Source organism: Anoplopoma fimbria, chromosome 8, assembly GCF_027596085.1.
Source record: "Anoplopoma fimbria isolate UVic2021 breed Golden Eagle Sablefish chromosome 8, Afim_UVic_2022, whole genome shotgun sequence".
Classification (NCBI taxonomy): domain Eukaryota; kingdom Metazoa; phylum Chordata; class Actinopteri; order Perciformes; family Anoplopomatidae; genus Anoplopoma; species Anoplopoma fimbria.
Window position 1 is genome coordinate 20,846,875 of NC_072456.1, and position 121,742 is coordinate 20,968,616.

At 40.4% G+C, this 121,742-nt stretch overlaps 10 protein-coding genes across 18 annotated transcripts in view; 4 read left to right on the forward strand and 6 right to left on the reverse strand.

Annotated features, from left to right (window-relative positions):
* Nucleotides 1-3,776, reverse strand: part of trabd2b (TraB domain containing 2B) — a 63,300-nt gene extending 59,524 nt beyond the window's left edge. Inside the window, exons 1-2 of one of the 2 annotated variants that reach the window (XM_054603241.1) lie at nt 3,428-3,776; nt 5-574 (exon numbers count right to left, since the gene is read on the reverse strand). In XM_054603241.1, coding sequence (XP_054459216.1) covers nt 5-574; nt 3,428-3,541 — 684 coding nt within the window. In that variant the 5' untranslated portion in view covers nt 3,542-3,776. Of the gene's footprint in view, nt 1-4; nt 575-2,345; nt 2,421-3,427 lie in introns of those variants that run through there. The other variant, XM_054603242.1, reaches the window with a different exon arrangement.
* Nucleotides 3,777-20,397: 16,621 nt separating this feature from the next.
* On the reverse strand, nt 20,398-28,049 carry lpxn (leupaxin). The gene is made up of 9 exons (XM_054603003.1): nt 27,948-28,049; nt 26,893-26,978; nt 26,685-26,770; nt 26,100-26,196; nt 25,532-25,792; nt 25,162-25,335; nt 24,629-24,710; nt 24,361-24,509; nt 20,398-22,013 (listed from the first exon to the last, which is right to left on the reverse strand). Exons 1-9 carry the CDS (start codon nt 27,958-27,960, stop codon nt 21,747-21,749), a joined length of 1,215 nt encoding a protein of 404 aa, XP_054458978.1. The 5' UTR covers nt 27,961-28,049; the 3' UTR covers nt 20,398-21,746.
* Nucleotides 28,050-29,338: 1,289 nt separating this feature from the next.
* On the forward strand, nt 29,339-37,217 carry scyl3 (SCY1-like, kinase-like 3). Its single transcript, XM_054602680.1, has 14 exons — nt 29,339-29,646; nt 30,262-30,440; nt 31,362-31,547; nt 32,121-32,234; nt 32,351-32,407; nt 32,496-32,598; nt 32,730-32,841; nt 32,932-33,009; nt 33,269-33,408; nt 33,575-33,765; nt 34,003-34,174; nt 34,672-34,842; nt 34,934-35,730; nt 36,381-37,217. The coding sequence occupies exons 2-14, from the start codon at nt 30,276-30,278 to the stop codon at nt 36,441-36,443; spliced, it is 2,349 nt and encodes a 782-aa protein (XP_054458655.1). The 5' UTR covers nt 29,339-29,646; nt 30,262-30,275; the 3' UTR covers nt 36,444-37,217.
* Nucleotides 37,218-37,307: 90 nt separating this feature from the next.
* On the reverse strand, nt 37,308-49,514 carry firrm (fignl1 interacting regulator of recombination and mitosis). Its single transcript, XM_054602679.1, has 25 exons — nt 49,325-49,514; nt 49,046-49,149; nt 48,613-48,652; nt 48,411-48,499; nt 48,064-48,168; nt 47,756-47,896; nt 46,812-46,974; nt 46,612-46,696; nt 46,363-46,501; nt 45,503-45,592; nt 45,300-45,364; nt 45,054-45,202; nt 44,752-44,881; nt 43,936-44,122; nt 42,812-42,897; nt 42,523-42,574; nt 41,928-42,017; nt 41,037-41,222; nt 40,265-40,384; nt 40,079-40,174; nt 39,778-39,891; nt 39,583-39,687; nt 39,420-39,500; nt 39,193-39,339; nt 37,308-37,570 (listed from the first exon to the last, which is right to left on the reverse strand). Exons 2-25 carry the CDS (start codon nt 49,139-49,141, stop codon nt 37,361-37,363), a joined length of 2,766 nt encoding a protein of 921 aa, XP_054458654.1. The 5' UTR covers nt 49,142-49,149; nt 49,325-49,514; the 3' UTR covers nt 37,308-37,360.
* A 3,890-nt stretch (nt 49,515-53,404) lies between these two features.
* On the reverse strand, nt 53,405-54,510 carry si:dkey-51e6.1 (uncharacterized protein LOC558617 homolog). The gene is made up of 3 exons (XM_054603131.1): nt 54,293-54,510; nt 53,835-53,959; nt 53,405-53,716 (listed from the first exon to the last, which is right to left on the reverse strand). Exons 1-3 carry the CDS (start codon nt 54,486-54,488, stop codon nt 53,624-53,626), a joined length of 414 nt encoding a protein of 137 aa, XP_054459106.1. The 5' UTR covers nt 54,489-54,510; the 3' UTR covers nt 53,405-53,623.
* A 2,139-nt stretch (nt 54,511-56,649) lies between these two features.
* Nucleotides 56,650-61,700, forward strand: sele (selectin E). Its single transcript, XM_054602614.1, has 15 exons — nt 56,650-56,730; nt 56,858-56,930; nt 57,050-57,454; nt 57,625-57,729; nt 57,829-58,020; nt 58,183-58,374; nt 58,536-58,724; nt 58,827-59,012; nt 59,280-59,471; nt 59,633-59,821; nt 59,924-60,109; nt 60,236-60,442; nt 60,588-60,770; nt 60,883-61,012; nt 61,119-61,700. The coding sequence occupies exons 1-15, from the start codon at nt 56,728-56,730 to the stop codon at nt 61,177-61,179; spliced, it is 2,493 nt and encodes an 830-aa protein (XP_054458589.1). The 5' UTR covers nt 56,650-56,727; the 3' UTR covers nt 61,180-61,700.
* A 1,469-nt stretch (nt 61,701-63,169) lies between these two features.
* LOC129095081 (E-selectin-like) lies at nt 63,170-66,899 on the forward strand. Its single transcript, XM_054603451.1, has 8 exons — nt 63,170-63,246; nt 63,325-63,384; nt 63,479-63,871; nt 63,957-64,061; nt 65,977-66,156; nt 66,259-66,348; nt 66,443-66,464; nt 66,660-66,899. The coding sequence occupies exons 2-8, from the start codon at nt 63,357-63,359 to the stop codon at nt 66,703-66,705; spliced, it is 864 nt and encodes a 287-aa protein (XP_054459426.1). The 5' UTR covers nt 63,170-63,246; nt 63,325-63,356; the 3' UTR covers nt 66,706-66,899.
* Nucleotides 66,900-67,158: 259 nt separating this feature from the next.
* On the forward strand, nt 67,159-73,771 carry selp (selectin P). Of its 5 annotated transcripts, XM_054602481.1 has the most exons (17): nt 67,163-67,271; nt 67,354-67,432; nt 67,534-67,920; nt 68,020-68,127; nt 68,567-68,752; nt 68,842-69,033; nt 69,723-69,908; nt 70,011-70,196; nt 70,311-70,493; nt 70,582-70,767; nt 70,897-71,082; nt 71,296-71,481; nt 71,611-71,796; nt 72,178-72,366; nt 72,468-72,653; nt 73,244-73,360; nt 73,471-73,771. In XM_054602481.1, the coding sequence occupies exons 1-17, from the start codon at nt 67,269-67,271 to the stop codon at nt 73,539-73,541; spliced, it is 2,817 nt and encodes a 938-aa protein (XP_054458456.1). In that variant the 5' UTR covers nt 67,163-67,268; the 3' UTR covers nt 73,542-73,771. The 5 variants fall into 5 exon arrangements, with proteins under 5 accessions (XP_054458459.1, XP_054458460.1, XP_054458458.1 ...); XM_054602483.1 differs by lacking the exon at nt 70,897-71,082 and having other exon boundaries at nt 67,161-67,271; nt 73,471-73,762; XM_054602482.1 differs by lacking the exon at nt 71,611-71,796 and having other exon boundaries at nt 67,162-67,271; nt 73,471-73,762.
* A 2,286-nt stretch (nt 73,772-76,057) lies between these two features.
* Nucleotides 76,058-88,935, reverse strand: lmx1a (LIM homeobox transcription factor 1, alpha). The gene is made up of 10 exons (XM_054603006.1): nt 88,920-88,935; nt 87,349-87,435; nt 87,186-87,215; nt 86,604-86,784; nt 80,262-80,482; nt 79,304-79,485; nt 78,468-78,545; nt 77,901-77,988; nt 77,379-77,561; nt 76,058-76,200 (listed from the first exon to the last, which is right to left on the reverse strand). Exons 1-10 carry the CDS (start codon nt 88,933-88,935, stop codon nt 76,058-76,060), a joined length of 1,209 nt encoding a protein of 402 aa, XP_054458981.1.
* A 657-nt stretch (nt 88,936-89,592) lies between these two features.
* Nucleotides 89,593-117,105, reverse strand: rxrgb (retinoid X receptor, gamma b). Of its 4 annotated transcripts, none has more exons than XM_054602355.1 (10): nt 116,977-117,105; nt 98,782-99,011; nt 95,428-95,572; nt 94,588-94,767; nt 93,675-93,835; nt 92,832-92,961; nt 92,124-92,256; nt 91,404-91,495; nt 90,994-91,099; nt 89,593-90,127 (listed from the first exon to the last, which is right to left on the reverse strand). In XM_054602355.1, the coding sequence occupies exons 1-10, from the start codon at nt 117,005-117,007 to the stop codon at nt 89,980-89,982; spliced, it is 1,356 nt and encodes a 451-aa protein (XP_054458330.1). In that variant the 5' UTR covers nt 117,008-117,105; the 3' UTR covers nt 89,593-89,979. The 4 variants fall into 4 exon arrangements, with proteins under 4 accessions (XP_054458330.1, XP_054458327.1, XP_054458329.1 ...); XM_054602352.1 differs by having other exon boundaries at nt 93,648-93,835; XM_054602354.1 differs by having other exon boundaries at nt 94,576-94,767.
* Nucleotides 117,106-121,742: the final 4,637 nt, after the last annotated feature.

Consider the following 121,742-nt stretch of genomic DNA (forward strand, 5'->3'; position numbering starts at 1 on the left):
TTACCTGAGAGAAGTTGAGCCCGTTGAGGGGGTGACACTGCTCCTCCACCCGCTCCACGGCCCCCGTCACCTTTCCAATCCTCTCAGCCTCTTGAGCCAAGAACAGATCCAGCACCGGCGTCCCCCTGGACCGAACGTCCCACTCCGTCAACGAGTTCACCATCAGCATCACCCACACTGGCCTTTTCCTCTCCCAGTTCCCCGCGATGGCGTTGAACAGGTAGTCGGCATACAGGCCGCGGCCGCGCTGGTCGGCGGTCATCCAATAAGGCATCATGTGTTTGACGTAGTCCAGGTGGCGTTTGAGGCGGCGGTACAAGTCCCGAGGTAGCAGCGTCTGCAGGTTCTCGCCGTGCGGCAGCAGCTGGCAGTTTGTCAGCTTGGAGATGGTCAGAGGGTCGGTCAGGTCCAGCTCAAAGAACACGTTGCGACTGTTGAGGAAAGCCTGCTTGGACCTGTCCGGGATGAAGTCCCAGACTCGTGTGTAGGGCACGTGGATGGTACCGAATAAGTAGGAAGGTGGGTGAGGCGGCGCACGGTTTACTCTCCACAAGAAAGAGTTCATGTCACTTTGCTGTGGAGAAGGCAGAGGAAGCAGGGTAGGAAGGAAGGAAAAAATTAAACGAGGGAAATGATTTCGAAAAAATACCCAGATCCATAATTTTAGAGAAATTCAACTAAAGCTGACACGTTTTATCTCCGTTGTGGTTTACTGGCTCATAGGCTCGGGTCAACAAGTTAAAGATTTGAATACGATTTTTAGATGACGGCAGCCAGGGGAGGTATGAAGTCTACTCAGGTCATGCTGCGCTGTGGTGCAGGCAGGGGGTTTATAGAGGGGCCTTCTGGGCTGTAAACAGACCCCCGTGTATTGTTGAGATGCATACCTCGGTTGCCAAAGCCTCTTTTCGTGGGTTGGGAAATATACTGCACTGAAGCTCATAAAAGCCAAAAGCTGAAAGAAACCTGCTCTCCGCTGACCCCACTGTGATACTTTTGTTTGTGAAATGATTTTTTACACCAGGCATGGAGATCTGGTGCTGTACGGCACAGTTTTACATTACAGGAAGTGTTTGTCTGGTGCAATTATCTTTAAGCAGAACAATGTCACAATGGAAATGAAATAATCACAGCCATTCTGAATGAGCATGAGGGCCGCATTGCATTTAAAATATGTTTCTTGTTAAGTGCTCTGCAAATGTGCTTTGCATGTGTTATGACTTTGATGTTGGCATTATTGAAATATGAAAAAAAAAATTAACTTCTATAAACAATATCAAACTTCTGGCTTCTGAGACACAGTGTAATCAGGCATTTGAGGGATGAAACCCATTACTGTTAAATAAAGTTATTCTTAGCAAATGTTTACTTCTCAAATTTAATCAAGATTTCCTTCAAAATGGGTTGACATTCTGCTGCACGCTGCCAACGTTTTCTTTGTCAAAGACAACGTTTCAAAAAGCTGCCAAAAAGCCAGTGGAGTCATCATGTGGGATGTTCTGCTATCTCTATAATTAACTACAATCAACGTATAGTCATTTCTGGCGCAACCTATCTCTCTATAAAACAAATCGAAAGTGCTATATTTCATTTCAGAGCTGCGTTTATTCTTTGCACATACACTAAAATGTTTAAACATGTTTCTAACTTCATTTCCACATTGGCAGGGAGCAGACTGACGGGAAAGCTCTGGATGGCAGGAGATGCATTCTCATTTGCTATTTCTGAGACACGGAAACATAAAGAGCAGAGTTTTTTTTTTTTTTTTTGTGTGTGCATGTGCAGCATTTTGTCATCCGTTAACAGGCCTATCCCCTATAAATGAAGACTTCTCGACATGGAAAGTGTGGTCGTGTCCTGAGGAGAAGCGAGATCCCCACTCTGCTGGAGCTGCGTGGACTTTTCTTGGAGAGCCCTGACGCGCAGGGTTCCTTTTTTTTTTTTTTTTTTTATGGGGGTAATTACTCCTAACAGAAAACAGAGACCACTGCACTGACGCATTACAAATCACATGAAGCTGAAAGAGCACGAAGTATACAGTGATCTCTGACAACAGATCCATTATAAGAGGATATAATGCACAAAACAACGGCCTGCGATCTTGAAAAGAGTGTCACATTTAAAATCGTGCCTGTTGCTGAGGTCATTTTTTTTTTTTTTTTTTTTTTTTTTAACCCAAGAGGGCAAACGTGTTGGATGTGATGTCTGCAGTTATGATTTGCATTCACGGTGGGAGGCAGACAGACAGACGCATTGACTGAGCTGGAGGACCGCACCGCACCGCACCGCACCGCACCGCACCGCTCCCTCACGGTGAGGAGTTCAAGCCGCATCCATAATCTTACCAATATGCGCCGATAAGTGTTTTAATAAGGCCTCACGCCTGTAAGGTCGGTGAAACTTTTTCCCCTAAAATGAAGTCGAGTCAGCCGTGGGTGTTCCCCTCTCGCGTGTGTCACATAAACAGCCATAAAGTTGGCGAGCTTTAACAATCTCTCTCGGCAACTGCTTTCAATTCTGAGGCCCGCGACTCTTCTTGGAAATGATTTTGTGAGTCAGTTCTGAAATACCTGAACTTCTTTACATGTCTGAAGACAAGGCAGTGTTTGATCACTGCACTTAATATAAATATGTGAACAGAAAATCCCTTACTTTTATTATTATTGTTGTTATTATTATTATTATTATTATTATTATTTATTATTATTATTATTATTATAGGCTATACGTTATATACAACCATTTTCAATTAATCATGCAATTAAAGTAATAATTTAATCCACAGCTTATAATAAAAGCTATATTAAAAATGTGTAAACGGTCATAACCCTTTATGCCTCATTGAAGAGCACATTCATGCTCACTGAGTACTACTTAAGTAGTCTTATTATATGAATCATTCATGTCATATACATTGAATGTGTTGTATCTAAGAACTGTTATGCTGCTCATTCTGTACACATGACATCTATTGCATTCTGTCCATCCTGGGAGAAGGATCCCTCCTCTGTCGTTCTCCCATAGGTTTCTTCTTTTTTCTCCCTGTTAAAGGAGTTTTTTTTAGGGGAGTTTTTCCTGTGAATGTGAGGGTTATGGGACAGAGGATGTCCCATGTGTACAGACTGTAAAAGCCCTCTGAGGCACATTTGTAATTTGTGATTCTGGGCTATACAAAATAAACTGAATTGAATTGAATTGAACTGATACGAGGTGTGATTGTGCCATCCTGTCGTAAAGTTTCCCTTAAAAAATAAACACATGTTGAAATAACATTTCAACAAGTCTCTCCAAATGCAACTTTTCAAGAAAAACAAAACTTTAGGATGTCGACAAAAACTAGTGTGACTACTTTTAACGTTCTGGATAACAGAGAGAGGTAGAATGATCAAATCAAATGATAAAGTCCATCAAAAAAAACAAAACTCACCGACGTGGGAGCGTCGCACTGCCTCGGTCTGTCCGCTCTGTGTGCACCCCAGGGTGCCACAGCCTGCAGCAGGGCGCTCAGGAAGAACCAGCTGAATCCCGGCGGACTGACCATCGCGTCGCGGTGACAGGACACTTCTGACCAGGCAGCTCTCAGATGTCTCCTGTATACGTCTTCTTCTCACTGCCGTTTTCCCCGTCTCCTCTGAGATAATACTAATAATAATAATAATAATAATTAAAAAAAAACGTTACCGGTGGCCTCTCGGCTCACATGTGCCGCGCCGCTGGAGGATCATTCCCGACGCTGTCCGCGGCTGAGTTTAGTTTGTTCCTTTCTGAAACTTTCTCTGACTCCACTTTTTTTTTTTCTATTTTTTTTTTTTTTAAAAACTCGCTGCAGAGTTGGAGCAGGAGCTGCTGAAAACTCTTTGGAGAGTTTCCGCAGTGCGCTCCGCAAGTTAGGAGCGTCTTGACTGGAAGAGAGGGAGGTGGGACGACTGGAGTACCCCCTACCCCACCCCAATACCCCACAACACACACACACACACACACACACACACACACACACACACACACACACACACACACACACACACACACACACACACACACTCCCTGCTTCTTTTAAGAGGAGGGAGTGCAGGTTCAGGGATGACAGGTTTGCGTGTTTAAAACCCCGCAAGACAGACCTGGAAAAGTGTGCAGAGTGGCGGATGAATGTTCCTATAACGTCCTGCAGTGTGAGTTTGGACATTGCTTCGTTCAGCTTGGTCGTTTTTCTTGTCTTGTGGTGTCACAATAGTATTTTATAAAGAATGTCTCTATTACACAATAGGGAGTTTTTATGATTGGTTAGTATTTTTATTTCTCTCAGTTTCAATTAAACTAATTAATTCATTTGTTACTGAACTTGCTTTTTATAGTCAACTGCAGAGTTTCCTGTGTTGTTATTTGTTAAACTCTTGCAGCTTTAAGATGCTTAAAAACAAAACAAAAAAACATTCTCCAGGGTTTTCAGCCTCATCTCATGTGAAGATGAATTGCATTTCTGTAGCTTTTTGAATAAAACTCACTAATAATGCAGAGCCAGGAGTTCAGGTGGCATACACGGAGCTGTCAGCCCACAGTTTTGTTGTATTTGCTTTTCAACAGAGTCATTCCAAAGATGTAAATAAGCAATATTTCATGTGCTTCCTCTCCAGGAGGATTACATTTATCTCCGTCCTTCTCTGTTTGACAACCCTGCAGCTAGACATCTGTACGAGGGTCTCACTGCAGCAGAAAAGAAACGGGACCTCGCATTCGTGATTAATGGTCACAAATAAACAGGTCTTAGTAAAGACAACTGTGAGAAGTGTTTTATTTATTTTCAGTACAGCGCTCTTTTTTTTGTCATGATGTGGAGCGGGCGGATTTGAAATAAACGTTTGCATTGAGAGAAAGCCCCCCCCCCATCCACCCTTTCACCCCCCTCTGTGCAGGCCGCGATGTCAACGCTCCACTACTCTGACCTCAGTTATTGTCCAAGTGGCAGACAGTGTGACAGAGTCAAGTAGTGGGAAATTTATCATGGAGACCCCTCAAACAAGTGGCACCGGGGCCCCTCCCTGCAGGGCCGACGGCAGACAGACCTCGGACAAGCAGCTCTTTGTCCTCGGCCGTGTTCTCCACTCCTCTTCTCACCACTCGGCGCTCACTTCTGTTACTGGGCGGCTTTGTTAGCGGCCGACCGTCCCTGTACGCTCATTGTATTTTCTGTTCAGATGAGGCGCATTGGGCGTTCCTGCTAAGTGTCTTTGATCAGCTTGTCTTTTAACACAGTTTCACGTTGTAAAACTGTGACACTTCTGCCCTTTGACCCCTTGACTTCTTTTATGGGGCGCCATTCATCAAGCTCTGCGAATCCGAAAGGCTGAAGAGTCAATATTTCTTTGTTTTACACATCTGCACAATGGGCTACTTGAATGCAGCCTCAGATGTTTTTTAGATACATGAAAGTAGCATATAACAGGAATAACACAAAGCAAACATGTTGATCCAATCAAATCTTTTTATCCCCCGCTCCTTTGTTTCTTCTCTTTGCTGAGACAGGTGTGGGATTTCAGTTAGCGGTTTCATCTGCTCTAATATGGCCACCTGTGGACTCCAGGTACTTGCTTTAACCACACCTTGCAGTGGGCTTCTCTTTGAAGGAGCTTTTCCACATTCTTGGCCGGTTAGAAGAGGGCTTATGAGCGGCTGGCTGCAGGAGATTCCTGGACGGGGGCCAGCGCTTACAGCATAGCGCACATATAGCCGGGGACGAAAGAAGACTTTAAAGTTAATGTTCTGTTAGCGGACCGCAGAAACGCACATCTGGGGAGGCGTTACAGAGAGAAGTTGAGAGAATGAGAGCCCATTCCTATCAAAAGGTATTTTCACAAATGTTAAAGTATACCTGCAACTGAACCCTGCCGATACTTAAGCTTTCCAACACTTGACTTTGTGTATATTTTCCTGAGTGTGTCCATTATATACAGATTGTACACCAGATGGGAGGCACGGAGCAGGAAAAGAGAGAGTGAAGAGACCTCGTTAATGTTTGTGGCCCTGCAGCACTAAGGATCCTGTGTCTACTTGTCCTTGTGGCTCCGCGGCTGCCTGTCTGTCTGATGTTGTGCAGAAGTCCTGCCACAAAACCCCAACATTAACTCTCCTGCCTCAGCATCATTACTCGTCTATTGCTATGTAATGATAGAGGTGCTACTTCTATTACCACCACTGCTACTACACCACATGAAAAAGGGAATGTGAAACGACTACAGAGATAGCGGTATCTGAGGCTGGAAACGTGTTCTAACTGTTTGTTTATCATGTGCACAGGGACCCCTAGTGGTGTGAGGAAGGATTAACATCATGCACAGTGTGGACAAAGGTAAGGACACAAGAGAGATGGTTAACCTGAGGGCAGAGAGATAGCGCTTCAAAGGAAATGTGGGTTTGATGGATATGAAGGAGTGGCTCATAGCTTAAGGCAGCCATACCTCAAAGACCAACTGTCCAAACTGAACGCTCTCCGTCTCCGTCTCTACTCTCAGATGAACTACAGACACACACACACACGCACACGCCCTCACTATCTCCACCCGTCTCTTGCTCTGGGTCCAATATCCTCTGTCCCGCTTTGAAGATGACTAGGAATAATATTGACTGAGTCTCTGGTGAAATGTTATTGTGGTTTCCCTTTTCCAGACATCCCGGGGAAAACGGGCGGGGTAGGAGGTAGTGGAGAGGGAGAAGGGTAATGTTAGGGGTTGGAATATGTCAAATAATGTCAACATGAGTCTGTTTAAGCCCAATCACATGAGACAGGTAGAGATAAGTTGGAGTAGGCTAAATCGGCCATGGTCTGAATCTCCTCAGCGATGATTGCTTTGTGTCTGAGGCTTTGAGTGTTTGTAGAAGAAGCACACACTGATTTAGAAAGTATTTAGTGGCAACAGGTCTGCATTAAGTTGTTTTCTCCACTTTCTCTGCACTGACGTCCCCTGTGGCAAGTCAACACATGCAGTTGATGGCTATCTGTCTATCTTCATCATCCAGAATGAGCAAAAGCAGGAAGGGGAAAGATGAGAGGAGGAGATAAAGTGACAGAGGTCACGGTCAGGCCTGTTTTTCTGGAAGCAATGTGTCCAGTGTTTCTTTTTCTGTCATTATTATGGGGTGATGTAAGGAAAGTGGAACATGAATCAGAGTTACACTGGTTATTACTCATAGTGAGTGATGAAAGTAGTTCAGTTTAGATCAGAGGCTGTTTTGAATACAGGGGTGACTTTATCATTTTAGTTTGAAATGGCGACAGGAACAATGAGCCAGTGAGCACAACTTCATCTAGCAGCAGCAAGAGTTTCATTTACAACATGTCAAACAACAGCAGGTCTTGTTGTTGAACCACTTTCCTTTTGTTTAGTATATCCCCATCAGCTCCTTACTGTTGACTGCATGCATGACATAACAGATATAGTGATGATCATGAAGTGTATGGGACTGCCGTATTGAATGTCAAACCAGTGTTTCTCAAAGTGTCAAAATGTAATTTCTAGATTTATTTGACAATTCAGCAGTGTTCCTACAAGTGGAAGAAAACAGATTAGATGTGTTGCAGAGCTGTAGATACACAGACAGATGACAAATTAAAGCAATTCAACATTTTGAGAAACACGCTTATTCACTTTCCGGCAGAGAGTTAGATCAGAGGATAACACTCTTATGTTTGTCTTACAGCTACAGCCGGCAGCTGGTTAGCTTAGCTTAGCACAAAGACTGGAAAGCTAGTCTGGCTCTTTGTTACATTTCTGTGTTTGTGCAGATTGAACAAACAACATGTTAGTAAGCTTTAGAGGTATCCAGAAAAAAAAACCCGTTTCCAGTCTTTGTGCTTAGCTAAGCTAACTGGATGTTAACTGTGGCTTAGTATTTAATGAACATGAGAGGGGAACCTATCCTTTAATATGTCAGCCACCTGTAGATGAATTTTCATTTAAAGAGAGAAAAGTCCTGCCTTGTTCGTCACAAACTTACACTACAGGTATTGTTTGTCCTGAGATGTTAGCCAAACATACACTTTCAATCATAGCATTCGCTTGCTTTCTCTTTTTGCACAAATACACACATTCCTACTGACTCTCCTCACAGAGAGCCATATCTTATCTTTATTTTCTAGAGCTTATAATGCTCTCACATCAAAGGCTTGGCTTGCAAAGTCACCCCATGATGCACTGTGTTCTCTCCCACTGATCATTAGCATTGTGAGTAACTGTATTATCCATATCGGGAACCCCCTGCTATCTTCTCTCTCATTCTGCCCCATTTAGCCCTGAGAGCCAAAGCAGGGGAGGCGGAGGAGTGAAAAGACCCCTCCTGCTCTTAAGCAGATCTACCTTCTGGCTACTCGAATGGTGAAAGAATAAGATATGGAGATATAATGATGTTTCCCCTCTTGTCATTTCAACAGCCATTGGGATGCTGCTGCAAATCTCTGCACTGGACAATAGATGTATTCATATCATAATATTATGGAAATACGGTATATATATAGCTATTATTGGTCCGTATAATACTTTTGGTGTTCATTGTCAATGTCGTGTTTGTGGTTTATATAAGCAGGCGGTCAACAGAGGCTGCCAGTGCCGAATAAGGCCCTTGGCCGTGATGGGGAACACATTATAAACAGCATGTGTTATGATACCATTTAAATCAAAGCCTCTGGTCGGCACTGATGTGCAGAAAACCACACATGAACTCCATCCTGAAGGATCAGATGAGCTCTTCCTTAAGTCGAGAAGAATCTGGATTTGGACTTGACCTTCTTTTGAAGACGGTCATTTTGCTCTAATGAGGTTCTTTGAAGATTATCTCATTGCCCAAAGAGCTTTTATGCTGCATGTATAGTAAATTCATGGCATCAAAGCTTGTCCCGGTATCAAGATATATCATGCTTAAAGATCAACAGAGATTTAGCCACCGTCTGCCCACATTGTTTTCATACACGGTGCTCTTCCTTGCTTTTGAAATTCGAGTTAACAGGGCTGACTAGAGAAATTAAAGCCTGGCTCTGCGTCTGCTCAGAGAGTTCAGTTTGGTGGCGGTGAAACTCGAACTGTGTTTTTCCTCCATTTATCCAGGGTTTATTTGGTGTATGTCTTAGCACATATCTGTCTGTGGTGGTATTGTACACTGTGGCCTCTGTTGGATGTAATTGTGTTTGAGGGGGAAGTCTTAGTCACAGGCTGTGTTGAGCTTTGTTTACCCACATCTGTGAAGCCAGGTGTCCAAAATACCACAATGTGTATGCAGCAGAAAAACGGCCACTGTGTCATGATTTAAAAACAGCTTTTTAAAAGCAACATGTGGCTTAAATATGTGTCTTGAAGTATAAAAACTCTTCAAATGTCTGACCTGCATGTGGGCATATTTTGAGTCAATGTGGTCTCCTGTGTTAAAACTCTCAGAAGTATTGGCACACAAGGACACACATCTTGACACAGCTGCCCTGTGAAAAGGAACCTGATGACGCCTTCACAAGCTCTTCGATCTCTGTGATTAATATTCTGGACTCCAGCGGTGAGGTCAGAGCTAGTGTAAGGCCGTGGGAGAGAGGCCTGAATAATGTAAAAGCGCCCTTTTTTTCCCCCACTATGCTATAAAGTTGTTTTGGTAACACAATATGTCATTTCATGCTTCCTCTCCATCATCTGCTCTTTTCTGAGTCTCTTTTTCTGTCTTTTTTCCCCCCACATCTCTTCTGCTTTTTAAGCTCTGTTTATTTTCAACATCAGCACGCGGGTCTGTAACATTTGGCTGGTCCGCTTTGTCAAAACGCGAAGACTTAAGTTCATGTGTCAGCGCGGATATACAGCCTTCTGAATATGAGACTGTGAAGAGAGGAAAGAGAGATAGAGAGTAGGGAGAAGAGGGAAATTACAAGAGTAGAATCAGAAAAGGGGAGAAAGGTGGTGACGGAAAGCAATTCATGTGAAGAGATGCAGGGATGTCAGAGAGGGAGATGATTAGGTCTGATTGATGACTCTATATTGATACAACGCAGACATAATATAGGTGCCTTAAAGGGAATATTTCAAGTGTCTAAAATTAATGGTTTGTAGAAAGAGGAGGCGGTGGGAGCTTTTCAAGATCTGTCTCCATAAAAACAACCTGGCTGTGGAGTCGGATAAAACACACACACACACATAGGCAGAGACGCACACACACACACACACACACACACACACACACACACACACACACACACACACACACACACACACACACACACACACACACACACACACACACACAAACGTACACACACTCCAGACTTCTTTCTGCTCTCTGGGCATCGTTCCTACAGCTACTCTTCACTCACACATAGAGCTGTTCTGGTGCTTGACAGGGAGCAGAGGAGCTGTCAACAGGCCTGGAGCCTGTCAAGAAGCAGGCTGCGCTACCACGCTACACACACACACACACACACACACACACACACACACACACTGATATAAACACAGATCCATACATGCACACACAGTCAAAACATGTCAAACAGCATGGCTTCCATGACAAAATCCACACATGCGTAGCAGGTCAAACGACACAGTTTAAACAGCACAGTTTGTACTACTGAGCTGACTGAGCTGTACACACACACACACACACACAAAAGAAGAGAAAGACATCAAACAGCATGACCCTTATGATTGAATACACAAACGTACACGCATAGACAAATACACAAACAGTCTGCCCTCGAGAGGTAATTTTCTGCTGCTTCAGCCGATCCGGAACATGTGCCAGGGTTTATACTGTAATCGACTGTTAGAGACAGAGAAAGGAAAATAACTTTTCATCTCTTTCATTTCTAGATTTATTTACGGTCTTGCCCGAGCTCTGTTAGGGCTGCCAAAGGACATGTGTGTTGCATTGCCATGTGTGTGTGCAGTACGATGATCATATCATTACCCACTTACTATGACTCGCCTCGGTATTAACTTCTTCACTGCATCATTAAACATAGTCTTAGATTGGATCCCAAAATATAATCATTTTATAGAGTCAATAATTTCCCCAGTCATTTTTTTTAGCCAACCAAGCTTAGAGTACGGCTCAGTTCCTTGTGGCTCAAGTGCAGCCCATCAATAACATCACGATGACAGCCTCCAGTCTCCACCTGGCCTCATAGAAGATGAATTACAGCCTGAATCTGACTGAGCTCTGATGCTCAGCTCCCAGTGGAGGGCATACTGGGAGCCTTATGCCCCACCAGGCAGGCCAGCAATACAGTAGGATGCATATACAAACGGTATCTGTAGACATATATATAGTATATATAATGTAACCTGGAAGCTTTTATATATACGCTTTTGTATATAAAGTACCTTAACATATATGATATAACAGTGATGGTCTGGGGCTGTTTGAGGAGCAAATAAAAAGGCCTGCATGCTATGTGGTACCAGCACGTCGTTAAGGTACTGCATCGCATCTTCCAATTGTAAGGCCAACCTAGAGGAAACTTCATCACATTTTGTCTACTGGAAGGACACCTTAGAATGCACTTTATCATGTTTCCTCCATTCGATGTCACCCTAGAGGGCACTTCATCATATGTTCTCTATTGGAAGGTCTGCCCAGAGGTAATTTTGTCATCCCCTCCCCTAAAGGGCACCCTAGAGGTCACTTTGAATCTAGTTTTATCTAACATATGGGGCATCCAAGATGGCACTTTTGCAGTGTTTTATTATTTAATTTTTTTTCAAACATGGAGGCAAACCACAAATGAGTAAAAGCTGGTTAAATATAGTTACTGTATTTTCCACAAGACTAAACATTTTGCAAGCTATTCTGTACCTAGCCATAATGCTTCTTTGAGCATGCTAAAATGCTCACAATGACAAACAAGGAGGCCTAGTCTGTTTCACGATCTTAGTTTAGACTATAAACATGCCAACATTTACTAATTAGTGCAAAACACAAAGTACAGCTGATTGAATGTTGTTATTTTGCCAATTGGTCAATAATGGCTTATTAAAATTCCGTAATGATGGTGGTGCTGTAAGAAAAATTAAGAGATTCCTATTTCTACCTCTCTACTTTTATTTCTCTTGCAAAACATGATGACGATATTTTTTCAGAACCATTTGTGATAACAAAGTAGTGAAAACAGAGAAGTACAGCCTGTTAAACTTCTGCTCTCTTGCTGTGTTCTAAACTTTACCTGCTGACAAACACCAGTCACACAGCACAGACATATGACCCTGCTGACCATTCTGGCTATACAGAGGCCTGATAAGAACAGCCTAGCCTGACTGCAGAGGGTTAAATCATACATTACACTCCGGGGAGTTCAGAACTCTGCAGGCCGACTCAGTCAGACAGTCGGTTGATTTATGAGCCGGAGCTGAGCCTAGCGAAGTCTACCGGGTCGAAGCACGGCACCATGATTGAAAGTCACATCCAAGCCAATGTGCTGGCCACTCACTCACCACACGGCACATGCCCAGAGATAACTGTGTGCTGTTTTGATATGGTAGGGTCTCGAAGGAAGCTGACAGAGTAGCATTTAAAAAGTAATATGAGCACACGGGATACAGAGTGTAGTGTTTGGTGGCGTTACATTTTTGTCCCTCATTAGTTTCTCTTTCCCTCTCTTCACCCTATCTGCTGCCATTATATCTTTGCCCTCCCCTCACACCACACACTATCATTATCTTGCATTCATGATTCATGCTAGATATACTAAATATATTTTCATTTCATACTTTTTCTACAACCATTCAAAATGAGATGATAGCAGCAATGGCAAACTGTCGGTTTGTCTGTCAGTACAGACGGAATTTCTCAAAAACTACAGGATGGATTGCCATGACTGTTTGTACAGACATTCAAAGTCAACACCAGAGGATGAGACTCTTTGACTTTTAATTTATTTTATTTTTATGTATTGGATAGGCACTCATTATGCCTATGTGGGCAAGCAAGCACATTTTAGAAGATGAAAACTTGCATGGCATGTCGTTAACCACATGGTAGGCAGAATAAGGAGATAAAAATAGAAGGGTGATTATGGCTTCAGAAAACTGCTCACACTACAAACAGATATCCGAAACTAAATATTTTACAACACCGCAGTGACCAAAATCAGCCTCCTATTGTGCATCTGGTGGTGAGAGACTCATGACTGTGTTGAACAGATATTCTATCTTCAGTCAAATCACACTGACCATTTGGTGACAATATTGTTTGATTCAGTTCCAAAGCTTTGTCTTATTTTTCTTATTTATTGCTGAAAATAAACCTATATTTGAACTGGAAAAAAGAAGACTGTTCGTGGAGTGAAAGATATTCTAAGTTTATACAGTTGACACAGGGAAAATGAATTTAAATTAATGATAAGTAGGTCACTCATAATAAAACATTTTATAATCACTATCATTAATCATTCCACAATCCCAAATTTAATTCATTTGACATTTGCTTTATTATTTTGTTCTCAGTTTGGTCATAAAAATACTAATGGTGTAACTTCTGACAACCAGATGGCTCTCTATAATTGTAATGCTTTTACTACTGCCAACTCTTCTGCCCAGTTTTCTCACAGAAACTATTTCTTCCTTCTGTATTTCATACTGTTGCCACCACTTCTCCTGCTCTCACTGATCGTTCAGTCGAATGTGCAGAACATCTTTACTTTTGTCTCCGGCCGTGCTTTTCACATCCTCTATGTGTTGCAACATCAAACGGTACACATAAAAGCCTCACCGCGGCGCTGGAAAGAGTCTCGCTCTTGAAATGTGTTTCTCATTTCATGCTATTATCATATCACTGGACATGTCCGCATGCAACTTTTGTTTGGAGGTCTGTGGATTCAGAGAGTAAATGAGCCACAGAGTCAGTAATCTGAGCTCTAATCCCGCCGTAAATCCTGAAGGAGACTCAGCTGTTTAGTGGAAACATTTCCGAAATCAGACATCATTCGGGGAAGGAAAGTGAAGAAGATGTTGATTAAAATGACTGAATAATCCCAGAGTTCCTGTTTGTCTTGGCTGTGTTAGTTGCTATGTGACAATGGTGTGTGTTAGAGGGAGAGGAGGAGAGAGAGAGAGAGAGATGTAGAGATAGATGGAGAGAGAGAGTTTCTGGTGTGAGGGGGGAAGAACATTGGTGTAAAAAAAAAAAGTCACAAGCTTTCTGTCTCTGATAACATTAGTATTGGTTTGTGAAACACATTCAAGGTATTGAAGAGGGAAAAACTGAAATATAGTTGATTAAATAAATAAAATACAACATAATGTTTGCTACAATATGTGTGTGAACTATTTTATACTTTTTTTTATTAGAACAGTTGATAAGGATGACCAAAACCATAAAAGCACATATTTTGATTTCCACCAAAAATAAAGTTTTTGCTAATAGTAAATAGAAAATTGCATTTATATATAAAGAATGATGTTATTTTGCTGATAATTACATGTCATTGAAACTATACAGGAAAAAAAAGAAAAGGTTTGTGAGTAAATCGTATCATTGCTTTTGTTTAAGATTAACAAAAATGGATATACAGATATTGGGGGCAGCTCTAATTTGTTTCAAATAATATATCCTCCTTTTAAGTAATGTCACTAGACTAAAGGACACAAAAGCAATTCAGTCATGTTTGGATCTAATGATATTGATTCAGTCCACTGGCAGTTAAGCACTTTCTAAAAAAGTGAGATTTTTAAATTTCACATTTTAAGAACTTTTTCTGATTGCAGTATATCCTCAGAGAGAACTTTCTGCAAAATACTTTGCTGCCTCTACAGATGAATGGAACAGGAATGACTGAAGTTGCGAGATAATAAAAAGATGAAGAAGTCATCTTTATGATGAAAGCAATGCAGTGGTTTTGAATTACAGCTCACTAAATCATTTTTATGCAAAGAAGTAACTCCAGCTCCATCATCACATAGCTGTAGATGAGCCCTGGGCTCAGACAAGGGCTTATGATTGCATCTTAATGGGTTTAGTGGGAACAGAGTGTCACAGAAAGTACTGGGGAATTAATGATCAGAGAAATGTCTCCTTGGACTCGAAAGTTTGGAGCTAGCTGCCAATGTATCCTTCATCGCTGAAAACCTGAATCCTCTCAGTCCAATTTGAATGGATGTTCTGTCAAACACGACAGCGTTGAGGTGCATGAAAGTGGAGACCTGCTAATGAATTAATTATAGACCCCCTTATGTGTGTGTATGTTACTGTTTGTGGGTGTGTGTTTGCATAGCAGGCCTGTTGGAGGTTTGACTAAATAGCCCGGCCTTGAGGGCTCCCCCTGCAGCGCCTTTGATTTATCCACCAGCCCGTCCTGATCTGCTCCTCGCAGGGCTTCCAAGCCCTCAACAAACCTCCACAAGTTTGTTTAAACCCAGGAGGCCATTGAGCTCTCAGGCAACAGGGCCATAATGCGGTTAACCATTACCCTTTAAAACAAATCTTATAATGATCCATGCTGTGGCTTCTACAGAGGCGGTGGATTTGAATAAGAGCCATGTTCCCAATTGGCCCAGTCTTAGACTCATTCTGACCCCTGGTCCAAGCCTCAGTCTTGCCACCTAGGCTGAGCCAAGAGCTGCTGCCGTACAAACAATGCAGAACAGCAACTGAGATCCAAGTCTGACTCTGAGCAACCCCCACCCCTGTGTTGAATTCCCATCCATAACCCCTGAAGAAAGCCTGATCTGAACTTCAGCTGTTCCAAACCCATTACAAGAAGGGTTTAGTTTTCTCAAAGAGCTCCATCGATCGCAAGAATACTTCCCCCCGAACATATCACGGACTGCACCTCTCTGGCAGACTGTACCCACACATGGAGACAATGAAGCAGCATAATGAAACCATCTATCTTCTTGACACTAAAGGTTAGCATACAGAAGGAGCTTACTGTCTTATAAATCTCTCTCATAACCCCGGCCAGTGTGTTCTGCGCCGTTATTTGGATCCAGATAAAAATGCACCATGCTCTCTTCCTCTCTTTTTTTCCGGGTTGAGCGTGGAGGTCCAGCTGAGAGACTTGGCAGGAGATGCAAAGGAGATGAGACAAAGCCGTGCAGCAGAGGAATAGGAGATAAAGAGTTTTTGAAGTTGTCTTGAGAACCTCCCATAGCGTCCCCCCCCTCGGGAGCCGTCTCCATTTAACCCATAAAAGCGGAGACCTCAAGTTCACTTGGTTAAGGATCAGCAAGCACACAGAGAAGGCAGTGATGCTCGCACAGATATGCTTTGTGTCAACCAAACCAAAAAAGACCATCGTTTTCTTGGCTTTGCATGTGTGTGTGTGTGTGTGTGTGTGTGTGTGTGTGTGTGTGTGTGTGTGTGTGTGTGTGTGTGTGTGTGTGTGTGTGTGTGTGTCTGAGAGAGAAAGAGAGAGAGAGACGGAAAGAGAGACATAGATTTAACTCATAAATAACATTTATATGTTTATGTGTGTGCATTTGTTTTGCATCTGTGTGCGTGATGCTAAACCCTCAGCATGCATATGTTTGAGTTGATTTGTGTGCATGTGGTACATACGTACACGTGCACACATATGGTTGTACAAGAGGGTAAGCTGAAGCTATTTGTGTTAAGTTGTGTTTGTGTTTGTGCATGTCTGCTCTTGCGATTGTGTTGACTGAACCCAAGAGTGCATGAATAGAAAATCCACAAATAGTAGTTACGAGTTTGTTGGGTTTGTGTTTGTTGTGTGTGTGTGTGTGTGTGTGTGTGTGTGTGTGTGTGTGTGTGTGTGTGTGTGTGTGTGTGTGTGTGTGTGTGTGTGTGTGTGTGTGTGTGTGTGTGTGTGTGTGTGTGTATTCATATGCATACTGCTGTGTTTGAGATAGCAGGGAGCACTCTGTGTTGGGCCAAGGACAACAAGAAGTTCCTTTTGGACAGAGGAGCTAGTCATGAATCAGGTGTGATATACCTGCAACCGGCATCAGCAGAGCGCCAAAACAAACACACCCAAAAGTGGAGCTTTCTCTACTTCTCTCTGTGTGGAAGTAATTACCGAGGTGTTGAAGTTGTCACTTTTCCTTTGCTGTTAAAAACACATTCATTTGAACTCTCACACAGACACACTCTATTTCACGGCCCTCTTAACAGCCTCTGTAGGCTTACCAGCTCACCTTTGTGGAGCACTGACATTTGCATGTGCTTGTTTGGCCAATAACGATGGACATGCCAACTCTTTCCAGTTCAGACGGCTTAAGATCTTTGCATAAGGTTTTAATCTTCTGGCCTGATCGAGTCGCAGTAACCTTCTGGTCTCGCTTCTGCCAGCTGACTGCTGTTCAGCCTCGTGAACAGAGGTTATGAAATAAGTGGCTAAAACATGCAGCAAACAAATAAAAATGTAGCATGTTTAACATATTTTCCAGTCTACATTGGAGCACTAACAGCTGTTAAATGGATAAACAACATTGATCTGACTGAGTTTTTTAAGATGTGCACTATCCTCAAAGAATCACATCACAAACAAAGATGAATACCGTAAATAACAGGTGCTAATGCTGGGTTCATGTGATATTGTTTATACTTCTATTTTGAGCAACTGATTTCGAAAAAATGCCTACGTCAGACTTGGAGATATCAAATACTGACAGCAAAAGTATTTCCCTCTTGGGGAAAAAACTAGAAAAGTCTCAAAGCCATCATTGCTGGCAGTATCTTGTGATGTGACTACAAGGTGACTACAAGGCTGGTAGCGCAGGTAACCGTCTTGGGAAAGTGCATGAACACTCCTTTTTCCTTTTTTGTTGACAATGCATGAATGACGCCATCTTTGTTTGGGTCAAGACACGTTGATGCATCTTGTGATTTGGATTACGAAACACTCAATCCTTGTGCACTTAGGGAATATTTTGGAATTTGCAGCAAATAGCAGTATTTGGGGGCATCTCAATAAAAATATCTTGATATTATAAGAGCACAAAGTAAAAGCATTTTTTAAGTACATTTGTTTTTGTTTTTTAAAATATCACAAATTCACTCATTGCATTAAATATTGTTGTTCCAAATCAGATGTCATTCTTTTCCCTTAAGAAACACTGTGTACTGTGTACATTTCAGAGTAATATATCTGTATTTAGTTATATTCCTTATAGTTGCAGTGACCTGTTTAGTTCGTGGGTACATACATGGACATGCCCAGTATTGACTAACAGTAATCTGATCCATCCATGTTTTACTGCGCCTACTGGAGCTGTGATTTCACGTCGAGACTGATTTGCAACTGGAGTTGTCTCCAGCTGGTGTTTCCATAGATGTGTATCTAAAACCAAATGTACTGTTTAATGATTGAGTCTGTACCTTAGACCTGTGTGACAGTTATGGGGTTCAAAGCTGATGTGAACTGCTGGGTTTACAGGGTAGGGCAGCGCCAGCCGGGCGTGACCCACGATGGAGCTGAATGGGTCCGGACAGGCAGCTCCTCCGTCCCCAGCAGGGGTGGCCGAGGGGACACAGACCTTTTACAGGACGGGAGGTAAGTGTTGGGTTTCAGTGTCACGCAGGGGTAACTGTTGCAACTACACTCTTCAACCCTGCCCTCCTCACCCTGCCTTCCTCATCGCCAGTATCCATTATGTCCCAGTATGTGCCTCTCTCCCTTTCCCTCCCCCATTGAGCTGTAGCTGCCATCTCATGGCCCAGTGCGCTCCCAGCCCGTTCGTACTCTGTTTCACTGCTGTAAATGTCACCTGAGTTACACTCGCTCTTGCTTTCCACAGACGGCCCTTTTATTCGCCACCCTTTTAAAAAAGACCCCCACTCACATTTCATGTTTTCTCATTTTTACTACATGCCAGAGAAACCTTTTTCCTCTCTGCTCACCCAGCCATACAATAACATTCATATTTTTTCTGTGAATGCCAGAACTCCTTTCCCCGCATCATATTTTTGTTTTCTACATTTTCTACTCCAGACTTTGCAAAGCTTTGGTGTTGACTGAATTTAAGTAAATACACTTGACAGCTAGGGCGAGTGTTCACATCTGCGTCTGAGGTTGTCGGCTAATCTAAATTTAAGCTAACCGCTAGTTTACAGCTTTTCTATGTCGGAAAGGGAGCTTTAAACATGTCTTGCCAGTTATAAGGCAGTGTTAGCAAGCTCACAAATAATAGCATGCAATTGTGACAGTGAATGGTGCAGTAAGAAAAAAATGTAATTGTAGGATGAACATAATCACCCTTCAAGTCATGTAACAATGGGAAATTTAACAAATGCATCACATGCCAAGGTCTCAGATCAGATCCAATGTTCTACATATGGTTCATGCTGGAAAAAATGAACCTCCTCTTGTATTTTTTTTACACAAAATGCAAGTTTCTCAGGCGTGTTAAAACATATTAAACTTTTCACATTACAGTATGTCTTTGGGTTCAGTAGGAATCTGGGAACAAGACTGTTAGATCATTAAACACTTACAATCTTGGATTTTGACTCAACATGATACTTCTTCCATGATGCAAGGTCCGTACTCTGTAGGGGCCACGAGAGGCCGGGTTTGACAGTGATGACAGCATGATTAATGCCCGCCTCCGTTCCCACTCGCACACTAGCGTCACACTGCGAGTCAAAGTGTCTTGAAGAAAAGCTGAAGAAAACTGCCCACAGGGCTGACAGAATGTAGCCAGTGTTCATCTGCGGATAAGACACTGTTTGATAAGCTACAGTTTGACATTAGCAAGAAGTCTGAACTCAGTATTCTACAGATGTATGCCTATCTTATTATTTAAAAGGTTAGTTCTGTGACATTCAATGCTTTACAAAACCTCTTTTACTAATAAAGTGATTTAATTTATTCTTCTAATTTTCCCGTTTTTCTCTCAATCTGCTTCATTAATTTTTACTTAGAAGACCAGTGTGGAGGATTTTGTGGCATCTACTGATGAGATTGCATCTAAATGAACACCCCTCCATTACATATGCCTACATATGTCATGTTTGGGGCGACTGTTTGGTTTGTCCATTTTGGGCTTCTGTAGAAACATGGCGGCCGGCTCAGTGAAGAGGACCTGCTCTGTATAAAGAGATAACCGGCTCATTATATCCTCATGAAAACTATTCTTATTTTCAAGTGATTATACACTATAGAAAATATAATGATTGACATTACATTACATTTCTTCCTGAAACTGTTCTTTTAACCGGAAATGAACTTCCATGGCATCCACCATAGTAAATCAACTGACAATTGTCGCATTGTCCTTGATGGTTTGTTCAAGGTCATGCAGATGTAAGATGTTTGAAAGCTGGCTGCAGAAAAAACAACATGAGAAAAAAGGGAGCATGTACATCATAAAGAGATTAAAGGGAAAATATTATGAAAAGTCACTGAAACAGTGCTTGTCCACATACATTTGGGTATTGGGAGTCCCTAACGCCCACAAATTGTGAAATAAGAACTGCCTTGATCAGGAAACATTTTATTTAACAAGCCATTCAGATTTGTCTCCCCTGTCTATACCACATGCAGGCTCATTAGGATTTGAACATTAAAGCATTTAAACATGTTCTAGAAAAAAAGTCTGAAGCTTAAGATCAGCATAATATGTTCATTTTATTGTTATTTGTTTTCATAAACCTCTGCTCCAGTTAAGTATTTACTACAGTTGATGGCAAAATCATTTTCTCCTCCTGAAATAGGACAGATGACTCAAAATCAAGACCTTATTGTAATAAGTGCATTTGTAAATAATTGTTTGTATTAATGAAAACATTAATTTTTTTATGATGCGTTCTGCAGTACTGACAACAAATTCTCACATTTAAATACATTAAACATTTTGCACTTCATTCTAACTGGGCTGCAAATTTATCAACATATCATCAAAACCATTAGTTATCAGTGGGAGTGAACAAATAAAATGTCAGGAAACAAAAGAAAATTGGGCCCAGACTTGCAAAGTGCATCACAAAAAAGAATTGACTCTAAAGCACTTTGTGGCTGATTCATCCCCCAACAGTGAAGGTGATGTAAAAGAGATGCAGTGATGTGAAGGAGGTCCCATCACCACCTTCATTAATCTTCTATAGGCGTCTACAAAGGAGCCTGTGTGGAGAATGAAGAGGTTGTTTGAATCCAGCGCATGCCAGGGGCCAAATGGTAAGTCAGAGTAAGAGGAAACTGAGGTTGGCATGCCGATTTCATGCCAGTCACTGCCAATACAAGCTATCAGGACACATAGACAAGCCCCACTGACGAGCTGCTCCATACTGCCAGAGAGTATCTCCAGACTGCCAAGTCTTGACTGAGGATAGTTTAATGGAGACCATGGATTAAAACTGCACCTCTGTGTTTTTCTTTTTCTCCATTTATGAATTTTATGTGATCATGATGTATGAGATCCTATATAATTTAGTGCAAGTGTCAGCAACACACCTATTAGAACCATCCAAAGATCACATATGTGAAATGTTCCTTCAATGTTATTATCATGGGGAATAGGTATTTTCCATTTGTTTTAAACACGTCGTTATATTGTGAGCATTTTCTCCTTGATTATTTTTCAAAATCTATTAACAATTAATGTCACATTTCATGTTGCACACTTTCGTTTGTAATTCATGAAAATGTCAGGTATCTTGATGAAAAAAAGGAAACTTATATTGTGCATCTGTACTAATGAAAATGAACTCCTGTAATGTAATAATAGTATAGTTGCCTCATTTAATGTATCATTCCTACTATAGGGAAATTATAATCTCATTGATGACTTTAATTGGTTTCTGTTGCGTTATTTGTACATTACGTACTGCATGTCTCACACAAAGAGTTTGTCATAGCAAGCCGAGCAGTATGCCTTCCCTTTCTGCTCCTTGAAGATGCCTTGGCTGAGCTGCCGCAGACAGAAGGCGCACACAAAGTGCTCCGGGTGAAACTTGCGATCCAGAGCAGAGATGCAGCGGCCTGTGATTGGCTCACTGCAGCTGCCACACAGAGTGCCCTGCCGGGAGTGGAAGTCCTGCGAGCAGAGCGGTCGACCATCCAGCTCCATGAAACAGCCGTCATTGAAGGGCTTCAGGCAGTCCTGGGTAAAAGAACAGAAGAGAAATATGGGTAAAGTGCTTTAACAGGACCATGATTGATCCCCATGTATACTAATATAACTGCTAATCCTTATCCAAAGCATACCACAGCTTTAGTACTAAGTTAGATTATTACAATATGGAAATTCAGATGCAAGCAGGACCAGTTTCTAAAACCTGAACCCTTCATGGTGTGTTCAAGGACATGCTGTTATTAGATATTTGAAAGTAAGCCCTCTTGCTGCTAATTCAAACATACAAGATGTGCAAAAATGTAATCCTGATGAGAGTTTTACAGCTTTTTGCATTCAGTAGCTGGCGTCTGATGCCAGTTTTATTGGTTGACTAATAGGGGAAACTTTGAATGCACTTTCATAGTAGTTAGACCCCTGTACACAATTGTATTACCATGCAATTATAAGGTCACTTTATAATTTCTGTAATTTGATTGTTTGTTTAAACAAATGAAAAACAAAGGCTACCTGGAAGGTATTCATAACCCTGTATGCTTTGCTAAATCGTCAGCTGTTATTTAAAGTGGGGCTGTAGCTACATAATCTGCAAAATCATTGACATGGACCTTTAATATGTTGTGAAGAGAAAGCTAAAACAGTGTTACAACTATTATCTGTCAACAATCTATTAACAAGACTAATAGTGGCATGCTATCAGCTCTGTGAGGGTGTATTAGAGATTAAAAGGTCCCATATTGTAGAATGTGAGATTGAGCTATGATGCAGATCTAGGTGCTGTATAAATACTATAAAAGTATCCCGGCGCTCAATCCACGAAGAAATGCACACGGTCACTGCTAGAGGTGCTGCTAAACTGTGTGCAGCTGATACACCGGAGTGAGTCACCTGCTGCAGTGACCTGAAGAAGACAACTGCACAGATGTGGAAGACCGGAAATCAGAACAAAGGCAAACGTTGATGTTTAATGTTAACCATGGTCACTATGTTGGTTTAGCTTGTCATAAGCACGTAGCACTTAGCACTCTCAGTACATCTGAGGTTGATGGGAATGTCATGAGTTTGTAATGCTGGAGCTTTGCCTGTCACATTGCTAAAAACTGTCGGTTTATCGCCTCTCTGTCAACCATTACAATCCTGGAATGTTCTACTTGTCCGGTTTTATGCCACTTACAACATAAACTAAATGAGTCTGTACCGGAGGGACGCTGTGTATGGTTTCTCTTGGCGGGCATTTCACTCGTCATAGCTGTAAAAGCACAGGTGTGACTCTTAACATTAGCATTGGCTGTGTTTTATTTATATGAGCCAGTAAGCCATTACAGTGCGCCAGCATGCACAACTCCGGGACCCTGACACAGAAACACCTGAATGGAACAATCCAATAATGACTCTAGTAACACCTGTTTTTAACAAGTCACAATGTCCACTGTGAGAGAGGTTAGTGTTGGATACAACTGTTTCTTACAAGTTTTTTTACGCAGCTAAAATTACAGATATGTTTGATGATTTTAGAACATTTCACGCTTAGTGGTTGTAGGTTTCGTAGTAACGTTTCATGGTTGGAAAATCTCTCTACTGTTGTAAAGACCAGGCTGCAGCACAGAGTAGTCAGAGTGGCCAGAAAGATCAAAGGTGCAACATTTTATAAACTGCCTCATTTATTTTCAGCGGGAGGTTGATTAAAAAGGCTGGGCTACTTTTTTGAGTGTCCACTTCATCCTCTTAATGGAGTGATTGACCTCCTGACCTCTGGAGTTATATGAAGGTCATAAAGAGCCAGGTAAAATCCTGAACTTGGTGATAATAAGTGCTTAAACAATGTTTAGGTTCTGTAAAACTGCAGTAATGATCGGGTTAGGTGGTCATAGTTGGACGTATTCCATGTTTTATGTGATGTTGTTAATCTGAATTGTATTTATGTTATTTTGAATGGTAGGTTTTTAGAGCACTGTATTTTATGTGTAACATATTCAGGTTTATGCTCAGTCAAGAAAGAATGGTTTTCTTTAGGGGCCATAAAGTATGATAAGTTGCTACCTCATGTCAGCATCTCTACTGAGAGCCTTTTATGTCTAACAATTGCTCATAACCGAGCAAAGCAGAAGGAAAGCTGCACACTGAACCGTTTTTGTCCAGATGCGGCATACAGAAGTAAGGTTCGAAGAGAATGTAAAAGATACACACACCGAGGAATACGGTCTCCTTGATTTATTTGCATCATTTCAACCGCAGCGTATTCATCAAGCATAAGGTTTCCATCAGCCTTGCGGTCAAAATGTTGCAAATAAAGCAAATGTGTGGGTATCTTTCTCATTTATTCCCAAGCTTGTGTGCGAGCCAGAGCCACGTGTGTGGTCTGAGGTAAGAGGCTCACCGCGCAGACGAAGCACTCTGGATGCCAGGTGCCGTTGGCTGCAGTCAGGTAGTTCTCCCTCACTGACACCCCACAGCCCGAGCACTTGGGCGCAAAGAGGTTGTAGAAGTCCTTGCAACAGTAGGGCTTCCCATCCTTTTCTAGGAAACCTGTTAAATGCATAAAACACAGAAGATTCATTCTGATGGTTAACACATTTGATTATTTCCCAACTCTTTGCTGTAGTTGTGGTTTCCGGTGAAGATAAATTAATGCACAATCTGCTTACCATCGGGTCCAAACAGGCCTCCACAGTGTGTACAGAAGAAGTGCTCAGGGTGCCAGGTCTGGTCCAGAGCTGTCAGGATGTTCTGGTAAACAAGCCAGACATAAGAACATCACATCATGCATTTACTTCCTCTAAGGATTATGATACAAGTTGGCAAATGTTCATATGTTCAGATGTGAGGAAGCACAAACATGTGGATTTAAAAACCACATTAAGGAAATCATTGCAGAAGTTGCTGATTCATGACTTTGGTCTGCAGCATAAGCCCAGTCTGCAGAATCCCAATATGGTTTTGTGTTTTATGTATTAAAATGACATGTTGGATATGTCTAGAAAAATGAACTACAAGCCACTGTATGTCATCATCCAATCTTCAAAAGATTATTGTTTAACAAATGAATGTTATATACGACAGAACAAATTAGAATCAGGAACAAAAGGGAGGTGTGGCATTTCAGCATATGATAGAGATGATCTATATTTGCATCGTCAACAAACAGTAAACCAAAAAATAAGAGTTTTAGGTTCCTCACCTGCACAATGGGCCCCTTGCAGTAGGCACAACGAGGAGAGAAGAGCTGATGGTAGTCTTTGTCACAGTACGGCTGTCCCTCTCTCTCAAAGAAGCCTGTGGTGCTCAGCTCCACCTTACACGCCACACACACAAAGTGCTCAGGGTGCCACACTGCACCCAGCGCCGTGATCATCTACAGAAGAGGAGAGGTGGTGCAAGGAGAACAAGAGAGTTTTTTTTATATCTGATTCAACTTGTATCAATTTCCACAACTTTTTTTGTCCTGTGTGTTCACATGTATAAGGCTGAATTTGAATCATGCAGATATCTGAATCTACGATACATAGATTTCAATGCTTGCCCATTTGTTTATGTGGCTTTTTTCCCACCTTTCCCACGATGCATTTGTTGCAAGAAGCACAATGGCCCTTGGCTGTGGTTCGTACGCCAATCTTCTCCAAATCAGAGCTCAGCCCTCCCAGCAGCTCATCTATTGTATCAGTTTTCTTGCTCTTGGTCGAGGCGCTTGCGTCTGAAGCTGTTGTGCTGCTTCTGCTGCTCTCCTTGTTCTCTTGTTGTCCACCTTCTGTTTTCCTTTTCACAGACTGTTTTTGTATAAGAGGTGGTGGGGTTGTTGAAGACACTGGGTCCTGATGAATCAAATACACAGAGATATATGTTGTTTGTGGCTATACATGTTATTAATGTTTCTTTTAAAAGTCTGTGCACATCAATGCTCCTTTCTTGAAATTCTACTTGAGGCCGTGCAGTGTTTGAATTAGAACAATGCTGCCCTCTGTTGTCAAACCTGGTTAATTTCACTCATGTTTGGAAAGTCTCTTCACTGCACATCCACCATTGGAATAACTGGAACTATTCTGTAAATTATTCTATAACGGACCAAAATATATACATTTTAATCATTTTGAGACGTGCACTTGCAGACTCTTTACTCACCCCTTGTCCCAGACCCAGCATATCCTGCAAGATAGCGTCCAGCTCCTGAGTGGGAGAGTCAGGAGTCAGGGAAGCTGCCACAGGAGCCGGCAGATCACTAGAACCCAGAGAGGGGCAAATTAGAAACCATAATATCTCAATTTAACCTGCAAGAATACTAACTAACCGATGAATACTGTACAAATTCCTATTAAGGGAAAACTGTGTCTCTGAACATAATCTGAGGATGATATATGACAATAATGTAATGTGGAGTAATGAACTAGGAAACAAATCTAGACAGAAGCCATACATAGATAGGCATGGGGGCATACTTATGGTGTCTTTATATATTATATATAATATTTCTGGAATGAGATTTGTCAAAAATTCTGGTAATAAACATTTCTAATGTTGAAATAAAGTTTAAAGTAGTAAGTTACTAAATCAGTAAGATCATTGTCTATATAAGGATGCTTTAAATGTGGAAGACTTATAATTATAACAAGTATAATAAGTGCAATTCATTTCAAGCAATCTCCTGTTTCCTATATTCACAGTTTACACAATGATAATGTTAATCAGAGCAACCTTCTTGTGCTTCACCTGTAAACATTGAAGCTGACTGGGACATTTCCCTTTTGGTAAATCCACCGAAAACTGCACCTGGCACCTGTGGACAAGATTACAAACTATCTTAGAGAGTAGAGTTGGTTGAGAATAAATTTCAATTTGACTACAACAGAAAAAGGAGATAATGGAGATAGTTGTAGTACAAAGTGAGTTTTTATATTTTTCATGGCTTTGTCTTCACCTCTTTACTGGCTGAGTCATTGCTGGTGTTTTCTTTGACACTTTCTGAACTCGCTGAATTCAGGGCCAACTCCTCCAACAGCAAATCTGCGGCAGGAAACAGGCCATGAATCTTCTAACCACACACATAAACAGAAATACATATGCAAGCATGCAGTTTTAACACAACACATTGATTGTGCTCTTTGGATGAGCACTGTTAAAACAGAGGATGTTTTAAGTTTGTTCAGGGTGAAATATTTCCAGTGAAGGGAGATGGAGTGCACCTCGATGTACAGATAAAGGTAGATTTGTTTGAGGTTGCCTCATGCATGTCAGCTTCCTCAGGAAGTGAAGCTGTGGCAAGTTGCAGAAGTGAAACTTGTAATAATGTTGCAAGATCTGTGAAAAAGTCAACTCTCCTTCATACATTGTTAACCCACACATCTAAGGAAATTAGGAGAACTTTGTGTGAATAAAATCTTTCTGGGGAAATAGATAACACGGCTATTTAAAAGCTATTAAAAATAATGAATGTTTTAGCATTATTGTTTTTGACATTTTATCTTCACATTTCAGAAAAATTTGAACATCCTCTAATTTATTTTCATAACACAGTGAGTAAATCAATTTGTTGTATTTTTATTCTAAGATATAAGTTGTATGTTTTGATGATCAGCGAAGTCCCATCTTATCTTTTTAAACTTTATTTCACCATGATACTATTTTAGAGAGAGTCCTGACTAAAAGGCAGAATAGTTTACAAACAGCATATAGCATGATTTAAATTACAGGACAAAACCAAGACACAGTAACAAAACAGTATGAAAAGAGATTATTTAAATTATTACAGGCTGAACTGCATTTAAAAGTAAAGCGTACTTGTGGCCTTGGTTTGGGTAACAGAATACATGCTGTAAAGCACGGTCATCTTTTTCTACAATCATTTCTTTTCACTCAACAATCAACATAAAACACCTTGCACTGAATATTTAAAAATTACAAAAGTAATTTCCTATCTAACAACCTGTCCACTGATTGATTTGAGGACAATCAGCAGCATAAAACACGTCTTACCGAGCTCGTCCATGTTGTCTCCTGCTTCCACCACTTGAGAGTGTGGTTTTTCTTTTTTGATGATGGTTAGTTACTAACCAGCTCAAATTCTCATCTGATCGAAATCATCACTTCCTCTGACAAAGGTTTGTTTTCGTTTGTTACTGAAGCAAAACCTTTCTATAGTTAGTATGTGATGTTGCTGTTTCCTTGTTAAGAGGAAACCAAGAGCAATTTCTTAAACTGAAATTACAGCTGACTTTTCTGTTGTGAAATGTGTTTAAGTCTGATTCAAACACATTATTAACTAGTTGTGCTTTTATGCATATAATATGTATATTTATGCATATGACAGGATGTTAATAAAACCACAGAATTGGAAACATGATCTCCACTTCAGTTTTTAAATGGAAATGTTTTTATTTGTATATTTTAATTAAATTAAAAATTAAAAATGCAAAAAAACAAAGAAATGCATTGAAAAACACAATGAAGTGGAAACGAACACAATTTAAGCAGGATATAAATAAAATAAAAAATAGACTAAAAGTAGACAAGAAATACAATTTCAGAGCTCACTGTCTTTTCACCACTGTTTACACACCACTGATTATCAGTTTATCAGTAATTAAGAATATCATTTTAACCTCATCAATACACACATAGAGCACAAGTAAAACATAATGTAGCAATGCAATGAGATCTAACATTTCCTGGTAGCTTTAACTGTACAATATGATGACAGTTATTCAATTATATGATCTTAAGTATGGTGATAACATTTAACAGTAACACAATCCTATTAACATAAAGCAGACAAACCCCATGAGAGAAATGGTGTTGACTTTATTTATTTTATAAAGCTAGAAAAAATCAGGACAATGCTTCAAATCCTGTCCCTTCATATTTAATGTTGCACTAGTGTTCACTATCTTGGGCTGGGATGATATTCTTAGCAACACTGCAGCCAGCAGAATAACACAGCAGGAGTTCACGACCCTGTGGTAAAATGGTCACTTGTAGCTGGTTTTGCTTTTATTTCAGGGTCCTTAAATAGCTTTCTAACTTGGTCGAACTGGGGACACCAACAAAGACATATTTTAGACCACAGATTGTAATCTACCAAAATCAAAGGGCATAATTTAAGATTCTGACAGTTGCCACTTTAATTTCATTCAAAGTCACCTGTCTGCGCAGAAACTTGCGTTTTCTCGCACCACTTTGGTTGCAACCATTATATCTTGGAGCAGGGGTGTCGATGTTATGTATGATTAAAAAACTTAAAATTAATATGTTATTGTTAAATATAACGTCTCAGTGATATGAATCTATTGTGTAATGAAAGTAATTTTCCAAAAACATAAGCAAATAAACCTCGGTGATTCATTTGTAACATGTCTAACCCGACCCTGTCCCCTGCTCGGTGGTTCCGTCTTCTACCGGAAGAGTCGGTGTTTACTGGGCAGCTTTCGCTCCACGTTAGCATCGTTGATTCGCCAAGAAGTTAATAGGAATATATCCGACGCCGTTTTTAAACTAGCAATTGAGTCATATTGGGGGAAAAAAACAAAAAAACAGGATTAGCCACGCCGCGTTTAGCATGTTTATTTGAAGGCGGGATGAGCTACTGACACGCAAAGCAATGACGAGCTGGCTAACGTAGCTAACAACACAGCGTTAGTTCAAACCCAGCAGCGGTGCGTCCACGACAGGGAGACAGGTAACGATGAACACGGTGTCCTCATGCATGCTTAACTAGTGACATGTCATTGACTCATATCACGTTTGCCTTACGTGTGTGTGTGTGGGTGTGTGTGTGTGTGTGTGTGTGTGTGTGTGTGTGTGTGTGTGTGTGTGTGTGTGTGTGTGTGTGTGTGGTGTGTGTGTGTGTGTGTGTGTGTGTGGTAAATGTGTGTGTGTGTGTGTGTGTGTGTGTGTGTGTGTGTGTGTGTGTGTGTGTGTGTGTGTGTGTGTGTGTGTGTGTGTGTGTGTGTGGTAAATGTGTGTTGTGTGTGTGTGTGTGTGTGTGTGTGTGTGTGTGTGGTAAATGTGTGTTATGTGTGTGTGTGTGTGTGTGTGTGGTAAATGTGTGTTATGTATGTGTGTGTGTGTGTGTGTGTGTGTGTTGTGTGGTAAATGTGTTATGTGTGTGTGTGTGTGTGTGTGTGTGTGTGTGTGTGTGGTAAATGTGTGTGTGTGTGTGTGTGTGTATGTGTGTGTGTGTGTGTGTGTGTGTGTGTGTGTGTGTGGTGTGTGTGTGTGTGTGTGTGTGTGTGTGTGTGTGTGTGTGTCTCTCTCTCTCTCCCTCCCTCTCCCTTCCTCCCTCCCTCCCCAGGGATAAGCTCGGCCATGGGTGCGGAGAGCAGCGCGGTGCGCAGCTTCACCCTGGAGGAGCCGCTCCTCACCCTGCCCTCCGGACTCACCATGTACTCGGCGATGCTCCAGGGCGGTAAGCCTGCTTCGGTGTTTGTCCACAAGCGGGGCAATGAGGACAAAGTCAACAAAGCTGCTAAGGTAGTCACCACTGAAGCGGCATCTTGACACTCACTGGCCGTGGCTGCATAACAGTTGTAACGTTAGTAGTAATAGTAACGTCATCTTGTTGTTTAGGGGTTTGCATATGTAACTAAGTGATGTATTTCTCAGAGGTTAATGTTGGATAATTGGGCTGCAGCATAATCTGTGCAGTCATTCTGCTCGCCCATGAGACCTACCATCAAATTCACCATCATCACATTACATTACAGTCATTTAGCAGATGCTTTTATCCAATAAGTGTATTCAACATAGGTATTCAAGAGAACTACTAGTCTCCAGAAGTCATAAGTGCATCTCCTTTCTTAAAAAAAGCATCTAAGAGCATAAACCAGAGCAAAAGTACAGTACAGTGCAGAAACAAACTAATACGAATACAATAAGTGCTAAGCGGAAGGCTCAGGGTAGTGCTTCTTCATTACATTACAGTCATTTAGCAGACGCTTTTATCCAAAGCGACTTACAATCGGTAGCTCAAAGCTTATATTACATATCATTACATATCATTCACCCATTCACACACTGATGACAGGCTACCATGCAAGGTGCCACCATCAGACTCTAACTAACATTCATACAACATCCAGTCCACACCGATGGCAAAGCCTTCGGGAGCAACTTGGGGTTAAGTGTCTTGCCGAAGCCGGGTATCAAACCGCCGATCCTCTGATTGGAGAACGACCCTGCTCTCCACTGCGCCACAGCCACCCCATCATCATAATCATGACATCATACTACTTATATACCACCAAAAGATATCTTCACGCTCTCCATTGACCGCATTGTGTACTAATATGCTAATAATACTGGTTTGGGCACTCATGATGCATTATTCGGTTCCCACTCATTGATTTTTCCTTCAACTGCATGACAAAGAATCACTTTTTGTTTTTGCTGCAGCACCTGAAGACTTTGAGGCACCCATGTCTGCTGCGCTTCCTGTCCTGCTCAGTGCAGGACGGCGACATCCACCTGGTGACGGAGCGCGTACAGCCCCTGGAACTGCTGCTGGACAGTCTCTCACCAGAGGAGATCTGCGCGGGCATCTACGACCTCCTGCAGGCCCTCGTGTTTCTGCATGAGAGGGTGAGCAGAAAAGACCCGTGGAGGAGATGCAAGTAGCCGCTGAGAAATTATTCTAATGTTTGCGACTCATGAATGAGAGACAGATGGTCGGCCAGAACTTGCTTTTCATGCTTGCCCTGTCTGCTCTCAATTCCTTGGCTTTTTGTCTGTTAGTCAGACTGCGCCCCTTCTAGTTTTACCTGTCTTCTTTAGTAGAAATGTGATCAAGTTTGAACTGTTTTGCTGACTGTTTGCTTTTGTATTTATCGCCTGCTAAATGTCCTAATATGCAGAATGCTGCCTTTCTCCTCTAAGCTTGTTTATATTTTGACAGCATGTCTGGCTTTCTCCTCTTCCAATTTTATAGGTTTCTTTTAATTGTAGTTTTAACGACCAAATTTAACACTTTTGGCTTAACACTGGCCCATTTACAGTGATGTTGAATCAATGTTCATTGTCCCTGAGAATTTAAGTAAGGCTTCATTATGAAAAGTAACTACTGAGGTGCCGTTGGCGTTTCTTGTTTCACAGTAGTTGTAAGCCATTTGGTATCAGGCATGAATTAGTTCCTAAATTGTGTTCCTTAACCACCAGGGCAAATCGAGCCACAACAACGTCTGCATTTCATCTGTATTCGTCGGTGAAGATGGTCATTGGAAACTGGGAGGGATGGAGACTGTCTGCAAGTTCACTGAAGCTACGCCTGAGGTAAGAGTCTGAATAATGGCTAGAATGTATCCAAAATGCAGTCTGTGTATTTAAAATGAAAAGCACCTGGGTCATATATTTGAAGAATTGATTTTTAACTTTCTTCAACTCCTCAGTTTCTTGCAAGCGTTCAGAACGTGAGAGAAGCCAGCTGCGTTCCTCCAGAAGAACAGGTAATCAGATTATACGTTGTGTTGGAAAAATGGAAGTCCTTCCTATTTTTTTTTATTCATACGTTCTCATAAAACTTGTCATCGACAGGTTGAGGGCTTTAAAATGCTTCCGGATAAAAATGCTCACTCTCGGGACTGTTACTCCTTTGGAGTGATGGTGGAGACCCTCATCTCTCTCCTGAACAGCTATGGTGAGTAGAGTTTTGTCTACAGCTGTGTTTACTAATGATCTCAACCTTAAGGTTACATCTTATCAAATGTGATGAGTACGTACAGGTAGCTTCTCTTACTCATCTTAATCCCACTCTTTCATCGGTTTCAGGGTCACAGGAGCTGTCTGACAGTCTCACGAAGACCCTGCAGGCGGGCCTGCTGAACTCTGACCCCTTGTCTCGACCCCCACTCAGCTCCCTGCTGACTCATGACTTTTTCAGGTTAGTTTGTTTATGTTTGCGTTTGCTGTCATCATGTTTTTTTTTAAATGATGTGTTTTCTTACACTAAACATATTTTCCCTGTAAATAGGAGTGACTTTCTGGAAGTGAGGGATTTTCTAAAGAGCCTGACATTGAAGATCGAAGAAGAAAAGAATGAATTCTTTAAGTGAGAATATGGTCTTTTTTATAAAGTTTTTTTTATTTTTTCAATGCACTCTTTTGTATTCAATGCAGTGTGTTCATGGAAAACCGTATCATAAGGGTCATAAATTGTTGTCCAAGGCTAGGTACATAGACTCAGAATTGTATTGTTTTTGTATATTTGTATCCGTTAAGAAGTTAAAGTAGTGTTTCTTATAGATTATATTAATTCAATAATTTATCATTTAAGTTAGTCATATGCCCATTCTGTGTTTGTTGTGTAGGTTTCTTCTAGACCGGGTCCAGAGTCTCCCTGAAGAGCTGATAGCTTCACGCCTGGTCCCCAAACTCCTCAACTCTATTGTATTTGCTGAACCCATGGCTGTCAAAAGCTTCCTGCCTCATCTTCTAAGGCCAAAGAAAGGTAGAATGGCTTTTCATTCAACTTTCTGTTACTAATAATAACTCGGATCTTTTTAATTTCCTGCCAAAGCGAGAGAGGCGTTCTGTAGCTTTCATGCTTAATTGTTGTGTGAAAGTGTATGGAGTTGTTGCTCATCGTCTCTCTTTTTTTTTGTCCGTGTGTACAGAATCCAGTGGTGGTGGTAACGATGAAGAATGCCTGCTCTCTGTGCCCCTGTACCGTAAATATGTGATTCCTCAGCTTCTCAAGCTCTTCAAGTTCAATGAGGAACACACCCGGATCGTTCTGCTGGCTCACATGCACATCTACGCTGAGTTCTTCTCCCACGATGAACTCAAAAACCAGATCCTGCCTCAGGTGGAGTGACCTTTTGAGAACAACGATTATCACTGAGCTATGTGTAAAGAAATCGTTTGACTTTCTGGGGAAGCGTATGTTGAACTGTGTTTTCAATATTAAAAAATGTATTATAATAAATAAGAATATCTGAAACAAGATGAATGTAAGATGTGAGTGTTGCATTTGAGGATAGACATAAATGTCATTATGCAATTCTGTCTGATTCACTTTTTTTTTTTTTTTTTGTTCCTGCAGGTTTTGTTAGGAATGAGAGACACCAGTGATTCTCTGGTTGCCATGACTCTGCAGAGTCTGGCGGTGTTGGTGCCGTTACTGGGGGCTCAGGTGGTGGTTGGTGGAGAGAGAACCAAGGTTTTCAAACGCACCACACCCAACTTCACCAGGTCTACAGAGGTCACCCCTGAAAGTAAGCAACACTGATGTCATACTACAGCTTTTTTATGACATACAATGCTATGACATTTTAACGACTTTTATTACATACTATACAATGGCCTTTTTATGACATACTTTACTATGACTTTTAATGACATATTTCATGGCATGCTATAGTATGACCTTTTTAAAGTAAAGTTTTTTGAGACATACTATGACTTTTTAATAAATCTGTTATGGCATACAATACTAAGACTTTTTTTAGTGACCTTTTTAATAAAAAAAATTATAAGACTTTTTTTATGGGATACAATACTATGAATTTTTATTGACATTTTTGATGACATTTTATACTATAGCTTTTAGAATGATTTTTGAATAACATTTTTTATAAAATGTTTAATGAAAAAAAGGATACAATGATTTTAAATTACTTTTTAAGGCAATCTATACTATGACTTTTTTTTTGGAGTTCGTTACTCTGGTAATATACATTCGTCAACACTGATCTTTACCTCTATTCTTTAGCTTCACCTGTCCATATAGTTGGAGGCTCCCACCTTCAGTTGGCCCAACCTTCAAAAGTCTTGAATATGTTTCCCAGACCACCAGGGACTGAAGGCCTGGTCCAGGGTCACATTGGTAGCTTAGCAGGTAGTAAGGAGACTCCACAAAGTTACCCGCTGCCATTAAAATCAGGTATGACCCCTTCCCATACTACTTAAAAAAAAATGTATTTACATTTTCATGTTCCTTTGTCTGAATCTGAATCTCTTTATTTACGTTTCAGATGTCAGTAGACAGATGTCGCTCCCTTTAAATGGCTTTCGTCCGGACAGTGAGATGGAGCCGCTGTCTTACAGCCCAGAGCAGACTGACAGACCAGAAGGTCCAGTGGAGGACTGGCCTGACTGGAGCGACCCCGAAGAGCACAAGAACAGAGATGGACAGTCGGTCCAGATCCACATTCAGGCCTCGGAGAGAGAAGATCCAGTTGGCAGCGGACTGCCGATCTCGCACCCGAACATAGAAGAGGAGCCGTGGGACGACTTTGAGGACACCGAACCCACCTCAGATCTTTCCCCTACAGCTCCTTTATCAGACCCAGTTATACTCACACCACCCAGAGGGGGCGCTACTACACCCGTTAATCATGCTCCTGAAGCACTCAGACATGGTTCCTCCAAACCCCTCAAATTGACCTCAGCACTGCGACAATCCACACAGAGCAAGACGGCTTCCTCATCGGAGGACGGCTGGGCTCAAGAAGAGAGAGACTCGGAGAACTCGCACAACCCTTTAAACCCCAAGACCAAACCCAGAGTGCATCGAAATAATGGGGGCAGAGGAGGTCTGGGGGAGGAGTTCACCATCAAGGTGAAGAGAAAGGAACAGCCGGACCCAGAGCTGGATCTGTTTGCAGACATGGTGCCGGACATCAAACTGTCCTCTCCAGCTCTGCTGCTACTGGACGAGAGCGGTGCGAGTGATGCTGGACCATCGACAGCCTCTTCAGAAAACACAAGGTCTCTGCAGGTCAACTCATCCAAGTTCACCGCCAAGTTCGCTGTTGACAACCTGACTGAGGTGAGTGTGTTAGGTGGTGATTTTTTTTACTTTCGGTGTCCATACAGACATTAAAAAATGAAATAAAAAAAATAAATCACTTTTTCAAGCAGTATTTTTTTAATTTTTAGACTTTATTATTTTTACACTATTAGAAGCTGAGCTGCAAAAATGTAGACTTGTAGAAAACCTTCTTCTCTTGTGATCCCTCAAAAAGAAGCAATGTCTGCTTGCAACCTCTTATCAAAGGGTGCTTGTTTATGAGTTGTGAGAGGCCTTTTTATCCTCATTTTAATAGTTGGCCCAAAGGACAATCACAAGACTAAAACAATGTCTGAAAAATAATCAGAATTTTGCACTATAGAAGATACTAAAATGTAAATATGGCATGTTTACAACCTTCATTTGTGTAACAAGGCTGCAAGCATTTTTAAGTATGTAAAAAGGTGAACTAAATAATTGCAGAAAAATCTGGTGAACCATGAGCCAAAAAAAGCTGATGCTTGTGATGGGAGATACACGTTTGTAGTCAGCGTTAAAATCCATGTTTAAAAAAGCCACTTTTTCATTCTCGTTTATTATTTCATAGGCAAGATAGATTTACTCTCAATTTACAAACTTACCACTGTTATTTTTATATTAACATTCTTTCTTTTCTTTTTCTCTAAAAGACTGAAACAGATGGCTGGGGTGATGGAGATGACCTGAACTGGGAGGATGAGAATTCCTGGTGATGACATTTGATTCGTCTGCTTCATCTGGAGCAAAATAACTCCACCACCCAGACTCAAATCCTTGAGATGCTCCACAGAGACATTCAGACATTTAAGATCAAAGTTACTCCTGTTTTCATTTAATAGCATGATGCAGAAAGTGATAATGATGGACTGAGATTTTGTATAACCTATTCTGGTGGTTCTTGGACATTATCATTATCTTTTTGTAAAGATAACTTGCTTTTGAACTGGAAGGATTTGAAGTTGATCAGCAGATGGTGTAATACTTGGGTAAATTAAGCCATTTTCCTGTTTGCCAACTGGTCCTGAAAGAGGATCCTAATCAGAGGTGACTGTCATGTTGGTATCATCTGCTTCTTCATATTTTTATAAATGTGCCAACTTCACTACTGGCATGAAAATCAATATACTTTTAAGCAAGACATAACTTGCCAAAATTGTGTCAGGTTTGATTTACAGAAGGGTTGCGCTTTGAATGAATGTGAAATAGAAATTACGTAATTTATTAGCTTTTGGTTGCTGGTGAAGTAAAGACTTTATTGTATAAAATATGACCCTGATTATTTTGTTTTTATAAGACATTTGTTGGATATATCTTATAAAGTTATTGCAATTGTTTAGTGCTACTGACCGCAAGTACTGAACTTGGACTTTCATAAAACACGCCTCTAGCCAATGTGGAACTCAATACAGGAACTTTGTATGGCTCAATTTTGATAACTTACCAAGTAAAGACTCCTGTTGGACTCAATGCTATAAAAAAAAGAACAATTGCTTGTATTCAAACAAGTTTAATAAACAACATCAATCAAACAGAACATGTAAAGGTTTAAAAAGTGACTTTTCAGCAGCAGTAAAGTGTGAACAGACTCCACAGGCCTGTTATTCTATAAATGAACGAGACTAGTACACAGCTAGGTTGTGTGTGTGGCTGTGCTGATGTGGGTTATGAGGGTCTGGAGCTCCTGTAGTCGGGGTTCCAGCCACGGTGGAGGCGGAGCTGTGATGTCGGCTTTGCCTTCGGTGAGAGCCTGAAGGGCTTTCAAAGCACTCTCAGCCGTCTGGATGTAGCGGCCGTACTCCTCCTCTGCACCGGTCTCCTGCCGGGCTCTCTTCGGGCACGGCTGAGAGGGAGGAACGGTGTACTAAGTTCCATGGTTACATCCTCACTCACAACATGATTACATTTTTACATCACATGAGGCAGAAATAATGCTTGTACAAATTAAATTTTGAATTGCTGAGCAGGACATTGTGTAATATTTTACTATGAAATATTTTGTTGAATAAATTTACTATTTACAGTGCTCTTGTTATTGCTAAGGGAAGTTTGGAATGAGCTAAAATGATTATAATTAATCACATTTTGAATGGCTTTTTAATCACTACAATACTATAACATACTATATTAAAACATTTTTTATTGCATAGTATACTATGACATTTTCAATGGCATTTTTTATTGTTTTCTTATGACATACTATATCATGACATTTATACTTTGTTTTTTAATATACTGTAAATTACATCTTTATGACATATTATACTATAACACTTTAAAATACATTTTAAGAAATGCTAAACTAACTTTTAATGACATACTATTCTATGATGTTTATATACTATGACTTATTTACCACCTACAATATATATTATGACATTTATAATTATTTATATGGCATAGAGACAATGCCATTTTGAATGATTTATTTTATTACATACTATACTATGACATTTTGTATGCATTTTTTCATGACATACTGTACCTATGACATTTTTGGCAACTTTTGTATGGCATGCTATTATATCTTTAATGACTTAAGATATACAACACAATTACATTTGGAATCCTTTTTTAATGACAAACTATACATTACTTTTATATGACATACTTTACATTGAGGTTTTTTTTACGACATTTGTCGACATAATATAAATGACACACTACGACTTTTTCGACATACTACACTGACTTTTTTTCGACATAGCCTACAATACTATGACTTTTTTCGACATAGTATACTATGACTTTTTTCAACACACTATACTATGACTTTTTTTTCGCCTTTTTCGACATACTATACTATGAATATTTTTGACATACTATTCTATGACTTTTTTCGACAAACTATACTATGACTTTTTCTTGACATTTCTTAATGAATTTTTCGATATACTATATTATAACCTTTCTGTGATATTTTTCAGACCTTTTCGTCATACTATACTATGACTTTAATTGAAATACTATACCGTCTTTTCTATGAAATAATATATTAAGCATTTTTTTATTACCCTTATGTCGTACTGTACTGTGACATATTTTGTCATGATAAAATAATGACATTTTTAAATGATTTTTATGACATAATACACACTACTCTGAGTTTTTTAATGCTATACTATGACATTTTTTATTACATACTATACCATGACCTATCTCATTACTTTTTTGATGACATACTATACTATGACATTTTATATTACTTTTTTATTACATACTGTACTATAGCAACATTTTTGATTTTGTATGGCATACTATACTATGAATTTTTTTATCACTTACAATAACATGTATTTATTGTTCATTGATATTTTGAATGAAATTTTTATTTACATCGAATTACTCAGACTTTTTTACGACATACTATATTATGACATTTTTACGAAATACTTGATACTATGATGCGTTTAATACATTTTAGGGACAGATATCTTGAATTATTTTTTATGTTACACCACTAACCTCTGAATCTGCAACAGCTTCAGCAGAGAGTTTGTTGGAAGCATTTTCTTTGTTAACTTCCAGCCTCTCATTGTGTTGTTCAATAACTGCCGTCTCCAGCTTGAGCCTCTGTAGCCTTGACTCCACATCTTCTTGTGCATTAACAGTCTACAACAAGACATACTTGTTTACATTAATTTGTTCAATCTGAAGTCCATCTCCATTATGATATGTTGGCATCTCCTTACCTTGCTAAGATAGTTCACCACCTTTGTCTTGGTATCTTCTACACTCAAACTTTGGGAAATAACCTCTTCGTGGTTTGTAATCTTGAATCACAAAAGGACACATTAGGTTTATGACAAGGCATTACCCTTATATAAGATTGCACCTTTTGAGTTCCTGCCCTACCTCTGCAAACTGAGAAAAGGCCTCCAGGGTGTGCTGATGAAGCAGCCAGGATCTGTCAGCCAACAGGACACCAAACAGGCTACTCAGCCTCGGCAGAATTTGATTCTGTGGGACAAAACAAAGTTGGTGTGAAAAAGAAAATATGACAAATTAACTAAAAGGTGAGATCCCCATGAAATAGTCTGGTCTCATTACCTGGCTGTCAGGGGGGACAAAGATCTTCCCCAGAGAGGAGAGGAACTCCAGAGAAGCCAGCAGCAGCTGATCTGCACACTTCTGAGACACCACAGCATCCACACACAACAGAGCCTGACCGACACACACACACACACACACACACACACACACACACACACACACACACACACACACACACACACACACACACACACACACACACACACACACACACACACACACACACACACACACAGTCAACAGATGTTTTCTCCGTTCTTCATCTACTTAATTTGAACTGTGAAAACTAACAGCATACCTGACAAATGACTTGTGGTTCGATGTTTTTCACTAAAACGGCCGATATAGAAAGAAGTAGCTGCAGAGTATACTGGAGCACAGGGTGGGTCAGCACCTGGAGTATGACAGGTAACAAGGACAACAGTCAGGCATTCACACTATGCCCGTGTGCATGTCTGTCTGTGTGTGTGTATTTGGATCTCACCTGGTCTGGACTCATTCGTAACCAGAGTTGTGTGACTATCCTCATTGCAGACAACACACACTGCTCCTCAGGAGATGATTGTACCCGAGCCACCGCTAGGAGGGATAACAGCACCATGTTCTGGAGGCACAAGGAACTTTGTATAATATCAGACTTGTGCATGTTTACGTTTCAACTTTCCCCAACCCTGTTTCCTTGCTTTGTTTTCTCGGCTGGATTTAATCATTTTGGCAAGAATTTGGCTGATAGCAGCTGGTCAATATGAATAGAGCTACACTGGAACACCCTGATGAACAAGATCATTGCAGGTGGATGAAAGGACAGGACATGTGTGGGTCAAGGACGTTTCACAAAGTGTCCTATTCTTGAACTAACAGGACTAATAAATTATCACTTTAATAATAATAATAATAAGGCCACAGCCTTGCCCTTGATGTTTGTACTGCCCATTTTTTCTCCATGTAATTCAATATCACAGTCACTACATTTTCCTTATCCATGTAAATGTACATAAACACCATTTACACTTATCTCACAATTTGAAATGAAATCAATGCAGAGTTTACATGAAGAAGTATGAGATCTTTTCTTCTTATACATTTTGAATTGCTTAGTGTGTCTTTGCCCAGTTTCGGTGTCTTCACTGGAGCTCAAAGTAGACATTAACCCACTACTCATTCATTGTAGGAGGAGGTTAAAACAACTGTCCATTATCGTGATATTAGCAAAAAGCTCGGACTGGTTACAACCCAAAATCTGAGGTTGTCCTCACCACTTTGTCCACTTGTCCTAGTTTGTACCCTCCAGTCTGCCAGTCGGTCAGAGCTTTTTGAGTAAGGTTAATGATGTCTTCCTCTACACGGTGACGAGCATCCTGTGACAGAGCTCTGAGAAGGATATGTCGCCATACTGGAAGGTTTGCCACCTCAGATGGTGGAAAGCGTGATACCAGCTGCATCTAGAAAAACAAAATACATCCGATTAATGAAAAATCACTTTATATCAATGTTAGAATCTTGCAAATGCCAATGTATTTTAATTGTAATATATAGACATAATAAACAAGCATCATCAAATGTAGCTGATTCTATACATAAACAGTATGTGAATCATATGCTATGGCCTTTGCAGTCAGCAGATCTCCACCCAAATTAACACCTATTGAAGATTTGGGATTAACGTCAGACCAGAGCTCTCCAGCATCCAAACATGAAATGAGGGAATATTTTGTGGCAGAACGGTGTTTCCTTAGATTTGTAGAGTCCAGTCAAAGGAGCACTGAAGTTGTTCTGGTAGCCAATCATCTTACTTTGTTGATTTTTAATGTCACTTATGTTTATGAAATGTAAGAACATATCAATATGTTTATAAAATATATGTTCCCATTTTCAAAAAGGGGAAACAATATAAATGTGAGTCCCAATGCCTCTAAATGTTTAAGGCCATAAGGCCATAATAAAGCACTCAATCTCGGAACTTGTGAAATGAAAGGTCAAAGAAACAAGTCTGTCTGTTTTAATGTAAAGGACAACCTACTTCTGCAGCAACAGAGTGTACAGATGATATTAAAACAAAAAATGTGAAAATAATATTTAAGTTGACACTCTAGAGTAATTTGTGATTTCATAAAAAAATGTATATTTCTGTTCCCAGCGTTTCTAACCTGGTGGTTCGGCGTCATGAGGAACACCATGCGTTTGAGCAGCAGGCCCACGTGGACCAACTGGTAACACTCAGTGGTGCAAGATTTCACCTGGGGGAGAAGAGAGAGAAGTAGAGAAGAGGTGAGGAACAGTGTGAGTGTCAGTGTGAAGGCTCAGGGGGAGTAAAATCACTCCAGGGGCATCAAGGCAGAAGAAAGGTGATGAACTGATGGAAAGGGACGTGAATGAAAATGAGTGGGATCGAACAACACCAATTGTCACCTCTGTTAGGGTGCCACAGAAAACATGGAGAACCTGATTCTAACCCATAACCCTACAGAGAGGGGATAAAGGGGATGTAGTTATTTTAGAAAGGGGTCACAGACGATGGAGAAACCACCAAGACATTGGTGGCAAGAGACTAGATTTCTGAATTCCTGTAACCTATGTTGAAAATATAACTATTCTACAAAGGTCTACTCAGCGTCTTTATAATTCATTTCTGAAAATGTGTTGTAATGCAATTTGCTGTGAACTCCCTTTCTTTCTGATCCAAATAAAACAAGTCAACAAAATGGACTCTCTCAACTGCTTTGTGTACTGGTCTCTACCCACCAGCTGAGCAACGAGGAGGACATGATGTAGACAAAGTTCTGCTGTTCCATACCTGTAAGCAGAGGAGATAAAATCAGCAGGGGATTCAGTAAAGTACAGAAAAATATGTGTAAAAAAAAAAGACTTTGGTGAATCAGTAAATATAATAAGTCTAAAGGTGCCTGAAATGTAGGGTATGTTATGAATAATGTAGCATGATACAGTGTACAGAAAAGTAGGCCCGATCAAAATATAGCTGCAGAGTGTACACTTTTTTTGATTCAAATGATATATGTGAACACACACTCACCGAGCTGTAAAGCACCACACATCTGTTGCCAGTAGAGCTGTCTGAGTGTCTGCAGTCTGCAGTACCGTATTGACTAAACAACGCTCCTGGCAAAGAGTTAAAAGAGAGCGAAGATCAGAGAGGATGGGAAAATGAGAGAGTCTGAAAAAACAAGATATCACCAAATTTGACAGAAACAGAGAAAATGAAAGTGAAAGAATAACCTGCAATGAAAGACGGGAAATCCTGCGCCAAAACAAAACTGATGGCCACAGTATGAATAAGTGTCCAAAATAAATAAACCAACTCAATACAGTCCAACGGACTTGTGTTATTATTTGGCACGTTATTTTATGCTTGAACAATAAACGTTTTTTTAAGTTGGCAGTAACCATGCATTAAAAAATATATTAAAGTTTCATCAAATATTGAGAAAATGCAGCCTAAGAATGTTAATGCATATTTGCATGCATGGATATACAGTATCTCTAATAAGCTAATATCGGCCTATAATACCTGCCAACGTATCGGTAGGGCTCTACGTAAAATATCCTTGACAAAGGGAACCTCAGTTATCATAAGTGAAGGACTTAAAAGTGATAAAGGCAAACTCAAGGCAAGCACCCTTAACAGACGGATTTGAGATTAGGTCAGTCCAAGAGAGAATTAAAACAAGTTGATTGAAGACACGTCTTGGCAAGTTTCATCGTAAGCCTGCTGTGAGAAGGTCAGCCCCAATTGTTGCCAAGCACCACACCCAAAACAAATCCTGCTTATACCAAACATTCTTGATTATTTGCAAGAAAGTTTGCCAATCCAAATTCTCCCCAGAGGTTTGAAGATAAAACACAATGGCAGGACATAAGACGTCTAGTTTCAGATTTAGTCAATTTTTGCTTTCTCAATCACTCTCAATCACTCCTTAACTCGTATTCTGTTTGTCAAACAAAATTCCCATTCCTGGTTTCTACTACGTGAAAAATGGGACTTTGTGTCCAGTGGGGGGGGAGAAGTGGGTAAAGATGATGCCTGCATCCAAACATACACAATAGAACATAGTCTAAACATTATTAGCAAAACCTTCTTCACTTCTACTGATGCTGCTTTTGATACAGTGCATGTGGACGTGTGTGTGTAGACCTCACCAGCACGGGGAAGTACACTGGAGGAAGCGCAGCCACACTGGCACAGAGCTGCACACAAATGTGGTTGTGAAGAGTGACCAGGACCTGGGCCTGGCCCTTCATCATCACCCCTGGCAACAGCACAGGTACCCGACGCTCAATATAGCATCGCCTGAAACTAGTGAACAACGCCTGGTAGAGAGGAAGCCTGGAGACAGAGGGGGTGGAAAAAACTTAAGTGGCATTTTTGATATATTTACATTAACTGAATAGTAAAATCTCTTTCAAGACTGCGGAAAGATGCATACACTTTTTATGTAATCTTTAAAGTCTAATTCAATATTTGACACTGAAAGTACTTAAAGTCCTAAATCACTAGTGACCATGGGTTCTATTACTACTCAGTATCAGTATCACAAAGCAATCATTTTGTCCATATATCATATATCAAGCAAAGGTTGAATACTATCATAATTAATCCTACACAGTTAACAATGTATGAATACACTGCTGGTCTTCGTTATATAATTATTATAATACGTATGTGGAATGCAATCTGTTTAAAAAAATCTGATTAATCAGTAATGTTGGATACTAAAATGATTTACTCTGAATTTACTATAAAAAAAAAAAAACTGAAATTAGCACTGTAGATTAAAAAAACTATTATTAAAATCAATTATCCATAAACATCAACAACCAAAAGTTAGTCAAAAGGTTATAGTTGGTTGCCAGCCTGAAAACCGGTTCTAAAATGAACTGCTTGTCCTTTCGTTAAAGCACCAAATGTATAAAATAAATTCAGCTGATGACAACAACAAAAACACTATTCATTACCTGGGTGTTTCCTCTGAAAACTGGCTGCCAGTGTACCAAAGCTGCAGCACCTCCTCTGGTTGGGAGGCGAGCTGACCCAGGACGCTCACCAGCAGCAGACACTGAGGAAGCTCGAGGTCAGGAGTCAACCCTGCAGACAAACAAGACAAAGGTTGTTATAGGATTGTATGTTGCATGTTTTGTGACAGCTAGAAACATGGTGGCCACTTTCTTTTGAGTAAGAACATACAGTCAACATTTTGCCAATACAAATCGTCAGAAAAATCAGTCCTCAGTGGCATGACGGCAAGCATTAAACTCACGCATGTCATGCTGGAGGACAATTTCTGCAAAGGGCCTTAAAGGTAACAGCTGGAGCAAGAGGGCATCCACGGGAACCAGAGCCGCTGCATTCAGCTCCTCGGACAGAGCCGAGGGCAATGTTGGAGCGCACAAGCTGGGAGGGAACTTACTGAAAGACATCAGGATGTACGTTTTACTTAACTCAAACATTTTTAACTCAAAAGGACAAGTTGTAGTCTGTATCTGCTACTTAAAACCACACATACCTGATTATCTGGAGGTAGAGTTGGTGATAGCAGTTACAATACTTTGTCAGGAAAAACTTGAATTCCTGTTCAAAGGGAAAAAATGATGGGATGTTCAGCTGCTTTGTATTGTGAGGTAGAGAATTCCAAACTTAACAGATATAGACATGGCATAATGATTTTATAGAGTCAAGAGGAAGTCAAGCAGATCTAACTTTTCGTACCTTTATGTAATGAACCAAAGTGTTGGCAAAAAAACGACACATCTTGGCAGTTTTCTGGAACAGCTTGTATTCTGGGCTTTGTTTTGCCTCCTTTAAAAAGGACAAAAGAGCATTAATACGAAAGGTGACAAAAATCAAATCTACTCTGATAAAACCAAGTGTCACTTTTTTTTTTTTATTTCTTCTATAATACAGAAAAATATCCACATATAAATATCCACCATTGTGTTCATACTCTTGAATCTCAAACATTTTTTATACAAATATTAAAGGAAACAAAATACTCATTCAATAGTCCTGAATCTGTAAAACTGTAAAAAGCTGCTAAAACCTATTAATAGGCTCATTCGAGATGAGCCAGTCCTGCACAGAATCGATCACCAGCGATCGCCGCATAATTCACGCCTGTTAGATTTGTGTACGACTTGATCCCGACTTGCTCTGACATCATGCACACGCGGTCAACGATAACCTCACAAGAGCGAGACGGTCGCAGTTTTTAGAGCCAGGCACTCCACCGACTGCATGAAGCAGGGCATCATGGGAAATGCCTGGCTGTTGCCAGATCAAAGAGCTGATAGGCTCTTAGATTTCGCAACAAACACCACGTTTTATAGAAAATAAGATTTTTCTCTGTAACCATAATACTTAACGCTTGATTGTTGGCAACTAGTCTAATTTTTTGCAATGAAGGTTTAATCTAAAAACATATATTGTGAAATTGAAAATAATAATGCTTGTTTGTAAAACACACGCAGCAAAGTGTTTCACAGGTAGACATTAAAAGAACAAAGGACAGAATAGAACAACCTAATAATACTAGATTTATCTTTATTTACTACCAATCAGAGCTTTCCTACCTGCAGACCAGCATGTTTAATCTGTTCAGCCATCTCCACACAGTTGTGGAAAGAGGTCAACAGGTTGTCACACAGGCTGTTGCTGATGTCACCGTGATGTAGATGTTCCTCCACCAATGACTGGTACTTCAGACTCTGTCTGAACAGAAGAATTCATCCAATTCTTATAACAAAGTGATTCATCCAGTAACAGTAAATACGAAATCAACAAAAACACCAAGTGTCTACATGAGTGTCTGCTGTACTGACTTGATGAGGAATTTCCATGTGTTTGCATGTAGTGCTATGTCCAGGTTGGAGATGATAGAGCAGATATCCAGCAGGTTGTGAATCACTGAAGATGAAGAAAAATAACTCGCATTGATGGTATACAGGTACAACATTGGAATATTTACAATGAGTGTGGCGGTGGTAAACCAACAGATGCATACACAAATACACACACATACCTGTGACAATGTCAGAGACCTCTTCCTCTGAGGAATTGCTGTCCAGGGAGATCCTGTCCAGCAGGTCCAACAGATCCTTCTGGAGGGAGTAAGCCTCCTTGAAGAGTCCCTGCAGCAGGTCAGCCACCAGGGACAGACGGCCACAGTAAACCACCTCACTCTCCTGAGGACAACACGCAGAGTATGCTTAGACTCATCATTTTTATTTTTATAGATTTCACACACATAGACATTTTTTTTTCAGAAGATAGTTTTAAATTAATTTATGACTTTGGATTTTATGTTCCCTTGCTTCCCTAAGTGACTGTGTTTCATGCTACAAAAATATGCTCATCACTGTAATTTACAGTTAAAGGGGTCATCTTGATTTCAAATAATACTCCTGTTAATAAAATATTTCCAAAAACAAGAAAGAGGAAACTGAGGATCAATCCGAAATGAGTCCCTCAAGGTATGTCTGTGCTGCAAATGGTATTTTTAAAATACAGTGTCTGCAATTTGGAATCACTAATCCTTTTTTTAAATCAAATTTTACCCATTTTAAAATAGTCAAAATAAGCAAGGATATTTTTATTTTAAATAAAAACTGAAATAAGCCCTATGCATCAACACATCTCTATTTAGGTCAGATCTGAATTTGCTGTATTTAATGTTTTTTTGTACAAAAACTAATCACAAAATTTTGTGTAATTTTAATTCATGGATTCACTGCATATAATGATAACAGTTATCAAATATATCTTTATATGTCCTTCTTATGAATAATAGTATGCTTTTTTATTAATATTATTGTTAAAAATATAAACCATTTAACCATAATTATAGCAATTATTGCACAACATAATTTATTACGCATAAAAACATGCATAATAGATTGGGAGTAACCTCTGAGTCTGCAGTTGAAATGTACTCATTACAGCCACTGATAAACTAAACAGACCAACCTTGCAGTGCTGAAAGGTTTCCCTCAGCACTTTCAGGATACAAGTCGGCAACGAGCGGATGGCATCAAAGTCAGGGGTTTCCTTAAATGTGCCAATGTGACGCACACAAGCTGATAGGGCATCAATTATCTGCATCATTGCCTGAAATAGAAAGCAGGATCTTGTCAAAATATTGTTAAGGAAAGAAGTGAGAATAAAGTTTTCAGAAATAAGTATGATACATACCCTAAACTTTTATGGGAGTAATTGTACCACATTTTTAAATACACAGCCTTGCTATGTAACAACTAAGACAGCAATAATAGTACCTGCAGAATGTTTCTTAGTAGGCCACACAGTTCAGTGTTTTGACTGGACAGCCCTCCAACTTGGTCCAAGATTCCTTTGATCATGCTGTCAAACATGGTCACAGACTGCAGACATTTGTGACAGAAAAGGACAGAAACAGTCACAAAGACAAATCAACACTGCAATACTATGATAGACTTTTAAGGGGTGGTATAAGTTATACATTCACAAGACAAATATAATTCTATCAACAAATCCTTTGGATTTTTTCCCATGACCTGCATTCACTCTGCGTTATTTAAGAAATGCTAGTAAAGATATTCACATAACAGGTCCTAAAACAATATGCATTCATCGTGTTGTTTACCTTTGGTAAGATCTTGGAGAAGCATTCATCTTCCAGCTCAGACAAGCCAATATGAGGGAGGAACATGTCTGTAATGACCTTCAGTATACCTGTGAGGATGGTATGTTTAAAAGACAATGCATACTTAGATCACAAGTAGTGCTGAAAGCCAAAAAATAAGCAGTTTGTCGTTACAAATGATGATGCAATGAAGAACACTTACGTATATGCTCATCCCAATTCTCAGAGTTACTATGCAAAGAGTGCAAACAGTCAAGGAAAACCACGTCATTACAGCAAATTAATGCCCTTTGTATAATCCTGATAGATGATGAATAAGCAAGAGCAAAACACAAACTTGTGCCGAGCTTCTTATCTATTATCTTGAGAGGGTTTGAATGTTTCGGTGTTTCAATATAATTCATAAGAACTGGCATATTGCCAAGTCTATAGATGTGTAAATCGCACTGTACAACTTCTCCCAAATATGGATATTCCCCCCCCCCCCCCCCCATGCTTTTCCAATCTTTTGTGCATTTCAAACCTTTACAATACTTGCATATCCCTTCCTAAAATAAACCAGTGTGTGAAGCCATGAATCATGATGTGACCCCTGAAGAATGAACATGAGTTGGCTGTCACGTTGGAGAGGATATGGTGAGTTTGGGCAGGACAGTGGAGAGCTCCTGGCGGCAGGTTTCCTGACTCCACTGCAGCACTTCGTCCAGGAGAGAGGTGTTGGTCTGGGACATGATGACAGCTGTCCAAACGACAAAAACGACTGAGTCATTCAAAGTGACTCAGTTAAGTATAGCTTTGTCAATATTTTCAGACCAAAACAGTGTTCAGAATGTGCTTCCTGTTTGAACAACAGAGAGACGAGGCTATATTTCGCTTTGTTAATGATTATTTCGATAATATATATAGTTTCTTACCATAAATGACTTCTGTTCGGGAACATACAGTCACACCTACGCGTTTGTTTCTCTTGGCAACACCATTGTGTTTTGGTTATTCACTAAAACGTGGGACACAATAAAGAAGAAAGTTGTCTGTGGGCCGTGCAGTCTTTGCATGGCTTTGCGCGCTGATTGTTTGAATCGGATGTGACGTAGTGCGAGGTGCTGCTCATCAGCCCGCTCTGTGATTGGTTGAAATGTTAGAAATCGAAAGCTTTCAACCAATTGGAAAACGCGATGAATGCAAATCGTTGAAAATAACAACTGTCATCATGAGACTGTGAAGAAATGAAGAAATATAAATACATTCTGCACGCGTAGCCAGATAATATTGTACATCTATCAATAATATACATATTTTTCCAGACATTTACAGTTTATATTTATGTAAATGTCTGGTTTCATCAGACATATGATGATGGTTTCAAATATTTTTATTTTTATTTTTATTTTTATTTTTATTTTTATTTTTATTTTTATTTTTATTTTTATTTTTATTTTTATTTTTATTTTTATTTTTATTTTTTTATTTTATTCTTATTGTATAATATGTTTTATTTATTGTCTGTTTCTGTGTAGTGGGCTGCTGCAACACCCGAATTTCCCCCATGGGGATCAATAAAGGAATATAATAATAATAATAATAATAATAATAATAATAATATGCCACACATTCAAGGAAAAAAAAGACATGGGCCAACAATTAAATATATGTTTTTGTAAATAAAGACTTTAAAGATAAAGTTGGGCTTAATTAATGAACATATAAAGAGTAATAAACGATAAGGCTTTCATAAGGATTAAATAGCTAAAAGAACTACGAATACACCATATGCTGGTATTGTAGTTACTATAATCCAAATAATGATATCAGATGACTTTATAATGACACATCAAACTTACATGGCCCCCTGAGGCAGGTCGATGGTCTTCAGGCTATGGAAAGCTCTGCAACTGTAATCTGTAAGGGTTTTCTCTTTGTCCCTTTTACAAGCAGTTTTTATCCTCTCGTAGTTAGTTTTAACACATATTTGTTTCAGAATTTTCACCCAATGCTTATCCATTTTGACCTGGTGACAAACTTTGTGTCAGAGTGTTAAAACGAAGCACATAATGGATAAATATTCGAAATGACAATTTACTAGTTACACAGATTGTGACTTGATGTACCTGGCAATATAAAGTACACTCTATATGTATATATCTCTAATTAATAAGTAACCACATGTAGGTTGGGCTGAAAATGACTAAGATGTTAAGGAATGTTTAGATTATATTCAAATCAGTTCAGGGAAGGATGATGAAGGATGAATTTCTCTCGGCCCTGACCTGATTGACTCCATAAAATTAATGTCTGGTGAGCTATTGTTTTACTGATACGATCTTGAGCATTGAAGTAAATCTCAACACTTTTGCTGCGCCTTTGTTTCCCGACAGAGGTGTTAGCGCCTCATGCTGCAGGAAGGGACTAACTTCTTGTTTAGGAAACAGGACAGCACATTGATTCTTATCTCTTTCAAATACAATTTATTGCGAGGCTGCTTGCTGTATAGTCTTCTTACACTTGGAAGGAATTATCAAAATACATGCTATTTTTTTCTCCACTTGATTAACCTGATTTATTAGTTTATGAATCACTTTAGTCTCAACATAACAAGTAATAGTAACAGTCCTATAGAATACAGTTATTTGGCTATTATAGGTTGATGAAAAGCATTTGTTTTGGTATACATTATATATAAGTACTTCAAAAGCAAAACAAAACTTGCTACATAAACATAATAACTTTGAAAAATGTATTCTGTGGGTTATATTCTGTGAGATTGTAACGATTAAGACGAAGGCCTCAAACTATTTTACATAATTTGCCCTTTGAACCATTACATAGTGAAACAGACTGATTACTGTTAGGTCATAGACAAATCAACTGTTTCATGTGAAATCTCATTAATTCCAACAGTTTCCAAGAAGAGGGTTGAGTCTAACACGGTATAAGACTTCTCCCTCCTGTGCTGACCTCCCTGTTTGTAGATAATGGAAAGGTCATCAGTTTATGAAACTTGCTCCGGATTTGAGAGGGAAAACGGAAGGAAGATGCTTTTGATTTTTAGGTCACAGGGTCACTCGCCGAATGCAGTCAGTATTGGTGTCTATGTTAAGCCTACTGATGAGGGTCAAGGTGAATGGAGCTCTGTTTAGTGAGAAGCTAATAATATGGTCAGCAGAGTTCCGCGCCACTCTTCCCTTCTGTTTACTTTACAGCTCACTAGATACGTGGTGAGTCACAAGCAAAAAAAGAAAGGACTGGCAAGAATGTGCCTAGCTGCTGGAATACAACATGTTCCTTTAAATACCCAGTTATGTGGGAAAAACCCAAAGGAAAAGGATGTAGACTCTTGTGATATGGATCGTTGAATCTCCTGGGAATATTTTGTGGCTAATTCATGTAACATAGATTTGAAACAACAGCAAATCAGTCGCCTATTTGGAGCCACCTGAACAGCCCAGGTATCATCTCTTGCTGTCAGCACAGATTAGAACTTTAGCTTTCTACCTTTCATCCTTAGGATAGATCACAGAATAAATAAATGTGCATTACACAACAGATGCTCAGTCGGTCTACCACAGACTGAATTACTTTAGCAACTCTTAGATGCTATATTTTGTTTGACATTCATGATCCACAGAGGATTATCATTTGGTGATCCCCTGACTTTTCCTTCTAATGCCGACAGCAGGTCAAGGTATTTACGCATCCTGTAAAATATCTCTACAACCACCTCCCAAATGAAAAATGACTTTGGTAATCACATTATTTTCCGCTAGCAACACGATGAGGTTCTTTTTTTCTAAAAGATCAACAACAGTTGGATGGAAAGCCATGAAATTTGATTCAGGAACTTCATATTCCTTCAACATTTTCTCTAGCACCGTCAATCAGCTTCAATTTGTACCTACATTGGTTTATGATCAAATGCCATTAAAACCTAATGTCATCACATCGACCTCAGCTGAACTTTGTATTTAGTGCTAATTAATAAATGTTAGCATGCTGACTTCCTAAACTCAAATGATGGATATGGTTGTCATTCTACCTGCTGTGGCTGTAGACTCTTAAGCTGTGTCTCAAATCCATTCTACAAACTGTCGTAACATACTGTTTTAGCAGTTGGTCTACGAATACCAACCTACTTAACAAATTCATACAAACAGGAAATTAAACAGTATGTGTAACATCTGTGATTTAGGAATGTCAATGCGAATTAAAATACACATATATACAAAATGTTTATTTTAAAAGACTACATACTTACTATTTGATTCAAAAATGTTTTTCAAACCATTTTCACCACCACCCACAATTCATTTAAATTATTTCCATCTGTGAGTAGCACCTCAAATTCCTTTGTGCATTGCATTGTGGGAGTGCATGAACAGCACATTCAAAAATTGACTGATTTATTTTGAATCTCTGCTTCAAGTATACTTTATTTTTTAACCACACAAATAACTAAAAACCTGCTTAGAATTGGTATAGATATGAAACACACTTTTAGTCTTGTTTTTTCTTAGACTGTGGATACAGAAAGGCAGACTAGATCTTTTCTCACACAAGTAGTTGTGACTAATGCCTCCCAAAAAGTTAAATAGATATAACTGGAGGGAATTTGGCTGCTCAATGTGGGAAGTAAGAGATAATAAGAACAGGCCTTTTTTTTAAATGATAGGACTCAGGCTTTTGTTGTTCTTGTCTCAGATTGTAAGCTCTTACATTTTATTATTTTTTATGACGATACATTATTGTATCGTCTGTAAAGCGCTGTGGGATTCAGTTAGAATTGTATCTTTTTTTTTAGCATTCCAAACACATGAAAGCCTAAAATCATGACAGCAAGTGAAAGCCCCTCTTATCTGGGTCTGCCTTTTTAAACAAACTTTCCCTCAAGGCAACAGGATATGCTAGTGATTCCAACTGGCTCACCCCTTCCTGTATGGACTTTACGCTTGACACGCGACCTTCAGTTCTGATAAAGTCAATCAGACACCAAGCGAAAGTAGAGATGAATCATTCGATTTATAAAAGGAAAAAGATATTTGCAGAGTTTAAACAAAATCCAGCATATTTTTGGTGTGTACATTTCATAATATGATTTTTTTGTGCTTTCACAGAATCAGAAGAAAACAGATAATGCAAAATGGTGTACTTGAATTGAAAAACGGTGGGTTGTTTTGAAACTAATAAATAAAGTTAGACATTTAAAATGAGATGTAGGTTCACTTTTTGTCATCGGACCAGGTGATCTCATAGTCGCTGTAGGCACTCTTCAACTTCTCTACAGACACAGAATGGTCTGCTTTACCAAACGCCTGAAAATGAATGAGAAAGCATTTACGTTATCACATTAAAAGTTTACCGAGTATTTGTTGTAGTATATTAATAGTATTTCGATTCAGCTTTTAATGCATTTCTAATCAATTTACTTACAGTTGATTCTCCAAACACCTTCAGTTTTTTCTCTTTGCTGTTGTGCTCTATCTTCCCTCCTCCGAGGCATTTACACTCCATCCCCAAGGCCTCCATAGCTGGATTGACCTTCTCAAATATATGATCTGTAAACAATTCAAATAATTCCATCAATCAAAACTTACAAACCGGTTAAGCTGCAGGACAGGACAGTCAAATAAGCAACAATTTAAAGCATTTTCACTGTCATTAATCTCCCATCTTATCTTCCAAAGCTGCTGCCTCCAATATTTGCAACACATAAGGTTGGCAAGCATTGCATCTGCATGGTTTGTGCACTTTTTAATGCACATTGCACGTCTACCAAAAGGAACACATGGTTGAGATCGCATCCCATTTCTAATCTACAGCAACTTTTTAGGTCTTGTTTTGCATGTTGTCTCGAGCCAAACTGAAGCAAACTACAGTTATCAACTCACTGTGATACTCTGCACTTTTTGTGCCCCGGACTATGTCTTTGTGCACTTCGCCATCTTTCACTTTCACTCTAAGCAGAATGTACTTAAAGGTTCCCTCTGGATCGATCTCAACAACGGGGATTTTCGCCAGAGCGTCTGCCATTGTGTCTGTAGCTTTAGTCAGAGCACTGGAGACAGACAACATGGTGTCACTCATGCCTTTATTTTGGGATGTCTATTTCCTGCCTTAAAGGGACAGATCAATGTGCAACATGTCGCCATAACTATACAAGAGAACGCACGCTGGCGCCCCCATGTGGCATCAATAGGGATATGTTTAGATTGTACTGCTCTCAAAACACAGAAATCATGAAATCAGTGTACTGCAGCTCATATTTATCAACCCAGTTAATAGCAAAGGGAAAAGGTTCATAATATGTCTCATGTTGGGAAGCCTATTTGTCACCCTTTTCCTGTATCTCTCTATTGTGTTTGTTATTTCCTGCAGCTAGAGAAGATTTTCCGCCGGTGTCTATCATCAAGGTCAGAGGGCAGAGTCAAAGCTGGTATGTTGTTTTTTGGTTCAAGAACACTTCAGCCGACAGCAGGATGGATGTTTCTTTCTCAGGTACTTAAACCTCTGGTTGCCAGATTGTTTATTACACCAATAATCCATCTCCTTTTCTGCTTTAACAAGCCAAATAAGACAGTGGCGATACATACTCTTTTGTCCTGTGATTCATGGTGATTAGCAAATTAAGAAGTAGTAGGTTTTATCATTCAAGTAATAGTAATGTGGTTATACTCACAAAGTATAACCACATTACTTGCCCTAGCCCACTTCTTTAATGCAGGATTATTTCATAGAATATATCTGTGGCAAGAGCCCTAATCAGCTCATCATAGATTATATAGGCATCTGTTTAGGATGCTCTAATCACCCTTGAGTCTTGTTCAGTATAGGTTCATTTGGGAGTTTATATCATTTTTCAGGTGAAAGATTGGAGGTCAAGAGGTGTCAAGCAACAGCGGCTTCAATCCAGGTCCTGGGGTAAGAGAGGAAGGATATGAACTGTCACTTCTGGAAACACAGGCAGCCAGCAGACGCCTCTGCTCCTGCACCACACATTTCCTGTCTCTGGACACTCGTTATAGCAGTAAAGTGTTTGTTTGCTGCTATTGCATTGTCGTCGTCCCCCCCCCTTTCCTTTTTTTTCATCAGCACATCCTTTGACATCCTTTGAACTGTGAAAATCCAGTTCCAGTCTATAGATCGTTTTCTGGCACACTTTGTGCTACAACAATTAGGCATCACTCGGAATGAATCAACATGCACACTCATGAGGCTTGCCCTTTTCTTTGCTTTCATTTGGTGGAAAATATTTAAAAGGTTCAGATTAATATAAAACGAAACAGCAAGGATATCTTTGGCACTCCAAATCTCTCTCAGACACGCAGTCTTATCAGCTGACAAGATTTCACAGTTTCTAAAAGAATTTCCCTCTCAGCCGTCTCTCACATCAGTAAGTGCTATTATGCATTCCCCAGGAAATGTTTCACTTTCTCCTTGCTATTTATTTTGGCTTGTCTTACATGTGCGCTAATTTGCCAAGCTTTTAGACACATTAGTCAGTTATCAGCACTGCACACTTTTAGGTACTTATTTGGGTCCTTTACTTACAGTAAGTAAAAGCAGTAATACAGCTATGTAAAGTACTTGTTAATACATTACAAGTTAAAGTCCTGCATTGGGAATTGTACTTAAGTCAAAGGTATTATCATGTAAATGTTTTAAGAATCAAAAATAAAACTAGAATTGCCCCTTTCAATGTGCACGATTGTTGTAAAATATACATTGTTTAAGTATTATTAGTGATACAATATTGTGAACAGCAATTCAATAACTTGGCTGATTGAGCTGCAGCTATGTTTCATAAAAAATGCATCACATTTTGTAAGTTCAGCGTATGCTTTGGATTAAAATGGAAATCTTAAAAATAACACGTAACTATGGAAGTCATATGTAACTTATTTAGTGTAAAACATACATTATTTCCCTCTGAATTGCAGTGGAGTAAAAGTAAGGTAACATAAAATGGAAATACTTAATTATAGTTTAACTTTGTAGTTAAATGCAGTACTTGAGGAAATACTTTCCAATGATATACTAATGATGAAAGCACCAATATTAAAACAAAGGATTTTTTTCTGGCGTCGGAGTGAGAAAGAGAGAGGGAAAGTTTCCATGGACCCTGGTGGGATGGGACAAGAGTGGTGGGAGGTGGGAATTTCCCGTGAATAGCTCACTTTTGATGAGGGCTTCCAGGAAAAGTGGACCAGACCGTATAAAAGCATGCACCTCTGCTCATAAAATTCAGAATCGTCTCATCTTCAGACGTGCAAAGACTAAAGAAATACTAAGAGTCTTCTGTAGGTTATCACACATACCACTTAAAATGGTAAGTTTGGATTTAGCAATTTAAATACATTTCTCTTTAGTGCAAATTCCTTCATTGTTGTTTGTGGTCAGTGATACATTTATGGTATCAATTTATCTTCATTAATCTTTTTAACTTTTTGTTACAGGAGTTCTGCTTTGGATTACTTCAGACCCGCAGATCTAAGACCTCATGGATCAGCTTGACCTTTCTTTGCTCAAGTATGTAACTCGAATGTAAACGTCCCACTTGCAACTTTTCTTTTCTTCTTTGAAACAATGTTTTTAAGTCATCATTATTAATCTACCATCTAATTTTTGTCTCTGTCCTCCATCCTCAGTGCTGTGCATGTGGACTCGTGTAGAGTGCTGGTCCTACCACTACTCTAACACCACCATGAATTGGCTGGGAGCCCGAGCATGGTGCCAGAAGCACCACACAGACATGGTGGCCATCCAGAACCAGGAGGAGATCGTGCATCTCAACAGCTGGCTGCCCAGGAAACCCACTTACTACTGGATTGGAATACGCAAGGTTAACAATGTCTGGACCTGGGTAGGAACCAACAAGAGTCTGACAAAAGAAGCAACCAACTGGGCAAGGGGCGAACCAAACAATGGCAAAAGTAAAGAGGCTATGGGGAACACCGAGGATTGTGTGGAGATGTACATTAAAAGGGAATTGCAGACAGGCAAATGGAATGATGAGAGGTGCGGAAAGTTGAAGACCGCTCTTTGCTACGCAGGTGAGCAAAAGTGAACGATTCAAAAGCTTCTCATATAGCTGCCTTATTTTTGTTCATAACGAGGGAATCTATTGATTTGACTCTTTATAATTACTTATTGATGTTTTTTTTAATTTTTTTATGAAAAATATTTTATGCAAGTTATATGAAGGTTCTACTTCTTTCCCCAGCTGCCTGTAAGAACAACTTGTGCCTCTATGGAGAATGTGTAGAAACCATCAACAGCCATAAGTGTGCTTGCTTTGAGGGTTTTTACGGAGAGAAGTGTGAGCAAGGTAAGAAAGTACAATTATGTTGTTAAAGTTTGCATTAATTAAAGTCACTTATAGCCAGGACCTGATATCTAATTGTGTCTTGTTTTCTTTGTTTTAAAGTTGTCCAGTGTAACAGAGAGGAGGTGATCGTTCCAGATAAAGCAAGTGTCAATTGCGTTCATAAGTATGGAAACTTCTCTTACGACTCTGTGTGCCAGTATTCATGCGAGGAAGGATACCAGCTGAGTATGTCAAGACCCCTGAAGTGTAATGCCTCGAAACAGTGGACCGATCAGCCTCCTACATGTGAATGTGAGTTGAGTTGTATTGCAAAGCTTCTAAAAATAAGTAAAGTGATTTGATATTGACCAATATTATCATGATTTTCAGTCATCATATTCAGAACAACAGATTTGTGTTATTAAAATGATGGAGCCTGCTGTAATGTTATTTCAATTGTCCTGTTGTCCACAGTGGTCCAGTGTCAGGAGCTGTCAAGTCCAGCAAGAGGATCCATGAAGCGCTCCGATCCTCTGGGCCCCTCCAGCTACCGGTCCACCCGTGTGTTTTCCTGTGACGAAGGCTACGTACTCGCTGGTTCCCCTTCAAACACCCTCCAATGTGAAGCCTCAGGACTTTGGAATGCTTCACAACCGCTTTGTATCGGTACGTCCATCATTTTTATGTATTTTATCTCGTAGCACTCTGTAGTATCCATTATATCTATGCTATTTGTATCTCAGTCTGTTATTATGAAGAATAAGCTATAGGATGGCTTTTTTAAAAAGGAAACTGCTGACCTGTTCTGCTCCCCCTCTGTTTTGCAGCTGTCCAGTGCCCTTCTCTCCAGCAGCTGGACAACGGCGTTGTCAGCTGTGGGGACGATGCAGATGTGATGTTCAGCTATGGAAACACCTGCAGCTTCAGCTGTGACCACGGCTACCACCTGGTGGGACCAAGCGAGGTGACATGCACATCAGCAGCTGTGTGGAGTGAGAGGAAGCCTCACTGTGAAGGTAAGGGCGCGCCTAAAGTTGAATCCAACCATTCTAGAAGAGCTCTTTTTTCCGCGTTTTGTGCCTTTGTGGCAAACATACTTATTTTGTTCTATGTGTTAGCCATCACTTGCCAGAATCCAGAGGTAGAAGCTCACCTCATCACCCAGTGCAGCCAACCTTTGACTGAACTGCGGCCAAACTCCACCTGCAGCTTCAGCTGTGAAGCAGGCTTTGAAATGCATGGAGCGCACAGCACTCATTGTTCTGAGGACGGACAGTGGAGTAATGCCATACCTATCTGCAAAGGTATGGTAGCATATGTTCACATCAATCTGTGCTTACAACAATATCTGCTCACTGCATTCACAGTCTTTGTACTCAGATTCTGTGCTACGTCATGACATCTCATCATCTTTACTTTTTTCTTCTTAGCAATAGGATTGTAAAGCTTCTAAAAATAAATAAAGTGATTTGATATTTATATTTAAGTCATCATATTCAGAGCAACAGATTTGTGTTATTAAAATGATGGAGCCTGCTGTAATGTTATTTCGATGGTCGTGTCGTCCACAGTGGTCCAGTGTCAGGAGCTGTCAAGTCCAGCAAGAGGATCCATGAAGCGCTCCGATCCTCTGGGCCCCTCCAGCTACCGGTCCACCCGTGTGTTTTCCTGTGACGAAGGCTACGTACTCACTGGTTCCCCTTCAAACACCCTCCAATGTGAAGCCTCAGGACTTTGGAATGCTTCACAACCGCTTTGTATCGGTACGTCCATCATTTTTATGTTTTCCCTCTCGTAGCATTCTGTGGTATCCATTATATCTATGCTATTTGTATCTCAGTCTGTTATTATAAAGAATAAGCTATAGGATGGCTTTTTTAAAAAGGAAACTGCTGACCTGTTCTGCTCCCCCTCTGTTTTGCAGCTGTCCAGTGCCCTTCTCTCCAGCAGCTGGACAACGGCGTTGTCAGCTGTGGGGACGATGCAGATGTGATGTTCAGCTATGGAAACACCTGCAGCTTCAGCTGTGACCACGGCTACCACCTGGTGGGACCAAGCGAGGTGACATGCACATCAGCAGCTGTGTGGAGTGAGAGGAAGCCTCACTGTGAAGGTAAGGGCGCGCCTAAAGTTGAATCCAACCATTCTAGAAGAGCTCTTTTTTCCGCGTTTTGTGCCTTTGTGGCAAACATACTTATTTTGTTCTATGTGTTAGCCATCACTTGCCAGAATCCAGAGGTAGAAGCTCACCTCATCACCCAGTGCAGCCAACCTTTGACTGAACTGCGGCCAAACTCCACCTGCAGCTTCAGCTGTGAAGCAGGCTTTGAAATGCATGGAGCGCACAGCACTCATTGTTCTGAGGACGGACAGTGGAGTAATGCCATACCTATCTGCAAAGGTATGGTAGCATATGTTCACATCAATCTGTGCTTACAACAATATCTGCTCACTGCATTCACAGTCTTTGTACTCAGATTCTGTGCTACGTCATGACATCTCATCATCTTTACTTTTTTCTTCTTAGCAATAGGATGTCCTGCTCCTGAGATCCCAACAAGTGTCCAGATCAGTTGCAGCCCTTCTCCGTCTTCACCTGCTTCCACCGGGGCCCCTCATCCACTTGGTATGGTCTGCATTTTCAGCTGTGATGAAGGCCATGAGCTGCAGGGTTCACTCAGCATGGAGTGTGCAAATCCAGGCCGGTGGACCTCCACACCACCAAACTGCACAGGTACACGCATGTCCCCACTTTACCTGCATTATTAGTAATACCTACATTATTTGCATGCATGGGTTAGGGTTGCATCACTAAATCGAGATCTCCTTCATCAATACGTGATGGTTAACATCTAAATCTTTGCTGTCCTCTCCAACAGCAGTGAGATGCCCGTTGCTCGAGGCTCCTGAAAATGGTCATATCAACTGCTCAAACAGTGAGCCGGTGTTCACCTCGCAGTGTTCCTTCACATGCAATCAAGATTACATATTAGAGGGACATGAGCTGCTGACCTGTGATCCTCATGGCAATTGGACTACTGGACAGAAACCCACCTGCCAAGGTAAAACAGAAAAGGAACAAACGTTAGAAGATATTTTAACACAACACCAGAATAATATACATGTTTATAGATAAAAAGGTCAAATAATTAACATTTGATAATGTTTCAACAGCTCCCCCATCTCCGGTCACTGCCATTGCTTCTGGTGTGGCAACAGGGGGCGCTCTGTTGTCTGGTGCGTCTCTGGCTTTGTGGATCCTGAAACGACTGAAACAGAGAGCAACCAAGTTTGAGCTTAACAGGTAAGATAAGCCTTGACCCTGCTTAAATCATACTTTTTTTTTTTTTTAAAGAAACACATTTGTTGAATCATAGTACTCATCTTTTTCTTTTGTCTTTTTTTTACAGCAACTCTGACATAGAGGCCCCTCCACAAGTCTACAAAAACAGCATTGACAGCCTGATATAGAACACAGTCATATTCATCAGATACCTAAGTCCAACTGAATTTATCTCTAACAATAACTGTATGTGAAGTCGTAGTAATGTGAACAATATGAATACATTAAATTAATATTAAACTTTTAACAGGAAAACTCAATATGCGAGAGTTCCCTTATGGTTCAAGGAGAGGGTTTTTCAGACCATTGCATATGATCGTTGCATTATGTTTTGTTGGATTTTATGATTTGCTCTGTAATGTTGTCCAGACATGTATTGCACTGTATTTCCTCCCAAAGGGAGTTTTATAATGAACATATTGTTCTATAGCTTTACGAGTATGCTGGAAAGATGGCTCTATTCATGTTATCGTAAATATTACATAACGCCACGAATGCCATTTTGTGCAGGACTGTGAATCATTTTAGTATTTCAGTATTTATGTGCTATTTATTTAATCGATGGTTATTGCATTTGAAATGCTCATTCATATTTCTGTATGCCTAAAGCAGTGCTGATTTGTATTCATAATAAAACTTGAAACTTTCATTTCCTCTTGGTCTCTGCATCTTTCAGTATCATGATGAATATCTATACTGTCAGTTAAGAAAATAGAAATAAAGTAAATCATGTCACTCCGCTGATACACTGGTACTGAAGAAAGGTTCAGCCATCAACTCCTCATGCAACACAAACTTATTCTCACACTATTCTCTGACAGTAGGAACATTTATCCTGACATTGCAGGACTTCATTTGTTTTTTCAGAGGTCCAGGAAGAACCTTTTTCCAAATACTGTCGGTTTCTGTTCCCTCCATCATAAAGGTCAGGACAGAGACAAACAACAGTGAGAGGCTGCAGGAAGAGCTATATTGCGGGGGTAGTCTGTTTTTACAGATCATCACCATTGTTTGTTTCACCAGATTCTTCTATGTCAGCACTTCCGCAGAACCAGGAATAGATAGGATATCTGCAATCAGACTGAAGGCTGAAGACAGCATGGACATTCTGTAATTTTGTTGCCGTTAAAACATGAATTCACAATATGTCAGGATGCAGTGATGCTGTATCACTGAAAAAAAAGCTAAGCTTATTCTACTAACCATGGGAAGGATTTATTCCATGGTGCTATTATGTATGCCAGTGGTTCTCAAATGGGGGTACGTGTACCCCTGGGGGTACGTGAAGGCACTCCAGGGGGTACGTGAGATTTTTAAAAAATATATTTAAAATTAGCATCCATTCAAAAATCCTTTAAAAATTGTTATTTAATAAATATTCAATAAAATATAAGTGTAAGTTCATAAACTGAATTTAATGCAACAATGCAATCGTCAGTGTTGACAGTTTAATAAATCAGACGCTGATGGTGCTTAGTATTACATCTTTTTTTCAACCAAAAATGCTTTGCGCTGGTTAGGGGGTACTTGGCTAAAAAAGTATTTCACAGGGGGGGTACATGTCTGAAAAAAGGTTGAGAACCACTGATGTACGCAACAGATTTTTGTCAATATCTAAAAAGAGAAGATAATTTCAAAAAGTAAATTTGTTCTCTCAGTAAAGTTAATAAAGGAATACATTACCTAAACGAAACAATCAAGAACATGCAATTAATTGCAAAACACTGGCTAAATTATCTCTTTTCAAATAGTTTTTTTGCGAGAAATGATTTCTTTGTGTTGCCTCCAGTATTCAATGGTGACCCCTCTCTGTGCTTTTTTATTGTTTGTTTTCTCTTTCATCGAAAGATTTCTGCCCCTGATTTGCCTCACGTGTACAGGAAACAAAGGCCATTTCCCAAATGGTCTTTTCAGGTATAAAAGGTCATTAAGTCAGTCATTCATTCATCGCATGCATTCACTCCGGAAAGTAAACATCCAGGTATTATATGATAATGTTGGACTGAATAACCAAAAGAGATATAAAAGCCTGACATTGATCCCAATTTGCACCAAACTGCCATTCACTTACTGAACCGCTTTGGTATAAAGTGTTATATTTGATACGATTAGAAAAAAGCTATTTAACTTAAGTAGCAAGCTTAATAATTACATTTAGGAAATATATTGTTTATATTCTAAAATACCTGCTCTGGGTAAGTATGCTTATTCCGTTATTTTTTATGATGGTGTTCATCAATATTTTGGCTTCTGATTCTTTTTTCTTTGGTCAGACAACAGGTGTTTGTAGGTCACTAAATAAAAAATGATGTGGATGGTTATCCTCCTACTTGGTGAGTATTAGTTTTAGCATTAAGGGAAAATTGGATCATATGGTGAATTATCACTCTAGATTTGCTCTTGACTTTTTTTCCAAATGCACATTAGGTATCTTGGCCGAGACTACCTTGGGCTGGACATATCATTACTCAAACAATACTATGGACTGGACCCAGGCCCGACAGTGGTGCCAGACCACTTACACAGACATGGTGGTCATCCAAAACCAGGATGAGACCAACTATCTGGTCTCCTGGCTGCCAAAAAGATCCAGGAGTCCATATTATTGGATTGGAATCACGAAAAAGCACATAAATGAGGATTGGAGATGGATTGGGAATAACAGCACATGGATTGGTGAGCAGTCGTGGGCAGCAGGCGAGCCCAACAACAACCACATCACAGAGTTTTGCGTGGAGATGTACGTGAGAGAAGGAGAAAACAAAGGAAAGTGGAATGATGAGAAGTGCGCTGCTGCAAAATACCCTGTTTGTTATAAAGGTATGTAAATCGTATTGATTTTGGTGGTTGTTACAGTTTCAAAGATGTTAGAGGTTGTTTTAGCATTTTCACTTTTTCTTAACAGCCCAATGTAACACAACAACATGTGACAGAGGGAGATGCCAGGAGACCAGAGATAACACAACCTGCCTCTGTGAACCTGGCTTCAAGGGAGACAGGTGCCAAACAGGTGAGGAGTTAGCTCTCAGGAACAATGTCCTCAATTATTACAGTAGGTGATGTGTATTTAAAGAAGAGCTTCATATTATTTCAAGTTAATCTTAAAATATTCCTCACATTGCCCATTTTTACACTACAACAGTTTTTGGTTGCTGTTGTTCATGTCCATATGCTGTAAACTGCATAAAGGTGGTGAATTAAAGACCAAACATTCTTAATAATTTTTTTATCAATGCGTGCTAACTGTCCATAACATGTATCCGTAATGGAGTGCAGCAAGATTGAGTCCCAAAACCCGGAAATTAGTTAGTATTTTTTTCCGTTTCGTCTCAAAGTCAATGTTTTATTTTGAATCTGTGTTTTCAGATGCCTGAAATAAGGTGTTTGATTGACACAAATTTAAGAGATCTCTGGGAGCACTAGTCCACGTTAAGCTTTATTGTGCTGATGTGAAGTCATTCCACTGTGGTGTAGTTCATTTATAGCCCTAATGTCACCTTTTAAAGCTGACGATTGCATTTACTCTTAAAAAATCATAAAAGTGGTGTCCATTTGTGAAGATCATCTTGCTGAACAAAACCTTTCGGTATCATAAATGTTGGTTTGCCACAGACTTTATTTTCTCCAATAATCCATAATCCAATCAAAAAATCATATTTTTGTTGTTGTTGAGGGAACCAGTGCGATGTTAACTTTCAGGTTCACCGACAAAGTTACGTCATCCCTGCGGCACTCCATAGGTACAACCATGTTTAGCTACAATCGCTAAACTGTGTTTGGAGAATGGCTTTTCAGGTGAGGGGTTTAGCGAACTGCCCATCATCACCCAATTCTGCCATTCCTCTCATCTCTACAGAGTTTTATAGAAAATAGTGTCTTTCAGCTTATTGTTTTTATTTTCCATTCTGCAACGTTACTGTTTTGGTTCACTCTCACCACTCACTGCTGCCATTGTTTCAGCCAAAGCAGAAAGCTAAAAAAAACAAAAACACTGTACACTACTATCACCAGCCCTAAATAGAAAATGGACTTCACTCAGTTGTTTGTGGAGACCAAAAACAGAGCTAAAAAGAGAGTGAATAGATACATAGTTAGAATAGGTACATTTATCTGGTGGAAACAAACACGACTCAAAATGTTGCTCTGTATAAGCTGGATGAGTAAAATGCAACTGTTTGCTAACAAGTTCGCCATTTAAACCTAAATGGTGGCAATAACGTCAGTTTCGGGATCACAGTTTGATCCACTGCCTCTAAGTGGTCGAAAATCCGTTAATGCAGGTTTGATATCAACAGGAGTCAATTTATGTTGTCAATTCTTTCTTTCATCATAGTCAGGCACCGATACAACCTTAGAATGTCAGTCTGAGGTGCCCTTGTACAATAAGAAGCCTTTTAATTTACTGACAATTATTAAGCATTCGTGAAAACTACCACTGTACATTACATTACATTACATTACAGTCATTTAGCAGACGCTTTTATCCAAAGCGACTTACAATCAGTAGTATATTACATATCATTCACCCATTCACATACTGATGACAGGCTACCATGCAAGGTGCCACCATCAGACTCTAACTAACATTCATGCAACATCCAGTCCACACCGATGGCAAGCCTTCGGGAGCAACTTGGGGTTAAATGTCTTGCCCAAGGACACATCGACCGTGTGGACCGTACTACTGTAGTAGTTCACAGACTGAGCTTCTTCATAAAGTTAAATATCATTTTGGACAAAATATGTCATCATAAGCCTCACATCTGTTTCCACTGTTTCCTGAGACCAGTCTTTAAGTACTGATCAAAATACTTGCATCAGCATGTATGTGCTATAAATCTTTATTGTTATGACAGTAGAACTTTAGCTAACGTAAAAGTTACATAACTGTATCCCTGGAAAACTTTAACCTTTTGTGCCCACAGCTGTGGAATGCCCCCCTCTGACTCAGCCTGATAACGGATACCTTACCTGTTCGGAGGAAAAGCTGACATTCAACTCAACCTGCCAATTTAAATGCAACCCAGGCTTCCTGATAAAAGGCTTGCAGGATGTTACCTGCGGGGTCACCGGGGTCTGGAGCGGCCCGAGACCTTCATGTACAAGTAATTGTTTGAAGTCATGAGAACCATTGTGATGGTTTTGTGTTTCTGTGAAGTAATATGATGTTTAAAAAAGGATACAAAAAGACTTTCTTGTCTTCTCAGGCTATAAACAGGCTCTGTTGGCTGTAGTTGGGTGTGGAGCTCTTTCAGCCTTCTGCTGCATCTGTTTTTGCTGGATGAAGCACAGAAAAAGTTAGTGTTTCTCAATCACACATCATAATAATGGAGATGCAGGATGTTGCAACAGAGCTCCATATTGATCTGTTTGTCCGTTTATTTCTCACAGGAAAGAAACTTGCCCAAGTGAGGTCAGTGTTGAAATGTACTTGTCCAAAGCCGCTCCACCCATTTACACACATTCAATATTTGAAATGTTGATACACTCAATTGTTACAGTTTACAGCTTTTGTTACCATATAAAATATTTTATGTAAACTGTGATTTAGTTCAGTAAATCATTTAGTAAGTGTCTCTTTAATGTCAATCTGCTCGTCTCATCACAGGCATCCTGAGGAAGCGACAAGTCCATCCACTGAGGCACAGGGATGACGGACAACTAAAACCTAATTTATGTCTTATCAAAATATATCTATAATAAACCAAATGCATTTACTCATATTCGTTTTAGTGCATGGTTATTAAATAAACCTAAACAGCCTGAACAACTGCTGCACAGGCTGTATGCTAGGATAATCAGTTAGCTAAGCGTTTTGTCTAATATACTAGCTTCATTTGGATATACTGCATGGATATAAAGTATGTGTATGTGATGGTTCATTATCAAATCATGCATATGTCAAATTATTTAACAACATTAGAGGTGAATTTCTGTGGTGTTACTGTTAACCATAAGTCTAATTAAATAAAAATGTATCTTAAAAAGTAGTGTGTGTCTGTATGTGTGTGGTGCATGTGTGTCTTGGACTGTGTGTGTGTTTGTGTTCCCAGAGAGTTATGGGTGGTAGAATGGTGTCCTTCCTGAAAAGAAGTAACGTAAAAAGTGATATTACAAAATTGGTCATTGACTCATCTCCTGCAGGACAACCAATACCACTTTGCCAACGATTGTCAGCAAATGCAACGGCACGATTGAGTGACTTAAGGCATCTCAAATGGTAAGTCCTGTGAAATATAAAAAAGTGTTTCACACTATTATGTGGTAATGAAGAACATTTTTTTCATTTAATTTAATTTCAGATGTTTCAAGAATCAGTTGATACAGGAAAAAACCTGCATCAAATGTTGCTGATAGTTGCATTCAGTGTATTTGTCCAAGGTAGGTCTGCATAATTTTACGGGCATCAAACTTTTTCATACCTCTCTTTTCCTACTTTTACTGGTTCAATTTTGTCTCAACATATGTTAACCTAATCTTAGACCTGAGCAGTGGAGGAGGAGCACAGGCATGGACCTACAACTCCAGCATCCGTCCATACCGTAAATGGCCTGATGCCCGCAAGTGGTGCCGTCAGCACTTCACAGATATGGTGCCCATCCGGAACCAGGAGGAGAATGACTTCATCAACAATCTGCTGCCGTATAACCAAAGATATTACTGGATAGGCATAGGCAAAAAGGGTGAAGAGTGGGTCTGGGAAGAAACGCATGAGGAGGTCCCCAAAGATGCTCAGAATTGGGCGTCAGACGAGCCAGATAACATACCAGCTCAGGACTGTGTGGAGATTTACATTAAGAGGGACAAAGACACGGCCAAGTGGAACAATGAGAGCTGTCACAAGAAGAAGGGAACCATCTGCTACACTGGTAAAACACCCCTTATTTTATTCAACAGACACATTTACTGACTCCTGTAGACTTATTATAGTATGTGAGATCACCCTCTGTATGTATGTATGTATGTAGCCTCTTGTACAAAGGACTCCTGCAGTGCCAATGCAGACTGTGAGGAGACCATTGGAAACTATACCTGCCGGTGCCATCCTGGTTTCCAGGGGTCACGATGTGAAGAGGGTGAGCAAACATTTTGTCCTTATGTATTTAAAGGGAGACACTTAAAATCCACACTTCAGTAGCACTAACATTCACCAAACTTTCGAGTTTCATTCCTATTTATAGTCTGAATGTTTTTACAGAGGGGTTTTAATTATATATATACGTATATTATTCATAGCCTAATTTATATTATTGTATCTAATTCTAATTCTGTTCTGGAAATGTATGCAGATTAGTACAAATTTCAAAAGATAATGCCTCATATGCATATACAAAAAATAGATGTCTTAATGTAAGTAATCAACTGTTTCATGGGGATATCTAGTAGTTATGTTTTTTATCCTTTTCACCTGGGGTGTCTCCCCTTAAACCAACCATGACCTCTTTCTGTAAGTTAAATGAATACTAAACATACGAAGGTATATAATATTTGTATGTTTCCTTTTTTGATCCTTAGCAATTGCATGCAAACCCTTGCTGGATCCAGAACGAGGTTCTCCCTACTGTTTCCATCCCCATGGGTCCAATCGTTTCAACTCTTCCTGCCATTTCCACTGTGAACTTGGCTTTCAGTTGGTCGGCATGCCCCAACTGCAATGCCAAGCCAGCGGACGTTGGAACTACCCTGTCCCTCTGTGTCAGCGTATGTCAACTGGATATCAAAAATGCCAAACTAATTGTTTTATCAGATGTCAAAGTTACAAAGAAAATGTTTCTCACTGCCTTTCTTAGTTGAACAGTGTCCAGTTCTGAACCACACCAACATCGATGCAGGTAGTATGAACTGCAGCCACCCCATCGCGCCTTACAGCTACAACTCCACCTGTGAGGTCAGGTGTGATGAAGGCTACGAGCACAGTGGGTCGAACCAGATACGTTGTGACCACAACGGCCAGTGGACAGCCAGTGTCCCCGCATGTACAAGTAAAGTGATTGTCATAACCTTTGAATGTAAAATTAAACCCAATCATGTACGATAGGATAGGATAGGATAGGATAGGATAGGATAGGATAGGATAGGATAGGATAGGATAGGATAGGATACGATAGGATACAATAGGATACGATACAGCACAATACCATACGATGAGATAGGATACGAGTACTTAAATGCTGCAACCATGACATGACACATGACATGTCTTTTAGACTCAGTAAGTTGGTAGTAGCAGTAATTTAGTGTAAGTAATGGCTATTTTCTATATGAATATTTTTTGTGAATTTCTCTACAGCCGACACTTTTCATGTAACTACCTTTTTTGAATTACTTGACCCCTGTTAATAGATTGACTGCTTTTTCTAATACTTAGCTGGCCTCAATGTGTAGTCACATCCTGTCCAGACTGCACAGCAGATCGAGTTCAGGTCACACCTGTCATCACTTTACTTCACACTCATTGGTCTACATTCTGGGAAACAAACTAATGTGCTTAGGCGTTTACAGTTTCCCGTAAATTATGTCAGCATGGTTATTCAAATCTCCCACCCCATGCTCACGGTATGTTTATAAAAGTGGAGTCATAATACACAGTTGCTCAAACTGACGTATCTCATAGGAACATTGACTTCCATTCAGTGGACTAAGTGTGATATATATCTATATCCCACCACAGTTACAAAGTGCTCCCCCATTTTCTTTCCTGTCACGGGAAACGTGACATGTGTGGACGCTCTGGAGCCTTTCTCCTTTGGCTCACGGTGTAACTTCACCTGCCAGGAAGGCCACTACCTGACCAGAGAGGACACATTCACCTGTCTGGCCTCGGGACAATGGAGCAACCCTACACCTACATGCGCAGGTGGGTCACAGAAATGATGTCAGGGCTCCCTGAAAGCAACACAAGCCTTCTGAAAACAGACAACTGCTCCGATGGGTAATAGCTTTTCTTCTTCTTCTCCAGTGGTACAGTGCAGCAGTTTAAAGACTCCGCCCCATGCCTCCATGCAATGCCAGGACCCTTTAGGAGTGTACAGCTATGGCTCAATATGCACTGTGCAATGTGAAAAAGGATTTGATCTGATTGGTACAAATGTGACGAAATGTTCTTCACAGGGCAACTGGAGTCATGCACTTCCTGTTTGTCAAGGTATGACCACAGATGACTAAGTCTGTTCTCATTGCTCCTTTAAGTAATCTGCCTGTTCCTTTTTTTAAACTATCTGTGTCTAAAAGTCTCTCCCTGTCTCTGTATTTCTTCAAGTTAAGAGGTGTAACCCAATAAATCCTCCTCATGGCTCCCTATCCTGTTCTGACCCAAATGGTTCCTTCAGTTTTGGTTCTCTGTGCACCACAACTTGTGACGTGGGATTTCTACTGAATGGGACAGCCAGCACTGAGTGCACCTCCCAAGGCTTGTGGAGCACAGACATACCGCATTGCTTGGGTAAAAGAGTTAAACAAATAAATAAAATGTCTGTATCATGATCTGTAATGTTGTTTTGGTCACTCCTTTCTCTTTGTTTCCTTTCCAGCTAAGAGCTGTCCGACCCTGAGCTCTCCCTCTCATGGCTCCTTAGTCTGCTCTGATCCTCATGGAGAGTTCAGTTTTGGTTCTCGGTGTACGTCAGCTTGTGAGGAGGGTTTTCTCATGAATGGGACGGCTGACACTGAGTGTACCTCTCTGGGCACATGGAGCGCAGACATCCCACATTGCTTGGGTAAAGAGTATGATTATTTATTGATTGTAATCCATAGAAGAGCTGTGAATTTAATGATTTAGATGTTTTTGACTGTAATTCTGTACCAAGTAAGGCTCTTTCTCTCTCCCTCTCTCTGTTCCACTACAGCTAAAATATGTCCCACCCTGAGCTCTCCCTCTCATGGCTCCTTAGTCTGCTCTGATCCTCATGGAGAGTTCAGTTTTGGTTCTCAGTGCACGTCAGCATGTGAGGAGGGTTTTCTCCTGAATGGGACGGCTGATACAGAGTGTACCTCTCTGGGCACATGGAGCGCAGACATCCCTCGCTGCTTGGGTAAAAAAATTACTAAAAAAGACAGTATTCATCTCTATTATTATCTGTTTTTCACAAACAACAGTGAAAGACAGTATTCATCTCTATTATTATCTGTTTTTCACAAACAACAGTGAAACTCTTAATGTAATGGTTTAGATGGCTTGACTGCATGTCTTTACCATGTAAAACTCTTAAATATATTTGGTTCTCCCCCTTTCTGTTCCCCTGCAGCAAAAATATGTCCGACCCTGAGCTCTCCCTCTCATGGCTCCTTAGTCTGCTCTGATCCTCATGGAGAGTTCAGTTTTGGTTCTCGGTGCACGTCAGCTTGTGAGGAGGGTTTTCTCCTGAATGGGACGGCTGACACAGAGTGTACCTCTCTGGGCACATGGAGCACAGACATCCCACATTGCTTGGGTAATGAGTATGATTATTTATTGATTGTAATCCATAGAAGAGCTGTGAATTTAATGATTTAGATGTTTTTAACTGTAATTCTGTACCAAGTTAAGCTCTTGCTCTCTCCCTCTCTCTGTTCCCCTACAGCTAAAATATGTCCGACCCTGAGCTCTCCCTCTCATGGCTCATTAGTCTGCTCTGATCCTCATGGAGAGTTCAGTTTTGGTTCTCGGTGCATGTCAACCTGTGAGGAGGGTTTTCTCCTGAATGGGACAGCTGATACAGAGTGTACCTCTCTGGGCACATGGAGTGCAGACATCCCTAGTTGCTTGGGTAAAAAAAACAACAGCAGAAAGAGAGCATAAATCTCTGTTATTATTTGTTTTTCACAAACATAAGAAAGGCACAGCTGACAAAGAGTACACCTCTTTGGGCATGTGGAGCAGAGAAACACCCCACTGTCTGGGTAATAAATCATAATATAATATCAGAGATGCACTTGGCATATATTCCCTCCTGCTGTGTGCAAATTACTGTACACTAGTGATTTGGAATGCGGGTTTACATCTGTCCATATATTAATTACACCACAACACACCAGCTGTGTCATTAACTTGTCACATCCTGAATCAATAAATAGGTTTTGAAGGGAATACCTAGAAGATAAGCATAATTTTGTCTGAAGCTAAAGGTGATATTTTCGGTTATCTACAGCACATCCATGCCCTCTACTGGCCAAGGCTCCACAACATGGAAGGATGAATTGCAGCCAGCCATACTCCCCTTTCAGCTATGGGTCACACTGTGACTTTGAATGTAATGAGGGCTTCTGGCAGAAAGGAACACCAACTATGACATGCAACAGCTCAGGTTACTGGAGTCAAGATCTACCCACATGCCAACGTGAGTGATCACAATGCCTTAAAACTTCCTTTTGTCATGCTGGTTTTCAAAGGACTGATCCAATGTCAGTAATTAAAATGTCTGTTCTTTCCACATCTCAGCTGTACAGTGTGAGGCTATCCAGGTCTCTTTATCCCTGTCTATGAACTGCTCCCATCTTCTGGGGAACTTCAGCTTCAGCTCTCAGTGTCTTTTCACCTGTGAAGAGGATTTCTTCCTGAATGGCACAGAGGTGCTGTTTTGCTCCTCCACTGGGTTTTGGAATGACAGCCTGCCTAACTGCATAGGTAAATAGATTTTTGTCAGCATGATCCCATGAATACATGACAATGCTAACCTCGCTGATATTAAGCAATGTGATATATCTAAATAATATAAAATAAAAACTACAGCTGAGGCTGATGGGAATGTCATTAGTGTTGTATGAATTTGATTTTAAACCAAAGCATTTGACATTTGACTGAATGTGTGTAACACATTTTATGGCAATCCATTCAATAGTTGTTATGACAATTTACTAAAAAACGCAAATATCAACCTCATGGTGGCGCTGGAGGAAAAGTCCGGGGGATCACCGTAGTCATAAGAATCATCATGTACAGTAGATGATGAAATATTTCAGTGGATGAGTGAAAGATTTGACCTGCTAGGGGGCGCTACAGGGAAAGTCACCAAGATCATTAGAATTCATCCTCTGGTAACCATGAATTTCTGTGCAAACTTTCATGGTAATCCATCTAGTAGTTCTTTAGATATTGTAGTCTGGACCAAAGAGGTCGAATTGTAATGGATTATCTGTGGATCAAGGAAGATGCAGTGAAGATATAACAAAAAAAGTAATAAAAACCTTGTATTGACTCTGATCTTTATGTTTAAGGTATGCCAATGGGGACTTCCATGCTGCTGTTAAGGGTTGTAGTAGCACCCTCCATTGTCCTGCCACTTATCCTGATAGGACTGGCTTTGTTGATTATAATGAGATTTAAGAAAAGAGGTGAGACCGACTGTAGTGCTGCTGTGAAGTTTCTTACATATACATTCATCATGGTGTAGCATTCACAGTATATCCTAATCCTTGTTTCTGTTTCTGTTTTGTTTTTGCAGGAAAAGCAATCGTATCTTATGCACCAACATGGGGAGACAGAGAGAATCCAGCATTTGATTTTGAGTCTTGATTTTTCCAGCAAATCATTTCCAATACTACAGTATTGTGCTTTCTATTACCAGATGAAGCCTGTTAGTTATTGTATGATACTCGTACCAAAAGATTACAGAAGGATTAGACCTTAACCTTACATGAGATTTCAATTTGCAATCAGAAAATCCTTAAAATGTAGATAAAGGCATAAAGTAAAGTATGTATATGTATATTGCTTGATTGTAAATAAACTATCAACAATCACTGAATCAGAACTATTTTATTTTATTTTATTATCCTAACTTATTATTTTTTATCTTAAATTATTCTCTTTATTTTAACATGTTTTATTATCTAATTTTAATTTATTTTATTAGCTGACCCAATACCGTACATAAAGCATGTGATCAGGGTTGACATTCTTTGTCTGTGTCCAGTGACATGTGGTACAGTCTTGGGGTGACCCTGTGTTGCCGTTGCCCTCCCTTGCCACTCAGTGTACCCACATTTGACCTCCTCAATAGGAACCAATACTGTGTGGTCAATTGGGGAAGTGGCAGAAAACCTCTGAGATTACCAAACTGCCACAATGTGTCAGTTTAGCACATTTAGTGGCCAGAAAGCTCCTGTCACTGAGTAGTGAAGAGGTGATCTATTACCAGCCTCAGTGCAATGTGTCACACTGGGCACTGGTCCCACATTTCGGGGGAATTCACTAACCCCACATTAACTACAGTATTTTGAATTTATTTGCCTGAAGTGAGACTCAAATAGTATTGAAAACATGTTTCATATTAGGGCTGATATACATTTTTTTAATAACCAATTAAGGTGTAAATCCATTGTCTGTTTAAGTATGGAATTCCTATTGTAAGGCTGTATAATGTATAGAATCTTCCCTGTGTATTTGTGCCAATAGTATACCCCCAGAAGTGGCCATTGGAGTATCTTCAGCAAAGCGTGTGCATCTGTCTTGGCGCTTCAACAGCATGAAGCCAATTATATCGGTTAAAAGACAGAGGGTTTTTGGCCTGTGGTTGGCATGAAGGGTGCAATAAATAACCACACTGTCGACAGGAAACAGTTTGGCTACCGTCAGAATAATAATGAGGTTATTGCTACCTGCTGTGACCGTATGATCACGGTTTGATTATTTTTCTCATCCCACCCACTGCTGCTGGCAACCATATAGGCGTGCCAACTGTGCACAGACTCGCGCACGAGAAAGGGAAAAAGCCCTGCAGGTGACCACCTTGGCTTCCTTCCCTGATATTTAAGTCTGGCTTCTTTCCCTTCATCTACCTCTAAAAGATACAAGGAACTACATTATGATACTTTAGTCCCAACAACAAAGAGTGTTGTTCCACCTATCACATGAGCATGCACATGCCAAACACTTAGAGCAGATACAGACACAGATACAAAGGCAGACTCAAAGAAACACACACTCAGTATACTCTGCTGCACACTTCTTTAGCTCTGGCTGGCAGGAGCATACCACGGTGACAGACAGTTAGATTGTTCCTGACCATTGACTTGCGCTCTCTGCTCTGCGAGGTCTGATTTCATAGTGGGAAATATGAGATGGGTCCAGGAGAGGGTTCACGGCTGGGGCAAGGAGGCACTCCATACAGTGGGGCTTCATATCTCTGTGTCACCCTGGGCATTCTCCCCTGACACAGCTTTCAGCCCCTCCGTTGTCTGGAGCCCCCACCCTGGGTTTTTCCTCAGCCTTCCTCCCCAGGATTGGTGCATTCCAGCTGGGCACTGTGCCTGGGTGGTCCCCCCCCCCCCCCACCCCTTCTTGTCCTCTATGACTGGAAGGAAGGAAAAGGCAGAAAAATGCAGCGAGGGCCTTTGACCGAGAGGAGCACAATGTGAGCGTTGATGATGGCGGCGTGGATGTGATGCTTACCTGCCACTGACCCATACAGCTGTCATAGCCCAGCATTTCACAATCTGATGATCCACCCGACAGCCAAGGGGAAGATGCCTCGCTGACCTGTCACCTAGATTGGACTGATAAGAGCCGAGGATGGACTGACCCGGCTCTAACCCTCAGCATGAATGCCCCCTCCTCATAATAAACCAGCCTGTGTTTCATTCTCACTATTCCATCCATGTTATACTAAATATTCACTGTTTCACATCCATTATTTATTGATCCTTGGTTGATTCATTCAAGACGAACAGCATACACACATTGTGAGAATAAATACAAATACACACCCAAACAGTTATTTACATTAGTAGATGCAGTTATAATATCATAATCTAACATTCAAACATAGTGAGAGAGGTCCGACAGTATCGTGCATACACAGGAGCCTGTGTCGTACAGTGGGGATTGTAAAGCATAAGAGGCAGCAGTGTAATCATGTTTATATGCACGTGCACATGGTATATTGCATGGTATCACAGTGTACCCACGTTCCCTGTGCAACCACTTCTTCAACTACCTTGTTCACGCTACAGACAGATAAATGTTGAGACCGAGGATGCGATGCAGAGTGAGGGAGACACACGGCTTCTCACTGAGTCCGATCTCCAACCTCAGGAGGTGAAGTAAGAGTCCTGCATGGAGTAGAGGCGGTCAATGGGGGTGAGCAAAGAGGAGTCACCCAGGGACAGGCAGTCGCTGTCAGCCACATGACACAGAGGGTCTCTGTCCATGTCGCCATACAGAGCCTTAAAACCTAAAAAAAAGACACAACATCATTGATCAGCCTGTGAAAACAGTTCTCTAATGTTTGTCATCGTCTTTAGTCTCTGCTTTACCATTTTTGATCATCTTTGACCCAACTTTATGGAAGTGCTGCATTAAGTAAAAATTCATTTTAGAGGAGTTTAAAGGGACAGTGTGCAGGATTTGATGGCATCTAGCAGTATGGTTGCAGATTGTAACCAACTGAATACTTCTCCACTCACTCCTCCCTTTCCAAGACGGCGGTAACATTAGCAGCCAAGTTCAAAACTGTGGTAACGCAGCTCAGAGAACTACAGTGGCCTTCAAGCACAAAAAAATACTAAAAAGGCCCTCTATAGAGCCAGCATTTGGTTTGTCCATTTTGGGCTACCGTAGAAACATAGCAGTGCAACTGGATGGACGCTATAAAGAGGATCGGCTCCATTTTGAAGATATCTAATCTAATGAAAACACAAAGATTCTTAGTTTCAGGAGATTATACACTAAAACATAGTTCTGATTTATTCTGCCGATAGAAGTGCAACACATTGGCCCTTTAAAATATTTTTTTGCACTTCACAAGGGATGAATAAAATAACAGGGGCAACTGAGAGTATAATTAAATCCAATACAAATCCCTTAAAAATATATATAATGTTAATGTTTTTGTGCTGGAGATGTTTTGATTCAGGTCAGTGTTGGTTGTTTTGTTATATTACATTATACTATAGGATGTAATTAAGCTGTTATTTTCCACTATTTTGTCCATCCACAAATATATGGTTACCTCTGACATTATGTTGGACAGCTTGACAGAAAGTTGCACGAGCATTTAATGCAAAGTGGAGCTTCTCCACAAATGTAATTGCATGTAAACAGTCTCCAAGAGACAGCAACGTTTTTTCATTTAAATCTTTTGATGGAACCAATGCTTAAAAGGAAACGAAAGTTTTTCTACAGCACAAGGACACAGAGCAGGAAACAGACGTCAGAATTTGAGAAAATAAACAAACTAGTGTAAATTTTAAATGAACATACTCACACTGACAACATAATGCCAATAAATCATATGCATTATATTTTTAAAATTGTCTTCATTGTTCCAATCCTACCTATTACAAAACCTTCAATTAATTAAAAAACATAATGTAATTCACCATCATGGTTTGACAGCACTAGGGTTTTTACCGTAGGGGTGCATGTGATCCCCTGGCATCTGAGGAGGGGTCAGGCCCTGTCTGAAGGGGTCCATGTCATAGTCCTGCGGCTCCAGTGTGGTGAGACCCATCTGCTGCTGCTGCTGCTGCTGAATATGAGTATAGGAGGACCCCAGGTGCTCCAGCTCTGATGTCAAACCACCACAGGAGGGCGCTGTTGGACACAGGAGACACACAGGAAACACGCATGAGTTGTGTTTACTGCTATCTGTTACAGTAATGCCAACTTCATGATGCTAGAGCCATTTAGCATATTTAGAGCTCTATTATAACTGACTTTGGTGATTGTAAAAAAAAATGTGATATTAATCTTTATCTTACTTTGTAATATTGTTGATTTTCTGTCTGATAAAAGACACTTAAAATATATTATATTTTAAAATATAGACATTTTTTTAGCTTTTTATTGAACGGAGAGGTATATCTTACTTTTAAATTTTAATATATCATACTGCATGGGAGTAAAGCTCTTATTAAAACATTATCCAAATACCTGTGTGATGTGATGGATGCTCTCTTTGCTCCTGAGTTTGCTGCTGCTGCTCCTGCTGCTGCTGCTGTCTCCTGGCCAGCTTCTTCATCTACAAAAGAAAACCATGCACCAGCAGCATGGCATTAATCTCACATACAGGCCTAGTGTAAAACATTTTTATCACTCCACAGTCCCTCTGCCACCCAGGTGCACGAGTGTGTTCACTCAATTGCAAAGTATTAACAGTGAGGTAAAGGACATCTTTCAGTGGAGGAGGGAAACCACACATGAGCCCACTTTGTGAGGAAATATGGGGATTAATCTGCAGTGATCTCGCAGTGAGATGTCATCAGTTTCCTGTATGAAGAGATAACCAGGCTGATTTCCACTCTGGCATACAAACACGGTGCAGAAAGAGTCCTTTTATTAGCAGCGCATATGACTGTGTGTGTGTGTGTGTGTGTGTGTGTGTGTGTGTGTGTGTGTGTGTGTGTGTGTGTGTGTGTGTGTGTGTGTGTGTGTGTGTGTGTGTGTGTGTGTGTGTGTGTGTGTGTGTGTGTGTGTGTGTGCGTGTGCACTTTGTATTACTTTGGCTCTTTGGTTCTGGAACCAGACCTGCACAACCCGGACGCTCAGACCAGTCTCTGCTGCCAAGGTCTCCCTTACCTTGGATTAAGATTCAGGGGGAGGAAAGGGGGAGAAAGTTAGAAAGGGAGGGTAAAAATTGAAAAATAGAAACAGAGAAGAGGTCACTTGAAGGTTGAAAAAAAAAAAACTATCACTTCACCAATCCGCCTCAAACAGGGAGAAAAAGATAAAGCATTTATAAAAAGTATTATATATACTTTCTTAATATTTGCACTTTTTGATTTATTAAAGTCTGCTTTGTAATTAAGATATGGCTATAGTTTATGTACCCATCCGCCCAACAGCAGCACAGCACTACTAAATACAGTAGATAGCTGAACACTTCTGGGCTAACTTCTATATTGTTTTCTGTACTAAAAGGTTAGTTATTTGTTCTTTTTTTGAACAGCATGAAAGCAACATATGATTTAATGTTTTTTCTGTCTACGTTCCATAAAAATTAAGCTCTCCCCCACTATAAAAAAAGATGAAAAAAATATTATTTTGATAAAAATTTAAAACCAAAAAACAACACCCCTCTAGAATTATGATCTGTCGTGTGCTCATTTCTTCCACTAGTGTTTTAAATTCTCATTAAAATGAAAGGATTCTCGTTTTTTTGTAGGAATTACAGTAAGAATGTTGAGAGAAAAGATCAGTTGGTCTTTTTCGAGACACCCTCTATGCAAAAACACGTGTGCAACAAAGCCTTTGTCATATCTGAAACAAAAGCTATGGAGCAGGGCTGGAGCTACAGTACCTCTAGACTACTGATTAACAGAGAATGAACACTCTACCTTTCGGCAAGGCTTGGATGAGACCTCGAAGGAGGCTTTAAAGGTCCGTCTTTGTTGAGTTGTCAGAATAGTGCGCGGCCTTTTGGGACGTTTGCTCTCCAGGTCATCTGATCGAACGCGTCTGCCTGTAACCCTCCCAGAGTCCTCCTCCTCTTCCTCCTCTTCTTCATCCTCGCTTCTACCTAGGGGGGAGAGACATGATTGGAAAGCACATGTTTAGTCACAACCAAGCGTTCACATATGGAAGACAAATGTGAAGATGCAGATAAAATAAAGAGGAAAACCTATTCCATCAATCTTAGACGTTCATGCATTATTTACATTCTGCTATTTTTTCTTATTACGAGTTTTAGTCTAACCACTTTCCCTCAACTTGCCTGATCTCTCTTTAAGTTTGTGATTCCCTGCATTTCCCAGAATGCTTTTTAACAACCTGGAGTGATCCTTGACCCCTTGAATTTCTCAATGAACAGATTGAAAAGTTGAAACCAGTGTTAGTGTTAGTCATAAACGTTTATATAAAAGCATAATTTGATCAATATTTGACATCTAATCATATTGTCTTTTTAAAAGCTATGTTGCAGGAAACTTTACCCCAAATCAGTTGGTTGTTTTGACCGAGTTTAGTGTTATTTTTTCATATTACTGTGGAGTCATTTCCCCAAAGTAAAATAAGATTATTTTGAGACAATAGGCTCAAGTTTGCTCACGCATGTATTGGTAGTTCCACTATATGATGTGCTTATTACATTCTAAACTGCAAAGGATACACATATGACTAACATTCAGTAACAAGCAGTGACAAGAGTAGATCATAACAGTTCACAACCATGCCATATTTTAAAAATCCAACAGTAATACTGGGTCTTGTCTTTTCTAACCCAGTATTGCATTGCGTCAGTGATTGGTGTACATGTACAAACACACATACACAAAACAAACTGTACACAGCCTGTACCTGAGTCGGAGGAGGTCGGGCTGGCCACACACCGGTGATAGTCCTCTCTGGCACACAATAGCTGTCCCTCCCTGAGGACACAGCGGTCTCCAGTCTGCAGGCGGCAGGAACAAACGCTGCAGGTGAAGCAGCGCAGGTGGAACACAGCGGCCCCTGCACGCATCACCAGTTCTGCGGGAGAGACGGCCTCCACACAGCCCCCACAACGCACTGCAAACAGACTGGAGAGAGGGATAGCAGGGTGGGGGTGTAGCAAAGGGGAAGTAATAGAGAGAAACCGTGAGAGCTCAGTAAATAACAGAGAGTAATGCTTTTGTTTGGCTGCCCAGAGCTTGAGTATAAGCTGAGAGACACTTGAGGACCCCTCACACCTCAGAAAGAAGGGACTCCATGAGAAAAAGAGAAAATGCTTGGTTGACTTGGGGAATGTTGCTGAGTCGAGCTGTCACTCAAAACAACTGCCAACCTGACTTCTCCCCTCTCCTCCTCCTCCTCCTGCCCCGACCACTCAGACACATACCCTTAGCGTGGCGGGTGTGCATCTTAGCGCCTGGCAACCAGGACTGGTGGGCTTAGCCTCAGAGACTGTTGCCGTGGCTCCGGCTGCCTTGTCCGAGGCTGTGCTCCTGGGGAGGAAGGAGAAAAGCTCTCGGCAGGCCATGGCTCCAGGCAGAGGGGGGGAATCAGATGTCCCGGTGGGAGAGGCTGAGCCGGCGGTACCATGAATTATCCGCGGAATTATCTCTAAGTCTGCTTTACCAGAGCGGGACAAAGACAGAGCCGGCCCCCAAGCAGCAGGACCATTGTCCGCTGGCTGGCACCGCGGCATTTTGGGTCTGTCACGCAGGATGATGCGTCATCATTCTGGAGCGGGCGTTTGTCTGCAGACCTGACTGGGTTACCAGACCAGTCGGCCCAGAGGCATGAGAAAGTGACAGCTTTTTTTTTCATGTTTTTTTGTTTTTACATGAAAATACTTCAAGCGGCCCAAAAGGAGAGCCTACATATGTCACTGATTTAAGATGACATTTATTTTATCTTATTTTGCTACTTTGAGGAAAAATTAGGAGTGAAATAAAAAATGTAACTTTCAACACATGGACCAATAAAAATCCCTTAAATTACAGAATAATATTGTCTTCTTAATATTTATCTTATTTTGGCCTCCTATGATGAAGCACAGCCATCATGTCTGTTTCATTAGAAAAACTTGATGATTAACTTATTTTATTGTATTAAATATATTTAATAATATATAATAATAATAATATATTTGTCATTTTGATCAATAATTGAATTGTTCAATTGTGGGTTTTATCTCCGACTGATGTGATTATGGTTTTCAGTGAAATTATGCAGTTTCACATACCATTTCGAGGAAATTTTACCAGGCAGAAAAATAAATTACACACCACCAAAAAATGGAAAAATATAATGATTTATTTTTGTGGTGTGGTACTTTTATGCCTACAGCAGTTCTGACATGAAAGTGAATATAGGCAGAAATATTAGGAAAAGGTGATTTCAGTGAATCCAACATTTCCCATTAACTTTCAAGTTAGACAAATATTGCATTTGACTTCCTTTTATATAAATGCTAAATAGAAATGTAGCACAATATTTACAAACAAACAAAACCTGAGACTGAACATTAAGCAAACAGCCGGGTTGAGACATCCCTGTCAAAAGGTCTGGAGCTGCAACATCCTAAAGACAAACATTGCTGGGACCTCTCACTGTTGCTGTGGGGTCGCTAGGGAAACGGTAAAGCCCATTCCCAGCAGCTCAGGAGGGTCAGTCGGGCTGGTTGACCCATCAGAGTCGTCTGCCCACCACGGCCTCAATGGTATGTGCTTTAATATGGCCAACATACCGTCTGCGGTATGTGCATTCCTGTGGCAACACAAGATGCATCAACGACACATTTTCAAAGGAAGTGTGGCAAACGAAATACCCGGAATGTTTCTGGGTTTGTATGATACAGCATACAAGTGCTGATAAGTGCATTATGATGCTAATGCTAGACGTCAGTGAAGAAGAAACTGCGGGCATTAATGTTTTGAGATCATTCATGTTTTCGAGAATCGCTTTTCCATTATGCACCTCGTCCAGTTCGTCTCACCGTACCCAGTATTCTTAAGCGTTGTTAATGCAAAGGTAAGAGTACCTCCAGTGCTTATGGAGCAGCTCGAGGTGTTTAATATTTCAGAGTTTCCGTTGACATGATTGGCCCAGAGGCCCAGCCAGGAGAGCGGGAACACTCAGTCACGCTGGATTTAGACATGGCAATTAGTGACAAGATCATTACAGAGGAATAAGTCAGCAAAATCCTGCACTCCTCCACACTGACACACACACACACACACACACACACACACACACACACACACACACACACACACACACACACACACACACACACACACACACACACACACACACACACACACACGACAGCAAAGCCCTCCTCTCTCATTGTTCTTGCCCTGACTTCAGTGCTGACCTTTGGTAGACTGTTGGTCTAGTGGACATGCGGAGAGACGGATCCTGTTTCTGGATCAGGTTAACCTGGATCCTTTGCTGCTAAACACACGCACACACACACAACAACAGACAGCGTGTATCAGATACAGATCTGTGGGTCAAGTGCACCGCCGGCCACGCCGCTGATCTGACGACCAATCTGCTGTCCAGTCCACCTGTCCACTGAACCGTTGAGCCAATCTGAATCTACTGACAATCGGAGCGACGTAAACATCACATTGTCAGACAGGAATTTGCATACTGGTTCATTAAATTACAGAACAGTCTGATGTATGTGCTGTGTGTCCTGTGTGACTGTTAAGGGTCAGACAAACAAACTAGATGAGTAACATGGACAATATAAGTATGTTAGAAATATCAGTACCTCTGAAAATCATCCAATGGGTTGTTTTGTCTTGGAAAAATAAGTATCATCATATATTACTATAATACTGCCCAGTAAGCAGAGAACTTATTATTAATATTATTAATATTTTTATTATTATCATCTTTAGTTATGTATGTTTTTAGATATGAAATCATCCCAAAAAATTGAAGACAAATTAATTAATTCATCAAGGATGTCCAAAGGAAAGTTCACATAAATCCATCAACTAGCTCAAGTTATAATAAATGCATTAATGTAATGATTTTATTCATTACATTAAAAAATAAGGTCAGTTGGTTTGTGGGCTTATCAGACTTCAGTTCACCAAAATGTTTTGACCTCATAAAGAATTTTGGTCAAGAAAATTATTGACTCAATTCTTGAACCTCTAAATCTAATTTTTACACAAGCTTAAAGTAGCTTTAATTACTCTGGTCATTTAATTAATGCAAAAGTCATCAAACTTTTGTCAAATGGCCTGAAAATCAGTTCAGTTTAGAGAAGAAATACTTAACACAAAAAGCACTTATGCAACTTGTTTGAATTATTTCATCTGTACTGTATAATAAGAAGTCTGTTTAAGCTTTAAGGATGTTGCTAAAAAAAAAGCCCAGTAATCTTAGTATAACAAAGAACATGCCTCAATGTCTTAGACATTAACATGTCTAAAAAAGATCAAATTTATTCCACAGGGTGCCTTATGGTGCCAGTGTTTTTTTATACATTTTATTTCCATTTGGTATCGTTATATATTTGTATATTTTGTTATGTTTGTTGTTGTGTATTTGTTTATTTTATATTTTTTTCCTGAATACTCGGAAGAATTTGGTTTACGTTATAGAAGATATAAACTCTCGGCATGTTCTGGCATTTATCTATACAATAATCATGACATATACAATTATTCACCATTCTGATACTTTGAGTCATAAATAAAATCACATGATGAATTTGGATTGAAGAGGAATAACAAAAATATAAACTTTGTTCAAATTGTGGCATAATAGTCTTTTAGCTTCCATGAAACAGGCCAGCGGCCCAAACCTGGTGGTCTGGCTGGCATTGATTTAGCACACATAGAAAGGGAAAACAAGGCAGATGATACAGCGTGTGGTAGGAGACAAATGCTGTCACAGTATGGAATAATTGTCACTTATGAGCTGGCTTCACACTAGTCCTGTATCAAAAGAAGGGAGGGAGCGCTGCGAGAGAAGCACTGGCACACTTTTTAAAAAACCCACATCGTGGACAACAGTGGCGCTCATGTGTTATAAGGTGTCCTAACCCCAGACAGGACGAGAGGGGAGGTGGAGACGTGAGACCTCAGAGGCCGGGCTCTGGCACCAGGCCTCCTGCTAATTGGTCAGGTCAGATATCTCACGGTCGGCTGGGCGTTGTCCCATTGCTCGACACAGGGGCTGCTGTGAGCAGAGCTTTCCAGATGCCGCGGCACATAACGCCAGGGCTCATGGAGCGCACTGTCCCCCAAAATAAGTTCACGCCATCCTCAGAGTCTCTCTTGTAGGGATGCACCAGACCTTCTGACATATGGCTCTACTCTGCTAATTACCTCTCAGTCCTGCTATTTTTCTCAGTGCTTTGGCTGATATGATCGCCACTGATCATGCTAAGCAGTTTGAATTGTGTGCTTTTACAAAAACACACTTCCATTTATCCATTACAGGTTCAAATGTTTAAATCAGTACTTGGTCATTCTACAATATAATGGTTCTAAATGTTCTGCTCAAAAAGCTGCAGCACCACTGCAGTGTGATTTAGTTGACTGGAAACATGGTGGTGGGGAGCGTTTTGGACCGGTAAGTGTAACACTTCTTGTTTCCCTGCCTGCTTGGCAGAACGACCATCACTAAATTGTTCAGAAATAATGTGAGCTGCTGCCTGTTAGGGTGAGTCGTTTTTAGTCTTGGCTCTTGTTTAGGTGAGAGCATGTTTTGGAGAAGGAATGATGGGATGAGGCAGTGGGCTGGTAGGAGGGAGTCCGGCGATAGGTGATGGTAGTAGGAGTTGGTTTTTTTGGGGGGGGGGGTGATGGCTGCCTCGTCGACGAGACCATATGTTGTCCCCAGCTTGCAGTTGCCACGCCAATGGGCCTCGAAATTTTAACACATTTTGACAATGTGTCAGTTGAGCTCTACCCCTGGTTGTGTGCTGTGTGCTTGTGTGTGTGTTGTGGTTGAAGGTGTTACCTTGTTATTTTGTGTATGTGCAAGTGTGTGTGTGTGTGTGTGTGTGTGTGTGTGTGTGTGTGTGTGTGTGTGTGTGTGTGTGTGTGTGTGTGTGGATGTACACTATGCAATAGTGCTCTCACATTCCAGCTCCCTCGCCACCCCTTCCTCCTCCAGTCACCTTGTTCTCTTAGTGCACCGTGCCAAGAGCCCTGCAAGTCAGCTTGCACCATATATGCGCATACACAACTAGACATGCACACACACACACACACACACACACACGACACAATCCTTTTGCCACAAACTATAAAACGCACCCATATGTACAATATGCAACACTAGGAATATATGTGTTTAAGTTACTTTAAAGATAAATCACTTATTTCACAACTCTCTCTCTCTCTTTCTCTCTGTCTCCTTCTCTCTTACTCGCGCACACACACACACACACACACACACACACACACACACACACACACACACACACACACACACACACACACACACACACACACACACACACACACACACACACACACATGCTCTCACACACATGCACACACGTTCTTAGTCAAGGTCAGATCTGGACAAGGGTTCCGTTGTCAAAATAGGCTTAATAAGGCACAGTAATTTTTGGGCCGTAGGCCAAAAACTTAAATAAAGTAAATAAAATGAAACAAAATAAAATAAGGCTTATAACAAAATTGGGAATACCTTAATAGTACACCATTTGGTGGTTTTTGTGATAACATGGACTTAATGTTGGTAATAATGTACGTGCCAAAGTGAAAACTGCATCAGAACAGGACTAGAAAAAAAACCGTAATTATAATATAAAAATAAAAAAATATTTTAGCATACATTTCATACAATTGTAATGATCACTGTAGTGAATCTATATATGTATATTACACTTATATATATCTGTATCTACATCTATATATGTCTTTGTGAAATCAGTAAGAAAAAGCATATACATTTGCACTTTTTTTAACTTAAAACAAAAACGTATTCCAAAATTCAAATTTCTTTGTTTTTTTGCAATGCTAAATCTCTCTCCAAAAAAAACCATCAAAATATAAAATCAGATGAGCTCAACCTGGAAAATCTCTTTCACTTTGGATGAAGGTGAAAATGAGCTTCCCTCCATCAGTGAGATGTACGTGTTTTATCATTTCTTTAGGCTGTAACATCAGGAGAAACCCCCAAAACAGTGATGAAGAGTTGAAGAGCAGCACTCACTCAGCATAGTCCCGCTTGCAGTAAAGTTTGCGGTCCCGCAGAAAGCAGGAGTTCCTGAGCGTGTCCCCGCACGCGGCGCACCGCACACACTCCTCGTGCCACAGGCCGTCGGTGACTCTGAGCAGGAATCTGTCTGTGATCAGCCGGTGGCATCCGGCACACACTGCCCCCTGATCCATATCTGATCTGCAATGATGGCGAAATCCTTTAATTAGGACACTCTTCCAATCAGCAGGACGCAGCGGAACTGCTGCTAATAAGGCTGAACAAAGTTTGATAGAGAGCTCATTAAACTGAGACTTTCTCCTCGTTGTAATGGGAGGGAGAAGTTGGTTAAAAAGGTGGCTTGTTTATTAAAAAGTGTGTTTGATATATTGAAATGTTCTTGATTGATACTTAATTTGACCCAATATTAAGTTCGTCTGATGACTATGTGTCAAAATAGTGCAAAAAAAAAGAAAAAGAAACAACACAACCATCAGTTATATTCAAACTAAAAATACGTTGTTGAAATGTCTATAAATAACTATTAGCTACTAATAAAGCTTTATTGATCAAATAATGTCATCAACTTTTACCCACTTAAGCACAACACCGGTCTAGCCAATATTACTGAAGAAACATTGTGAAATAGGCCTTTTTTTTGGGGGGGGGGGGGGTCCAAAACATAATTGATAGGAAATGAATATTGCAAAAAAAAAAGTAACAGTTTAAATACAGTTTTGTAAGTTCAAGAAGGCCATACCTGCAAAAGTGCGAGCTTCCAGACGGCAGGAAAGTATTCTGGTCCTCAACTCTTCAGGGCTCACAGCATCTCCGGCGCTCACACGGCCTGATGCAGCACAGAGCGAGCAGCAGCAAAGTTTCTCCTCAGAGCTTCCGAAGACCTCTCCGAGTCCACCGGTATCGACTATTTAGGCTTTCTATCAATTATCCTATTAGGAGTGAACGGGAAGGACGGAGAGAGAGAGAGAGAGAGAGAGAGAGAGAGAGAGAGAGAGAGAGAGAGAGAGAGAGAGACTTCCTGCAGGTGCCGGTTACCTCTCACTCCTCCTTCCTCTCTCTCTCTCTTTCTCTCTCTTTATCTGTTTGTCTCTCTCTCTCTCTCTCTCTCTCTCTCTCTCTTCTCTCTCTCTTTATCTGTTTGTCTCTCTCTCTCTCTCTCTCTCTCTCTCTCTCCACATTGGATGGTACAAAGTTACCAGATAAGCACATGAAAGGTTTTTTTCTTTCATTATAAAGCAATAATGCATATAGTGCTCAGGAAGTAAAGTGCAGGTTGAAAGGTCAAACTTTAAGGAACACATTGTATCTTCACATTGTTTATTATTGTTTAGACAGACAGACAGATAGACAGATAGATAGATAGATAGATAGATAGATAGATAGATAGATAGATAGAGAGAGAGAGAGAGAGAGAGAGAGATAGATAGATAGATAGATAGATAGATAGATAGATAGATAGATAGATAGATAGATAGATAGATAGATAGATAAGATAGATAGATAGATAGATAGATAGATAGATAGATAGATAGATAGATAGATAGATAGATAGATAGATAGATAGACAGATAGATAGATAGATAGATAGACAGACAGATAGATAGATAGATAGATAGATAGATAGATAGATAGATAGATAGATAGATAGATAGATAGATAGATAGATAGATAGATAGATAGATAGATAGATAGATAGATAGATAGATAAACAGACAGATAGATAGATAGATAGATAGATAGACAGATAGATAGATAGATAGATAGATAGATAGATAGATAGATAGATAGATAGATAGATAGATAGATAGATAGATAGATAGATAGATAGATAGATAGATAGATAGATAGATAGATAGATAGATAGATAGATATGTTTTCAGTAGAAAGATATAAAGACGTAAAGATAGATAAAAAAAAAGCGTATGCTACAGCTGGACTGATCATTCATTTTGCAGCCTATACAACATATTTTTTGTATGTTAACATGTGTTTTACAAACACATGTTCCCACTCATTTCTAGCTCTTTTGTAAAGTTCTGCAATGTCTTGTGAGACGACATATACACTGATTTTGATATATCTGTGATAAGTTAACATAAACTGTTCTTTTTAGATTAACATTGTCGTATAACATCACCACCGCCACCAGTCTTTACTTCTTAACTGGTCTTAGTTGTGAGGAGCAAGGTGTTTCTGATGCAGAGGCCCTGGTGCAGAGGCCTACAGACTGGAACCAGGATGAGGAGGAGGATTATGGAACATCAACCAGGATACTGACTGAAGGAAGCAGCCCCCGGTTGTGGCGTTTACATTCTGTGCACGCCATCTGGTGGGCAACAACTGGAAATGTATGTATATATAACGGAAAAGAGTTGTTTCATCCATTTTTTATTTTTTTTACCTAACAGAAAAAAATGTATGGGCTGCTTTTGTCTGTGGAATTATAAAAGAAAGATTTGAGCATATGAGAAATGTGATTTTCTGTAAATATAAGTTTTTTTTTTTACTTGTGATTCAGTCAAGTTTTCATGACATTTTCATAATTTAAGGTAATTGTTTAACTTATATCTGATAAGACACTGAATGGATATATGGGTTGAACTTAATATCATTGGGGTAGTTGTTTATGACTTGTATATATCGATTATTATTAATACTATTTTATTAAAAGAAATAAAAGAAATCTAAATTGTGTTTTAAAACATTTTCTTCGACACTGATTAAGTTATATAGCAATCCTGCTTTAAGAACCTAAACCCTTTAAGAGTGTTTCACGTGTGTGGTCATTATAAAAATGTAGTCTCAGATTATCAAGGAAAAAAAGTAAAGATGAATTTGGATATTAAAGGCTACTATTTTTCTGATACTAATAAAAAATATACAAACAATATTTTCACTGGCTTCAAAAACCCGGACCCCTCTAGCTCTAACAAATAATATAAAAAAGACAAGACAAATAACACATTTCAGATACATTTTTAAATAACTTTATTCTGTAAGAATTCTCAAATGTGTTTTAAGAAATGCATGGATGGTTTCAGTTTTTATACAATTCCTCTTTGAATAAAATATGATTTATTTTCAAATTGCATTGGGTTGCTTTTAAAACGGACACCTGAAATTATCTATTTACAAAAGATATCTGTTAACGATTCTATTAGAATTCATTTTGACATTGTACTCCATCCTCCGTCTCAAGACTCAACCCTCCCCAAGACCTCAAAATACCTTTTTTAAAATTTTTAATTACAATGTTTTGCTTGGTACAAAATACGTTGTTTTACAATTTGAATCAAGTCTTTTTTTTAAATTCCGTCTTCATATCGCTCACAATGTGGGAGTATATACAGGGGGAAGGGGGGGACTGGTGTCATGTGATCTGATGCGGAGCCTCCAGCATCTCCATCAGGAAGGTGTCGATAGGCGTGTCCCCGATCAGCTTGAAGAAGAACAGATGCTCCAGACACTTGAGGCCGATGGAGCGCAGGGCGGGCAGGCGGAGCAGCAGCTTGGCGAACCTGCGGGACGGGATGGAGAGAAGAAGAAGCAGACTTTAGCGATCATTATTTTCTATTATGTAGAAAAACTGTTTTTAAGTTTACTGTTCCAAATTATTTTTAGTCTTATATTTAAATGTTATTGCATTACATACTCACAAAGTTTTTTTGATTGCAATACTTTTTATTTGGAAATATTACACCACCACGTTTATCTTACCATTGTAGTTAAATGTTACTTTGTCGATGATTTCATGCAAAAACACAAAAAATATGATGTACTGCTCTTCAGTTTATTATGTTCAAATCTATTTGTTTAGACCTAGAACTTCCACATACAACTTAAAAATCCTACATCGTGAAATCCTGAATGCATCGGTATTTTAACAATGAGTACTTTTACTTTATGATGTTTAAATACTATTTACCAATGCTAAAGCTTTAATATTTTCTGTGAAATTTTGAATCCAAGAGTTCTACCTTTAATGCAGTATTTATTTGTTAAATAATCAACACAACTTCATAAGAAAATGAATGAATCCAACACAGTCATATTTAGTTTATTTCCTTTTCTTCTTTTATTCGGTCAATTACAAGTGTAGCTGTCTACAGCTGAAGCTAACTGACATTGTAGACTTTTATTTCACATCATCTGTTGATCTTATCTAGCTCACAAAAGTAAATAAAAAAAATCAATCGCAAACATTTTCTGTAAGCAGTAACACTAACGACCTCTATCCTTTTAAATTGAATGCTGTTGCAAGTGTTTAAGACCTGAGCAGTAATGTAAAGTAATCTGCGATCTTCATTGCTGCGTACAAGCCAAAGCAGCAATTAGACACTGGTGTTTGATATTGATTGATGCTGTAATGTAATGCGTCTCCTACCTGCCAGGCTGGTCTGGGTATTTCTGTTTTGTGTACGACTCCAATGAGGCGTAAACTTTTTCCCTCAGCCCCTCAACCTCTGATGGGTTTGAAAGGCCTTTTGCGTCTGAAACAAACAAATACTCACAGTTAGGCCAAACGTTAAATCCACAATATTTCAAAGCCACAGTGTTATTACTAGTAAAAATACATGGGATCATAGAGAAGTCCCTCCAGCCTGCCATGATGATATTAAGTTCAGTATTGTGTGCTGAATGTCAAATACATACAAATCCCCCTTTATCATCGTAATCTACCTCATGTAGGAGACATTGAGGGCCAATCAAAATGCATTATAATTTCCCATCAAAGGTGGTGTTGCTTTCTCTCATATTGTATGAAAGTGAACAGTGACTGGAGGCCGAGCTGACCTGGGTTGAAGAGGACGATGGCTCGCAGGCAGCCGAGCTCCGTCTTATCCATCTGCATGTCTTTCATTTTGGATACCAACTCTGTCAGGACTCTGCAGGAGATCAAATGAATCAGGTTAGAGAGTTTTGACAATGAAGGTTAATAGAGCAAAAAAATAAAAATATATGCCCTAATTTCTCCACAAAATTACATATATGAATCAGAGTTCAACAAAACGTTTTTTTTTTCACTTGCATAGTTAGGTAAGTGGGTCAGAAATCTACTTATATATATATTATTATAATATATTTTTTAACTTAACCCCTTTAGAAATTGTTTTATCTATTAGCAGCTAGAAAATAAAAGCAAATACATCATTTTCTTTTAAATTCTCTGGTTTAGATATTGAGGAAAAAGCAAGAGACTCACTCTTTAGCTACTTAATCATCAGCTCTGGAAAAAACTATGTGTCTAATTATTTTTGACAACTAGCCCGATAGCCCTTTTACTTTTCTGATATGAAAGCAAAATAATAAAAAATAATATTTCTCTTTTGTGACAAAAAAAGAAAATGAGACTGCTCTGTGACCAACAGGAGGAGGATGTGCAGTAGTTGATGATTGTAAGATAAGATAAGATAATACTTTATTAGTCCTGCAGCGGGGAAATTTACAAATGTTAAACCAAATGTTTTATAAGACAATTTAGTAACTCTGGCTTTATTTTTGAATGCTACCCACCTATCAAAGATGGAGCCCACTCCAGCACTGTGGGCGCTGTTTCTGTGGACGTGGAGGCCCGTCGCCAACAGGATGCCATCTTTTACCGTGACGGAGCGATGCGAGAATGAGGCGATAAGAAGCTCGTTCCAGCCTGGATGCAAGTAAAAACAAACAAAGAACCAATCATTTAATCCCTCCCTTTAGGTCCTTCTCAAGTATTTGCAAATAATACATGGCATCATTTGCATGAGATGTCAGTCTTCCTCTGTTATCTTTCTTATTAGATCTGCTGTGTGGCTTCTTCACTTCCTCCTTCAGGCCTGTGTGTCACCAGCAGAGGTCAGCGCTGGTGTGGCTGCAAACCGCACTGCTGGGACTCGGCAAATAGTCCAGATATATTTGGTTTCACTGCTCCATTAAACTAGATGGCAAAAATGTAGTGAGCAAATGTATAAAGACTCAAATAGACTGCCTGCCCGGGGATGAATAACTACCCTGAAAGAAATGCTACACCACGATGAGGACAATGGGTCATAGAAAGGTTTACTGTTATAGAAAACACATGTCTTTTTAATGCTGTTCATCTCCTCCCTGCACATACAGCTGTGTGCATATATCTGGTTAATGTGTGGGATTGTGTGTGTGTGTGTGTGTGTGTGTGTGTGTGTGTGTGTGTGTGTGTGTGTGTGTGTGTGTGTGTGTGTGTGTGTGTGTGTGTGTGTCTACCTGCTCGTAGTAAGATGACCTGGTCATCGAGTGGTAGCTCGGAGAAGTGCGGGATTCTTTTAGCCCACTCCACCAAGGTGAAGAGCTGCTTGTCTGCTGCTTGGCAGATATTGGTGACGGGGTCGTTGGTCTGGAAGAATGCAAAAAAAATTAAAAGAAAAGTAAGTGAATGTGCTGGTGAGCTCATTTAGTGACATCTAAATATGCCTGTTAGCGTTTAGTGAGCAGGTGCAGCTGTGGCTATATCTGGGTCATCGATTTCCTCTCTATACTCTATTTCCTCTCTAGAAAATGAAGAGAGAGCCTCAAAAATAAACTCTTGAGGTAAATCACTTATTTTCTGACATCAAACAACATTACAATCTTTAGGTGCTAAGATTTATTGCAGAGCCTTTGTGATGGATTGCATGAGATTGTACACGTCTACCCAATAAATTGGTAATAATTCACTGACGTCTGACTTTTACATGACTCTCAAGTCAAATAACTGCATGGTACAAAACTAAAACAGCCTTAAGAGTATTTTTTAAAAGCTTGATTTAATTATGGAGCAAGGCGAGAAACTGGATGTTGTCTTTTGTAATCTATTTTTGAGTAGCTTAATAATAAAAAAAAAACATTTGGGTGTAGCAATTCATGGATCTGCTGCATCAGTGTTTGCAATTTTTCTCCTGAATTTCATTTGACTTGAACTGATCATATTCATTCAGCTTCGCAATTGAAAAGCGCTTCTTTACAGAACTGGATGAGTATTTTTTGACCACCGCTGATCAGACCAACATAATAAAAACAGTAATTAATAATTCTTGAACAAACCATCAGCTCGCTGTCTGCGATTCTTACAGAGTTGCTGGGGCTGCCGTCGCTGTACGTCTCTGTTTTGGGCTCCACAGCCAGCTCAGCGTCCAGGATCTTATCCACTGGCATTTCCTCGTTGAAGCTGCTGGTAGATTCCACCTCGTTCTCCCCTCGCTCCCTCCCACGCTGCCTCTCTTCCTGCACCGCTGCACACACAAACACGTATAACACACATATATTTCAGATCCAACACCCCATGCTTATCATCAATGACTAAATATAAGCAAAACTATAACATCACTAATGTTAACCCCGCACTGGACAATGTTAAAGAGGACTCTGCTCTACAATTTGACTATAAGAGACAAAGAAGATAAGCATTCTTAATAACTTGAACCTTATAATAAATATATCAATAATTGAACTTTAAAATGTCAGAATATTCCAATGACAGTTTTCTAAAGGCCAAGAAATCTATTTAGTTTTTTATTAAAGAGGATGAATAAAACCAACAAAGACTCACAATGAAGAGGCTGCAACTAGGAATTTTACTTGAAAAGTGACTTAAACAAATAATTGATCTTGAAAATAGCTGCTGATTATTTTTCTTTTAATCAATAACTTGAAGACTTGTTTCAGCTATAAACTGAATATTTTCTTTAAATGTCTCCTTAAGCAGCTTCAAAGTGGTTTAACGGCTTGTTGATCATTTTATATCTGCTTATTCCAGCACCTAACTGAAATTACATCGTGCTTACAGTGTAAAAATGACTGCATTATACCATCAAAGATGAATAGAAAGATGCATCATGTTATACATATCTCCATGGAAACTGAATTTTAAAAGAATTGCTGACGGGTAACATACATTTGTAATGATGGAAATAATGATCAAGAGCACGAGCCAGAAGCTCATACTCAGACTGATCCGTAAAGCATATCACACCTGCACACACACCTTCTCTCTTCATGCCCATGGCCAGGCACTTCTGGTAGCGACAGTATTGGCAGCGGTTTCGCTGGCGCTTGTCTATCAGGCACTCCTTGCTGTCTCGACACGTGTAGCTGAGATCTTTACGGACGGTCCTCTTGAAGAAGCCTTTGCATCCCTCGCAGCTGTACACGCCGTAGTGCTTTCCTGTGGACACAGAGCCAACGGCATCAGCACCAATAGCATGTTAGGTAACAACATTTTAAACCTGTATTTGGCTCCATTTTTTGTGTCACAATTGAAATATTTTTTTCCCTTCAATGCCAAACCCTTTGTAAATACATTGACAACTAAACAATAAAGAGCTTAGCAACAGCAAGACTGCGAGGCAATGCAGATTTTGTATACGGCACATTTATAGCTCATATATAGCACAAAGAAAGCAATAAAACCAGAATAATTCAAATTTGAAAACAGAGATCATATGAACTTAAATAATAAAAATCATTAAATAAAATATAGATAGAGTGCAACTGTGGTTAAAGCCATTATTGTCATGTATGATTTGACCTAGAAAAAAAACAAACATCCATTACTTTTTCTGAATTTTCTCTCAGCTTTCATGCATTCTCTTTTCTGACTCAACATAGCAGATTTCTGCTTTCAGGCCAATAACACTTTTGAAATGATCAAAGTCAACATTGCACTAATAAACCTGACAAAAAGCCTGACAAGTAACCTTGAAATCTATCTGCCTTAGTTATCCTTCCCTCAGTTATCTGGGTGGCGATGTTTGTGGTGAGTGGGAGTGTACATTTGTGTGCCCACTTCCTCCCCCCTCCCTCCCTCCTCACCCTCTAACATTACCTGAGGAGCGGTCTCCACAAATGGCGCAGATGTGCTTTGACATTCCCCCGGGGCTCGTGCACTGGTAGTTGATGTTTCCCAGGTTCTGGAGGCCCGGCGGAGGCTTGATGTCCTCCGAGCTGCTAACACTGTTCATAGAGTTCATCTGAGGATGACAGGAAGACAGAGGAGACGACAAAAGAGTTTAAGCTGAGGTGGGCAGAATGGAACTAAACACAGCAGTGGAGGGAAGTTAGAGGGAAAAGTGTGAGGGCGTCTCATGACACTCTCCCCCTTCCTCTTATTTTCTTCACCAATATTATCTTTTCCTCTTCCCACCCACACACTTTGTTGTGAAAGCGCAGAGTGCGATCACATGCTCAGTCAGTGGGCTGGGCTGAGGCTTCTGTCTGAGGCTTGTCATACAGGTTTTTGAAGTGTTTGTTGATAGGGAGAGGCGGATGAGAGGAGTCACGTGTGCAGGGGGTGCAGTTCTCCGACATACACAGCAGAGGGCACTAGTGCGTAGGGTCTTCTGATTTTGCAATATGTTGTTGAGACTTCTGATCAATACACCAGTCCAAATTTTTGTTCTTTTTTTTTTTTATCATCAGCTTCTTTTATAATGGCATTCCTGGTGGATCCACACCAATTCACACCTTAATTAAAGCGCCAAGAGACATTAAAACATCTCATATGTGATCTCAAGGAGTCCCACGAAACATTTCAGAAATGAAGGGTGAAAAGTGTTAGGGGGCCGAGCAACAAGTCCCTTTGACTTCAACATATATCTCTTTCAATTTCATCAACTTTACGCCCTTTGACCTCCGACGCGTGCCGGGCGGGATGCATGTTTGTGCTGCGCATTTAGTTCACGTTTAGTTGCAAACATCTGCACTACAAGTTGCAACAACAAGACTGACCTACACATGCCCTCCTGTCCTATATATTTGATGCTGTGTTGCATATAGGACATCCTTCCCACAGTCACCTCAGGCTCTTCCTATCACTTATTTACAATGTGCACTCTCTTCTGAATATCCCCTAATGGCAGACTGCGACCTTCCAGCAGAGGAGAGTATACAAGAGATTTTTCTTTTCTGTCTTTCACTTTTCCTTGAGCTCACTTGTTCTCTAAACCACCACCACCCTTCTCCTGCAGCAGATGCCCCAAAGGCAGGTAGTCTCACGTATATGAGCATTGAGCCCCCTGCGTACTTGCCTATGTGAGTCAATAGGGAGCAGCTATTCCTCTCCAGCGCACCGCTCAACAGAATTGAGGAAAAAAAAAAAGTCATGTGGTACATTCAAACAGTTATTCAGACATGTCGCTTTAGATCGAGAACATGCGTCAGTAGAAAAGTGCTACAAGCATTGTATCTGGATTATTGATGCATCATACATTCTTTATACAACACATGGCATGTAGACCACACTGCATCATACATGTAGGAATTGGACGATGTAGGACTTAATCATGGGTCATGATTAAAAACACTCGCAGTTAATTGATCGTGGTGAATTTCCATAATCTGGATAATTTTGGAATATTGTCAAAAGTGACTCGAAAAACACGTCCAGCTGGCTATCATGGTACAGAAGTGAAAAATAAAGCTTGATTTGCAGGATATAGTATCATCATGTAAGAAAGAACTGACTCACACAATCTTGCTATGTTTAAGAATATACTTTCCTCTATTTATTCAGGGGGACCTTATGATTTATAATTAAGGTCATTTTTAATGAGTATGGACCAAATGATTAATCAATTAATTTAGCAAATACAGAAAACAATCATGAACATGCAACCCCCTCCTCATCCAATGTGAAACTCAAAACACATGAGTAGAAATAGCTTTCACTATCAGATTGATTGACGTATATTTCAATTCATAATATAATAGCACATAACATAACTTAATATAGAATATGAGTTGGAATTTTTCTCTCTTGCTGCTGGTACCAGTTTGTCGACAATGAAATGCAGCAATAAAATGGTCATATCACCAAAAAACACTATATTTTCTTCACTGTGTAAATTATGTATGTTAATATACCTACAATTTATATGATCAGAAAATATTGATTAAAGTGATATGAATAAGATGATAGTATAAAACCTAAATACCACCAGAATGGTTGCACAGCTGCAATGTTGAATTTGCTTACACTTCTGTCAGCCGAGCACTACACATGAACTTCAGTTCACCCATGAAAATTGTATGTGATGTTGCATGATGCAGTGACCTGATGGAGGCTCGGTCACTGGCGGTTGGCGAGCAGTGAAAAGACGGTTACACCAAACAATTGTATCAACCGTGGCTGTCCCTTAAGGCACAGATCCATACCGTGATTGAACCAATGTATATTATTGTCTGCTGTGCCCTGCAGCACTGGCCTCCATCCAGCCTATGAAGCACTCTATGTGTGTGTGTACATGTGTGTTTCCGTATGTGCCTATGAGCATCAAAGTACTGCTCCTGAAGAAAGCAACTCCATTAGCCCTCTCTCTCGTAGTCTTATGCGTGTGTCATTATAATATTTATCCAATCTAAAAGATGCAACCTCGCAGCGAAAGGATCTCTTGTAGGATCATGAACAACTCAGTAATCATAATCAAGATGGAACTAAATAATAGACTAAGGTGACAAGGGAGGAGAAAGTGTGGTAGAAAAATGTGGAGAAATAGTAAGAAAGAGTGAATCAATCCAGAGAAAATGGAGGCTGCTCTTTTTCTCCTTCTCCTTTCTCTCAGTAATCCATTAAAAGTTCTAATTGACGGGCTGCATCTTAAGTCCCCTCGCATGACAGCAGTAACACAGAACCCAGGGATGACCTTTAGGGCGAGAAGTTTAAAGGTCGGTAGAGGGGTAGGGGAGAGAGAGGAAAGCCAAGGTATGCCTGCCAAACACATTGGATATGCCTAACCTTCAACCTCCATCTGCTGTAGGGGATTCCAAGTATGAGAGGCACATGATCAACCACAGAACATGATAGTTTAACACGGATGAAGCTTTCCAAAAGAAGAAATTTGAAAGAATATGAACCTCTTTTGAGCTTGGGAGGAATGAATAGAGGGTAAGTGTTTAGAACTTATCCGTAATTAAAACACATGTGCTCTGTTTAAAGCACCTTGGCTTGATGTTTTTCAAATGTCTTTCTTTCACTCACTGAGGAGGTAGCTTTGATAACGCATGGCCAAGGAAAGGTGAATTAAAACATTTTATTACAACTGTAATGCCCACAGATAAACCTTCTAACACAGGACAAAAGTGTATGTTCTTCAAGTGAAACGTTTCCTTCTGAAAAATAAGCCTTTAAAGACAAAGTCCATGGCTATCTGATGACCATCAGAACACCCACACATTTTCTCACCTGTGGACTGCCGAGTGATCCGAAGTTCATATTGGGCGTGGACGGCAACGATATAGAGGGCGAGCCCAGGGAAGATGTGATGACGGGGTAGGGCGAGGCGAGGCCGTTCATCGGAGAGCCCAAGGTGGACATGGGGGACGTTAAGGGCCTGGAGGTGCTGATGACTGACGGGTGGCCTATCATGCCACCCATGGGAGGAGGGTGGGTGTGGGTCATTGGCCCCGTAGAGTCTGGAAGAGAAGGAAGAATGTGTTAAAACGAATGATTAGACACAAGATAAAAAGATTTATACTGAGTTACCAATTTATTAGATACGCCTACACGACTGAATGCATCCATTAAACCTGCAGTAAGTATTATCAACTTATGAAGTAGCTAAGGCAAAACCATTGACTGAATATAAAGTTGGACTAAGTAACAGCTGCAAAAAAGTGATGCCAAAATATCTCAAAATCCCCCTGTTGGAGAGCTGCAGTAAAGGTCATACACCCCGCCACCTCCATGTTAGCGGATGGGACATGGGCCAAACTAACAAAGTACATATCAAATGTGTTATTGATGCTTTGAAAACGGGGTGAGGCGTCATGATTGACAGCTGTGATTGAAGAGCCAGATAATTATACAAGAGAGGAGATGTAACAAGAGAGGAGATGTAACAAGAGAGGAGATGTAACTTAAACATTCCATAACATAAGTGGCGTAGTGGAGAGCAAGGTAGTTCTCCAATCAGAGGGTCGGTGGTTCGATACCCGGCTTCGGCAGTCGATGTGTCCTTGGGCAAGACACTTAACCCCAAGTTGGTCCCGAAGGCTTGCCATCGGTGTGGACTGGATGTTGCATGAATGTTAGTTAGAGTCTGATGATGGCACCTTGCATGGTAGCCTGTCATCAGTGTGTGAATGGGTGAATGATATGTAATATACTACTGATTGTAAGTCGCTTCGGATAAAAGCGTCTGCTAAATGACTGTAATGTAATGTAATAATACATTTGTCAATTTGATCATAAATGTAGTAGGTATATCATGGTTAGTTGTTGTGTCTTTTGAGCCAAACAGCTACGGTTCTGCTAACGTAGCAGTTAGCATGCTCATGCTAACAAGCTGTGGCTCGTGACTGGCTCAGGAAGGCCTTGATACTGCAGTTCCAGCCCATTGATGACTGCCTTTAAATGACGTAAAACTCTCAAGATGGCCGCTCCTGTATCGGGGATATTTTGACTTTAATATTGTACAATGCGACTTATTGGAAACGCCTCTTCTATCTGTATAGCCTACGTGGCAAACATGTCAGCTAACAGTACGTAATTTACGTGAGTGCTAAAACAAAGTTAGCATTCACTTCAAAATAAGAGGAACAACTGCTAAAAAGCCATGGAAAACATACTGTCTATAGGAAAAATGACAGTATAGCACATATACACATTTCAATGTTAGGGGCCATATGAATGGAATTAAAAAAGCCTGAGATTCTGATAATATATTGTTGACTAACTGTGCCTTATGTTCTTTATGCAGCCAGGTTGTGTAAATATGGTTAAAAACACAGACTAAAGCACGTCTGATTTTTGTCAGAGGGTGCTGACTTTGCTTTGCATCCATTGATGTAAACCGACAGGCTGGCATTTACATAGATGACCTACTTAGAAAAGCTGTCAGTCAACTGAGTACCAGGGCATGGTGTTTAAGTTCATGCATGTGATGTAGCTGTGAGCACATTTATTTGTCATCACATATTACAAATACCAACATACATGTACAGTGTGTGCATATGTAAGGATCAAAATGTACTTTACTGCACAGGCAAATGCCACAAGCTGTCACTGCTTGTTCTGTTTCAGACAGATGCGATAAACAGTTCTTCTCTGGGCTGATGACTCAGAAAAATGAATAAAACTGTTTTTTGTTTGAGCCAAATGTTACTGATGAAGAGTGACATGCCACCATATGCACATTTGGCCTGATCTGAACGCTCAGAAAATTCAAAAAGCTTCGGCTTGTGTGCCAGTGCACCATACGCACACCCACTTCTACACACACACACACACACACACACACACGCACTGATTCGCAGTGTGACACTGGGCCCAATGCCACTGTTCTTAATTAAATGTCACATTTCTTGTGTGTATAAAGGTAGCATGGCACGCAATGAAAAGCACCTGTGTTTTTGGAAAGGTTTTCATCTGTTTTAGCCTCAATGAGACTATAATTTACTAAATAAACAACATGCTGTATTGAAGACCACTTGAAACTAGCAATTGAGACCGTAAACTCATGTTCACAATGTTTACTGAGGTGATAAATGAAGTGAGAAGTAGGGTACGAGGAGGAATTCAAGTTTAAAGCATTTCCGCATTGGCTACACGTTTCAGAACTGAAGTGTTGCTGTCTCATCACAGGTTTTTTCATGAAATATATTTTCAACAATAATGCAGTCCCTTGAAATCCATTTTACATTGGCACGGATCCAGTGCTGCCCCTCAAGGCCTGAGAAAAGTGAGCTTGTTTTGTCTCATTAATGAGCCAACAAATGGGAAAATGTGTTTAAGGTAAAATTGTGAATAACTAGACAATATTTTAGTGGTCATTTCTCCAACCCCATGCGTCATATTGCAGCATGAGTTCTCTATTTCTATTGCTCCAAAGACTAAATCTGAAAGCTCCCGCTCTGCATGGAAGCTAGATTTAGGAAATTACTCTTTCTTTACAACTTGTCTGATGACTCACTCATGCAGGCTTGTTTTATGATTTAATGATCTCTAATCAAAGGTCTTCCACACTCATTTTCATACTTGTCTCAATGTATTTGTCATCATTACTCATCATTATTTGTATCATTACACTTGCCATTAAATATTGTTGGGTAGCTCTATTAAAGACTCCCAATATTACCTGTGGTGATGCAGTCATGTGCTGAGCATTATCGAGGCAAACTAGTTTTCCTAGTTTTGACTTTTGCTATTGCTTGTATAATACTCGGTGGGTGAACAGAACTTTTCTATTATTAGATTTCTGATGGTAAGGACATGTATAATGTATGTACATACCAGGATGAGTACAAATAGGATGAAAATAGCTTTTGAAATCTCTTTTTTTATTTGAATTTCACATATCATGTTGTCATTCCTGTTTCTGTCATCACTTTGAAATCTTCTTTTCAAGTGAAACACACAAATAAGGAACTCATTTGACAAAAAATTCAAAAGATTTACTTGCCCCGAGGCAGCGGCAGTCACAGGGACGTCTACAATGTTTACAAAGATGTGTTTCTTGATGTCTACACTGTGATATAACGGCTTATGTCCACAAATGGTGTTTGGACTGATTCTGCACGTGACTCCAGTTTGCAGTCTATCTGAAAGTTAAACAGACTTGCTAAATACTTTGCAATCATTTTGAAATGCTGCCTCTGATACTTAACCTCTGGCAGTGATTAAGTGCACATTAGTTTCTCCTCCTCCGTATAAAATGACTCTATTTTAAGGAAATGGAAAGTTTGAGCAATGCAAGACAGTTGCTTTCAGATTTCAGTGAATTGGGAAACAGAGGAATGACACATTGTCTGCCTTGATGGACTATTTTTATTTCTGATATGAGGACACACTGTTTAACACACATCTGACCATTCACTCCTTCTCTGTATGCCAAGGAACAGATGTTGTGCAACTTCCTGTTTAGCACTGAGACTACAGCTTCTCCACCCCCCTCTCCCATTCGCCCACTTTCTCCAGCCCTCCATGAGTGAACCCTGGCAGCCAAATATGTATTTGGGGCCTCCCTCTCTCCAACAGAGCTGCCTTGACACACAAGAAATATTGCAGTGAAATTATATTTAAAAGAAACCAACTCTTTAAACTGTATGCTAACTGCCTGTAAGTGCTAACCAGATTTAAATTCTACAGTGGTGGGAGTGTATTACCAGCTCTATGGAGGGCATATTTCTCTAAATAACGAGCTTATGTAATGGATGAGGACTGTACAGCATGTTCTGTGTCTGATTTTGTGCACTGACCCCTCTCTTTATGTGCATGACAAATTCCCTTCGGGGCTGGTAAAGATCCATTCTATTCTAGAAGTGCTGAGTAGGAGATACAGTAACAGGGCCTATCGTCACTCCAGCCAACAATTTGCCAATGTGATCTAGCAGACATCGAGAACAACAAGATCGCACAGGGCCAGAAGATAAAGGTTGGTACATGGAAAAAAAGTATTTAAAAGACAGATTGGTGAGATAAACAAGCACCATTTAAAACTAAACTCACAACTTGGAGCAGTGCACCATTGCTCATATTCTGCCTTTTGTACTACATTGTGTCTACACTACAACAAACAAGCAAAGAATGGCCCCAAACTCAAAAACACTGTTTATTTTTACTAATACACACACACTCACACAAAATGTTGAGGTGCAGGATGAGCTACTAGGAACTATCAGACCAATAGTGTTAAATGTACGCTGAGGTGAATAGCAGATTAATCAATTACTTGAACATTTATTGACAACATTTCAATCTTTAATATTCCTTTTTTTTCACCTATTTTTCAAATGTGAGGATTTGCTGCTTTTCTGCATGATGTTTTATTGCATTGTAAATAATAAGATTTTGCACTGTTGGTTGGACAGCATTCAACTTTAAGACTCAGAGAACTTTTGATTGGCAAACATTATTGATATTTTCTAGATTAACTGATAAAAAAAACCAAACAGATCAATTCCCAAAGAAAAAAAAAGCCATGAGGTGCATTTCTTTTTGAAACCTTTACAGTCTCTGTCCTCAGAAGTGCACATTTTCCTACATGACATTTCAACTGAATTATTAAACATAACCTGTGTGCTTGAAACAAAACCAAAGATGGCTGCATTTTGTCCAGACCTGACAATCTTCCTAGATGCAATACACAGGAGAGCACAAAAGCACATGGGCAGTCAGCTGGTGGCGGGATGCCTGAAAGGGAATGGCCGGCGAGTTGAGCATGCTTTGTGAGTGGAGTGTGTGTGTGTGTGTGTGTGTGTGTGTGTGTGTGTGTGTGTGTGTGTGTGTGTGTGTGTGTGTGTGTGTGTGTGTGTGTGTGTGTGTGTGTGTGTGGAAAGAGGCCAACATGTTCAGCGGAGGAAGCATAAATCGGCCCAGAGCGGCTCAAAGGGGCCTATCCTCGAATGACCCGCCTCAACCGGCTGTTCCATCTTTATTCTATGTAAATCACCTCTAAACAAAGAAGCCACTGGAATGTACACGCCTATCACACGTTGCACAGCAGAGGAAGGTACATTAGCAAGCACAGGGAGGTTGTTCATAGGCAGACTCAAAAAATCATAAGACCCTTGCAGAATTACCACAGATTAAGTTTCACTGCTTTCTGTATGTGCTGATCAAATAAACCAAATTTAAACCGCAATCACGTTTTTGGCTTCCAGCAATTAAACTAACACAATCGACTAAGATCACTAAGACTAAGATTTCTACGCTCATAGAAACTCTGAACAAAAATGCAGTCCATTTAGTATTTCATAAGACTTAATTTGATGCATTTGCAGGAATGTTGCCTAGAACAACATGAAAGCAAAAGTTGTACTCAGTTTGGGTAAAAAGCTTTAGTACGATTTCAAATAGCTTCTAGGAGATGGAGGTGATTAAGGAACAGTATTTTTGTGAAAGCAGAGCACTGTTTTTTTTATCTGAAAGTGCAATAAAAATGTTTTTCCCTTAATTAAAGAAATAATCGTGATAAATAATCATGAACTCTTGATCAAAAATAATGATGATTACCATTTAGGCCATAATCATGCAGCCCTAGTTTAAACCTATACAGTGCTGCATCAACTCAAGCATCTATTTGAGAGCAAACAAACAGACAGAGCAGTGAAGGGCACCTTTGACCGCTAGCGTCGCCAATCAAAGGTCGCCTGTTGCCAAACTCCTGAACTGAAGTTCAAAAAAGTCCCTATCTGCAGCAGCCTACAGATCATTCTCAGAAATACTCTGAACTGACTGCACCGAGGGGACGTACAACCCACAAAGTGAATCACCAGCGCCTAACGTAATGCCCTTAAAACAGCAGACAGTCAAAGTTTGACCTGATTTCAGGATTGGGAGAAATTGTTGCAGTTACTGCAACAGCAATGTAGCAAACACTACTTTTTAAATAGTAGTAATGTCATATGCAAAATGTCATGCATATGACATTTTGCTTTCATGTGCTGGCTCACCTCTGATATGTTTGTCCTGATTTATTATACTACGACCAATTTAAGATCCTGTTAAGAATAATGTCAAATAAGTTATTTAATAGGATCATATTGTTGTAAGCAATTTTGCTAAATCAAGTTTATTGTTCATTCCTTATATGAAACCTTTATAACTTATGTATATACTAAAATAAACAGTAATTTGCATTGGGGATATTAGTTAAGGATCTGTACTTATATCTGGATTTGTGATATTTGCTATATGGTCTTCCACAGACTACTATATGTACACTGACACACATGGTACAAGGACTGGATAATGGTACCACATATAGTACCGGACAGAAGGGTAATCTAAGATGTACTGTGAGCTACTGCTGAAACGATTGGTCGATTAATCGATTTATCGAAAGTTGAATAGCAGAAAATTAATCTCCAACTATCTTGAAATTGTATTGAAGTCAACTGTTAAGCCAAAGTGCGAACCATTCTCAGTCTCTAGATATTAGTATATGAAGATTTGCTGATTTTTCTCGGTTTCAAGTATTTGAAATTCTTGTACGTATCGTCAAATGCACAACAAATACAGAGGCAGTTGTCAGTTCAAATGTCATGCCCTTCGAACAACTCTTTCATATTAAAATCACACAAGTAAAAAAAACTATACTAGAATCTAAGTCATAAAGCATGTTAGAATATAGGGTTAAAATATGACATAAATAAATCTGTACAGTGTTTTATAGCATCGTAAATGAAATATTATAAAAACAATATATTTTAGATTGGGCTACAGTAAAAATAAACAAATAGTCAAAGAGATAATTGACGAATGAATCGATAATGCAAATAATGCAGTCCCACTATGAACTAATCAGAAAAAGAATGAAAAGAATAAGTAATGAGGAACATCTCCAATGTTAAGAATATCGATTTCCTGTACTTAAAGGACACATAGTCATCATCATCACCACACAGCTGCTGTATGATTTAGATGATCATATATATGTTGGTTAAAAACATTCCCTCTTTTGTGGCAGAGAACAGCCACAAATGTATCATAATGATGTGATGATCAACAGGTTTAAAGAAACACCACAGACCACAATCCCTCTAAATCCCTGACTGTTAATTACTGGGTAGAGGCTGGATGGAGCACTCCACTGTGTGGTAATTCAATAAGCTCATGGCCCACTAGCTAATAATATCTCCTGTCTAGCAATGGGAAGAGAGCAGACTAGCAATGGGAGTGTATGTTGGGGGGGGCGGGGGGAGAGGCAGCAAATCGACTCCTGAACAACTCCTCAATATCCATCAGATTATCCCTATGAAGACAGATCCTCAGCGTGTGCATCGATCTGTTTAAACCCCATTGTGTATGGGTTTACATGTCTAGTACGAGTGCAGGCTTTTAGGATCATATCTGAGGCTGACATCGACCAAGTGACAGCGAGCAGAACGCGTCCTAAAGTAATCAAATGTACAGCCCGCAGAGCTCATTACATACAGCGGACATGTAATTAAGAAATCTCTTCACTGCCAATCCAGCTCATTAGCGCCAGCCATGAACCCTCGTCGGACACACACACTCGCTGGTCGTCTTTTACATTGAAAGAGACAAACAAATTCTTCCATGCACACTAGCAGAAATCACCACCCTTTAAACATTCATTTCTGTGCTAAATGAGGTTGATGTCTGATCAATTGTGTCAGTAAATCCTCTTATCCCCGGGTAAGTATCTGCAGCTCAGCGGGCCAGCTGTCAAGAAGGTGGGAGGCAGAGGAGGAGGGGACGGAGAGAGGGATGGGACTAGATAGGATGGAGGGGAGCAGTGGACGGATGGACGGATGGATGGGACGATGGGTGGATGGGGGAGGGCATTGTCTCGCGCCGAAACAGCATCCCTCCCCAACGCTCACATGATCCAACCACCACACACGCTCTAATCTCTCCGCCTGGCTGAGAACATTAGATAATCAATTGAAAATAGTCCCTGTTTGTTTTTTTCTGCACAGCTGTGATTGAGTAGATAGACTTATTGGTGAGAGAAAATGAAGACATTCTCTACTGCTACATAAACAGCAAAATGTCCGGAGCTGTTCCAGCGACACCTGATCCATTTTTCTGACTGCTTTTTTTGGAGTTTAACAGCCAAAATTAGTACAGCCCATAATATCAGATTAACTTTTTTTTAAAGTCATCCGTAAGATTCCTCTTTTGTTGAAAACATTAAGATTAAGAAAAATGTTTTTCCCATAAAAGCATACGCTTGTGCCAAAACAAGCACTCCGGCTGTTGAACCTCTCTGACCCTAAATTCTGTCCCGTAGTGAACACTCTCGTGAACTCACACACTTTCCATTAAAAAAAGATAAATCTAACTATCTTTCTATCTACTGAATCCTCCCTCGCTCTGTAGTTTCTCTACAACATAGCTTCAAATAAGTAAGAGAAAATGTCAAGCAAGCTACTAAACATAAATTAAACACATCATACTGTATTTCCATATGTAGGCCGTTGCTGCCGTGTCCTCACATCCACAAACACTGCAGACGCGCCAGCGGGAGACTTTTTACACAGAGGCAAAGGATCGATGAGGAGGCCAGGGCTGAGACAGGGACAAGATAAAGATTGTTTTGCAAGAGCTAACAGACAGACAGAACAGGCTGACCAAGCAGTCCTGGAAAACCAACAAACAGGTGGACTGAAATGCCCAATGCAAACCGAAGCAACAGTCTGATGAAGTAACTCGAAGTAGTCTCTCACTTCTACAGAGGTCTTTGGAAAGATCGGGATGGGCCAGCAAAACACACACACACACACACACACACACACACACACACACACACACACACACACACACACACACACACACACACACACACACACACACACACACACACACACACACACACACACACACAAAATACATACCAACCCACTCAGCTCATGCTGTGACCAAGTGACTGTGACCAGGGCGACCTGACCTCTGGATCTGTGACCAGTTCCTAGAAAGTCAGCCAGGCTACACAATCAGCTTAGTAGTCTCAGCGTAAATTGGCATCTTAAAAACTTCCATTCACCCGTTTTTATTTGTATACAACAATATCTGTAGAGTGAAAACGCTGGAGATTCTCACTGAGGTGGAAAATTTGGTCTGTTGATAGAAGTTAAACAACAACAGACATAAAAATCATGACATCCATAAAGCATGTGACTTAACTGAAGAGACAAAAATGGCATCAGATGAAAACATCAGATCTGTGTTGAGCAATGTGGAGTCTGTAACTTTCCTCAAATTGTTACATGACACAAACAGAAATGCAATACTTCCGTCTTGTTTTCTTCATTTTTCCCTTGTTTGAGGCTCGACTGATGCCGCTTATCTCGATGAACCTACTCCCAAGTTATTCACATAACAGCAGAGGACAGGAAGGCGCATTATTACGCGATTTTCTGAAAATGTGGTTAACATTTTGAGATACATCAGGAATCGAAACCTGGCTATTGATTTAGGCACTAAACAGCCACACTAGCATCTCTGCAAGACTGCACTTTGGCACATTGGCGTTGCTTTAAGCTTAATGCTAAAGTCCATGCTAACATGCTAACAAAAACATGCTAACATTTTGATGTTAAGCAGCGATATTATCTGAGGGTGCTAAATTCGAATCAGAGCACGGCTGTCAACTTGGGGACGGCCGACTAGGCGCTAACAGTAGCCTGCTAACAGTGATAATGGTGCAAACAACGGCAACAGTCCTGTCAGCTAGCAGTGCAGAGTGGTGTCCATGAGGTAGCCTGTAGGGCACCCTAACAGCTGGCCGGGCTATGTCAACAAAGAAAACAACGCTTTTAGTTAAATGTGTTAGCATGCTAACATCTGCTAATCAGCACGCAACACCAAATACAGCTGAGGCTGATGGGAATGTCATTAGCTTTGTGGGGAATTTTTGTGTCGTTAACCAGTAAGCCAGTGGACTTGATGGTGCCACCACAGGAAAAGTCAGGGTTCATCCAGAGTGGAATGTGAATGTCTGCCAGTAATGTCATAGCAATCCATCCAATAACTGTTTAGATATTTCAGACTGGACCTAAGTGGTGGATCGACTTGCAGACGGACCATTCCTTAAAAAAGCTTTATTAAAAGGGCCGGTAGCTTTGCATGTTTTACCCCTATTACTTTAACTATTTCAAATTGATTTCTTACAATGTACAACCACAATGTGAGACTGAAATTAAGTCTGGTATATAGAAAATCATTACACAAATCTCAATTAAAAATTTCTAGAGTTAATAAAAAATGTGCAAAACCTCTAGTATAATCCTACAGGTTTTTTCTACACCATACTCCAGTTGTTTTGACAGATTACTGCTAAGGTTCAGCAGAGGCTCAGGTACCCTTTCAATCCATTTTTCCTTCAGCATTATTGTTGACTTATAATGAGAACCATTATGGTTGTAATCACAGCTGTGTCAACTGCCCTGCTGTGTGCTCTTAGTGGAGAGAGCAGAACAGAAAATATGGACAGCGTGTACATGCAGCACAGGTGGATTAGCACGGACGGTTTTGTACTCCAGGGCCAAGATCAGCTGCTGTGAAAAGCTTTGGGCAGTTTGTCTCTGCCCTTTCATCGGCCCCGAGCTGAAGAATGAATGAACGTCCTTGTCAACCAGGATAAACTACAGCTATTAACAGGAGGGAAACATGCTTCCCTCAAAGAAACCAGAGAAAATAATCTACACATTAGACTTGTACACACAAACATACAAACATTGAGCCAGTTAATGGGCCGACTACAGTATGCATGGAAGCAAGTTCACATCAACACCTCCCACACCTCCTTAAACTCAGGAAGGTTTAAAAGCAAAAAAAAAAGCATTGATGGAGGGATTCAGGGTGACAGACAGCAGACAGACAGAGAGAAAGCAGGATGGAGAGGGCTAAATGGAAGGGACAAGTATCGAGGGATAAACTGAAAGTGAAGGACAAGGCAAAGAGAGCTGGAAGCATCCTCTGCAGTTGAGTGGCATCCCCGCTGACCACATCTGAGACTTAAAGTGAGTCACAAGCGAAACCAAAGCCTTTTACCTGTCGCAATTGGTTAAAATGATCCAGTGATTTTAAAGGCTTTCAGCTGCTTGGGGACAATAAGATCATGAAATCCGTATTTTAATACCATCCCAACCAAAATACAGCCGAATCACATATAATCCATACGCAAAGAAGTTCGACCGCTGAATTTCCCCTGTTATTTGACGGTTTCTCCCACTGGGGAAAGAAATTCAAAATAACTTGTTTAGAGAGTGCACTAGGATTAGAGGCATTACCGTACTGCATCTGTGCAGCGCTAGCTTTTAGTTCCCCATCACCTCTTCTTTGCAAAACATAGAGCAACCGCACTGCCCAGACCACAACATACATTCTGATTCTCATCTGATCCAACAACACACACACACACACACACACACACACACACACACACACACACACACACACACACACACACACACACACACACACACACACACACACACACACACACACACACACACACACACACACACAAGACAGAACCCTGCTACTCACAGTGGCCATAACCTATCTCCTTCCCGGGGCTGCCTCCTGTTGCTGGTGATGCCATAGGGTGCCACATGCCTGGAGATGCAAGTGTGGCGCTAGCAGGACGCCAGTCACCCAGGACCCAGACTCAAGTGTCGGCTCAGAGACAAACTAAAGAAATACTCCGGACATCAATCCGTTTTCAGGAAAGAACAGGAACAGAACGGTTGATGTGGAAAAGGGGAGGGGCGTTAGTGAAGAGCAAAAGAGGCGGGGTCCACCGGCGCCGGTTATAGGATTACCCAGATTATCCTTCCACAGAGATCAATCCCACAGGAACTGTCTACTGACCGACTGCTGCACAAATCAGCTCTGCCACCGCCCACTCACACCGTGTGTCTCTCTCTATCAGCGTCGGTGAAACTATCCGTACAACGACACCTGTTGTAGCGGCAGAACAGGGGTGTCTGGCACGGTGGAGGAGGGTGCTCGTGGTGAAGGGGCTCACACTTGTGTAGCGTACAATACAACCACAAGTTTTCAATTACTCCCTCTTAAAAAGGACCAAGACTGGAGAGCATGGGTATGACAGTACGACACTGTTTCTGTGGACCACAGAGATTTTTATGTATCGAATGACATTTATGAATGACAGATTTCCCCACTTTCTTCCCTGTGATGAATATTAATCACAGGCTTTCTGTCTAATGTGTAGGTGGTTTAAATGGGAGGTGAGTGTCGCAAAAGGAAGTGACAGGAAGTATCCAGAAGCTAAAGAATTATCTCCTGTATCTCCCGCATAACAGTTTTTAATTTCCCTTAATGCCAAGAAATAACTGTGCCAGCAGAATGTATACTAAATGGCAATGTAGTAGTATGTCAGAGTTGCCTACGTGCACATTGTAAGTATGTTTGTGTGTTTAACAAGTGTTTTAGCATTCCAGGAAGTCAGGAATTGTCTGTTTCAGTGCACTAGGATAGTCAGGGAAACACCGAGCAAAGTGAAAAGCCAGATGCAAACACGGGCCAAAAATATACCTTGAAGGCAATGAGGAACAATACATGGCAAACCCTTAGGGAGCCTAAATAAACTAAGAAATCCCACGCAGGGATGGATTCAATCTTGAGTCTTACCGTTTCAAGACTTTGTGCATCAAAACAGGCTTTAAATAAACAGTAATACAAAGGTTTTAGTGGAACAAACAGCACCAAGATCAGCCAACTTTGGTCAACAATGTCAGAGGCAGCATTGGAAGTGTGTCATATCATTATCCCCAGAAAATAGCCCGAGCCAATAAATGTGAAATTGGCACTGATTTTATTCTGCAGCTGCTCCTTTTAATTTATCCTGCCATCCGATCAAATTTGCACCCTTCAAGGATGGCATTGAAAACTTGAGCCCAACATGTGCGCATCTATTTTACTCAACATGACTCAACAGAGTCTTCTTGTGCTGTGCACCTGCACGAGGCTGGATCAAATGTCTATACAGTGCTTGAAGGGCAGCCACCAGTAACCAGATCCCCTCAGTGACAGTAACCTGGCGAGAGACTCAGCCGACAGACACAAGAAGACGGGAGGACGGAGAAGGAGAAGACACACATGCTGCCTCTCTTTCAGACTTAACAAATCCCCGCAGGGAGAAGCTAAGATAATGCAGCCCTCTTTAAATGGACCCTGTGTTATAATAGTTTATTGTGGCCTACATAAAACATGCCAAATTAACCCTGACAGCCATAATTAGCACTCATAGATCATAGTATCATGGACTATGAAAACGTGGGAGCAGGATAACTGGCAACCTACATTTATGGTACACTCTTGAATGTTTATTCTGACCTGGCTAATAATCCAATCGTTATTAGTCACCAGTGTCATAAATTTGTGTCTACAAATTGTAAATCTGGAGCATGCTTGACTAAGAGACAGAGAAACAATGACTCTGCTAGTTTGACCCGCTAAACTGATCCTAAGAGGAGACAGTTTTTTTTCTTTTTACGTCTTCCTCTCAGTAAAAGGAGGACATTATCATGAAACACGCTCGTTTTTTGTTGGGCATTTGTAGGAAATGGCATTCGAAAAACTTAAATGAAAAAAAAAAACAGAAATGGGCAGAAAAACATGTTTTTTTCCTAACAGCAAATTGTTTGTTAATGCTTGTGGGCGTGAGACAAGAGCGGCGCACTAATATAGCACTCAAAATAGCCAAGTGAGGTTTTCAGCCTGTTCTTCATGTCTCTCAATGGGGAGGTTTAATGAGACATAATGTACTTTGCTGTTACCTGTTCCTGCCATTTGTGCTCCCGTGGAGTTCTGAGTGCCGTGTAGTACGTTTTGCCCGGTCGGTCAACTGTTTTCTACTGAGCCATAAATCTCCCCTCACTGATTAATCTGTTAATTATTTCTATGACGAAGCGAAAATAGTGAAAATGCCCACCTAGGGCTGAGCAATATGGAGAAAATCAAATATAGCGATACTTTTGACCAAATACCTCAATATTGATATAAATACCTCAATATTGATGTATATAATGAAATATTTACAATTATCAGTAATGCTGATATAATGACAAAGTTGGAAAAGAAAAATAATAAAACAGCTGGAACAGTCTGGTAAGTTCAAAAAATTATATTACTTTACTTTTACGAAGAGCAACAACAGTTATGCCAATGTTATAATGTTCAAAATCTGGGACAATATCGAGACTCATATCACCATATCGTTATACTAATAATTGTACCTCATATTAGAGTAGAGTATTTCTATAGTGTGGTATCCAATTTCATGTTCTGAATACTTCTTCCAACACTGCCTGAATGGGAAACCAAAAGTGTTTCCTCTTCCTCTCATGATTAGTGTGCAACGTGTTTTTTGTTCACTAGCCCAGTCAGACAACAGAGTCAGAAATCTACTTGTCAAAAGTCAATTTTTACTTGTCCATATACAAATAGTTTCCTTATAATCTGTTTTCAAATTACAACAAAGACTAAAGTAAAATTGTCACGTTTAATATTCATGTTTATGTATTGAGAAGGAAGCAAGATGGCTCAATCCTTAGATAATTCCATCATCAACTCATTTTCCCGATCAGGCAAGTGAGTAGATGGATTTACTCGCTCGACGTGGCATTTTACTTCCCTCTTATTGTTAAGCCCTGATGATGACTCTGAACAGTTTTGGTTTAAGAGACTCATCAACAGCTGCTGGTCAATGTGTGTTGCTTTTACTCAGCACTGAGACACACTGTCAGGAGGAGACGCTAGTTTATTCAACTTCTATTTGGCTGCTATGCCTTTGCTATTGATGAATTAATTAAATGCAAACACTGAAATAGATACACGCTTAAGATGAGAGGGATGTGCAATACATTATGTTCAGTGCATGGAAAATTAGAGTTGGTGTGTGTCCATGTGTGTCTTGCATGTTGTTACTGCATGATTAGCAAAGAAAAAGCAATACACATCTGATAACCTAACACCGCTGCAGCCCGTGGGCCTTTCAAGGTTCTCTGCTTGATTAAAGCTGGAATTAAATCAAGGCTTTGACCTTCTTCACTAATGACTAATTACTGGCAATTAGCCCAGAGAATGGCCTCCTTACGCCCCTTCTCTTCCCTCATCCTGTTCTCACAATTAGCTCCCCACTCACACACACACACACACACACACACACACACACACACACACACACACACACACACACTCTGAAGACAAGCAGCCCATCTGACACATAAATACACACACTCAATCAAAAAGTGCCTGGGAATAAAACCCATTGTGTGCAGTGTGTGCTAATGCGTGTGTTGGCGTTGAGGCTCTGCAGGTCTTAAGCTACACAATTCTTGAGCAAATACCTGTGCAGAGCCACACCCCTCTACCTGTGTGGCTTGTTTTAACTCTGCAGGAGTGGGTGGGGGAGTACTCTGTGCAGGGATCAGGCTGTTAAGAGAGCAGGTTTAATACTGCTGGCACTTCCCAGTCAAATAGTACCACCCACATTCTTTAAGTCACATGATATCAAGCAACAGGCTATGCATATAGGAGGTCTATATATTGCAGCTGTGAAGTTTAGGCATGAGTGTGTGACTGTGTGTGTGTGTGTGACCCTCTCTGCCTCTGAGTGTGTACTGGGAGGTGAATCACTGACCCCTGGCAAGTGATGAGAGTTCACGTCAACTAGAGTGACCTCTTTCTCCACCCCCACACACTTCCCCTTTATTTTGCTCCCTTCACTCTCCCATCCCGACTTCCCCGATCTGCAAGCTAAATACGCTCTCTCCCCGTGTTGGGCGCTCGGCAGCTCGTCTAGAATCACTTCCGCTGACGGAAAATTAAGAAAAAGAAATGCTGAAGTGCTGAGACAGAAAAATGCTGATTCTACTCAAAGCCCGGGGGAAGGCCTGCATCAAACCTGCTGAAACATAACGTGTCTAGGAAAACGCTGAGTGGATAACGAAACTATCAACGCATAATCACCAGATCTCCCGCACACTAATGACTAATCATTTTATAGCGATCATCTACCACTGAAGGAGTGAGTGGCCCTGTTTCTAAAAGTGTTTTTGTGTGTGGGCTGTTGATACAAAAATACATCATAAATCATAATGGGGGGCAAACACGAAAAGACAAAATAACAACAGTTCTTCTTTGAAATGATCTTTCAGTGGTTGTGGCTTTTCACTCATAAACAGCTTGGTGGCTTTATTACTGACTTATAGAGTGAAAATGCACCAACAGATAAGAACTGTTCTCATAGGGTTAAACTGATACTATTTTACAACCAGTACTTTTAGCCTTCAAAAATGACAACTATCCAGATTGCAAGTCATTGGCGGCTAGGAAAGCTTCAACAGCATTACTGTTCAACCATAATGGTTTCAACAAAACTCTTCATTGAAACCAAGATTGATCCAATTCTTTGAGATGAGCAGTTTTTTTTAAATAGTAACTCTAAATACCTTGTAAACAATTGGATAAACCATGAAATGGGCTCGGAATTTAAATAAGAAATGTATCAATTATGATCAAAGTCACAACTTGTGTTAAATATTCCAACAGGCAGTTGTATGTAGCTTTAACCAGAGAGGCAGATAGCAGTCACACGGGACCACATGCCTAACAAATATATTTTACTTAACAATAAAGAATCAATAACATATCTGCACAACAATACACTGACTAGAAGGCCTGTGTAGCCCAGAGGGACTTCTCTGTTACTCCTGTACGCTGCAGGCTTCCCTCCACAAGCTCTCCAATCCAGATGTCTCCCTCATTCCCCCGGGGAGCCACATTCATTATGGAAACAATTTTCAGCCCCTCAACAAAGTGATGCCGAGATATCTACGATAACATAAAAGCTTTGCACAGTTTTTTTTATCTTCCATCAGAAGGTTTATTTGTTTCCCTGTAATGACACACTATTATTATTCATCGTCGTCCCCCCACCTCACAGAAGACAGTGGTTTGGAAGCACATGTCAGATCTGTACTGCAGTTGGGTTTGACAATGAGTGTATCTTTCAGTGAGAGAAAAAGAAAAAAACATCACATGATAAATGATGCATATAGTGTGTGACTCAGTGAAGCGCAAACAGCCTCCAGATGAGAGTCTAATCTACAAGACAAAAAAAAAAAAAAGGATTTAGAAAACAAAAACAGAGGCCTGGCTATTATTTGGCACGAGAAAAAAATAGGATATGTACAGTTTGAATCCCACATGTTGCAAACCCCACAGGGGAGTCCCATTTCCTAGTCTCTGAGAATTGCCACAAAACTACTAATAATAGAAAATAATATGGCATCAGCTGGGTTCAAGGGCAAAGTCGCCGAGTCAGAGCAGAGTTCAGCTTTACTGAGCAAAACCACACCATGCTGTCATTCAGCTGGATAAAGCAGCCACAGCGTTGACCTGGGCGCGTCGTGCACTCGGTTTTTTTGGGGTTTTTTTTTTTTTTTTTTTTTTACCACCAAGTACAAGTTTGTCTTTCAGTCGAGCTCCGCCATTCCTCAACGCTGTTTCATGCATTTTCTCTGTGGATCTGACGGCCAAACCCAGACCAATAAATTGTGTTTCTGTCTCAAACAGTTTAGCAAAAGGACGCGCGACAAGCACCATAAATTACATAAGCGCAATTAAAGTGCCAACCTCTGACCTTGCCTGACCGGCACAACCGCGATCACCTGACTTTTGTGTGTTGGTCGTTGCTTTCGTTTCAATCGGCATGGTTTGCAAAAAAAAAAAAAAAAAAAAGAAGAATTGCAGAACAACCGGATTCACAGACGGGAGTCGGCGGATAAAGTCCGGGGACGCTTTGACGCACAGGCTCGCAGGCTTGGAGAGAAGACGCCATGAAGCAAACGCTCTCTCTCTCTCTAAGTCTGAACAACATGCAGCGGCTCAGCAGAGCACAGCAGACAGACTGTAAATGCATCTTTCAGGCGTACTCACTGAGGTGTAAATACGGATCATTACTGTCCATATTGTGCGAGTTGTTGCGTCGATTTGCTTCGGTTGGTGCTGCTCCGCATCCCAGCGCATTCCTCTCCCAGCCCGACTGAACTCTGCGAGGCGGCTCTACACGGGGGCCCAGCGGGGGGGGGGGCGGCAAAAACAGGGCTTCTCCCAATGACAACAGTGGTCGATATCAAGCTCCAACACGATCATGACGAAACATCTCTCCTGCAGTGACACTGTGTTGCAATATTTTCACAGTAAAATGTTACTTCCCGGAATCACGACAGTAAGAACAAACACAACAACAAAAAACACGTTGGTGCTTTTGAATGCAACCTTATTTCCCCTCCTTAAATCTGAAAGATCTCCCACAATACTAAAAAAACTGCAGCCAGTGTGTCTAATAAGGGAATATAAACATATCAGCATAGCTACCAATTTAGATACGATTTAAAAAAAACAAAAAACATATTTTGACCAGTCATATCCAACACTGATTAACACGCCTTAAACTACTTTTAATGTCTACCACGATATTTATACTTATTTATATTTATTCTAGTATAATGTTCAACTCCCGGTGCTAAATCGGTGCTATTCGGTGCTATTTAATCACAATGAAGTATCTAATCGGGGATTGCTTAAAATCTATTAAATCTATAATATAATGCAAATGTAAAAAAAAAAAAAATACTGTTTTTAAATCTCCTGTCGTCCTTCTTCAATGGGATCACTCCAGTGTTTACATACTGCTAGTGTGAGTCCTGGTCTGGGTACCCCCCGGAGTCCCCCTTCACCCCTCTCCAGAGTGCGGGGTCATGTAGGGGTGAGGCTCCCGGTACCTCGGAAGGTTATTCAGGAGTCAAGCCGCACTGAGGCATTCACAGTCTTGAACTGCGGAGCGGGCAGACGCTCCGTCAACGCCGGCCCGATGACCACTCAGCGGGCCTTTTTTGGGGGCTGCCCCCGCTAATGGGACGAGCACCCCCGGCTCCACCGTCCTTGTAACAGCGCCCCATAAAAGAGCACAGGAGGATGCTAACCAAGATGAATGGCGTTTTTTTCTCCACTCATTCTACGCTAATCAGAGCTTTTCATTTGTTATGGCCTTGCGCCAGCCCCTCCACCGCAGCCTCCATTAAGGCCAGATAACGTATAAATTCATTAAAGTCAAAGAGGGACGTTAAAACGGTCATTTGTCAGATCTCTCTTTGTGTGTCCCTAATGGTGGCACATGGTTCGAGGCATTGAGATGATTTTGGTTGGGGCTTTTTTCTTCCTCTCCAGTGCATTAGGAGAGGAACGTGGGAACTGGAGAACAACGTGTGTGTTTCTGTCTTTTCATGAATGGTTGCGGTTTACATTTTCATATTCAAATTTATATCAGTTTAATGTTTTATTTATTTATTTATTTATTTATTTGCAATGCTCTCTGAAAAGGTAGTAAAAAAAATATCAGGGGTATTTGCTGACCTTAACAAACCTGTCATTTTGTATTCATTTTTATTTCATCATATTGTTTTGATTAGTTTTACATTTTCATTTCTTTTGTTTTTGCCTAATTGGAGGAAAATGTTTTATTTTGGTGGCTATCCAATTCATCCATCAACTTCAGAACCCCCACACCTCCCAAACACACACACACACACACACACACACACACACACACACACACACACACACACACACACACACACACAAACTCACAGTCAATGAAGCACCCCTTTGCACTAATCCCTTTGTATTCACACCACCATTCCCACCAAACAATGTCCTAAAGCCTAATCCTAAACCAAGCTCTACAGACCTGGGCCACCTGCTAGCAAGTCACAGTGTAGCTAGGAGGCTAACACGAACCTGAGCAACAAACCGCCTGTTTAAAGTCAGCCAACAGCACCTCTTGTGCATTAATTAAAAGAGCACAACATGCATGGATTGGCATCAAAACACACAGAAATCTTATTTTCACTCCTTCTCTCTCTCTCCTTTTGGCTCCCTTCCTCTATGTCTCTCCTTCCCTTTCTGCGTCCATCCCTCTCTGGCTTCAGGATGGAGGTTCTGGCTGCGTCGTCATGGGAGACGGCTCTCTCCATCTGCCTTTGCTGTCATTAGCCCATCTCCACCACGCTTTATCGGGGGGGTGGGGGGGATCCCCAACACCCCCACCCTCCTGGACCCTCTTCACAATTCTGACAACCCCTGCCCCCTGCTCCATACATAAGCCTGAGATGATAAGTGTTCCCCCTCTTTGTGTCGGCCAGGATAAGACAATGCCACACAGCACTACAGAACATCATCCATCTCATAGGTCATCAATCTGGGACACAAAAGATGAAATGTAGCTCGAACTCCCTTTTTGCAAAGAGGTTTCTCTTTGCTTAGAGGAGGCTCGTCCTCCACCTCTCTCTCTCCTTTTCACTGCTGGATTACTGGTTCACCAACAAATTCTTCTGCCTTGCTTGATGGGAGGAAAGTAGTTAATGCATTTGCAACTATTCTAAGTATTTCAAAAAAACACCAGAGCATAATTGCAATTGCACAAAAAAAAAAATATCCAGACATCATTTCAACATCTGCAGTGATAGATGAACTCTGTGTCTGTTCCTCTGCAGGAAAAATATGTTGCAGATAAGGAACGCCTGATTGAAAACAGGCTGTCGACACTCCAACAGGCCTCTGCCAAATTTACATGAATTTGTTTGGTGGTAAATGCTTTTAAAAGCCCAGTGACACACACACAAAAACCACCATCTACCTTTTGTTTCTCCTCCTTTTTTGCCTAATTAGGTGTACATTGTCTTACTACCAGCGTTGGGCTTTTATTGTCTTAGGTCACAGTCTGTGACAGGCAGCAGTGTCATGATTTGAGGTCACTAAAATGTTCTTTCCAAAGAGGCCCAAGAATCAGCATTCCAAACACACAAAACACATAAAAATTTTCTAGGATAAAAAAAATGGTGATTATTATGATGCATGACATTTTTATGACAGTTTGTCCTTCAATGAGTTTAGTGTAATCTGCCATCGTGTGATTGTCTCACTCAATTTCGCACTAAAGGTATTACAAATCGTTGCTGTTCTGTATCCTATAGACCAGTTTCAAATGTTCTGTTGGTTTGTAGTGGCAAAAATGTAGTCATAATTGGATTCTAGTGGACAAATTGTGCTGTTTTTTTCTAATTTCACCTCTGTTCTTTAATGTGCGGGCAAAGTTGTTTCATCTTTATCCATTGTGACTACAGGTAACAAGAGACACAGCCACCCAAATGCTACATTTTGGTTCATATTGAATGATCTTGCTGCGTTCTAGGTGATCTGATGTCTTATCAATAAACAAACAACTTACAACATGAAAAGCTGATAACAAGATACAAAATTTGATATTGTCTAGTTGATAATCTTCTTAATATCTAAGCTTTTAATTTAATTTAATAGTTTCATCCGTCTAAAAGAAGCACCTCTCACTGATTGTCATTTTCACCTATATTGTTCCTCAAACGGATGTCATACAAAAAACGAGACATTGTAGCAGCTTCAACATCAATGTGACCAATGCCCCTACTTCATTTCACACAAACGTCCTGTTAAACCGTTCTGTCATTATAATCAGGTTAACCTGTTAATCTGCTGTCCGTGTCTGAGTCTGAGGGGCTTTACACACAATCAATATGATGAGCCCTCAACTATCCACTGACTAAACACACAGTCCGTGCCATTAACCACCCCACTCCAATCTGATGCGGTGTGCATTTTCATTACCATCAGGACACGTGATTTGTCCTGACACATGGCTTATATTTTTAAGATCGGTGAGGAATGTTTGACACTTTGACGCGTTAGGCAACCTTGGATTTCGACAGGGTGCACAGTCACACTGTCACTTTAGCAACAAAGAGCATAGAAACATTACACTGACTGGACTCACCGGTGATTCATGATTGCTTACATTAGCTGATTAGGTTTATGTTATAGTTGAACCACAGACTCCAGGCAGATGGCTGACCTCTGTATTAGTCCTTACCTTGCTTTAATAAGTTAATACAGACCAGAAGCTTGTTCTTCTAGAGTGGCGCTGAACCAATCCAGCAGGGAATCAGCCAGACCACCTCAGGTTAATCTCACTCGGACCTGAAATGCCCATGAAGGATTAAGCCCAGCCGCTGATATTTGGCACACAATGTGACTTGCTGCTGCGGCCGTGCCATTTAAAAGTCACAAACAAAGTGTTATAGAGACGGTTCATTCCGTAACAGAGCTTACACTCATGTCCATCGGATGAGAATGAGACCTTTTTACAGATTTATCGGATAAGAAGCCACTATCTGAACCCCATTCAACAGGAGGCTGACATAGCTTTTGTCCGAGTGTGTGGCATACGTCATGTTTGTGTTTTCCGTGTGTACAGTGTATGCACAACATGCAGGAGTTATGGAGGAACGTCAGTTACATCAGTTCAAGAACATTTTGTTCTATGAGCAGAGGCGCTCATACAGCTAGATCAAATTATAGGTGCACTGACATTTACGTGAAATGATTCATATTCTGATTCAGCCTATCAGGACATGGTCACCAAACAACAGAAGTTATTTTTATAGACTGTTATATGAAATCGCCAGAATTTAAAGGGTACTCAAGCAGTTATGTTTTGCACTTTCCTAAAGTTTGGGAGAAGGACAAGATGTCCTGATTTTACATGGATCCTTCACATCCCATTATGAAACTCTTTAGTGTCTTTTAATAGAGCCTCTCTGCCTGGTAAA

Bases quoted from the DNA above. Each gene is read 5' to 3' on its own strand.
- si:dkey-51e6.1 (XM_054603131.1), bottom strand. From the start codon at position 54,488: ATGAGTGACACCATGTTGTCTGTCTCCAGTGCTCTGACTAAAGCTACA. The intron at 53,960-54,292 runs GTGAGTTGATAA...AATTGTTTACAG, and splicing joins AAAAAGTGCAGAGTATCACA to ATCATATATTTGAGAAGGTC. The intron at 53,717-53,834 runs GTAAGTAAATTG...ATTCATTTTCAG, and splicing joins AGGTGTTTGGAGAATCAACT to GCGTTTGGTAAAGCAGACCA.
- selp (XM_054602481.1), top strand. The intron at 69,034-69,722 runs GTAAAGTGATTG...ATCCCACCACAG, and splicing joins CAGTGTCCCCGCATGTACAA to TTACAAAGTGCTCCCCCATT. The intron at 72,367-72,467 runs GTGAGTGATCAC...TCCACATCTCAG, and splicing joins AGATCTACCCACATGCCAAC to CTGTACAGTGTGAGGCTATC.
- scyl3 (XM_054602680.1), top strand. From the start codon at position 30,276: ATGGGTGCGGAGAGCAGCGCGGTGCGCAGCTTCACCCTGGAGGAGCCG. The intron at 31,548-32,120 runs GTGAGCAGAAAA...CTTAACCACCAG, and splicing joins TCGTGTTTCTGCATGAGAGG to GGCAAATCGAGCCACAACAA. The intron at 32,408-32,495 runs GTAATCAGATTA...TGTCATCGACAG, and splicing joins GCGTTCCTCCAGAAGAACAG to GTTGAGGGCTTTAAAATGCT.
- sele (XM_054602614.1), top strand. The intron at 58,375-58,535 runs GTACGTCCATCA...TCTGTTTTGCAG, and splicing joins TTCACAACCGCTTTGTATCG to CTGTCCAGTGCCCTTCTCTC. The intron at 60,771-60,882 runs GTAAAACAGAAA...ATGTTTCAACAG, and splicing joins ACAGAAACCCACCTGCCAAG to CTCCCCCATCTCCGGTCACT.
- LOC129095081 (XM_054603451.1), top strand. From the start codon at position 63,357: ATGATGTGGATGGTTATCCTCCTACTTG. The intron at 63,385-63,478 runs GTGAGTATTAGT...AATGCACATTAG, and splicing joins GATGGTTATCCTCCTACTTG to GTATCTTGGCCGAGACTACC. The intron at 63,872-63,956 runs GTATGTAAATCG...TTTTCTTAACAG, and splicing joins ATACCCTGTTTGTTATAAAG to CCCAATGTAACACAACAACA.
- rxrgb (XM_054602351.1), bottom strand. From the start codon at position 117,007: ATGGACAGTAATGATCCGTATTTACACCTCA. The intron at 93,836-94,575 runs GTGTGATATGCT...TTGTGTGTGCAG, and splicing joins GAGAGAAGGTGTGTGTGCAG to CGGTGCAGGAAGAGAGGCAG. The intron at 92,962-93,647 runs GTTTGTTCAAGA...GCATTCTTCCAG, and splicing joins TCGCAGACAGCGAGCTGATG to ACCAACGACCCCGTCACCAA.
- firrm (XM_054602679.1), bottom strand. From the start codon at position 49,141: ATGTCCCAGACCAACACCTCTCTCCTGGACGAAGTGCTGCAGTGGAGT. The intron at 48,653-49,045 runs ATATCCTCTCCA...GACTGTTTGCAC, and splicing joins CTGTCCTGCCCAAACTCACC to TCTTTGCATAGTAACTCTGA. The intron at 42,575-42,811 runs GTGAGTGTGTGT...CTCTGCTTACAG, and splicing joins GTGTGGTGCTTTACAGCTCG to GTATGGAACAGCAGAACTTT.
- lpxn (XM_054603003.1), bottom strand. The intron at 25,793-26,099 runs GTGAGTAAAGAG...TTGATTCATCAG, and splicing joins TGCTGGGTCTGGGACAAGGG to GACCCAGTGTCTTCAACAAC. The intron at 22,014-24,360 runs GTGAGCCTCTTA...TCTTTTACCCAG, and splicing joins CAGAGTGCTTCGTCTGCGCG to GACTGCCTGAAGCCCTTCAA.
- lmx1a (XM_054603006.1), bottom strand. The intron at 79,486-80,261 runs GTACAGGCTGTG...TCTCCCCCCTAG, and splicing joins CCCGACCTCCTCCGACTCAG to GTAGAAGCGAGGATGAAGAA. The intron at 77,562-77,900 runs GTATTTGGATAA...TGTGTCCAACAG, and splicing joins GCATCCATCACATCACACAG to CGCCCTCCTGTGGTGGTTTG.